Genomic DNA, 122,555 nt, shown 5'->3' with positions numbered 1-122,555 from the left:
AGTTGAAACATTTCTTACAGTTTGTTTCCTTAAAGGAGCGTGTTTGTCTATTACTCTGGTTATCAAGTTATCTAAAATGGCCACAGCTCTAGTAGGATTCTGCTGCTGTGTAACCTCCAACCAATCTACACTCCTCATTTCTTCTACGAAATCATTCTCTTTAAACTTTTTATATGTCCTTTTATGAATAAAATTTTGACCGGATTTAGATACTTTTGTAATTCTTTTCACAGCTATTAAATTATGGTCACTACAACCGACCGGAATAGAGACTGCCTCCGAACATAAATCTTTTCACATTTGTAAAAATTAAATCAATAAGAGTTGCTGAATATGTGCCATCGGCTTTCAAATTTACTCGTGTATAATCCTTAACTATTTGAGACAGATTACAAGTATTAGCTAAAGAAAGTAATTTACCCTTTGATGTACAATTCATAGACTTCCAATCTATATTAAAATCTCCTAAGAAATAGATTTCATCTCCCATTTCACATGCTTTATCCAACAATTCACATATTTGATCCAAATACATTACAGTAGCATTTGGTGGTCTATAACAGCATCCGATAAGAATAGGCTTTACATAAGGTAATTGTAGCTGTACCCATATTACTTCAACTCCTGGTATATTAAGATCTCCTCTAACTTTGACTGGAATATTATTTTTAACATAACAAGCTACTCCTCCTCCATACAAATTTCTGTCCTGCCTATATAAATTATAGCCATCTATATTCAATACAGTACTATTAATAGTTGAGTCTAAATGTGTTTCTGAAATGGCTAATATGTCGAAATTATAATATTTCTGAGATATCATTTATTTTATTCCTTAAACTACAGATATTCAAATGAGCTATTTCAAACATCCCTTTTTGTACCAAAAAATATTTTTCAACCATCTAACACATGTTTGTCCATCAATACTCATGCCTGTAGTATTACATTGAGCTCTCATTAATGCAAATATAACATCCAACCACTCACACATCACACACATACACACACACACAAATATCTTCTGCATTGTAATGAAATAAACAAAATACATCAGTAGAGCAACGCTTGCTCATGACAAATTATTCATTTTCCTAAACTAAATCTTAGCAATGTGGTCTTAAATTCAAGAACAAAAACTTTTAATATCAAGCTTAACCAAAATTTGAAATTCATTTTCTATTTACCTTGCCCACATCATAATTAGCTTAACAGAAAAATCACTCTTAAATTCAGTGTTTAACTTATAGTCCATTTTATCTGTTATCATATGACCTTATAGTTTATCCGATCTAATCCCTAACATTCAATCCAGTATCGATTATGGTCTTTACATACACTTCTGCTGCACTGCGTTCTGTGAACTTCTTAGTCTCTCCTTTAAATGTTATTATCAGCGTCGCTGGATGAATTATGCCATGTCTCACCCCTGCGTCCTTCAATTTACTCCTTATTTCATGAAATCCTGCACGTTTTTTTGCCATTTCTGTAGTGAGATCTGGAAAAATCCTTAACTTCATCCCTCGTACTTGTAGCACTCCCTCTTTCTTGGCGATTTTTATGATCTCTTCTCTCGTTGTGAGTTTGTGAAGACGTACAATCATCACTCGAGCTGCACCTTTTCCAACCGGTCCAACCCTGCGGGCCATCTCCACCTGTGGCTCCCCCCGTAGTTTATCTTGAAATAAATCCTCAAACAAAGCAGACATGTAGCTGGTCGGATTCCCTTTTTCGATCTCATTCGTCAGGCCAAATACACGCACATTGTATTTGCGACTGTACATTTCCAAGTCGCTCGGCTTTACCTTTCAACTCCTCGTTGGCCTTAAGTCCATCACACAGTCTCCAGCTTTGTCACACGTGAATCAAAGTTCGACATTGTCACATCAACTTCACCAAGCCTTTGTGTGCAGAAAGATATGTCTTTCGCGAGGTTATTTAGTTTATCCACCACCACGTTCAACTCCTCTCGCATTATATTACGTATGAGGGCTGGAAGCTCCAGCACGTTACACTCCTCACCCGCCATGTTACTTGCTCCCACTTGCTGAGACGCTTCTTCACCTTGTTTCGGCTGTACTTTAGACTTCTTAGGAGACATAACACAGCATAGAGTCTTTATTGGTGGCAAACTTATATTTTGGTCACTCTTGCCGTAAGTTAAGCACCACACTGCACGATATTTAGACTAATTGTCAGAGCTCAGTGTCATCACCGTCTACTCAACTCCGCGCATGCGTGCACACATAACTCCCTGTTTCATTGTAGAGGTCATCTCTCCCTGACTGATGCATTCCTTATACATATGAAATAAAGGCAATTTAATAAACTCCCAAAAGTGAAGATAGAATTCTACTGAAAGCCCGTCAATACCAGGGGATTTACCTATTTTCATTGAGTGCAGAGCTTGATTAATTTCCTCTATTGACAAATCAGCGTCACAAATTCGACTAAACTCACGATCAATAATTGGTATACGGTGTTTAATTGTATTAATAAATTTCTCACAGCTGTCATAGTTAAATTCAGATGTATAAAGATTGCTGTAAAATTTGCTAACAAATTCTGATATTTCTTTAGGGTCTTTAGAGGTAACTCCATCGATGTTAAGCGCTGAAAGAGCTTTCCTCTGACCGTTTCTTTTTTCCAGGGCAAAAAAATAGTTCGAATTCTTCTCCCCCTCCTCAAGCCATTTCACTCGAGATCTAATATATGCACCTTTGGCCATCTCTAAATAAGCTCTGTCGAATTCCAGATTTAATTTTTTTTATTTCCATATCTTCTTCTTCTGTAATCTTATCTTTAGCTAGTAAAACATTAAGTCTATTAACCAACTCTGAATCGGTTTTATGTTTAATATTTTTAAGTTCCTTACTACTTTTAACTGCAATATATCTAGCTTTATATTTAAAGAACTCCCAGTTTTTTTTATAATCTCTGGTTGATCCGGTAAATAATTCTTTGGTAAGATTGATGATACTATTAAATTGTTTGTCTTGTAACAAGGTATTATTAAGTTTCCAATAGCCCCTCATTCTCGGGTTATCATTGATGTCACTCAATTTTATTGCAACTAATTTATGATCTGATAAGGGGGCAGTGACATGAGAAACATCTTTTACATATTTAAGGATAGAAGATGAAATTAGAAAAAAGTCAATCCTAGATCTCAGAGATAAACTTCTATTGGACCAGGTAAAATCTTTTGTAGAAGGATTAAAGAACCGCCATGCATCAGTAAGAGAGAGATCGGAGCACAGGGAAAAAATTTGATCATTATTCATCCTGCTATCAAGTCTAGGGGGGTATCTATTAGGGGTGGCACGGTACATGAAAAAACATCCGAACCGTTCGGTTCGCTTGTCTCGGTTCGGTGCGTGTGTGCGTCGCGCGGTTCGCACGGTTCGACGCATGCGCAATGTAGCCTTGTGCCCGTGCTACTGCTAATACAATGCTAAATCATAAATCAGACAAATGTAGAATAACATTACAATGTCCAGCAATCGATTTAAATAGTACACTGGGTTTACTTAGACATTTAATGAGATCAACTCCACTAGGCTATATGTTGTTTTTTTCACGTGAATAAATAGGCTACATAGATCGACTGTTCCACGTACCGGTATGTACTTTAATGGTCCAGTGGCAGAACTTGCCAAGCGTGTCAAAGGTTCTGAGTTCTAATCTGCACTCGTATATATTTTTCTTTTTCATCAAAACCGATTATGTTTATCAGCGGTTGTATATCAAGCAGGGACAGATTTGTATGAATTTTGTTTTGTGATTTCATCGGAACGAATAGAGTAGCCTAGAGTCTCCTCAACGGACTGAAGCGCGCGTCTGAGTGAAGAATGTGCGGCCGCTGCGGTGTGTGCGCGAGCCACGAGAACACTGTATCAGCGCCACTGATCGCAACGGCAACGAGCACTTTGATCACTTGATTAAAAAAAACACATTTCAGCGCTAGATTGCTTCTTATTTAACAAACGAACGAAACGAATACTTTGCTAGTTAACTGGAAATGTTTTATTTATTTGTATTGGTACATCCGTGCTGGGACATAATATCAACCCTGGCAAAAAGTGGTGACAAATAACTGTCCGACACAGCCCACGGGAAATGAGAAGCTGCGTTTTGCAAACACACCCCATTTATGAAATAAATAAATTAATAATTAGATAATTCAGCTATATATCATATGCTGAAGTAAATTTTTGGAGTGTTAAAGATTAAAAGAAAAAACAACAACAAGAACCGTACAGAACCGAAAACCGTGACCCTAAAACCGTGATACGAACCGAACCGTGGGTTTTGTGAACCGTGCCACCCCAGTATCTATCCAGGTGATCATCCATACATTCATTAAAATCTCCCCCCAAAATAAAATAAACATTATTATATTTTTTGTGTAACTTTTTAAGCTTGTCCACTAGAGAGAACATTACTCTATTGGATGCACGAGAGTTGTGTCCATATACACAACAAGCTATAAAGGTGGCGTCATCTTGTTTAATTACAGCACAAACCCATCTGCCTTCATCAGAACATACAGTTTCTAATACAGTCCCTTTAAATCTATGTAACATTATAGCAGTCCCAGCCGAGTGGCTGCTGCCATGGCTAAAGAAAATTGAGCTTCCCCATTGCGTTCTCCAAAATTTAACATCTGTTTCCCCTGAATGAATTTCTTGAAGAAAGATAAGATCAGCTGCACTTCTTTTACAAAACAAAAAAATTGCTTTTCTTTTCAGATTGTCCCGCAAACCTCTAACATTTAAAGTTACAACTGACAAGGAGTTAAACGAATACTCCATAACAAGAACCCCTAAACAAAATGAGAAAAAACAACAAAAAAGTTACTTTCTTTAGACTAGCTACCAGAATGTAAAGGGAGAGGTGGATAATAACCAAAGCACATGTTATCGAGGTGATAAACAAATAAGGAGATTAATAGTAAAGGTAACCATAATTAAAGAAGAACAAAAATAGTTCCTATTTGTGCACAACTTAAAAGTTTTTGCACAGTTTATATTGTTAGTCGTCAAGTTTCATCTTTTCGATTTTTGCATGAGAAAAGTAACCAGTGCAAGCAGCAGCTTGGCTTACACGACATCAGCATAGAAGATTTGTTTCCCATCAATCAAAGCAAATGAGTTGCGAAAGGTTGCCTTCTTGCCCTCCTCCCTTGCCTTCTTCACAAGAGGCCACAGCTTATCCCGCGCTGCTCTATCTTCAGGAGACAGCGGCTCCGAGAGACGCAGTTTATTGTCAGTTAGAAACTTGCAACCTTTAGCAGCACTCCAAATGATGTCACGAATGCGGCGCTGTGAGAAGAGAATTATGATCGATCTGGTCTTTCCATCCGTCCGCTTCGGACCCAGACGATGAACGACATCGACACTGTCCTGTAGCCCGTCTCCGACTCCAGGAGCAATCTTCCCTAAGATGTTGAGGACCACACTTCGGACATCCTCATTGTCTTTTTCCGCAACGCCGTGCAACTTTAGAAACCATCGCCAACTGTAACGTCTACACTCCTGTACACTTGCTTTCAGTGATTTGTTTTCCTTTCTCAGAGTGTGGACCTCAGATTCCATATGATCGAGAGCCTCTTTATGCACGCCAACATCCAAAATAAGCTGATGTACCGTCGCTGTTAGACTTTTGACTTGTTTGGAAGTTGCCTCGGTGGTAGTTTCAATCGCCGAAATCTTCTGGAACGTTTTGTCTAATTTAGAATCAAGTTCACGAATAGCCGCCAAGACATTCTCATTCCCGTTTCCACTAACGTTAGATTCTGCGCGTTTCGTTTTTTTAGCAGCTGGCCTCTGAGGAGTATCCGAGAGGGATGTGACAACCTCATTGTCGAAATTTGGACATGTGTCAAACCACTGTGATTCGGTATCTTTCTTAAGTTTAAATCCAGCACTACTCGAGGCTGATGCTGAATTCTCAAATTGATCAGTTGAGCCAGATGCGTCGGAAGACATGGTGTCAAGCCAAACTTGTTTAACTTTCTTCTTGCCTCTTTTTCCCATGCATAAAGATGTCAAATCAGAATCATATAACGTTTTCACGTATTTTTTTCACGTTATCACCAGTCCGATTAATAGGTTATATCACCACTTCACCTTTATTTCCCTGAAGAGCAAAGAAACACTACCACCTACACCGCCGCCATCTTGGCCTCACAAATCTATATTAAATAAAGCAGCACCATTAAAAGCTTCAACCGCCATCTTCTATTGCATCAGCTGCAATACAGCCTTGCACTACAGCGTCCCAATGGTTAAACCGCGTTATTGCAGGCGTTATTAGTTGAAAATATCTGTCGACAATATCTGTTTTGACGTTTATCGATGATGTCGACTACATTTTTCAGCCCTAGGGAGATGAGTGAAGAGCTGTGCCTTATTTCTAACGTTACCTATATTTCACGACGAGTGTTCCACACAGTGTTAGAGCGAACACTAACAAATATTACTGGATTTCGTTCCTTAAAAGGCAACTGAGAGCTTTAATTCACTACAAAATTTTAAATTAATTGCGTTTGACACCCATATTTGGCAGAAAATAATACCACGCAGATCAATCATTTCACAACATGATAAACTTAACGTTACCACAGTTCAGAACCACGACTATCACAGAACCACGGTCAACGAAAGAATATTCAAATTAAAATCATAACAATTAGTTTTAGTCCAGTGATCTTCCTGATAGGCCAATTTAACGTTACTGGTAGAACACTCTAGAAATTCAACAGTTAACCTTGTAAAATGGCCTGTGCTTCGCGCGCGCAAAACTTTAGGCTTTGTCGAGTGTGCTCAGAAAGAAAATGCCTGTGAACGTGCATAAAAACAATTACAGTGCGCGAGACGTGATGATAGACAAAACTAAGCTTAATCGAGGCTTTACTACCTTTACATAATTTATAAAGTGGCATGACATTGGCAAAAATCAAAATACAAAAATCAGACGTCAGAGCTCGTTGGCTGTCTAATGTTAATTATTCATTATTACAGTGATTTGTGATCGAATAATAGATTAAACTAATAAACTGTATACATTGAAATCAATTTACAGTCTGATTTATCTGTATTACTATCAAGTTAAAGTATTAGACTTACCCCACGCTTGACTCTTCCACAAGTAAAATGGCGTTCGCATGTGGTCTGGACTCTGGTTCAGTCAAAACGACGGTTGCACGTAAACGGAGGTGTGGCTTGGTTAACTCTAAAAGAGTTATGTTTGCAACAACGCAAAATGACACCAACTCTTATTTAAAATGGACACTTCTGGTGTTAAACCCAATCTGTTTAGTGTTGATTCAACACTTTATTTTAATACTTTATTGTAACACTGGAAAATCAACACCGGTCAATTTACTGTGATGTTGACAATTTTACATTGTACAGGTTATCACTTGGTTTTTGACCAAGTGAAGCTCTTGAAACAATTCACAGAAGAGTATGTTGTCTGGAAAGAAATCAAGCATCACTGGCAAAGGCTCAAAAGAGACCATGCCTTTCTTAAAAATCTTTTAAAATAGGTTGCTGTTGATATAACTGTTTTTGTTCAGTACTTCGCTTATATTATGTGCTGCAATACTATATTCAATTCAATTCAATTCAAATTTATTTGTATAGCGCTTTTCACAATACATATTGTCTCAAAGCAGCTTTACAGAAAGTGCATTTCAAAAAAAGGTACATAGAAAAATACAGTTAGTTAATCATGCATTAATTTAGGGCATAACATATCGCCTGCGTGGAGTCGTCTCCTCACGGGCGTGGAGTCGTCTCCTCACGGGTTTCGAGTCGTCTCTGCATGGGTGTTGGGGCATCTGAAGTTTCCATGAGAGGCTGGATACAAACTGGAGCTGACGTACTCTATTTACCTCGGGACTAGCGTCCCGAGATAACAACAGAAAAGCAGATGGGAAATAATTAGCGTAGCTGCTGTTCCTAATATTAATGCATTCAATCTGATTCAACTGTAGTATAAAAGGTAAGTATTATGTGAATGCTTGGCTAAAGAGATGCGTTTTTAATCTAGTTTTAAACTGGGACAGCGAATCTGAGCCTCGAACAATATCAGGAAGGCCATTCCAGAGTTTAGGAGCTAAATGTGTATATATAACACTTCAATGTGTATATTATATAATGTACTGACTGCTGCTTTGTAAATTTATGTAAGGAACAGGCAACTCTGGCCCTTTGCATTCTACTTTTTGAGGTTAATTAAGAGTTAACCTCCAACCCTAATCGAGCACATCTGAAAATTTGAACCAAAGTCTTCAGGTTTACTTATAGACAATAGGCAGGAGGGTTTGAGGTTGGAGCTAAATCTGCAGGACAGTGGACGCTGAGGGCCAGAGTAAACCATCACTGCTTTAAATAACGCAGAACATAAGCTGACCCGACTGTCCATTAAACAACTTCATTTGAATGGTTTGTGTTTTTTGTTTTACTTTCAGACCAGCACTGGAGAACGCCTGACAATGGGATGTTGAGACTTCTTCCTCTGGTTGAGAAAAAGCTACACCTCATCAGTGATCACATCTTCTGTTCTTCAACTGAACAAACTGTTTAGACGAGGTAGAAGAACACGAACATGATAGAGACGTACAGGGAAGAGCAAGAAACCAGTTTAGCTGTGATAATGAATCATTATTTTCCAACACAATATCAAATCTGTTTTCTGTAGGTGACTGAATATGATTCTCTGGCACTCGTGTTGTGGCTTCAGCAGCTGTGAATGGATTCATATGATGTTAACGTATTTTTGAAGACACATTTTTATTTATCTTGAATCTCATTTTTCTTTATGCTACTTTATCAACTTTATGCTTTGTCCTCCAATAAAGTGTTGTTTAATAAAGTATGGTGACTATTGTGTATTGAAAGTGGTGTTTGGTACAGTAAATATACATTTTTATTTGAGAAATTTTTATTTCTTATTTCTTTAGTTTAATTAATTTAAAAATAACTACATATAATTAAAAATAATAATAATTACAACTGGCCTGTTGGAGTATGCTTTTACTTCTACAAAAAGGGCAGATTAGGTACCTAGTCTTATTATTTTTTATTTCATAAATTTATCAGATGATTTAGATTAATTCACAAATAACACACACGTAAATGCGGTGGACAAAAAATAAATAGGCGTGCACTATCTAAGCTTTCACATTGCCTTTTAAGTCTAGTAATTTACATAATCATAGCAGACGCTTTTGTCCAAAGCAGCTTTAAAAGTGAGGAAAACAACGAAACCGTTATAAAGATAAAATAATAGGCTACTTAGATACGTTTCAACCGTTTTTAGAAACAGACACACACACACAGTGTGAGCAATGTTCTTATTAGGTGTTTTTATGCGTTTGTCACAGAAACGATAAATATTTAATCAATCACGACAAATATTAGAGAAAAATACAATATGATGTATGCCAGCATCTTGCGCATCAAAACAAACTTGTCCTTCCTCCATCACGGTTGAACTCGCACTAGATCCAGCAAGGGTGAGCTAGAACTCTAGCTCCTCCCATTTGACGCTGCAGCGAATCCCCGCTCACTAAATTTAGCAAGGTGGAGCTGGAGCTCCAGAAAAGGGGGAGCTCGAGCTCTAGCTCCTCCCATTTGGCTCTGCATCGAGCACCATCTCACCCGCCTATTACGTCTCGTCTTTCCATTGGACTGGTTATACACGTGCTTCACGACGCAATCACGCAGGGCGTTCCCACCGCGTCTCGACGCAGCTCGAGTTCCCTTGAAAGGGAAGCTGATGTTTCGCCATGTAATCAGACAGTCGATTCCTAAGTTCCGATACAAAATAGTAGTAAGTATTTCACAGAAACTTTTATAAAACCGTAGACAGGAATGTGTGTACTAGCTACTTGATGGAAAAGATGGAGGAGTTTGTGAATCGGTTGGATATCTAGACTAAATATGGATCAAGGGGACTTTTTATGTCTTGAGGCCCTTTACAGGTGACGTCCACATTAATACTTTTTTTCTGAAAGGACGTGTTTGACATTTTTCATCCTGTAGTAAAGGAACGGGGTTTCTTTTGTGTATCGTGCTGTAAGTTAGGCTATGTGATGATTTTTCAAATTACTTTTTTGAGTGAACACATCGATGTCATTATCTATTTACCTCCAACTCTCATGATCAGATCATTGATAAAGATGTTTAATTAAGTTTAATTACTTTAGTTTAGTGTTTGTTCGTCATTTACATCCAGTGTCAGTGGAGATCAGACTGTTTCAACTGTTCAGCTTCATCATGGATGACAGACAAACATCCAGAGATGAAGATTTTTCTCCAGTTTGCAGGTACTTTAAATTAATACATTAAATAAATATATTAAATAACCCTTTATAGACCCATAATAAAAGAGATGTCTGTTTTAAATGAATTTCTTGAAAACAATGTCTAAACCCTCCTCAAGTGCTTTTCATCCAAACAGTATGAAGATCTTGCATATGATGATTATCATCAAAAACTAATTAAATATGTTCTGTTATAGTTCAGTTCAGCAGGAGAGATCAGAACCAGCGCCCAGCTGTGTGTCTTTGAGGAGTGACAGGTCTATGGGTCATCTAATAGATTTTAAGAATGACAATACACAGGCTGATCTCAGGTAGGCTACAACATTTCTTAAAGACAGTGTTTTGTATTTTGTATTTATGATATTCATAATAGACATTGTCTTCACCTGATGCAAGAGAGACATATCTATGAGTGTTCCAATTTCATGGCTTGGAATCAGATAAATAGCATTTTATTGAAAGAGATGCTTATATTATTTGAAACACCCAACTTTAGTGGTCATTTTAAATGTAGTCCTTTTTGTTGGTACCTGGGCGTTGTGGAATTGCAGGTAATGTGCAGCAGTGCTGCTGTGGCCTTACATGTATATTCAGAGCTCAAAAAAATACCCTATTCTATATTCTGACCTCAAACCCATTATAACCTCCTCCAAAATGACTCCTCCAAAAATGACCAACAGATGGTATCAATGTAATACAATTAAAGGGGTCATATGACGGTTCTAAAAATAACATTATTTGGTGTAATGCAATGTGTTTATGCGGTTTTGGGTTAAAAAACAAACATACTCATTATTCTACACATACTGTACATTATTGTTGCTTCTCTATGCCCCGCCTTTCTGAAATGCGTTGATTTTTACAAAGCTCATCGTTCTGAAAAGCGTGGCGTGCTCTGATTGGCCAGCTAGCCAGTACATTGTGATTGGCCCGATAACCTTAAAGGGGTGGTATAATGCTCTTTTCACAAGATGTAAAATAAGTCTTTGATGTCCCCAGTGTGTGTATGTGAAGTTTTAGCTCAAAATACCCCACAGATATTTTATATCCTTTTACCTCACACAGACATGCACTGAAAATGTCAATGTTTATGTTCAAACCAGAGTCAGACAATAATGGAGAGACTCAAGAAGTGACAACATGTAGAATGCAACAGTACATTTCTGAATGGTTAGTTGATGAATTTAGGTAGCTTATGTGTTATCTTCTATTCATTGATTAGCATTTTTTAAGGACTTCGTCTTCAACATTACACACTAACTAAAGTTAAAAAAGTGAAATCATAATCAACCACCCCTTCAAGCGTGTGACGGAAATGTCTCGCCCCTTACCATATTTGGAACATCAGCTCCAGAAGCAATAAAGGCATGTGATCATGTCAGAACTACCTTATCAATTCGAGATCGATTCTGATCCGGAAAATGCAGATGTCCAAGATGAGCGATCATCTTTGCATGGCGGCGCTGGCGGCAACAATAATACAGCGAGAACAAAAGTTACAACATTGTTTCTACTCAGACAATTCATGGGACCATATCATCTGAACATATTTCCAAATGAAATAACCTTTTATAGGCCCATAATAAAAGAGATGTCTGTTTTAAATGAATTTCTTGAAAACAATGTCTAAACCCTCCTCAAGTGCTTTTCATCCAAACAGTATGAAGATCTTGCATATGATGATTATCATCAAAAACTAATTAAATCTGTTCTGTTATAGTTCAGTTCAGCAGGAGAGATCAGAACCAGCGCCCAGCTGTGTGTCTTTGAGGAGTGACGGGTCTATGGGTCATCCAATAGATTTTAAGAATGACGATACACAGACTGATCTCAGGTAGGCTATAACATTTCTTAAAGACATTTAAATATTTGAATGAAAGAGATTTTTGAATAGTCAGTAGCAAATTCTTAAAATATAAAAAAAACATACTTACAGGCTGTGTGTGAGTCAGAAGCGCCAGAATGTACAAGCAAATATGGAATTGCCCCACTTTTTAGAATCAGCTTTGTGCACGGCCTGCCTTGTACTCTCGCAGGGTCTGGAAACAGTCCTCTGAAAATTGCGCATCACACAGTCGAATATTTTAGTTGTACTGTTCTGGAACAGTTGTAAATAAAGTTTAAGCATTGTTTTCTAATTGTGTCCTCTTTTGGAAGGCCAAACTCATTTAGTTTGGCTTTCGCAGCGAAAAACACAGTGTCTCCACGACATGGCGGCGCTGGCGGCAACAATAATACAGCGAGAACAAAAGTTACGCCTTCTTTCTTTGCGTATACATTTATTTATGAAACTCTGTCCCCACACACTGACCTAGATTTGTTGGGGCGTGTTTGAAAGAAGAGTTTTAGGAAGGTGTGGCTGAGCCTTTATAACTTTTATAAAGAATATCTCTTAAGGTTTTACACTTTGAGCTTTGTAACTCTGCAGATCTTATACTTGCACTAACAGCTACATAACACACTAAAGAAAAAGGAAAACAAGAAATCGCATCATATGACCTTTAAACTTTATGAAATTAATCCTGTTGTTGATAGAAAACATTGTTTCTACTCTGATAATCACTGGGACAAAATCATCTGCACATATTGCCAAATAGGCACAAGGTTTTGTTATCAGTTGAAGATCCTCCTTTATGCCTCTTATGTCAGAGTCCACTATCTTTAAAGCAGATTTTAAAGGAATGCGATGGTTTTAACTCTTCTAGGACTCTGTTTTTATTCTGTTGATTCGTATTAATAGATTTTTTTTTTATTAAGTGAGGCTGAATTAGTTTAAAAACATTTGTAAATTTAGTTTTTAGTTTATTTCTCTTTTTATATTTTGCTACTTTTATTCTCACCATTAAAATAGCTCTGACAACTGACATGATGTTAAATTATAAGCAATCAATCAATAATATGTAACAACAATGACTTTGTGTTGGGGAATTAATTAGCTCAAATTAGCGGTAATATTCATCAATGTGAATATGCATCTGTTGCTTCCATAAATTAATTTATTCAAATTAGGGAATAGGTCAAAATCTCGGCTTGTATCAGCGATTACACAATTACTTGTAATAATCACTGATAGAGACGGGTAGCATTTACTCAATTTGGGGGAATTTGAGGTAGAAGTTGAGTTTGTTCATTTACCATGCAGACTGGCCGTCCAGCGGACAGAATGTATACTTTATGAACAGAAATCGGGCGTCTTTAACACTGATAGATAACACTTTCTTGTGGCCACAAAGAAGATAATTATCTCCGTGTTTTAGACAATTTTAGGTTTCTTTTAAGAATAACCAATCGTAGAGCTTATAAGGTAAAATCTGCACTCATCAGGGACTCAGAATTTGAAACAAAACAGGCAAACTTAATTCAAATGATTTAACAAAGTTTATTTAAACAAGCTAGCGATTACACAATTATTTTAAATCACGCAGGAGTAAAAATGCATAAACAAAACAGGCAATATAACGATCGTAATACAGAGATACAACAAAATAAAAAGGTTTTAGAGAGAGATTTGGGAGAGAGAGAGAGAGAGAGAGAGAGAAACTCAGCGAGAGGAAACTAATAGTTGAGATACGAATGATTTTAGGTGTGTGTGTGAAATGTGGAGATGGTAGCGTTTGTAAGGTGGGTGTGTCGCTCCGTGAGCACGTGGTAGTGTGTTTATCTCGGCACACGTGGGTGAGAGTATGTGTGTGTGTGTGTGTGTGTGAACGTGTATGTTTGTGTGTGTGAAAGAGAATTTAGAGAGAGAGATAGAAACAGTTTTAGTCATTCACCACAAAACCCCAACGTCTCTCAGTAATATTTAGACAACTTTAAACAGCATTTCCTTCAGATTGCAAATTTAAAAGATCTACGTTACTCTGTTTGAAAGATCGGCCTTCCTTGGGTGCTTTCGTCTGTGTTGGATAAAGACACCTGGATCACGTGGTCACAGCGTTCTGGTTGCTATGGCGACTTGGAGCGAGCGAAGACTCAGCAAAGATTATCTTTAGCCTTAAGTTGGTTTTGTGGGTTGGTTTCAGAAGACTATACTATAGTAGTTCTAAGAAAAGACTTGGAAATAAAAGGAAAATAAAAGCGAGCGGAGCTTCCTTGAGGGAAGGAGGCGTGTCGTCTTTCTCTCTGGCGGACTGCAATGAGAGGAAAGGGGCGCGCAATTTTAAAGGGCTAAACTCACGCCTCCCTCACGTACGTGGGCCAATCGTCTTTAACAACGTATGGGCCCACCTCCTGACGTTTTGAGGTCTATACGCCTCCTTTCCGCGGGGCTTTGAAACGATGAATTCGTCCATAACTTAATAACACTGGTATTTAATAAAACAATGCATTCTCTGATATTTTGTGTTAAAGATTCAGCATCGTTGGGGTTCGTGGAACACGGCAATACCGTGAATGACAGTTCTAATATCTAAAATCAAGGAGGTACATCATTTCTTGTAATTGGGGGCACCACAGAGTGATTACAGGCCAACAAACTACATAGGCATAATATTTGGGACAGGGGATCATACACATCAAGAAAATACATTTAAAATGTTTTATACAAGGATTTTGGATCACACGTGGTGGTGCCTGAGTGTGTTTCTGTGTGTGTGTCTGTGAGTGCGTCTTGAAAGTTCATACCCGTCCGCTGAACTCTTGTCCCCGTCGCTGCGGGTGAGGCTTATGTGTGTGCGTGCGTTTGGCTCTTTGGATTGATGTATTAGGCACAGACCACATGTTTCGGGCATCTGGTCTCTACAACACTGTTTTATTGTTGTGAAGAGTTAATTAGTGTCTATGTGTAAATCAGTGTCCGAGGGACTCCCTAGGGGGGAGTGCTTTCGGGATCGCTCTCATTGGTCAGCGTGAGGCTCTCCCGGCCATAAACAGACGGTCTCTGTTGGTTTAGACGTAAGAGATCATGTAGAGTGAGAGATAGTCAATGATTTACACCATTTTTCGGCGCCGTTTGGGCTGCACGTCTTGCGCAGAGCAATCTCAAAACAGCAGAGGTGTCGTAAATGACCTTTGGAATGCTTTGGAATGTGAGAATAGCTTGAGTCAGAGCGAGACAGGGGTTTTGTAGATTTAGACTGCATTAATTAATTTGATTTAATCACCATGCAACTGGTGATCTGCTCTCCGTTACAAATATATTATTTTAATATAATATTTACAATATATAAAAAGCTTTCTCAAGCTAACACAAAGTTTGTCTTGACAAACGTTTTTTTTTTTATAGTTTTTGTTTTTAGTATTATTACAGTTGTGGACTTGAGCAGTTGATTTATTAATAAGTGCATTTACTTATTATCTGTTTTAGGAGGTTGACAGTGAATTATTAAGGTAATATAAAACAAATCCACCAATATGTCTGATTCTTGATTCTCTTCATGATGTTTAAGGTCAATCCCACCACAAAGATCAACAGTAACAAAACCCGCCTGTAAGAAGAATGACCAGCCTATGAATCAACTTCAGGACTTTAATGAAAGCAGGGATGCTAGTGTCAGGTAAAGTAAACAAACAGGTAAACAAATACAACATTTTACTCTATATATTTAACTTATGTAATACCATGTTATTTAAATTTTACAGCCATGAAGTCCTGAACACATTTAGATCAAAACTGATGGAGAAGTTTAAGCGTCTGAATGAGGGAACAGCAAAGCAGGGAAACCCAACACTCCTGAATGAGATCTACACAGAGCTCTACATCACAGAGGGTGAGTGTGGAGAGATCTGTATCGAAAATGAGGTGAGACAGATTGAGACACAATCCAGGAGAGCAGCAACAGAGGACAAACCCATCAAATGCAATGACATCTTTAAACCTTTACCTGGACAAAACAAACCCATCACAACTGTGCTGACAAAGGGAGTTGCTGGCATTGGAAAAACAGTCTCTGTGCAGAAGTTCATCCTAGACTGGGCTGAAGGCAAAGTGAATCAGGACATCCAGCTCATATTTCCACTACCTTTCAGAGAGATCAATTTGATGAAGGACAAAACACTCAGTCTTTCAGATCTTCTTCATGTGTTTTTCCCTGAAACAAAAGAAATGGAAATATCCAGTGACAAATATAAAGTGTTGTTCATCTTTGATGGTCTGGATGAGTGTCGTCTGTCTCTGGATTTTCAGAGTGATGTGAGGTTTTGTGATGTAAGTGAATCAGCCTCAGTGGACGTACTGCTGACGAACCTCATTGTGGGGAATCTGCTTCCCTCTGCTCTGATCTGGATCACCTCTAGACCAGCAGCAGCCGATCTCGTCCCCTCTGAGTGTGTCCATCGAGTGACAGAGGTACGAGGCTTCAATGAGCCACAGAAGGAGGAATACTTCAGGAAGAGAATCAGTGATCAGAGTCTGGCCAATACAATCATCTCACACCTGAAGTCATCAAGGAGCCTCTACATCATGTGCCACATCCCAGTGTTCTGCTGGATCTCAGCCACTGTTCTAGAGAAGATGTTGAGTGAAGCAGAGAGTGGAGAGATTCCCAAGACTCTCACTCAAATGTACACACACTTCCTGATCCTTCAGTCCAACATCAAACAGGAGAAAGACTATGAGAAGAACCTGACAGATGAAGACATGATCCTCAAACTGGGAAAATTGGCTTTTCAGCAGCTTGTGAAAGGCAATGTGATCTTCTATGAGAAAGACCTGAGAGAGTGTGACATTGATGTGACAGAAGCATCAGTGTACTCAGGATTGTGCACTCAGATCTTCAGAGAGGAGTCAGGCCTGTATCAGGCGAAAGTCTTCTGCTTTGTTCATCTGAGTGTTCAGGAACATCTAGCAGCTTTATATGTGCACCTCTGCTTCACAAACAACAACAGGAATGTATTTGACCCAGTTTCTGAACCAGATTTGTTGTTTGTATTAAAGGACTGGTTTCAAGTTAAGTTTAAACATGTTTCATTTTCTGAGCTCCATGAGAGAGCCGTGAATGAGGCTCTACAGAGTAAAAATGGGCATCTGGACCTTTTCCTGCGCTTCCTTCTGGGGTTGTCAGTGGAGTCTCATCAGATTCTCCTTCAGGGACTAATGACACTGAGAAGAAGAATAAAGTCTGACAGCAATGAGAAAACAGTTGAGTACATCAAGGAGAAGATCAGGACCATTGACTCTCCAGAGAAATCCATAAATCTTTTCCACTGTCTGAATGAACTGGGCGACCAGTCACTAGTCGAGGAAATACAACAGTATCTGAAATCTGGAACAATAAGTGAAGCCAGACTCTCTTCATCTCAGTGGTCAGCTGTAGTTTTTGTGTTGTTGACATCAGAGAAGAGTCTGGAGAAGTTTGATATTAATACATTTGTTGGAGAAAACAATAAAGCTGAAAAACTGAAGGTTCTTCAGAAGCTGCTGCCCGTGATTAAAGTTCAGTAAGTATCAGTGAAAACTATCACTTTACTGTTAAAACAAAAGAAAATAAAAAGCTCATAAATCTAAGAAACATACAAACATTTATTGTATCAGTAATAGGAGCAATATGGCAGCATACTTGATTTTATTGTTTTTCTGATTTTTTTAAATCTATTTTATTGATGTGAATAATGACGGGGAGATGTGATTGGGAAACAATACAAGCTGACTCAAACTTGTGTTAAAGCACCTGACACCCAATGTCTTCAACATGAGGATTCATTTAAAACAAACAAGTTTAATGTTACAAATGATTTATAAAGTAGTTTTCCTGGCAACAACGGACAAAAAATTTAATATTCATATAGCATGTTTATTGGTTATTCACCTGCAAGGGAGGCCAAGAATTCTAGCCCAAGAATGCGGTCTTACATTTAGAGCAAAGCGAGGAGTTAGTTGGTTTAATTTTATGTTGTATATGTCGTGTCTGTTCAGAATCTTGTTCTTTTGCACACTGAGAGTTTGTTATCCTGAGTCCATGTCCCATTTGTCTTTTATTCACACTTAACTCTCTCCAATTGTAATCTGTGACACCATTACTTCAAGGTTCCTGAGTAATTTTGAGACAATGCCATCCATTGGTGACCAAGTGCAGTGTTTTCTTTACTCCATCTACAAATTGTCTACTTTTTCTCAATTTTCTATTGCTTTTTGTTTTCAGTTCATAGTGTTTACCAAGTATGATTTTCATCTCTCTACAGTTTGAGTGATTGTGGAGTCACAGAGAAAGATTGTGCTGCTCTGACTTCAGCTCTGATATCAAACCCCTCACAACTGAGAGAACTGGATCTGAATAATAGAAAACTGCGAAATCCGGGTGTGAAGCTTCTCTCTGTTGTACTGAAGGATCCTGACTGTAAACTGGAGAAACTCGGGTAAGATCATCTACGGTATATCATAGTCAGACATGTTATTGTCTTCTGTAAGACTAAATCAGGGTTCCACAAATCTGGCACTGGAGGGCCGCTGCCTTACTGAGTTTAGCTCAAACCCTGATAAAACTCTCCTTCCTGTAACTCTGAAGACATGGATTAGCTTGTTCAGGCGTCTTTAATTAGGGTTGGAGATAAACTCTGCAGGACAGCGGCACTTCAAAACCGGATTTGAGGAACCCTGGACTAAATGCTCTGATGTAAATTTTAGGGCTACACTGCAGAAAATAAATTTCTTTCTCAGTATTTTTGTTTTCTTTTCTTTTTTGTATTCTTAATTGAAGATAAATTTACTTGAGAAGCAAAATAACTTAAAATGTTAAGTCTTGTATACTGAAAAATTGCTTATGTATCTTGATTTAAGAATTTTTAGATATTAGATATTTAGACTACGTCTGGATCGGATTCAGAACGATGATCAAAACACAGATGGAGTAGATAAAGTCCAGCAACACCCCCAAAGCTTCACAGTCCTATACCTCGTCCTGCGTCGACATTTCATTAAGTAACATTAGGCAGTTTTGATTTTACATTTGCGTCTGCTTACATACGTGACCCGTTCTGGCAAAATGAGTCGCAATGAGCAATTGTTCATGACTGAGCTACACCTGTTTGACTTTAATAGTCAAAGTCAATTTTGAGAAAAATCGAGTTAAAGTTTTCTGAAGGTTCCAAAACAAAATCATCTACCAACCATACCTTAAAATCTCGGGTAATAACACCACATTTGGCACACACCACCGAGTCAAAACCAAATATTTATAGGAACAATATATATTCAACTTTTTTCCCCCATGGTACCACAATTGTTTGATTAAAATTAATGAAAAAGACAGCCTATATATTCAGACCTACTGTACTGCACAGGTCTAATATAATGTTACACATCAGCTGTTTTTCCCCAACAGTTAACCAAATGTTCACTTAAAGGTATAGCGGAGGATCTTTCCAAATTTTAGATAAGACCCGCCCTCTCCACTTTTTGAAAAGTTTGATTGATTCACCAGAATGATTGACAATTAGGAGGACCAATAGTATAGGTTACCCACCAGGAAGTAAAACATCCTCCGCTATACCTTTAAGACATAGCAGATTATGTTTGCTTGAATACTCGCCAAGACAGATATTTTGAAACACTGTAATTCTGTGTAGGTATAAGAGTATATCGGGATCACGCGCTGTCTGAGGCGTCTTTGAGGCACGCTTCGGATGTGTCAGTCAATGTGAGTAAAATCACTTTGTTTAAATCAGTATGAGTTTGAAAATCACATTTCATTGGTTCAGACTCATGCCATCGAGAATTCGCTATTAATATTCACAAAGTTGGATTGCTACGTTTTAAAACAATACCAAACTTGTGCTGAGGGAAAGCACAGTCGTCCAGAAGCGAGCAGAGAAAACTGAATTTTTCATGGACAAAGGAAATCATACAAATAAAGATACTTTAAAATGTTTAATTGGTATTTTGACCCTTGGGATCACTAGATGAGGGCTTAATGAACTCATTTTTGTGAACACCTCAAATTCGACCATTTTGCCTGTAGCTCAGAATTATCCTGTACGCATTCTGACTCATTTTGCCAGCACGGGTCACATGCATGATATTGCATGTTTCTGCTTCTTCTTCGCCTGTGTTTTTATCAGGAGATTTAATACTTTTTCAAAAGTGAAAGATCTCAAACTAAACCGCCTTCAGTGATACATGTGTTAAATAGTTGTTGTTAAGTGTTAGCTTATTATATTTATGTTGAAATTTTATGGATTTAATTTTTACATTTTCCATAATCTGCCTGTAAATGTTTGTATCTCCCAGGATACGTTTCCCCTTTGGGAGTTTAAATTAATTGGAAAAAAGAATGTTTGTTTGGCAATGCGTGTTACAACATTTTAATAACAATTTTAAAACATGTATTCTCTCATAACTTTAAACATTCTTTGTAAAATTCGGTCGAACAATGCCTGTTTATGAATATATTAGCCTACTGTATCATATTTAATATGCAAATTTCTAGGGCCTATGAATGATCAATATGACCAAAACTTTGCTGAGAAACATCGTGTACACAGTCTTCTTCATGCCTTCTGTCCTCTGATTGATAGTTTATACTTAAAAAACAAAAACAAAATTCAAGTAAAGTCCTTTTGCTCAGAAAGTTTTTATTTTTATAAATGTAAATGTAAGAAACATTTATTAGACTGAAGCAACTGGGGTTTATTGATATTAATAAACCATTTTTTTTATGTTAAAAATTAGGGATGTCCCGATCCGATCACGTGGTCGGAAATCGGGCCCGATCACGTGTTTTCAGACTCGATCGGAATCGGACGTTACCTCCCGATCAGGACTCGGATATATATGTATATTCTCATAATTTTTTAACACATCTATAGTTATGCGGTGCCACAGAGTTACGCCGGTTTCACACTGCATGCGAGCAGAGCGTAAGTAGCAGAGGAGCAGTGCGTATGGTGAGCAGGAGCAGGACACGCGCGTTTTGCTTTCACACTGGCAGCGTTTGTCACGCGCGGCTGAATGACAGAGTACTCTATAATGGATAAGTTGGCATTGCTTTATTTCGTTTTCAAATACATTTAAGAGAAAAAACTTGTCAAGAAGCTTATTTTATTAATAATTTCATTTATATAACTTTTGGTTCATCTTTGTTTTTATTGTTCTGGCAACAAGTTTGTTTTTGGACATTTGTTTTCTTTTTAAATTGCTGTTGGTCATTTGATTGACTGTTTAAAACACAATAGATATCATCAATGCACTTTTTGGATAAAACTGCGGTGTATTTTGGCCATGATCAATGCATTGTCACTTTAATTCAGCGTAAGCGGCGCAGCAAAAATAGACTCGGCGCCGAAACGATCGCGGCACTGCTGCTCTGCTCTGCGCTGCCGCGCCACCTCTGCGTGCGGTGTGAACGCTCTAATCTGTTAACATGGGCGGCGAAAAAAATACGCGCTACACGCTCTGCTAATGCGTCCAGTGTGAAACCGGCGTAAGAGTTAGGAGTGCAGTTCCCAAAAGAACATTACTGGCTTTGCAAACACTGTGGCACTTTTATATTTTATTTGTTTACATGCCTGACGGGTATTTTAAGTTGAGGTGCTATTTGTTCATATATTAGACTTTTTTTTATATTTACTGTTGCACTAAAGTCCAAAAGTGAAGAATTTATGTTATTTATTACTTGATTGTTCAAGCTACCTCACAGAAGTGCTCTGTTTGTTAACAGAGTTGTTGAATGTTAAAATAAGGTGAATTAAATAAAAAATAAGGAACATCCTGGATCTGTTTTTGCGCTCTTTTTTATTCTCTTTTTATGTATTATAGAAGTATCGGATCGGGACTCGGTATCGGTAGATACTCAAAATCAAATGACTCGGACTCGGACTCGAGGGCAAAAAAACCTGATCGGGACATCCCTATTAAAAATTGCATATATGTTCCATAAAAGCCGTGTGTGTGTGTGTAATGTGATACTCAACAAAAAACAGATGCTAACTTGTATATGCATGCATGTGTGTTTTTTTGTTGAGTATCATATTTATACATCGCTTTTATGGCTCATACTGTCAGAAACACAGGGTTAGGACTAGTGTGAAAACTTGAACACAGTCAAAAGGTGAACCCAAATGCAGAAAACCAGATGACAGTTCTGGGAAATATCTTTTGATGAAAAGGAACGTCCAAACTTTCCTAGGATAAATCCAAAAAGTAAACTCCAAAAAACTTCCACAAATAGATTGACAACAGTTCCAAAAAGTAAATCCAAAAAAGTCCACAAAGTAAATCCAGAAGGAATTTGAAAAAAAGTTCACAAAGAGATCTGTGAGTACTCCAAAATTTCAAAGAGCAAAAGTCAATTAAACAAAACAAAGGAACCATACCAGGTACACAAATTAGATTTAGATAACTCCAAAAGAGGCACAGCAAGAGAATGACCTAGACTTGGTCATGGCACTGGAAACACTGAGCAAAGTACTCAGGAGAAGGGTGACTTAAATACACAAACAGGGAACAAGGCACAGGAGACATAATGACAGAGACTGAAAACCAACAAGAGACACAATGAACATATATAATCTATGTGGCCAAACATAAGTCTAAAACCTTGACACCGGTGTTGTGCCTGAACGCGTTCTTTGAACGATAGATAGTTCATGAACTCGTTCATATTTTGGGCGAACGTGAACTGAACGTACTCTGTTACTGCCTGATGAACGTTACTGTGAACTCGTTCATTCTGGTGTCTGTGAACGGCACGCTCTCTCAGTTTAACTTCGTTCAAAAGGGTGCAAGATTTCTATAGAAATGTATTTGTCCCGTTCGGAACCTCCGTTGTCCCGTTTATTGACGCTGATCTAACCACTGATGTATGACTGAATCTGATACAACAGCAACACTTGATCACGACACCGGTCATCATCCAATCACAGTCCACACTCACGCGCATCAGACCCAGAGATCAGACCATACGAATAACAAACTCTAAATTGAGAATTAATTATTATTTTGGGACAAATCATTGTTTGATTTGCGCACAGAATCCTCCGCTGTCTGGTCGCTTCGATCCGGACTCGCGCTAACGGCAAATCCCTTTCACTGTCCGACTGGGTTTTGATTTCGGCAAATCAGTTTTAACGAATTCAAACAACGTGATTATTGTGAGTCCAACATACATCCAGCCACGCAAGAAAGCATCAAATCATCCTGAGGGAATAATATACTGATGTGATTTGCTGACCAAGAAACATTTATACATTAATTATTATTAATGTAAAAAAAAAGAAAGAAAAAAAAATCAGGATTCTTTGATAAATAAAAGGTTCAAAGTAAATTTATCCGAAATAAAAAAACGTAGCATTATAAATGTACTTGCTGAATAAAAGTAGGCTATTAATTTCTTTAAAAGTAGTGTATAATTACAAAAGCTTTCTATTTCAGATAAATGCTATTATTTTGAACTATGGTTTGTGTGTAATATGACTTTAATCAAAACAAATGTGTTGTCTGAAAACCTTTTAAACGCATACGAACCTGAAATGACATATAGGCCTACTGTGTTATGTTGGCCTAGCCTATAGCCTACAAATATTTTTGAGTGTCCCTCATTTTCCTGTAAAGAACCATGCACGATTGTCCCGCATTTGTTTAGTTGGAAACCCTACCCTCAATGCTATGTAAAACCTGGTTGGATAAGGATTTTAAAATTGGATATGAAGATGAAATCTGACGCATAGTTTCAGTGTTAAAACTGATAACATAATTGCTGTCTGTGGTTTTATATGGGCTGTGGCAATAATTTGAAGTTTGAACTATGAACTGAACTAGTTCATTTAAAAATGTGTTAACTGAACTTTGAACTAGTTCATGTAGAAAGTGAACTTTCCCAACACTGCCTGACACATATATGCAATTCAATGCAAATCAATAATAATTAAGAGATGGAAAATGTTCCCTAAAAGCCTGTTGTGTCATATTTGACATTTATATTAACATGAAAAAATGTCAAAAGAATAAAAAATGTAACATTAACAAATGGTGAATAATCAATAAACCCAGTTGCTTCAGTCCAGTAAATGTTTCTTACATTAATTTATAAAAATGATGAATCATTAATAAATCATTTCTCAGCAAAAAATACTTTATTTGATAAAAAAAAAGTATAAACTATCAATCAGAGGACAGAAGGCATGAAGTAGATTGTGTGCAAGAGCAAAACAGAGAGGCAGAAGGTAGCATTAGGAAGACAGAAACAATCACTGCATATCCAGTAAAACCTCATGGTATGTTCACTGTCAGCAACAGTGTTGTCATAATTATCAATTTAGGTTTGACCATATTGGTTTCACTTTATTTTAATGGTCCCTTGAACACATTCTGTTGACTATCAGTACAGTTGCACATGTCTACTAACTCCCATTGGAGTGTTAATAGATTTATTAGTAGACTAGTAGGGTTAGGGTTAGAATAAGTTGGCATGTAGTTACAAAGTTACTTATAGTCAGTAGTTAACCTACCATACTCTTGTGTGCTTTCATCTTCACGATGAGTCTGTCACAGAGAAGAGGTGTAGTTGTGTTTGAGCTCATTTAGAACTGTTGGATTTATGAAGAACATGTGTTGAAAGCTTTTTGAATTTCTTTATTCTTTTTTTATGACTGATAAATCTCCAATTGAAATTTAGACATATTTAATAGTCTGTGTAGAATTGTGGCTTGTACGTGTTGATCTGAACTGAGAGAGTGAAGAGTGTGTCATTGTTCTCTACAGGTTGAGTGATTGTGGAGTCACAGATGAAGGTTGTTCTGCTCTGGCTTCAGCTCTGAGATCAAACCCCTCACACCTGAGAGATCTGGATCTGTGGGGGAATAAACTAGGAGATTCAGTTCATCTGCTCTCTGCTGTACTGGAGGATCCTCACTGTAAACTGGAGAAACTGAGGTAAGATGAACTCTCTGATTGTCACACATGTCTTTGTCCTCAGTAAGAATTTTAGGACTAAAATTAGCTTGTAAAATGTTCTGTAAACACTAAATCTCAGCACAGAAATCACAGGTGTACACAAATGTCTAATCTCATGATCTGGTATTAGTGTTCATTTTTACATTCTTTTTAAAATATATCCTTTCAATTTAGTGAGTATTTCATTATATTCATTATGTTCAATCATTTTAATTTATTTATTTAATAATTTAATAACAATAATCTGATCCTATAGTTCCCCCGGCACTGCACAGTCCTTAATCGTTGAAGTTTCTGCTTTGAACGGCTCTTTCCGTGGCTACAAAAATAAATAAATTCAAAGTAGCTTTTCAAACACTACTAATGTACTAATATGAAAGATAATAAGCAAAAGAAATGTAATAACTTCATGCTGATCTTCATTATCTTATATGCAGGGAAAACACCTGAACTTCTGCGGAGCAGTAATGAATAAAGTAACATGGTCAGCGCCGCGCTGGTGAGATTAGTTTGCGCTGTCCATTCGGTTTCGCTAGCAAACACGTCCTCCCTGCGATGTCGAGTCGGTCACACAGCTCGGTCCATTGAGCCGCACCGATGATGTCAGCACGGCACGAGCTCTGTAACACCGCTCCGTTTCGTCCCACTATTGGTGTGTTTGGCTTCCCATACAACTCGTTACAACTAACCGACATTGCTTAAAAGAGTTTGTGAGACGCGCCAAATTAAACAGAAGTGCGGACACACAACTTCCTTTTCAAGGGAAATTAGCCATCATCAACTACCGAAATCTCTTCTTATTTCAGTAATGCGTATGAATGAATTTCACCAAGGTTGATCAATGTTTTTTGTTTCACTAGTGTTGAGGCTTTTCAATAATTGTTTCCTATACGGCCCTTCATACTGGTGGTTTCATATTTGTCTCCTCCAAAGTTTCAGACAAGAATGAACATTGATCTAGTTCATTTGTACAGTATGGTGCACTGGCAGAATAGTTTTGTATAATTAGTGTAGAAATATGTGAAATGCTTATAAATCATTAAATGTTTAAGTTTTATAGGCCCCATTATTACACATTTTTCAAGTGTCCAGACATATATTGTTATCCATTTAATATGAAGAGACAATTTTATTAGTCTTTTTCATTATAATATATATTATAACATTTCTAAAGACACTTATTTACTGTTGTGGTAATAAACACATATGTGTTAAACTGTAAGCATGAAGTTATAAGGCAACGCAAATAATAGAAATAAATGATAAACATGAAAATGGTCTTGATATAAAAGCTTCAGGTCAGGGGCATTCAGTCCGTATACTGTACGCTGTGAATGCTCTGCAGACCCAAGCCATTTAAGAGAATGAGTTTGTGGACTCGCAAATTAATATTAACACTATAAATATGACTATAAATTCCCTTGTCGGTTGAGGTGTAAAATAAAGCTTACATAATAAAAGTCCGTCATTTATTTATTTGCCATTCAACAATTTTTTTCCAAATAAGTGCCAGTGATAAAGTAAATAAATTTAATACATTATTAGTTAACTGTGTGATTTGTATATGTACATTTCTGAAATACATAACTTGCACACAGTCACCTCTGATAACAGATCACTCTAAATTGTAATGTAGATGTGCATTTTCTGTAAAACTGCTTTGAAACAATATGTATTGTGAAAAGTGCTATACAAATAAAATGTGAAATTAATGGAAAAGTTATGGAGGGTTTTGGGTTAGTGTATCCACAACGCTGGCGTTATTATGCATCATCATCATTGTTTTGCGTTCTATGGAAGCATATGGGTAGCAATATTCAATTTGAAATGTAATATGTAAAATGGCAATGCATTTCTGTATTTAAATTTACGTTTTCCATTACATTTGTGCAACGTTTGGTGCAAAATTAAAATTAAAATTCAATTATATTATTTACATTTGCCATTTCATACACTAGTTTTAATATGTAAATTGAATACATATTTTAACATATTTTAAGTTTGCAGTGGCTTCATAAATTAATGAAAAATATAAAAAAACAAAGTACACCGGATGCACATTTCTTTGTTCTTCATTTTCTAGAACTAGTTTAAGAATCTTGCTGTATTTATATGTAATTAATTAAGAGAAAGTACACCGCCATCTTATTCTGACGAAAGTGACTTGAACGCACTGCCGTCGTAAACACGACTTCCCAGGAGGACTTATAGATGATGACGTCACCGGGGGGGCCAACTTCACACAGTGATTGACAGGGTGGGAGGGGGCGGGGCCAACTTCACGCAGTGATTGACAGGGGGGGAGGGGGCGGGGCCAACTTCACACAAGGCTTGTTCGACTTCATGCAGGTCTGCGCAGACCGATCGGCGGCTGACTTGAAGCAGTGCATGCCGGTTAGAAATTTTGTCCGACTTGATAAAGTGCCGACGCCATGTGACTGTGACGTATGCCATCAAAGTACCGCGAGAGCGATTCGAGAGTAGCCGGAGAACTCAGCCAGCGCAGCTTCTCAAGAGCGGCTGCACGAGCTCTGATAACGACACAGCTGTTCCACGATTGGCCGGATTCACCGCATGACAACGATCACGTGTGTTTCGTGTTTATTCGAAAACCTTTAGTTCCTCTAAAGCTCACAAATCAGTTTTTTATAACAGTAAACACTCTTTTCATGTAGTTGCGATGTTATATTGTGTCATGTTTATCAAATTAAAACTGATTAAAAAACGTAGACTCCACTTCATTGATAGAAGTTTATGTTGAACTTTATTCTTGTTCAAACAGACGCTGTATGAAGCAGTACATAAAGTATAAAGTTTATTTCACTTCAGCTGTGGTAAAGTATGCAAACACCACGTGAGCGGTCACTACGGGAACCAGAAAGTGTCCGACTTCACGTGTCCATTTGCAGCTCCTCCCCGCCTGCACTCGACTACTCTCAAGAAGTCCTCTCTGCAGCCTGTAGCACGATGACGTAGCTGGATCAGATCCAACACGTACTGGACGCTGTTACGCGCATGCGCGGTGGTGTGTGTTGGTGACGTCATATATGCATGCGCACTAGAAGAGAGTTCATCAGTGATGATTTTTTTTTTTTTTTTCTTGTCCTGCAGACACTGAACAGCAAATTAAGAGGAACCTTATGTACAGATCACTGTGGAAAAATTTGCCATTAACGAAGGAACTCTTACCAGACAAAATATCTTAAACCATTTTTTTTCTTTCTTTTTTTTGGACATCTGACAAGATTTCTTTTCTTGATGCTGTTATTATTTTTGCATTTTCCCTTGAATGTGTACTGGTATGTTAAGTTGTTTACAGACCATATTTTATTGTAGCTTTAGGATTAACATTACAGAGACAATTACTTGACTAATTTTTGCTTCCACTCAACAGCAAATATGACCTGAATAAAATAAAATGGCTTAATTTTAAAATGTTCTGTATACACGTATAAAAAAAATATATAATACTTGCGGTGACCACATGCTATTAATCCATCAAATTTAGGTTTAAAATCATGTGATTTAAAATGTTGTAAAATGTACTATTTTGTAGAGAGAAACTAGGATAACTTAAGCATCACATTTATGTAAATAATTATTCATCAGTACTACTACTACACAGGTTAGAACGGTTAGATGGGGCGGGGCCAACTTCACTTCCGGCGCTGCACTGTGGCGACGAGTGCCTACAGCACGTCTGAAATGTTTGTTTGTTTTATGGGTTATATGTAAGCGTTTTTCATCACATAAACCTCGAACTACACGCTTTGAAAGTTTGGTTGTTAAGTCAGAAGCGAGCCAACAAAGTCAAGATGCGTTTTGTGACGCAGTTTTTGTCTATCGTCCTGGCGATTCACCTGTTGCTGTTAACAGTCCTTTCACTGAGTCGGGGAAGCTATGCATCGGCCGCCGCCACAACATATGGGATTTTACATTATACCCGGGATCAACTCTGGCAACTAAGGGATCTGCATAGCGGAAACTTTCCAGTCGATCTGCCAGATGAGTGTACACGGACATCCACATCACCGAGGAAAAGAGGCCGGCGAGGAGGCGTACGGCGTAGAGTTCGCGCACGGGGGAGCAAGCCACCTCTACCTACGGTCATCCTGGCTAACAACCGCTCCTTGGTGAAGCAACTTACGGAGCTACGGAACGCTGTGAGGAACCTCTCAGAGTATCGGGAAAGTTGTCTGTTGTGCTTCACGGAAACATGGCTTAAAGACACGACTGATAACTCAACACTCAGGATCACAGGGTTTAGCGACCCGATTAGACTGGACCGTGATGCACAGGTAACCGGCAAAAGAATGGGAGGGGGGGTGTGTGTTTATATAAATGAGCGATGGTGTAAAAACTACACAGTAAGAGACTCCCATTGCTCGGAGGATATTGAGCTATTGTCGCTGTCGGTAAGACCTTACTATCTACCTAGGGAATTTGGTCAGGTGTTTGTCACTGTGGTATATATTCATCCCCGCGCTAATACTAAGGTCGCGGCAAATAGGATATACGACACAATGGCTAAACTAGAAAACATGGCACCTGATGCACCGAAGTTTGTGCTCGGAGACTTTAAAGGGTTAAAATGAAAATTCTGTTAGTTATTACTCACCCTCATGTTGTTCCAACCGTGTAAGACCTTCGTTCATCTTCGGAACACAAATTAAGATATTTTTGATGAAATCTGAGAGCTGATAACTTCTCCGTAGGCTGCTAGGTGGCCCAAACTTGCTGGCCCAGAAAAGTTATTAAAGAGATCGTTAATATAGTCCACGTGACTACAGTGGCTCAATATATCAAGCGACGAGAATACTTTTTGTGCGCAAAAACAAACAAAAATAACGACTTTATTCCACTATTCATTTCCTTTTCTCTGGGCCTCGTAAGTGTTTTTGCGCAGCGCGTCTGTGTTACACGTCACCACGTAGGCTCACTATTGGCCGACGCTGGTCATGTGTGTGACGCGCAGCGCAAAAACACTACGCGAACCAACTAGTGGCCCAGAGAGAAGGAAATGAATAGTGGAATAAAGTCGTTATTTTTGTTTGTTTTTGCACACAAAAAGTATTCTCGTCGCTTGATATATTGAGCCACTGTAGTCACTTGGACTATATTAACGATCTCTTTAATAACTTTTCTGGGGCAGCAAGTTTGGGCCACCTAGCAGCCTACGGAGAAGTTATCAGCTCTCAGATTTCATCAAAAATATCTTAATTTGTGTTCCGAAGATGAACGAAGGTCTTACGCGGTTGGAGCAACATGAGGGTGAGTAATTACTGACAGAATTTTCATTTTTGGGTGAACTAACCCTTTAATGGATGCTCAATCAAAAGCGTATTGCCCAATTACTATCAATACGTCGAATGCCCGACAAGGAGGGATAAAACACTCGATCTATGCTTTGGGAATATTAAAGACGCTTATAAGGGCTATGCAAAACCACCCCTCGGAGACTCGGATCACAATGCAATCCAGCTTGTCCCGCAGTATAAACAAAAGCTCAAGACCAGCAAACCGGAGATAAAGACAGTTAAACAGTGGACTAATGAGTCTGTTGAACGCCTTCGAGGCTGTTTTGATTGTACTGTGTGGGACATTTTCGTGCACACTAGTAAGAATTTGGAAGAGTTGACTTTAGTGGTGACTGACTATATTCGGTTCTGTGTGGACTGTATAATCCCAGAAAAAACTTTTAGGGTATTTCCAAATGACAAACCCTGGGTAAATAAAGAATTAAAAGTTGCACTGCACAGGAAAAGGAGAGCTTTTGAGCAGGGAGACAGGCTTAAAATGAAAGCAATTCAGAAGGAGATTAGACAGATAACAAATGACTGTAAACAGAAATATAAACGGCAGATTGAGGTGAAAATGAGGGGGAATAACCTGAAACATGCATGGCAAGGGATGTATACAATGATAGGGAAGGAAGAGAAGAAAAGGCACATAGATGCAAATGGAGATGATCAAGCATTTGCAAATGAACTGAATGGTTTTTATGCACGGTTCGAAACATCAGACTTTCTCCTGGAGCGTGATGCCATTAGACAGCAGTTACAGTATGGTACTCCTCCAACTATTACAGCGGATGAGGTGCGTAGAGTTTTTAATAAAATTGATTCTAAAAAAGCACCAGGCCCAGATCAAATAAGTGGTAGGGTTTTGCAAATGTGTAGTGAACAACTTAGCCTAATTTTCTGCCAGCTTTTTCAAAAGTCATTAGATACACATTACATTCCTAAAGCCTGGAGGTCCTCGCTCATAGTACCAGTACCTAAGGTAGCAAGACCAGCTGATTTAAATGATTATCGTCTAGTCGCCCTAACATCAATCGTGGTGAAGAGCCTAGAGAGAATTGTTCTGAGACATATTCTAAATGATGTGCAATGTAATATCGACCCTTTACAGTTTGCCTATAGAAACAAGCGGAGCACAGATGATGCCCTTCTGTATATGCTCCATAATATCTATTGCCATCTGGATAAGCCCAAACGATATGTCCGGGTTCTCTTTATAGATTTTTCCTCCGCCTTCAACACCATCAGGCCCCACATTCTGATGGAGAGGCTGGGGCAGTTAGGGGTAAATCCTAACATTATAAGGTGGGTTGAGTCCTTTCTGACGGAGAGAACACAGTGTGTTAGGGTAAATGAGGCTGTGTCCTCCCCGATTATGACCAATACAGGATCCCCACAGGGCAGTGTCATCTCACCAGTATTGTTCACTCTTTACACTAATGAGTGTAGAAGTAAAACACCTGAGCATCTTACAATAAAATTTGCAGATGATACAGCAATAGTGGGGTTAATACAGAATAGTGATGAGACCAACTACAGGGCCTGGGTGGATCAATTTGCAGATTGGTGTAGGTCCAGCTATCTTCATCTAAATATAAAGAAAACAAAGGAAATAATAATAGATTACAGAATTGGGAGCCAGCCCCATCAGTGTTTGGTTATAAATGAAGAGGATGTTGCGATTGTAGCCGAGTACAAGTACTTAGGGACAATAATAGATAATAAGTTGCAATGGAACAGTTATACTATAAAAAGGGGCTGCAGAGGCTGCATTTTATGCGGAGACTAAGACAATTTAGAGTGGATAGTGATATGATGTTACTTTTTTATCACTCATTTGTGGAGAGCATTCTACTTTTTTGTTGTGTTGCCTGGTATTTCTCTTTGTCAGTGACCAATAAAAACAGACTGAGCAAGATAGTTAACTTGGCTAGCAAGGTTGCAGGGAAAAAACTAGACAGTATGGCTATTACCTGTGAAAGAAGGGTGTTGAAGAAAGGTCAAGCAATTAATAGAGATATGTCACACCCCCTACACCAGGCATATGAGGTGTTGCCATCAGGGAGGAGGATTAGGTTACCCTCTTTCAAAACTAATCGAGCCAGTAAGTCATTCATTCCAACTACATTACACTTATGAATAAGAACTTACCTGCAGGACAGCACTTTAAATAGCATCATGCACTTTCTTTCCAGCTTGACTGTTACAGTATGCACAACTGCACTTTATTATCCTAGTTATGTGTAGTGGGGTTTGAGTCTTCTGTCCTGATGTTGTGTATGGGTGTGGGTGTGGTAGGGTGGGGGTGTTTGGGGAGAGGGAAATGTTGTTGTATATTTTGTTTGGAATTCTGTCTTGTCAACTGTCTTGTTGTCTTATGTATAAATGTATCAGACGTACTGTATGGCAGGGGTTCCCAACCTTTTTTTGTCTGAGACCCCCTTTTACCCAAGAAAATATTTTGGGGCCCCCCTTCACATTTAATGATATTATCGCTCTTGTAAGCTTGCAGCAAGGATGACAAAATATGTTGTTTTCAAATAAACGGTATGTTTACTATAAACAGATATGTTTATGCACAAATAATAGCCTATAATATTGAAAATACAATAACAAAAACATTAGTAGGCCCTTTGTAATTTAAAAATGTAAGCCTAGGAGTAGCCTATAAATTTGCCCTATTTTAAATGCAATAACAAAAATATCAGTTTTCACACCTGTGTGTAGGTAAAAAAAGAATGAATATAGGCTATTACTAAATGACTTCTGTCTGGGGCCTCAATACTTGCATGTTATTTGTGAGGCTTTATCAATGTGAGGCTTTATTTTTGAGGCTTTTGGCGCTATAGCGAGTGATAATAAACTTGTGTTTATTAACAGAATAATGCGTCTTTCGGAAGAACATTGTAGCCGGAACTACTTCTCTCTCTGTGTGCGTCTATGACGAGTCACGCAGGTACTGGGCTACTCCGCAGCGGCAGCGATCCGAACCAGGGTAAAATAGTCCCTATGTAATCACTTATTATAGGTGTACCATAGTGATTCAGGATAAGACAAAAACACTGCAAAATGGATTCATGATGAACTCGCTCATTATATAAATTTTGAACAGAAAAAAAGTTAAGGACTTTTATTTAATGCAAATTGCTCAAAACTTTTCAAAATATGACGCGACCCCCCCACAGAGCTCGCTGAGGCCCCCTTGTGGGCCGCGCCCCCCCTGTTGGAAACCGATGCTGTATGGTGTAGAACAAATTTCCGAAAGGATAAATAAATCTCTCTCTCTTCACACAGTGATTGACAGGGAGGGAGGGGGCGGGGCCAACTTCACACAGTGATTGACAGGGAGGGAGAGGGCGGGGCCAACTTCACACAGTCATTGACAGGGAGGGAGGGGGCGGGGCCAACTTCACGCAGTGATTGACGGCGGAATGCATTTTCAATTTGCACATTGAATTTTGCTTCATTCATTGCGGGACATTTAATGAAAATGCAATCGCAAGTGTCTTAACTGTGGGTGTAAATGCAATTAAGAAAAATAACATTTGAATGATCATTTTGCTACATTATTTGTTTGAACATGTTAAACAGTGACTTTTTATCTCACAATTCTGACTGTTTTTCCCCTCAGAATTGCAAGGTATAAACTCGGAATTCTGACTTTTTCTTGCAATTGCTATTTATGTCACGCAATTGTGAGTTTGGCCCTGTCACAAATGGCACCCTAAACACTCGCGGTCTTCCTCTGAGTCCGCACTTTCCTGACGTAACGCCGCTTTGACTGTCGTGAACAAGTCTGCTGTGGAGCTCGATCGCTTCAGTGCGCATTTAGAGCACATATCGACCGCAGAGGGGCGCTCGTGAGTACCCTTCTGAAACCTAAAACTACTAAATGGGACACCCTATGGACTTAATGGGCACGCAGAAGCCATTGTAAGTCTACAAGACTGAAAGTGAGGTGTGCCATTTAGGACAGGGCCTTTATATCTCGGTGAGTGGATTCTGACAAAATGAAACACCTCTGATTGGCTGCGTTCAATAGACCAACAAACATGACTGTGATTGGCTACATTTCTCACCGCTGTAAAAACATTTGACGTTCTCCAGAGCTCAAACACAAAAACACACTTGAGAGTTTGCCAGTATGATATTATTACAGAATCAACTGAGGATGATCTTGCATTCGCTTGAGAGTGCTTATATTTAAATTTGACTTTGTGATGTTTTTTACTATTTTTTTAATTTAACAAATTATTTGTGATCAAGCATTAATTGGCGGACCCCCTGCAGTACGGCTGCGGACCCTTGTGTTAAACTGATCTGATCTGAACTGAGAGAGTGAAGAGTGTCATTGTTCTCTACAGGTTGAGGGATTGTGGAGTCACAGATGAAAGTTGTTCTGCTCTGGCTTCAGCTCTGAGATCAAACCCCTCACACCTGAGAGATCTGGATCTGTCTGGGAATAAACTAGGAGATTCAGTTCATCTGCTCTCTGCTGTACTGGAGGATCCTCACTGTAAACTGGAGAAACTGGGGTAAGATGAACTCTCTGATAAACACATATTTTGTCCTTGGTAAATATATTATGTATTAGTTATTTAATAGTTTTTAACTTTTTTACTCAATGATCACCAACTTTGCTTGTTAAACTCTAGCTTGTTTTCGGGTCTGAAGAAGGAGTCCAACCAAACAATTACACATCCACACAACACAAATGAGAGACAAATGAATACATTTTATTGAGAGCTCATTTTCTGTACAATTATAGTTTGACCAGGAAAACCAAAACCAGTATTTTATGTGTGATTCATAGACACTCAGTTAAACAATAAATTACAAGTGATACTTACTTCAGTCCAAATGCACAATAAATAAATATTCAGTTAAATCAGTGAACATCACAGGTGAGCCAATGCTTGATTAAACATGCTAATCCTAAAACATAAATGTTCTCCCCAGTATATACAGTACTGTGCAAAAGTCTTAGGCATGTTAATACCCCCCCCCCCCCCCCCCCCCCCCCCCCCAAAAAAAGATGGTTTTAAGTCAGTTATTTATATATTTTGCTGTAATGTGTCAGTAGGAAATATCAGTTTAGATTTCCAAACATTCTTTTTGCCATTAATTGTAATAATCCAGTGAGATTTGTGTATGCACAAGGAATCTGACAACAGCCGGTATGATCTGATCTCACCATCATCGAGTCCGTCTGTGATTACATGAAGAAACAGAAAAATGATTAACATGCCTAAGACTTTTGCACAGTACTATATAGTATAGATATATATAATTACTCCACATCACAAACAAGACAAAACATTACACAAATACACAAAGTATAAATGTTATATTAAAACAACAGTGTTTTTGAACTGACAGAGTTACAACACCCACAGACTTCCATAGGAATCGAGGAATGCGGAAGTAAAGTTTTGTATTGCAGTAAATACCATTACAATAAGACAAAACAAAACTATAATAAATGTCCTAAAGAACAGAGCACAATATAAAAAAGGAAAAATAAATAGAAAAAAAATAATAATATCAGGGACAAAAAGGTTTCTAATAATTACAATTTCTTTAATAAATTGATTAATCTTCCACTTTTCAATGTTGACATTCTCTGATCCTCTTCGGTTTAAAAATGACCGAACACTTTTTTTAATTTTATTGTTTTGCTTCATCTGAATGGGATGACACTTGGTGACGTTTGTTGTATTAGCTTTGTGAACACACACAAAATAATCATAGACATGATTCGGATATGGTAAAGGGTCGTAAAAAAAAAAAAAAAAAGTGTCACACTTGGTTCCTTCAAAAATGACCGACAGGAAATGAATGGGAAATACGAAAACTCAGAGAAACTTTTGGTGGTACAAACTACAAATCAGCCACTGTGCAGAAAAAAAGTGCACAGCAATGAAACACACACCCATACACACACACACACACACACACACACACACACACACACACACACACAGACACACACACACAGACACAGACACACACAGACACACACAGACACACACACACAGACACACACACACACACACACACACACAGACACACACAGACACACACAGACACACACAGACACACACAGACACACACAGACACACACAGACACACACAGACACACACAGACACACACAGACACACACAGACACAGAGAGAAATGAACTGGTAAGACTGCAACAGTAAATTTTGAGAATATGCTTAATAAAATCAATAAATGAAGAAAATACAAAAGAGACTCTCTCACACACACACACACACACACACACACACACACACACACACACACACACACACACACACACACACACACAATAATTGTTTGGTCTTATTTTAGCCTAATAGGTGTTCCTGATATCTGCTGCATATGCAACAATACATAAAATAATTACAGTTTGTATGTACATAGTTAAAATAATATTTATTATTATAATTCAATTTTTATTCCTGTTTTTTAACCTACAGTTTGATAATGATTGTTTGCTGTTGTTATTTTATTGTTTTTGCTGTTAGATCATAATTGCTGTTCCCTTCTGAAGTTTTATTACCATTTATAGAATTAAACTGAATAAAATACCAATTAATTGCAAAATGTCTGTATAAAGTGTTTTGAATTATCACTATCCATCCCTTATTTTGTTAGATTTTTTTAATGATCAAATACTGATTAACAAAAATGCTTGCATTGTGTTCCTTTTCTAACCAAACATTATTGTTTGATTGTAATCATAATGCAAAACCTGATACTTATGTAACAAAAATATCTAAACCTTAAAAAAAATAGTTTTTTAGAATGTCTAAATATATATCTAAATAAAAAATAAAAAAAACTAATAAAATGGAGAAATCATGTCTAAAAAAAACAATGGGAATCAAAAAGCCTCTCTATGTATTTATATAGGGAGCAACAGTACAGCCTACAGGCGGTTACACGACATTACACAAGTTTTTACTTTTTAACGACACTGGATGACGCTTTTCTCACTTCAAAAAATGGATTTTAAAGGCCTGCACTAATGTGACATGTTGCATTTATTGAAAAATAATAATAATAAAAATAAAAATATGAATTCTAATGGAACAAAATGCTCATACATTTTTTTTTAGTAGTTCCATAGAAACCTTTCTAAATTCGAAATAATAATAAAAAAATATTATTGAACAAAAATATGACTGAATTATAAGATTGTATTAGATTGCTACGAAACTATTAATTAGCAATAGCATATATTAGCATGCTAAATGCTAAGCATGAAATCCAATTGTAATATAAGTAATAAACATATTAGAATTATTTATTTATTTTTAAATGGCCATTAATGGATCGTTATTGGACAAATATTTAGAAACAAAAAATATCTTCAAAATATTAAATTAATATTATTGAACCAAAATATAGTACATTTAATTGATAAAGTTACACTTCAGGTGTTATTAATGTTATCTCTTTATCACTCCATAGTTACAGCACTGCATGGCATTTGTCCCTCAGTTTCTCCTCAAGTTCATGGGCAATCTTTAATAAAATATAAATTTTACACACTATTTACACAGCGTCATTGTTCTCTACAGGTTGAAATATTGTGGAGTCACAGATGAAGGTTGTTTATGGGGTGAGATTTCGGTCACAATTCTGCGCGCGCAAGATCACATTTTGAGCGTGGAAAAGGGCATTTCGCACGCGCGTGAACTGAGTTTTGCGGAGAAATGTTCGTCTCGCAGATAAGAAAATATTGCGAGCGAACGAAAATCAATTTTGCATTTAAAATAAGTATTTGGATGTGCGCGGACGTTCTCTTTCGCGTGTGCAAAGTTTCACTTTCTTGCTCCTTTCATACCAGCCGTGAGCGCTCTCTAAGCGCAGACGGCTCGCTTGCTCAACACAACCCAGCGTTACAATATGCCATAATTCCAGCCAATCAGAGATGAGACTGCTAAATTCTGATTGGCTGGCTTGAAAACCAATCACAAGACTCCCTGCATCACCTACTGCGGAAGAGAACTAGTTTTTTATTTTTTTAGTTTTTTTTTATTTAGTCAGTTCAAATACAAAAACATTTCAGTACAATGCAAAAAAAAAAAAAAAATGGTTACAAAGTATTGACAATACAGCTCAAAATATTTTACCAAAATAATAATAATAATAATAATTATTATTATTATAAAATAAACAAACATAAGAACAAATACAAAAATAAAAGTATAAAATATCAGGGCATTTATATGTATTTGAAAAGCTTTAATATTTGTATTGTTTTTATAAGCTTTTTATTTTGTGATCTCATGTTTGAAAGAGTTTCAAAATATATTGTTAGATCAGTGTTATAGAAGGCAATATACCGTAGGAGGTTTTCTTTTGTTTTATTCTTGTCTTATGAATATAAAATTTCGCCAAAATGATAAAAAGATTAATTATATAATTTTGTTTTTCAGAAAAAAAAGGGTTTTTGAAACAAAGTAAAATGTCATGAGGGTCTAAATCAAGACATCTGTTCAATTTTTTTGTCATATCTATTTTAAAGTCAGTCCAAAAAGAAATTGAACATTTATTTTTATATTGCCCTTTTTCTGTCTTCAAGTGATGTGTTACAAAAAGTGCACTTATCACAAACAGCGTGAATATATCTACTAATGGTTGCATTTACAGGATAGCATCTATGAATAATTTTGTACATTACTTCTTTGACTTTATTAGAAATAATAAACTTATAGGGCATAGTCCAAATGTTGCGCCAAGATATACAATAAGGTTTAAGCCACTTTGATTTACATGGAGGACTGGATCCAACATTAAAGGAGTTTCTTATAAAGTTGTTATTAAAACCTTTATCAAATAAAGAGAGACCATTTACAAAGAGTTGAGGATTTTGTAAAGATGTATTATTGATATCTACATCTGAAAATTTGTTTAATATTAGTATGCCATTAGGAATAGCCTTAATTACTTTGTTAAATTCTTTTTCATTTACAAATAAACCATATTTTGAAATAAAATTAGGGTGGTTGTAAAATTGCCCATTTTTGTCAATTAGTTGGCTAACAATTAAAATGTTGTGTTGGACCCAATTCTCCATGTACAAAGATTTTTTATTATGAATGATATTACTATTGTTCCATATAAAACACCTATTGGGAGAAAAATTGTGTTTGTACAAAAGGGACCAGAAAAATAATGTTTGTCGGAAGAGAACTAGTGCAGTTGAGTAAAGTTGGCAGTAAATTCACAGATTCGATTGTTGTATAACCATCAGGACAGCAGTGATGTGTGAACTGAATTTAGCAACAATACAGTGAATTACAGTAAAGATATGTTTCATAAAAATTATACATTTACAATTGTATAAAATTTAAAATATATATTTTCCCAAAATAAGTGTTGTAGTATAACCTTCAGGACAGCAGTGATGTGTGAACTAAATTAGGCAACAATACAGTGAATTACAGTGAAGTTATTTAATATTTTCATAAAAATTATACATTTACAGTACAATTGTATATACAATTTAAAATAGGCCTATATATTTTACCAAAATAAGTGTTGTTGTATAACCATCAGGACAGCAGTGATGTGAACTGAATTTGCCAACAATACTGTGAATTACAGTGAAATTATTGAATATTTTTCATAAATAATAATCATAAAGAATATATGCAAAACGATATTTATACAAAATAAGTGTTGTTATAAAAAGAGGTGTCATTTGTGCAGTAACAACGTTTAGCTCACGAGTTATTGACCCGGGAAGTTCGAATCTGTGAATTTACTGCCAACTTTACTCTCAACTGCACTAGTTCTCTGAATCCGCAGTAGGTGATGCAGGGAGTCTTGTGATTGGTTTTCAAGCCAGCCAATCAGAATTTAGCAGTCTCATCTCTGATTGGCTGGAATTATGGCATATTGTAACGCTGGGTTGTGTTGAGCAAGCGAGCCGTCTGCGCTTAGAGAGCGCTCACGGCTGGTATGAAAGGAGCAAGAAAGTGAAACTTTGCACACGCGAAAGAGAACGTCCGCGCACATCCAAATACTTATTTTAAATGCAAAATTGATTTTCGTTCGCTCGCAATATTTTCTTATCTGCGAGACGAACATTTCTCCGCAAAACTCAGTTCACGCGCGTGCGAAATGCCCTTTTCCACGCTCAAAATGTGATCTTGCGCGCGCAGAATTGTGACCGAAATCTCACCCCATAGTTGTTCTGCTCTGGCTTCAGCTCTGAGATCAAACCCCTCACACCTGAGAGATCTGGATCTGTCTGGGAATAAACTAGGAGATTCAGTTCATCTGCTCTCTGCTGTACTGGAGGATCCTCACTGTAAACTGGAGAAACTGGGGTAAGATGAACTCTCTGATAAACACATATTTTGTCCTTGGTAAATATATTATGTATTAGTTATTTAATAGTTTTTAACTTTTTTACTCAATCACCAACTTTGCTTGTTAAACTCTAGCTTGTTTTCGGGTCTGAAGAAGGAGTCCAACCAAACAATTACACATCCACACAACACAGATGAGAGACAAATGAATACATTTTATTGAGAGCTCATTTTCTGTACAATTATAGTTTGACCAGGAAAACCAAAACCAGTATTTTATGTGTGATTCATAGACACTCAGTTAAACAATAAATTACAAGTGATACTTACTTCAGTCCAAATGCACATTAAATAAATATTCAGTTAAATCAGTGAACATCACAGGTGAGCCAATGCTTGATTAAACATGCTAATCCTAAAACATAAATGTTCTCCCCAGTATATACAGTACTGTGCAAAAGTCTTAGGCATGTTAATACCCCCCCCCCTATATTAAAACAACAGTGTTTTTGAACTGACAGAGTTACAACACCCACAGACTTCCATAGGAATCGAGGAATGCGGAAGTAACGTCAAAGTTTTTTTATTGCAGTAAATACCATTACAATAAGGCAAATAAAACTATAATAAATGTCCTAAAGAACAGAGCACAATATAAAAAAAGGAAAAAGAAACAGAAATAGAAAAAAAAAAATAATATCAGGGACAAAAAGGTTTCTAATAATTAACATTTCTTTAATAAATTGATTAATCTTCCACTTTTCAATGTTGACATTCTCTGATCCTCTTCGGTTTAAAAATGATTCATCTTGCTTCATCTGAATGGGATGACACTTGGTGACGTTTGTTGTATTAGCTTTGTGAACACACACAAAATAATCATAGACATGATTCGGATATGGTAAAGGGTCGTAAAAAAAAAAGTGTCACACTTGGTTCCTTCAAAAATGACCGACAGGAAATGAATGGGAAATACGAAAACTCAGAGAAACTTTTGGTGGTACAAACTACAAATCAGCCACTGTGCAGAAAAAAAGTGCACAGCAATGAAGGAGTGACGCAAATAAGACACCCCCCCCCTCTCTCTCTCTCTCTCTCTCTCTCTCTCTCTCTCTCTCTCTCTCTCTCTCTCTCTCTCTCTCTCTCTCTCTCTCTCTCTGTGCGCATGTGCGGCGTGTTTGTGGGGAGCGCGTGAGCAAGGAGTGTGTGGAGTTGCTGAGTGAGTTGAACTTTTCCTTTCTGAGTTTATTTATTTATTTTGAATATTGCTGTAAGTTAGAGGAGAAGGTGTTATAGTGGCTATTTTTGTCAGTTTATCTGATAAAGATGGGCTCAAATTCCGATGGATTTTCCTGTTTGTCTGCTCGGCACGCGTGCAAGTGCATGCCGTCAGATGAGTCTGTGTCTATTGAGAGTGTTTTGGTCGCTATTGGTCGAGAAATAGGTGCACAAAACATAATGTCCGCTTCAAGAATGAATAAAGCAATTGTCGTTTTTCTGAAGGAAATCGAAATGGTTAGTCAATTGGTGGAGTGTGGTTTAACTGTTCAGGATGTATTTGTTCCAATTTTACCTTTGTCTAGTCTTTCTAAAAGAGTGATGTTGTCAAACGTACCTTCGTTTATTTCTGATAAAGCGCTCGAGTCTATCTTAGCTCGTTATGGAAAATTGGTTGGGCAGATTAGAATGATTCCTCTAGGACTGAAAAATCCAGAGTTGAAACATGTCATGTCTTTCAGACGTCAGGCTCTGATGATATTAAGCGCTGAATTTGAAATGCTTGATGTGTCTGTTAAATTGACAGTGTTTGGTAAGGACTATACAATATTTATCACTACTGAGACTATGAAATGCTTTGTTTGCGGAAAATACGGCCATATTAAAACAGGTTGTCCTGTTGTGAAAGAGGCTCAAAGCGCAAAGAATGGTTCAGTGCAAGATTCAATTGTTTTGGAGAATAACGAGTTGGTTAAACCGACTATAGAAAGCGCTGCAGTTGATTTGAATGCGGAAATTGACGCGTCTACTGAAATGAGAGAACAGTTGCCTCAGGGTGGCAATATTGAGATTACAGAAACGGATGCGATCATTCCTGATGCTAGACAGAGTGGAATGAATGACCCTGTAGAGATTGTGGAGGAGGTAGAACAATCTGGAGAACAAGATGGGTCTAAAGTGAGGGATGTCTTGGATGAGGTGCAGGCATCAAATAGGGATATGTCCCAAAATTATGCTGAACCAATATCACAGGATGTTGACAGTGATCCGGATAGTGAGTGTTCAGACTTAATCACTGATGAATTGGATGAATTCAATTCTCAGGAAAGTACTGTTGGGCGATTAAAGAGGATCTGGTATTATAGTTTGGAACAGCTGGATGAATTCTTGAATGCTACAAAAAAACAGAGAAAACCAAAGATTGAAACGTATTTTCCTGATTTGAAGCTTTTTATTGATTCCTCTGCTATGGCTATGAAGAAAGCAACACTTGAGGAATTAGATCAGCCTAAGCGTTATCGTTTAAAAAAGTTTGTAAGTGCTGTCAGAAAAAGAGTAAAGAAAAGTCCTTAAAGAGGTAGCCTATTATGTATTGGAAATTACATCTATATTGGCATTTATTCATTTTCTCTTTTTTCATCCTGATGGTATCCTTTAATATCGGATCCTTAAATATAAATGGATGTAGGGATGTACGAAAGAGAGTGACTTTATTTAAGTATTTACAACTTAAAAAAGCAGATGTAATTTTGTTGCAAGAGACTCATACTGATGCCTGTAATGAGACAGATTGGATAAATGAATGGGAGGGCAGTATTAGTCTTAGTCATGGTACGAACGTGAGTGCTGGTGTTGCGTTTTTATTCTCAAAGCGTGTTAAAGATAATCCAGTTTTCTTAGAAATAATACCAGGACGCCTTCTTAGAGCTGATTTAATAATAGGCAATAATAGTTTTTCTTTTTATAATATCTATGCTCCTAATATAGGAAGCGAGCGCTGTGATTTTTTTCTGAAACTTTCTGAAGAATTGTTGAAGTGTTCAGATGATAAGATTGTTGTTATAGGGGGTGATTTTAATTGTACGGTAGATCATAAATTGGATAGGAATCATGAACAGGGTTTTTCCTGCATAGAGAATTATGAGGCGGCCGCCTACGTCAAATTTCGGGCCGCCTCCGTCTGTCGACAAAAACTCAAGACGGAATCACATGATTAGATCCCTCTTTTCCACCGACACGATTCGGCAGCGGGTTCACGGCCGGGTTCCATTCCATTCTCAACCCGTTCTGCGCATTTCGACTGCATCAGAATAAGCACGAGCCCGGCCCTGGCCCGAGACGCTCAAGCACAAGTCCGACAGCTCATCAGAATTATCAGCCCGAGTCCGTTTTTTTTATTATTATTATTACACAGCGGCAGCCTGCCCTATTTGCAGCCATTAAAATAGGTCAGGTTTGTTAGTTATGTTTCTTTTCATTTCTTTATCATGTTAATTTAGACAAATGTTTTGGAGCATTTTTTTTTTAAATGAAGCCGAACCGACAGCGAGTATAGCCTACAACATGTTTGATCAATTTAGCCTCTCAAATCAACGCTAATAGGCTACTTTACTTGGCTACAATCCATAGATAGGCTATAAAACACTTCAAGCATATCACACAGACAGTTAATTTAACAAATGATTATTTATTAAACCACAGTGAGTAAAACAACTTTTTTTGAAATACTGAGGCAGGCTCAGGCTGCTCGAACCAGCGCTCGCAAACGAAAGGAGCAATAGCCTATCTAAACCAATTAAATTAAATAAACTTGCAGGTTATCTTACCTCAAAAATGCACGACAGAACATGGCCATTCTTTTTTCCAGTAGTTTCCAACAGTTAAACGAAAATAAAAGTCCAATCAAACGAAAAGCATCCGTAGTTTCCAACAGTTGAACGAAAATAAAGTCCAATGAAACGAAAAGTTAGAGCAGTCTTTTACAGAGCATCGTGGAGAAAAAGAATAGCATCCACAGTGTAGCCTAAGGTTTTAACCCAGTCCTCCTCTCTTCTATCACTCTTCCCGCTGCGTTTTAAGTTGGCCATCTGTGATTTTTTCTCTTAATATTCTCCATTATTTGCACATGAGGTGAATCGTGGGTCGCGCTGATGGGAAACCTTCTGTGTGTGTGTGCGTGCGTGTGTGTGTGTGTGTGTGTGTGTGTGTGCGTGCGTGCGTGCATGAGACTGTCATGTCAGTCATATGTCACTGTGTAATTATAAGATTATGAAAGTTATGAGGTTATGAAATGTCTTTCTATGTTTGTTTTTCTATCGTCGTCGTCAGCTTCTCATATTTTTTAAATTAATGTCTAAAAATATAAAAAGAAGGATAACCCAAAAAAAGCCAGAGGCCCGGGCCGCATGTGAATTATGACGTGAGAATTGGCCCGAAGCCCGGCCCTAGGGGCATAAATAAGTCAATAATAATAATATTGGCACGTCGGGCTCGGGCTGAAATGCAGGGCTTTAAGCACCTAAACGTGCTTGTCTCAAACGGAGCAAGGTAAATTTCTGCGAAAGCGCACGAGCCCCTGCCCCTCCCCCTTTTCAACATCACCTGTCAGTTATCACAACCTCCACAGACGCACGAAAGTCAAGAAGCACCTTCTCTGCAGCATCGAAGTGCCTTCACTTGTCACAGCCAGGTACCGATACTGTTTTTCTTAAGCTTCGGCTCTCAAACTTGTTAGGTTACTTAAAATATATCCATAGAGCCAGCCTGACTTAGGCAATAGCCGAAATTCTTCTGCCGTTTTTATAAAATAAGCTATCACAAGTAGCAGTCACGTAATTTACTAGTACTGTTTTGTAATTTCATGGCCCCCTATGAACTGTAAATAAAATCAAATTATCTGATTATTAAAATGCCTAAAAATAAATAAATACATGCTTGTAAAAAGTGTTTTTTTTTTCACCTTCTAGTGGTCATTATACATAAAAAGATGCACCAGATTAATGCATTTATCTTTGAAATGTACAACATTTTCTTACGGGGGGGCATGCCCCCGGACCCCCCTAGAGGTACCGAGCTATCGGATTTTGCTATGTTCCTGATGTTCTTAAATCTTTAATTAATAGACATAGTCTTGTAGATTTGTGGAGGGATGTTTATCCTCAAGTTAAACAATATACTTGGCTGAAAATTAATTCAAATAAGGTTTCTGCTGCCAGATTGGATCGTTTTTATATTGAGGAATGCAATAAAGGAAGATTTTTTAGTAATCGTATTTCCCCTACATCTATATCAGATCATCATTATATCTCTATGTCTATGTCTGTCTTGTCACCTAAATCCTATAAGTCACAGTGGCACTTTAATAATACATTACTTCAAGATCACATCTTTGTGCACTCTTTTGGTCTTTTGTGGAAGTCTTGGAGAGAAGAGAGAGGTAGTTATTCATCTCTTAGTCAATGGTGGGATCTGGGAAAAGTCCAGATAAAGGTTTTTTGTCAACAATACACAGCAAATAATACTGAGAACTTGAAAGTGAAGATGAAGATGATAGAGCAAGAAATTCTTCAACAAAGTCTCAGCAATCAGGGAGGAGGTGATATCATTAAAGAGAACAAAGGCCTTTTGAAGGATTTATTGGAAGAGCAGGAGAAGGAGACACTTGTCAGAACAAGATATGTTAAGGGCAATGAAATGGATGCTCCAACTGCTTTTTTTTTTTGGACTGGAGAAAAAAATCTAAAGAGCAGAAATTTTTTCACAAACTGAAACTTCCTAATGGCAAAGAAATAACCAATCAATGAGAAATGATAGTTTCTGCTATTTCTTTTTATGAAAAACTTTATCAGTCCGAATTTTGTGATGAAGTAGCAGTTGAAGAACTTCTTCTAGATCTTCCACAGTTGTCTAAAGAAGAAAAGATGGAATTGGAAGAATTCTTGACTTTTGATGAGCTTTCAAGTGCTGTGCAAGAGCTGAACAGTGGCAAATCTTCTGGTGTGGATGATCTCTCTGCTGAGTTTTTTAAAAGCTTTTGGAATGTGATTGGACATGATTTGTATGATGTTTTTTTGGAGTCCTTTAATCAAGGTGTTTTACCCCTAAGCTGTCGGAGGGCAGTGTTGACATTAATCCCTAAGAAAGGAGATCTTGGACTTTTGTAGAATTGGCGCCCTGTGTCGTTGCTGTGTACTGATTTTAAGATACTGTCAAAAGCTATAACTAATAAGTTGAAGAAATGTATGGCAACTATAATTCATGAAGATCAGTCATACTGTATCCCTGAGCGGACAATTTTCGACAACTTGTTTTTGCTAAGAGACATTATTGCAGTTGCTAAAAAACATCAAATTGATATTGGACTCTTATCTTTAGATCAAGAAAAAGCTTTTGACAGAGTGGATCACTTTTATTTACTAAAGACTCTGAAGGCCTTTGGCTTTGGACCACAATTTGTCTCTTGTATTAAACTGCTTTACAGTGAAACATCTAGTATGCTTAAGATTAATGGTTGTCTAACTAGACCTTTTGCAGTAACAAGAGGTATACGACAAGGATGCCCTCTTTCAGGACTTCTATATTCAATTTCTATTGAGCCTTTGTTGTCACATTTGAGGAAACGACTATATGGATTCTGTATTCCTGGTTTTCCAGAGATCCCACCTGTAAAACTCACAGCTTATGCTGATGATATAACTGTTTTCATAAGGAACATTGATGATATGGCTGCTTTGACTTCTAGTTTGAAAACTTTTCAAAAAGCTACATCTGCTAGAATCAATTGGGATAAATGTACATCCCTTCTGTTAGGCGAGTGGAGGGATATAGATCCTCCTCAAATCCCACAACAATGTGAATGGATCAAAGATGGTTTTAAAGTTCTTGGGGTATATTTAGGATCTGATACTTATATGAAAAATGATTGGGAAGGATTAGTTGATAAAATTGTGGGGAAACTACAGAAGTGGAGATGGATTCTCCCGAGGTTATCTTTCAGAGGGAGATGTTTAATCGTTAATAATCTGGCAGCCTCAATGTTGTGGCACAGATTTACAGCGTTGAATCCCCCTGAAGAGTTATTGACTGGTATTCAAAAAGTCTTTGTTAAATTCTTTTGGGATGGTTATCATTGGCTTCCTCCTGGAGTTTTGTATCTCTCAGTTGTAGAAGGTGGTCAAGGACTTATAAATCTGGAGGCGAGAGTTAAGACAATGAGGTTTCAAACATTACAAAGGCTATTATATTGTTCAGATAAGATACCCTGGATTGCATTAGGTTTGTCTGTTTTACAAAGTATTGGGGGAGTTGGATTAGCTAAGCAGTTATTCCTAATTGAAAAATCTGTCCAAAATCCAAATCCAAGAGTAAGTGTTTCTTCTTCTAACTTTTATGTAACTGTATTAAAGGCCTGGCAAATGTTTAAAAAATTGAGAGATGATGATAAACATTATGGTGTTTTAGAACCATTGTTTTTTAATCCTCTCTTTAAAAGGAATTCTTCCATTCTGAGTTCAGTAATTGACAAGTTTTTAAACACAGGAATAGCTACTGTAAAAGATTTAATTGATTTTTCAAAGGGTCAATGGTATACGGCTAAATCTATAGCTAATAGAGTTGGGCTTAGATCAGAAAGATGTGTTGAAGGGATCTTAAAAAATCTTTTCCTCAGTCTTTCTTGACCTATGTAAACAATTTTATTGAGAATGATGAAAGGCCTATGATTTTTCCAGATCTTCGAGTTAATATAAGTCTTGATTTGGATGAAGATTTAAATGATACTTTATTGAAAAGATTTGAAGATGTATTGTTTCATAATGTTGGCAAAAAGATATTATATTGTATGTGTGTGAAATCCTTGTTTTATACTCAATTGAAAAGATGTGTTGATACTAAATGGAGAGAACATCTATCAATTTCTTCGGAAATAACTCCATCATGGAGGTGTTTGTATAAGCCCCCCATTCCTAAGAGGTCTGGGGACCTCCAGTGGAGAGTACTCCATTGTGCGGCAACTAACAGTTTTGTATCAAAATTTAATGAGATGGTTTTATCTGCATGCCTTTTTGCAATATTCTCGATACTGTTTTTCATTTTTTTTGTGATTGTTCAAGATTAATTCCTTTGTTTGAATTGTTGGATAAAATGTTTACTAAGCTTGGTTTTATGTTTACAAAAAATATGTTCATTTTTGGTGTGAAGTATAAGAAAGAATGGAAGGTACAATGTACACTTGGTAATTTTCTTGTGGGACAGGCAAAGCTGTCTATTTTAAAATCCCATACATGTAAGAATGAAGGAGAAGATGCTGATTTGCTTGGAATGTTTAAAACTCTTGTAGAGGGCCGGGTTGTTATGGAATATGCATACTGTAAATTAACAAACACAGACACACACACACACAGACACAGACACACACACAGATACAGAGAGAAATGAACTAGTTAGACTGCAAAAGTAAATTTTGAGAATATGCGTAATAAAATCAATAAATGAAGAAAATACAAAAGAGACTCTCTCTCGCTCAAACACTCGCACACACACTCGCACACACACTCACACACACACTCACACACACACACACACAGAGAGAGAGAAATGATCTGGTAAGACTGCAACAGCAAATTTTGATAATATGCAAAATAAAATCAATAAATGAAGAAAAATACAAAAGAGACTCTCGCTCAAATGCACACACACACACAAAGAAATTAACTGGTAAGACTGCAACAGCAAACTTTGAGAATATGCGAAATAAAATCAATAAATTAAAAAAATACAAAAGATCTCTCTCTCTCTCTCTCTCTCTCTCTCTCTCTCTCTCTCACACACACACACACACACACACACACACACACACACACACACACACACACACACACACACACACACAAACACAAACAAACAAACAAACAAACAAATAATTGTTTGGTCTTATTTTAGCCTAATAGGTGTTCCTGATATCTGCTGCATATGCAACTGTGACGGTATTTGGCCTTAAAGTATTGGGTTCGGGCGCCAGGGGTAAAAACCACCACAATTATTTAATTTAGTCCCTCATTAGAAACACTACACATAAGGGTTGACAATCAATTATGAAATAACAGACCAAGGAAGCACAAGAAATTTAAGGAAAAGAAGTTTTCTATTCAAATTCCATTCCAATCTTATTACCACTCAGTACATCAAGACGTTCAATTCAAAAGAAAAATAAAGCGGAAGAGAAAAAAACTAATTAAACAAAACACCTATTAATTTCAGGCCCAGAAACATTTACCTTTTAATTACCTCACAACAATACATGAATGACAAATAAATCAAATAACTCATATTATTGACTGCAATGCAAGAAACAACTACCTTTTAATTACCTCACAACAATAAATGAACATCAAATAAATCCAATAAAGAATTCATGTAATTAACTGCAATGCAAGAAACATTTACCTTTTAATTACCTCACAACAATAAATGAACATCAAATAAATCCAATAAAGAATTCATGTAATTAACTGCAATGCAAGAAACATTTACCTTTTAATTACCTCACAACAATACATGAATGACAAATAAATCAAAGAATTCATATAATTGACTGCAATGCAAGAAACATCTACCTTTTAATTACCTCACAACAATAAATGAATATCAAATAAATCCAATAAAGAATTCATGTAATTAACTGCAATGCAAGAAACATTTACCTTTTAATTACCTCACAACAATAAATGCATCAAAATACAACACAGCAGCCGCATAAAAGGAAAACGGACATAAAGGAAAAAACGCTTACTATGTCACTCATAAAACTACTGGGCCTGGAATGCACTTCGTTACATCAAACACAATTTTTACAAAAATAATTTGGCAACTCGAGCGCCAAAAACCCAAAGAAAACCCTCCCTACACCAAAACCTCCTCAAAACATACTACCTATAATGTCCTGAATTAGCATCTAAACCACAACATACTGGATTGGAACAAGCTCTCTCTCAAACGCTCCATTTACCCGCAAAACACCGAAGCGCTCTAAACAACGTCCCAATGAACTACGAATTTCAATGAGGGAAACATATTCCTCAATATTTGAATCGTAAGCATTAAAAACAGGAAAAGACCGCAACATTAACATAATCAATGCCACGCGGGCTACAACAACAATACTCACAAGCCATCCGCTAGCGTGGCCATGACCGAAACGTCCCACACCTGACAAGACAAACAAAGGCTAGCGAGCGCGCGCGCGAGAGAGAGACGCAATCACACTTCCTTAAATAACTTCCCACCTAATTTCCCCCGGATATACGCTCAACAGCGCCATCCCCAGTACGGAATAGGAAGACACATTGACGACTGTCACATTCTTCCCCCCATGGAAAAAGATCCCCTAATAATCTGCAACATTAAATAAATATATGCTCATCAACAGGGAAATGTCAATACATGAAACCCTACAACAACAACAGCTTAGAGCACTAGTTCCTGCCTTCAACATATAGATTTCAGTCTTTTATAAATCATTGGGTCTTGCAATACGGAGTGCCAATTAATCCAGGACACAATTTTATCAATATTAAAACCCTAGAAAATCCTCATCATCTGACTCCTCAGTCAACATTTTCAAGACTTTCTCCCTTTCCTTAAGATCAAACTCTGCAGCGACGGGAAAGGCAGGCTTCAAATTGCACACATGGACTGTACGCAAGTCCTCTCCATTGTCCTCACGCACAACCCGATAATTTACTGGACCTAATTTTTCTACAATTCGATAAGGCCCAGTCCATTTTGCTGCAAACTTTGCTGCAAATTGTTGAGAGGCCTTAGAAAGGGAATGTGCTTTCATCCAAACCCTATCTTTCCTGGAGTAAGTCACATTCCTACGACCAGCATCATAAAAATGTTTCTGTTTCTCCTTAGCTCGAGACAAGTTCTTTTCTACGATCTCCTGCAAATCTTTAAGAACCCTGAGACTAGTCTGGTGTGGTTCTAGAACACGTTCAAAAGGTCCTTTCAACCTTCTTTGCAAGAGTAATTCTGCTGGGGAGTATCCAGTACTCTCCTGAACAGCAGAATTGATAGCATACCTCAACTCTGGCAAATAATGATCCCAATGATTATGCTCACCAAACACGTAAGATGATATCATCCCCTTAACGGTCCGATTCACACGTTCTGTGAAGTTGGTTTGGGGATGATATGCGGTTGTCAATTTTTGCACCACTCCCCACCTACTACACAGCTCCTGCAAAATTTCAGAGGTAAATTGAGGACCTCTGTCCGACAACAAAAATTTCGGAACACCCCACCGTGTCAATATTTCCTTCCTTAGCGTCTGTGCAATTGTCACAGCAGTAGCTTTTCGAAGTGGAAACAACTCCACCCAATGGCTATAATAATCTACTACCACCATTAGCTGGGTGTTACCTTGCGTACTACGAGGCAATGGTCCCATAAGATCCACGCCGAGCAATTCCCATGGTTCATGTGCTTCAGTCTGCTGTAACAGGCCCGCTGGTTTACGACACTCAGGCTTACATTGTTGACAACTGACACAATTTTTAACAAACTCTGAAACATCCCCCCACATTTTTGGCCAAAAAGCAACTTCCATTAACCTTTTTTGTGTCTTATAACGACCAAAATGCCCACTTAACGGGTTGGAATGATATGCTTCCAACATAGTCTGGCGAAGGATCTGTGGGACATACACTTGAAAATAGGTTCCCTTGGAAGGATGAGTCACCTTCCGGTAAACCTTGTCCTCTAAAATAACAAATCCAGAACCAGACTCATCAGGACTCTGCATATTATCAACTATACTCTGATATACTCTTTGGACCTCTACATCTTGCTGCTGTGCTGTCCAAATATCCTCATCAGAGAGAGGAAACTGCAAGACCAGACTATCCGAGGTTTGCTTAGTATAAGCAGCGACTATTGGAGTAGAGTCAGGGTTACTGATGCGAGACAAAGCATCGGGAGCACTGTTAAGCTTTCCTTTGCGGTATTCAAGAGTAAATTCAAACTCTTGCAATTTCAAAGCCCAACGAATCAGGCGAGAGTTTGCCTTGGTAGTGTTAAACACCCAAAGGAGAGACGCATGATCAGTCACAACAATAAAAGACTTGCCCTCCAAATAATGCCGCCACCTTTCGACCGCCCAAACAACAGCCAAACATTCCCTCTCTGTGGTGGAATAATTCCTTTCTGCACCAGTAAGTGTACGGCTTGCATATGCTAGTACTTCTTCAGTCGTACCAAATGTAGATGGTCGCTGACCAAGAACAGCACCCAAACCTGTTGAACTAGCATCTGTATAAACTATAAATGTGCAAGCATGGTTAGGGTGTCCCAGTATTGGTGAAGAAGAAAGGTGCATTTTCAAATTCTCAAAAGCAGCCTGACAGTCAGCTGACCACTGGAAATGGGCTCCTTTTCGTTTCAAGGCGTTTAAGGGTTCAGCAATAGCTGAAAAATTAGGGACATACCTATGATACCATCCACTCATCCCCAAGAACCGCTGAAGTTCTTTTAGATTTTTTGGTACAGGGAAGTTCTGAATTGCCTCTGTTTTAGCAGGATCTGCTTTCACCCCTTCGGTGGTCACCACATGGCCAAGAAACTTAATTTCTGTTAAACAGAAATGACATTTCTGAAGTTTCAGAGTTAATCCTGCCTTTTGTAAACAACTCAAAACCCTTTGGAGATCTTGTATATGCTGACTGAAATTTGATGAATAAATGACTATGTCATCTAGATAAACCAAACAACATTGTCCTAAACATTCAGCCAACACCCTATTCATGAGCCGTTGAAATGTGGCTGGGGCATTCTTCAAACCAAAAGGTAAAACTTTGAATTCATACAACCCAAAAGGGGACACAAAGGCAGTCTTAGCCATACTGTCTGGGTCCATTGCCACTTGCCAGTACCCGCTGTTAAGATCCAGAGTACTGAACACACTGGCTCCAGCAAGTGACTCCAGGATTTCACCCACAGTAGGGAGAGGGAATGCATCACTTTCACTCACAGCATTTAATCGTCGATAATCGACACAAAACCGCTGGCCTCCATCTTTTTTAGGAACCAGTCCAATAGGAGATGCCCAAGGAGAATGAGATGGCTGAATAATGTCTCGTAAAAGCATATCGTCAATTTGATCCTTAACTATTTCCTTTTTATGTACTGGTAACCTATAGGGCTTTTGCGCCACAACCACATCTGTATGGACAGCGATCTTATGCTGAACCAGATGAGTCCTACCAAGAGAAGGAGTACATACTTCAGGATGATCATACAAAAGCGTAAAAAGAACATGAGACTCTTTGTCTGGTAAATTACTCTCATTAACTTTGCTTTGTACTAGCTCAACAAGTTCTGTAACAGTTTTTTCCTGCACATAGTTCTCCATATACTCACTCACTGACCACTCAAGCTGGACAGGAGGAACAGAAGAATAAAGAGAAGCAGTAGGCTTACAATCCACAGGTGGTTTACAAGACCTCCAAGAATCCCCCGAGGTAATTGGTGGCTGAAAGGGAAACACACGATTTTCCTGGTCTCCTAAAAAACTGTACAACTGATCTTTAATATTAAGCTGCAAACCAGTCAACGCTATAAAATCTAACCCCAGCACCATTGAATAAACAAGTTTCTGAGGTGGAAGGACTACTGTAGGAACCTGAAAATGCAAATCATGCAAATAAAAATCAAGCATTTTCTGTCCAAGTGGAACAGTAGCATCACCATTAGCCAGATAAAGTGGCCCTTCACGCCATGCATCAAGTTGCTCCTTAGGTCCTTTCATCTTGTTCCATAAATCAAAATGCAATAATGTGTAGGTGGCCCCTGTATCTACAAGCGCTTTCCCAGTACAGTTCCTCACTATTAAGGGAACAACTAACTGTTTAAGAGCTACAGGGCCAACTCTCTTGTCCTGTCTGCTACTAGTTGGATCTTTCCTTTCAAGTCGTTGAACATCATAAGCGGATACTACACCTCGTTGATGACTACGACCCTGGGGTTCTTTACCACCCTGTGCATGCCCTCCAGAGTGTTTTCCACTCAAAGAAGCCTTGAAATTAGGACAAGAACCTGGAGAATGATTTTCATGACACCTCCAACACAACAAGCTTGGATTTCTTTGCTCTGGAGGCAAAATAGCTTTTGGTTCTACCTCTTTTATTTTTCTAGCCTGTGAATTCTGGTCAAATGTAGTACTCTTGGACAACTGAAGCTGATTATACTTTCTCTGATGATCATAATCCCTTTCTATTTGAGTTCCCAGCCTCACTAGTTCCTCAACAGTCTGTGCACGACCTCGAAGCTGACTGGCAAAACAAGGGTTCATAGCTTTTAAAAGAGCTTTTAAAACCTCATCCTCAGTAGCTTCCTTTTTCCAACGCTTAAACAAAGCTTGAAATGAGAAAGTAAAGTCACAAACACTTTCATTTGCTCCTTGTAATCGATTTCGTACTTGATCCTCCAACACGTCTTGATAGTCTTCTGGCAAAAAGACAGCTAAAAAAGCTTGCTGAAAACTTTCCCAAGAATCAACTTTAAATCTCACTGTCTCCCACCAATCACGGGCAGAAGCATGCAGAACACTACGCATTGTTGCAAGAATTTCACTATTTGACATTGGTCTAAGAGCTAAGAAATCCTTACATCTTTCCAAGTAAACTAGTGGATCGTTTTCATCATGCACCCCCCCAAAGGATGGAAATATCATCTTAATAGGCAGGACACGGCCACAGGTCAAATTAGATGGAGCAGAAACCTGACTGACCAAATCACCAGTATTACAGGGTACAGTTGAACCTAAACATACCTGAGAAGGAGTAGGGGCAACATCCTCCCGTTCAACTATCTTACTGTCAAGTTGCGGGCTTTTCTGCATAAGGGCATCAAGAGAAGTCTGCATAGTTGACACTTGCTGCTTCAGACTACGTACTTCTTCTTGCAACTCCTTTCCATCTACACTATGTTCTTTGATAGCTGTTTTAAAAGAAGAAAGTAATGAATTGCTAGCATCATCAACCAATTCCTTAAACTCTGTACATGACTGTTTTGCATTCCACTTAATGGTATCAATTGTTTGATCGGTAAAAATTCTCATACGATCATTAAGGACCTCCAAAAAATCAGTTTGCGCCTTTTCAACTAATGTTAATGTCTCTTTAGGAATGTCTTTAGCACAAAGTTTAGTATTTTCCTCAAACCATTTTTTCTGCCAGGCTACAGTGTCCACAAATACACTTTTAAGGGAATCAATTGCTTGAGAAAATATAGTTAAATCATCTGCTTGGTTCCCTGAACCAATCAGAGGGACACCAAGAAATGGTTGTTCTAAACCGGTGTCATCGTCTAACAAAGACCGCTCCACATTCTGAGGAGTGGAAGGGCTATCATGAAATGGTCCCAAACTGCTATCATCTCCAAATCCAGTAAAATTTATAAGAGGAGAACAGGGTTCCATAATTACACAAATAATCACAATAGGCCAATAAACACACAACATCTGAGGGTCCCTGTTCGGGCGCCACTTCTGTGACGGTATTTGGCCTTAAAGTATTGGGTTCGGGCGCCAGGGGTAAAAACCACCACAATTATTTAATTTAGTCCCTCATTAGAAACACTACACATAAGGGTTGACAATCAATTATGAAATAACAGACCAAGGAAGCACAAGAAATTTAAGGAAAAGAAGTTTTCTATTCAAATTCCATTCCAATCTTATTACCACTCAGTACATCAAGACGTTCAATTCAAAAGAAAAATAAAGCGGAAGAGAAAAAAACTAATTAAACAAAACACCTATTAATTTCAGGCCCAGAAACATTTACCTTTTAATTACCTCACAACAATACATGAATGACAAATAAATCAAATAACTCATATAATTGACTGCAATGCAAGAAACAACTACCTTTTAATTACCTCACAACAATAAATGAACATCAAATAAATCCAATAAAGAATTCATGTAATTAACTGCAATGCAAGAAACATTTACCTTTTAATTACCTCACAACAATAAATGAACATCAAATAAATCCAATAAAGAATTCATGTAATTAACTGCAATGCAAGAAACATTTACCTTTTAATTACCTCACAACAATACATGAATGACAAATAAATCAAAGAATTCATATAATTGACTGCAATGCAAGAAACATTTACCTTTTAATTACCTCACAACAATAAATGCATCAAAATACAACACAGCAGCCGCATAAAAGGAAAACGGACATAAAGGAAAAAACGCTTACTATGTCACTCATAAAACTACTGGGCCTGGAATGCACTTCGTTACATCAAACACAATTTTTACAAAAATAATTTGGCAACTCGAGCGCCAAAAACCCAAAGAAAACCCTCCCTACACCAAAACCTCCTCAAAACATACTACCTATAATGTCCTGAATTAGCATCTAAACCACAACATACTGGATTGGAACAAGCTCTCTCTCAAACGCTCCATTTACCCGCAAAACACCGAAGCGCTCTAAACAACGTCCCAATGAACTACGAATTTCAATGAGGGAAACATATTCCTCAATATTTGAATCGTAAGCATTAAAAACAGGAAAAGACCGCAACATTAACATAATCAATGCCACGCGGGCTACAACAACAATACTCACAAGCCATCCGCTAGCGTGGCCATGACCGAAACGTCCCACACCTGACAAGACAAACAAAGGCTAGCGAGCGCGCGCGAGAGAGAGAGAGAGACGCAATCACACTTCCTTAAATAACTTCCCACCTAATTTCCCCCGGATATACGCTCAACAGCGCCATCCCCAGTACGGAATAGGAAGACACATTGACGACTGTCACACAACAATACATAAAATAATTACAGTTTGTATGTACATAGTTAAAATAATATTTATTATTATAATTACATTTTTATTCCTGTTTTTTAACCTACAGTTTGATAATGATTGTTTGCTGTTGTTATTTTATTGTTTTTGCTGTTGGATCATAATTGCTGTTCCCTTCTGAAGTTTTATTACCATTTATAGAATTAAACTGAATAAAATACCAATTAATTGCAAAATGTCTGTATAAAGTGTTTTGAATTATCACTATCCATCCCTTATTTTGTTAGATTTTTTTTAATGATCAAATACTGATTAACAAAAATGCTTGCATTGTGTTCCTTTTCTAACCAAACATTATTGTTTGATTGTAATCATAATGCAAAACCTGATACTTATGTAACAAAATTATCTAAAACTTGACAAAAATAGTCTTTTAGAATGTCTAAATATATATCCAAATAAATTTTTAAAAAACGAATAAAATGGAGAAATCATGTCTAAAAAAAACAATGGGAATCAAAAAGCCTCTCTATGTATTTATATAGTGAGCAACAGTACAGCCTACAGGCGGTTACACACAGGGTTCCCGCGGGGTCTTAAAAAGTCTTAAAAAGTCTAAAATTCTGAACTTTAAATTTAAGGCCTTAAAATGTCTTAAAAACAGCCAGATTTTGATCCGTGGTCTTAAATTTCATTTAGTCAGGTCTAAAAAAGGTCTCGCCAACAGGCCGTTCACATATCACATCTTTTGCGCGCTCAAGTTCGTTCAAATGTAGGCGCGCGCGCGCTCATAACTGAAGCGACGCACTCGTTTTTTTCCAGGCGCAGCGAGATAAAAAAAAATCTCAACTCTTCAGAATGCCGCAAACGCACCGCAGGTCATGTGACAAGAACCAACCAATCAGCTTCGCCCCTTTCCGTAACAACATTGAAAGCTCACTCAACTGGAAGGATGCGGGTGCACCCAAACACTACGGGTGTTTTTCTCTTCTCCGTAAATGAACCTTGTAGCAGAGCTACAGCAAGCGTGGCCGTGGCCAGCATTTACCCGGTATATCTCTATAGTTACCATAAACTTAGCAGCTTTAAAAAACCAATCATCATTCCTAATGCCGAAACCTGACAGCCAATCCGAGTCAGAGTAGGGCAGAATTGTTTTCAAAGTCTTTAACACCGCGAGTCTGATGACACACTGCCGAACAAAGAACCGCACGTCGGAAAGCAAGCCTGAGGTAAGTTAGCTTACAATGTTAACTGTCCTGTCAGATACAGACAGCGATGTTGCCAATGTCATTATTTTTAATTTTGAAATAGAAGAGGGTGGGATAATATCGCGAGCGGGCGCGGGCGCCGTGAGCGCTGAGCGAGCAGGAACGAGTAGTGAGTTGTCGTCGAAAAAGATGGATAATGCAAAAAAGCTGTCGGGGCTAAACCTAGAAAAAGAAAGAGGGGGAAGGAGATGGCATGTCAATTGATGCGACAGCAGCTAAATAAGTGGATGGTGAAAGGCTACAGGTAGGATTTTGTTTTGTGTGACGTCCAGGCATGTAGGCTAATGCCATCGGGACTACCGGGAGATTCCCGGTGGGCCGACGTGCTTTTTGGGCCGATACATCTCATACTTTTTGTTTCGTTTTTTGTCTTAACGGCCCAAAAAAATCGTGCATCGGCGGCCCATTCGTTTTGTTTTGCTTAATTGGCGGCGCTGGGTTAGTGCGTAATTACTGTGAAATGCATTGGTCAATAAAAAGTCAGCGTTAGTTTTTTTTTTTTCTGACACCCCATGAAACGCGTAGATCAGCGGCCCATTTGGTTATTTTCTTGATTGACACTGGGCTAGCCCAATCACACCTTTAATGTGAAGTATAGAAATATACTCTTTCAAGTATAGAAATTAGTACAAAACTAATTATGAAAGTTTCCTTTATTTTTCAGTGCATTTGTTTTACAATATATGGCTATTACTATCATGGGATTAATATTGTAACTATTATTATGTAGTAGTAATGTAGACAGACACTGTAACTAAAATAATTTTTCTTTGTTTAATTTGCACCAGATTGATGAATTTAACATTTAAAAAGCACTATATATATATATATATATATATAAGTTGATTGGATTGGATTTTTTGCTGCCGCATCCTTCTCACCTTTTTTACCCCTGACCTGTTTTCATGCATTGTGGAGAGCGCAGTGCATGGTTGCCACGGGAAAATCCGACTGAATTTTACTATTAATAATAAAAGATAAGCTAAAGTGCATTGTAAATGTCAGTAATTTATCTTTTTATAAACATTTATTTAAAGTCTGAAATATGTGAGGTTTATCTTTTTATAAAAACAACTTTTTTGTCTAAACTTTATTTGAACTTGTACATGTTAGTATATAACATGTTGCAAGACACTTTTAAAATCTGGCTATCATTTTTAATGGTATCATTTTAATGTTTATGTAAACAAAAAGTGCATATTGATGCTAATTTTATTTGTTATTTGCTGGTTTTCGACATTGTGTAGTATTAGTACTTTTTGAACAGGATTCTGTGATAACCGTGGTCATTTTTGTCACTATAATCATTGAAATGAAATGTTCATGCCATTTCATCTCTAGTTATGATCAACTATGATCAACTAAAATCAACTAATTATGTGTTTTTTACAGTATAATATGCATAGTACAATTTGACACACGTTGTTGGGTGTGGAAGGTTACTAATCGTTTTATCTGTAAATTAAATTAATGTTTTTTCAATTACTTAATTCATTGAAATAAAATGAATTCTTTGATTTGAATTTTTTTTTTGGTAGGTCTTAAATTTCAAACTTTATGGTCGTAAAATGTCTTAAAAAGGTCTTAAATTTGACTTGCTGAAACCTGCAAGAACCCTGTACACAACATTACACAAGTTTTTACTTTTTAACGCCACTGGATGACGCTTTTCTCACTTCAAAAAATGGATTTTAAAGACCTGCACTAATGTGACATGTTGCATTTATTGAAAAATAATAATAATACAAATAAAAATATGAATTCTAATGGAACAAAATGCTCATAAATTTTTTTATTTATAATTATTGCATAGTACCATAGAAACCTTTCTAAATTCGAAATAATAATAAAAAAATATTATTGAACAAAAATATATTACATTGGTTTTCCTAAAAAAAAATAAAAAAAAATGACATTTTAAGGCTTCGGTCACTTTTGACCGCGAAGGAGCCAAGTGTGACCCCTAAACGAAGAGGACCAGAGGGATTTACAGTAAATCCAAAATTCGTTTTAAAATACAGAAAACAATGCACTGAAAAAGTGTGTTGGATTTAAATGATTGAATCATGCACATCAGTTCCACATGAACCAATTAAGTTCAACAAAGATAATTTGTTCACATAATGTCAACATCGTGGAATCAAGTCATTTCCAAGTAACCCAATGAAGAAGTTTTAAAGTGATTTTAATATGGTTCCCTAACTGGATTAATTCATTCAATTTCTTATATTTGTGTCACATGACTGAGTTATAAGATTGTATTAGATTGCTACGAAACTATTAATTAGCAATAGCATATATTAGCATGCTAAATGCTAAGCATGAAATCTAATTGTAATATAAGTAATAAACATATTAGAAAAAAATATTATTTTAAATGGCCATTAATGGATCATTATTGGACAAATATTTAGAAACAAAAATATCTTCAAAATATTAAATTAATATTATTGAACTAAAATATAGTACATTTAATTGATAAAGTTACACTTCAGGTGTTATTAATGTTATCTCTTTATCACTCCATAGTTACAGCACTGCATGGTATTTGTCCCTCAGTTTCTCCTCAAGTTCATGGAGAACCGGCATCCTTTATAAAGCAGTGTAGAATATAGTGGCATTGCTTGTCACTACATTCAAATCACATCACACATTGCAATCTTTAATAAAATGGTCATTTTACACACTGTTTACACAGCGTCATTGTTCTCTACAGGTTGAAATATTGTGGAGTCACAGATGAAGTTTGTTTGAGGAAGATCTTGCATTCGTTTGAGAGTGCTTATATTTAAATTTGACTTTGTGATGTTTTTTACCCATGTTTTCAAGCATTAATTGACGGACCCCCTGCAGTACGGCTGCGGACCCTTGTGTTAAACTGATCTGATCTGAACTGAGAGAGTGAAGAGTGTGTCATTGTTCTCTACAGGTTGAGGGATTGTGGAGTCACAGATGAAGGTTGTTCTGCTCTGGCTTCAGCTCTGAGATCAAACCCCTCACACCTGAGAGATCTGGATCTGTCTGAGAATAAACTAGGAGATTCAGTTCATCTGCTCTCTGCTGTACTGGAGGATCCTCACTGTAAACTGGACACACTGTGGTAAGATCATATATGACTCACACATGAAACACAATGTAAAGTCTCCTATATTTGAAATGTTCAGCCTTTTTCTGCTGCTGTGTTATTGAGCTTATTGAACTGTAAGTGATTTGTAAGCTCACGCTAAATCGTCCCAAAGTCCGGCATCCGACCAGCGCGGAAGGTCTTAACTTGTTACTGTCCTTTTCTCGAGGCAAAGTATTTTTTGATTAAAGGTGAACTAAGTAACTTTTTTTACCTTAACTGAACAGCTTCGGAGTCATTGGAATGGTTATATTACTTATTTCGGGTTGAATGGTGGTCGTTTCGCACCCCCCTGGTGCCCGTGAGCGGAAAATCCGCACTTGCAACTTTGAGCCGGCGGGCCGCCGGCCGCTGCGTCAGGAAGTCTCGCGTGATATCAGGTCTCGCGATGTAAACAATTGCTTTACGGCCAAAAGAAATCTGCTAAAATGCTGTCATTATTGCGCTCCCTCACGCTGTCCGAACCCGAATGAAGAAGACGTTTTAAAGAACGTCCCATCTGCTTTGATGTCGTTAATCTATAGCCTCTGGTGTCTGAGAATCACCAACGAGTTTTTACAACAGTGTTGTCAAATATCTATTCCGAAGCTGTGGGGGGAGCTCTAGCGAGAAACCTGCGAGCAAAAAGCGAGAATACAGCGAAGAAGTCCCGAAGCTACTGGCTGTGTCCAAATTCAGGGTCTGCATCCTCCTTAGGATCCTTCCTACCCGGTTGAAGGAGGAGGGGTCCTCCGACGACCGCAAAACCCGGAAGTCGGTGTTTGTGAATTTGGACAGCCTACCCTTCTTTCAGTTCCCTCCCTTACCCGTTGCTCATATCCTGTCGCCTAGCAACCGTGACATAAACACTTCTGTCTGCTCTTTCGTCCCTAGAAGCGTTAAAAACAGCTTCAATCACTAACAAATTAGCTGTGTGTAAGGGGATATTCACACAGGCAGTAAGGAAGAAGCTAGTTTACGAAAGTAATGTTGTTTTTTTTACATATAAACGTAAATGTAAAAAAAACGATTTTTTTTTTTTTTTTTTTTTTTAGTTTTTAAAAAACTTGCATCGAAAAGCATACTCCTCTCCCTCTCCCACTCCGCTACCGCTCGCTTCGTCCGCCATTACGCTCTGCCGAAAAGAATTATGGGATAGGTAGGACGGGAAAGGATCCACCACACCCATCCTTCCAATTCGGGGAAAATGAGGACGTATTTGTGGGCCGCATTTGAAGGATCCTACGAATTTGGACAGCCTTCGTCGCGGCGCTGTGACGTAACATCCTTCAAATGAGTACTCCGAAGGATGTAGACCCTGAATTTGGACACAGTAACTGAGTGCTGCTTTAATTGGCGGCGCTTGGTTAGTGTGTAATGCATTGGTCAATAAAAAGTCAGCGTTAGTTTTTTTTTTCTGACACCCCATGAAACACGTAGATCAGCGGCCCATTTGGTTCTTTTCTTGATTGACACTGGGCTAGCCCAATCACACCTTTAATGTGAAGTATAGAAATATACTCTTTCAAGTATAAAAATTAGTACAAAACTAATTATGAAAGTTTCCTTTATTTTTCAGTGCATTTGTTTTACAATATATGGCTATTACTATCATGGGATTAATATTATAACTATTATTATGTAGTAGTAATGTAGACAGACACTGTAACTAAAATAATTTTCACCAGATTGATGAATTTAACATTAAAAAGCACTCTCTCTCTCTCTCTCTCTCTCTCTCTCTATCTATATATATATATATAAGTTGATTGGATTGGATTTTTTGCTGCCGCATCCTTCTCACCTTTTTTACCCCTGACCTGTTTTCATGCCTGCCAACAATAAGAAATACATGAGGCTGAAGATCTCTCTCTCTCTCAGCCTCACGGGCGAATCTGAGGTACAGAAAAAGGCCTCGAATTCCCTGCTGCATTTCATTAAATAGCCAGGACCTCTTTCACTTGGAAATATCTTTTAACAATGGAAATTTGCATTCAGAGGTTACACCTTTGGGTGTAGGGAGACCATTTGTCTAGAGGCCAACCCCTCCTTGTGTGCTAGTTATCCATAAACTCTCAAAAACCTTATTACCTTTTGTTTTACTTATTTGGAAACGAGACATTTGTACCAGTCGCACTGTGACATTTTAAATGATACCAAACATGAAAAATACTCTGTGATAATCATTCACATTAAACTATACATTTTCTTGGGTGATTTACATGTGGTCTCAGCATGAGAGAGGGGGAGTGAGGAAGAGGAGGAGAGATGTGTTCTGAGGTGTGACTTTGCCTCACAAATGCTGAGTTCAAATGGTAATTTCCAGAGAGGTCCTTTGTCCTCTCAGGGTCTGGGTGCTCCCCAAACAGACTGTCCGGCATTTCCTAATTGATCAATTCTTACAGATTGAACACATGAGCTGCTCTTCAGGAACATGATTCTGCAGGACTGAGTCACTGAAATACACACTGTCACATCACAATCAACACTTCAGTCTCTTGATTTTAAACCGACTCGATCTCAACACATTCAGAACTGAGAAATGAAGAACATGCTGGATTTATTCTTGCAGTTCATCACGTTCATCTTTCTGCAGGGACTGTTTTTTTAAATATTCTTTACACGATTAAAACAAATCATTACTCCATACGTACTGTATTAGTACAGATCTAAAGACTAGATGTTTAATAATCACGTTTTGAGCTCTTTGACATTTTAGATCTCAGTCCAATGATCCATCAAAACATTTTATTTGTGCTTTAAGTTTGTATTTTCTCTTTAATAATGGATTCACTGCTAAACTGATCTGAACTGAGAGAGTGAAGAGTGTGTCATTGTTCTCTACAGGTTGAGGGATTGTGGAGTCACAGATGAAGGTTGTTCTGCTCTGGCTTCAGCTCTGAGATCAAACCCCTCACACCTGAGAGAACTGGATCTGACTGGGAATAAACTAGGAGATTCAGCCGTGAAGCTTCTCTCTGATCTGAAGAATGATCCACATTATAAACTGGAGACACTATATTGTAAGTAGATTATTTACTAAAGATTACAAAATACAGTAATTTGTAACATATTTCGTTAGATTACACAAGCTTTGTAACCTAATCTAAATAATTTAGAATACTTTGGAATATTAATAAGGTTTGTAACACAAAGGGTCCACCAAACATAGGACTTGGTTTTCCCCTGCATATTATTTTAATAACATCAGTTTTACACAGTATTTCTTGAAGAAAAAAATGTTTTTTTAGTTTTTAGTAAACATTTAGTTTAATATTTTAGTAAAATATTTGTTATATATATATATATATATATATATATATATATATAATTTTTTTTTTTTTACTGATGCAACACAATGCATTAAAAGCTGGGGTGTGTAAACTTTTTAAATTCCATGAACAGGATAAATTGTAATTATTTTGTCTTCTGTGAAACCGGGAAGTATTCGCTTCTGAAGGGCAGTACTGGATGAAAAAAAAAGATGATCTTTGAACAAAATGTACACATCATCATAATCCTGTTTAAAGTTTACACCCCCTGCTCTTAATACATCGTTTCCTCCTTAAGCATCAGTAAATGTTTTTACCTTTTGTAATAGTTGTGTATGAGTCACTCAATTGTCCTTAATGTAAAAATATGCATCTCAAAATCATACAGTCATTGTTGGAAAGGTGTCAAATATGCAGAAGATTCTGGAAAACCTAAAAATGTGCAAAACCTGGAGGATTTTTCTGGAGAACAGCGAGTTTAACTGCTCATGATTCTTACTAGGACTGTAAGTTTCACTCTCGGTCCCATCACCGATCAGTAAAAAAAAAAAAAAACAGTTTTTTGTACAGTGTATTTACATAATAATTTGAATGTAATAAGATAACGTTCATTTTGGATGAAGACCTATTTAGCCTGCACAAAATGATCATATTCATCTGAAATGATGGGTCAATCTGATGATCATCATGTTCACAAGAAAGCAAACAGAAGACAGAGCATAAAAGATTATTGAATTTACAGTTTGCTTGTTTTTGTGTGTAACATGATGTTTATTCATTTATTCTTATTATAGAAGGTATAATATCTCACCACTGTAATAGAGGAAATGCAAACTGTCAAAAGTAGCTCTCATTTGTCCACTGGCCAAAGTGTTTTAAAGACACAGCTGTGCAGTGTTGAGCTCACTGCTGTCCTGGGACACTTAAACCATTGTGGAACATTACCTTGAATATGTGCAGGAAGAGCTTCTCTGATCTGATCAAACTCTGTTTCTGTGCAAATCAATCCATGCATTATAACTGTAACCATAATAATACCAGGCATGTGTGACAGTGAGTATCTGTTGTCTCATTTCACTGGCCAGCTCTGTGTAATTCTCTCTGCAGTGGCTCTGAGCTCCAGTCCAGGGCTGCGTTTCCCAGAAGCATTGTGAAGTTGATCGTGAAGACCATTTGCCACCAATGTCCTCTACGATCAACTTATCTCACAATGCTTTGGGAAACGCAGCCCAGGTTTTTCTCTCAGATACCCAGACATTGGCCTATTGTGAGAGGAGATTTCTTAGTACCGCATATATCCAGAGTCTTTATTGCGCAACCACAAACTCTAATGATCACAGTACATTTATGTGTGTAAGTCGCATAGTTGTACTATGTTTTACTAGTTTTACGACGTAGGCAATTGCATAGATACAAATAGAAATCCTTTTCATTGCTGAATGTGTTCCTAACAATTCAACTATTAATTTTCCCACACAGGGCCTCTGACGTGAGTTCACGAGAGCGCCACGGCGCATGCGCGAGAACTGAGAAGTTTTCCCTTCATAAAACGCTTAGTTTCTCCTTGCCCATACTGCATATCTTGCATGACTCAGTGCATAATTGCAGAGATTCACTTTCATATCTTTATAGTCTACACAATCTCCAATTTTTTTCCATTCGTCTTGTTTAACATTTCCCCCCCAGTTTTCTTTGATTAGCTCTTTTAGCTTTTCATGAAAACCATCAAGTTCTCTGCACTCTAAAAAAACATGCATCAACGTTTCTGTAGCAGATCTACACACATCACAATCCCTCTTTATGTTCTTGTTTATCTGGTGGAGGACCACTTTCCTGTAGATTCTGTTGTGTCTTAATTTAAAATCCAGGTTTTCACATTCTATTCCATTGTACTTTACACATAGATTTTCCCAAATTTCCTTAACCTTTAAGCCAGGGAGCACCTTAGGCCACACATTTTCTGATGCTGGTAATTTGATCTCTTTTTTCAAAATAAATGTGTACATCATATTAGTGGATACTCCTTCTAGTAGTCTTTTCCCATCACCTCCGTCAAAATACAAATCTGGCAATCCCCATTCCCCAGGTTTAACAGTTTCATTTTCAATACTCTCTACCCAGGCTCTGGGCAGACTTGTCTTAATATTTTCACACATCGAGTCCACTTTTGACATTTCGTTTTCATCATCCCACTCCGAAACACAATCATATAAGGCTCTATGAGGTAAGAACCCTCTTACATCATATCCTATATCCTTAACTTGTCTCACTCCTGCTTTCATATACAATTTGTCATAAAACACTCTCTCTTTCATTCTAAAATTTGGATATAAAAATATCGGTTGTTTTAAAACTTGATTTATATTTTCACACTCATACTGTATATTTCTGTATATGACCTCTGCCCACACACTTAGCACTTCCTGATAAAACAGCGGCATTTTGTCATACATCGGCTTTTTCAATCCCATAAAAAGCCCTTCTTCCCCACATACACTACATTTGTCCAGCACATCCTTCATATAACCTTTCCATCCATACTCCACTTTATCACATAAATACTGTTTCATCGTTTTTACCCTTATGGCCTTCTTTTTAACTTCTAAGTCAATCAATCCTAATCCTCCTTCTTTATTACTTGCAATTAATGTTTCCTTGCTATTTTAACTCCTTTCCCTCCCCACATAAAATCATTTGTTATCTCAGTCATCTCATTAAGAAAGCATGACAAATCATCAAGGGTGTTTCAGGCTATGATTAGGTTAGGGTGGGCTGTGTTTTATGTTTGTCAAGCAATTGGGAAATAAAACGCAAAAAATGCAATAAATGTAATACATGCACAATTAAACCCTTACCCCAACAGAAAAGGGACATACATTCTTTGTATGTTTGAAATAATTCAAAATTATAAAGCAAAAGATTTTTGTGGTTCATTTTAGCAATATTTAGGACTAATCCTAAAGTGTGGCATGAGGGGCACTGGCAATCAAATTGTGATTTTAGTGTGTCATCCACTGTCTCTGCTATGCAACTGCAGCTCAATAACATATGTAATCAAAACAATGTTAATATCACCAACTGTCCATTTGGAGAAAAATGAATATTAGCAAAGCATGAACTAATACTGAAAACCCTAGTAAGTTGTTACCCAACCCTTTGTTGTTTTGAGAACAAAAAAACATTGATTAAAGATTCAATCCCTGAAAAATGAATGGTTCCACAAATCTGTAGAGAATGACAGGGAAACAATAGCGAAAACAACTAAATGAAGTGTTATTATCTTGGCCTTCTCAGGTGTGTATATCAGGTGTGTGTCATGTTCATATGGTCACTGTGATCTGCTTTCTTCATCCTCAAATTCAAAAAGAATCCCAATACATCAAGTATCTGTGTTGTGATGATGAGTTGACCATGACTCTGTGGGTGACTGGGATACGTATTGCAAAGGTGAGCAGAAACCAGGCCACACACCAAAAACCAAAATAGATAATGATGATAAATGCAAGAAGACACTAATTTGAAGTTTTTGCAGCAAATTAAATTATAAATTATAGTTTACAATGCAAAAACATACTGTAAATTGTAGCTGTATTGTGTTGGGTCCTATTGTGAGCTGTCTACTTTGTCAAAAAAAAAAAGTTCTTCTACTTTATTAACGGTCTTGTTTTGTCATGATTTTGTCATAGTATGGTAAGCAGTTATATGAAAACTACAAAGCCGCTGTGAGGAAAGCAGCCGGCACTGGAAGCTGGGCTAACCGCACTATCCAGGCCTCCTCCAGTGCATCCACACCCTCTCCTACACCTAAAGGTAGAGATAATGAGCTAAATAGATTGTTATAAAATGTATCATAGATCTTGATATATTAAAGGATTTTGATGACATTTTTGTGTTTATCTTTCAGCCAAAGCTGCGAATGGACACGCTCCTCAGCTTCCGAAGGACACCAAGGTACCTCTAAATCTATCAGTTGCCTTAGTAATGAAGAACACCATAATATAATACCATAAATAATATAAGTTCATGGACCATAACTGAAGTGTGAACTATTATGTTTTCAGACACTTAACTGCATGTTAATTGCAATTAAACAAAATATAGTTTAAATTTATTAACACACTTAAGTACATAATTTTATAACATTTCATAATTACTTCTACTTTCAATGAAATATGAAGTTTACTGCCGAATGTACTGAGAAGCATTTATAGTAAACTAAAATATACATATATCATTTCTATTGAAACTTGACATGTTTTCAATATTTAATTACACATTTGTCATGATGAAGTTGCCAATTGGTAAATTTAAAATATATTAACATTAAATGTATTAACGAATAACACACTACAGTTGAAATTATAATCAAATTTGCATGTGCTCTAGTATGTTTGTCAATATCAAAATAAATGTACTGCAAAAGATTACTAAACCATAATTTAAAAAGTGTAACTGTTAATTTGTCATGATTGCAAAGTACACTTTTTAAAATTGCACTTAACTCTGTTAAGAAACAGTCATGAAAGTGCAGTGTCTTTAAATACACATAGAGTGGCCTTTTATTTAATGAATATATTATCTGAATATATATATATTTTTAAATATACTTTAAAGATTTAAAGTATTCTTCAAGAGCAGTAAAATTACGCACACTACTTTTCCACAAAGGGTGACGGTTCCTTTAGAGTTGTTTTAATCCCCTTGTAATTTCATCATTTATCAGAAATGCTCCTGAATGCTACTTTTGGTTTGTTTTTGAAGGGTCCTGGCAACCAAACATCTTTCCCACCACCTCCGCCTTCAATGGAAACCCTGCCTCCTCCACCACCCGACCCCATGTTGCCTCCTCCTCCCCCTGCTCCTCCTGCCAGCACAACCAAAGTCAACAAGTTTCCTCCTCCACCTCGATTCCCACAATCCTCCTTCCCACCTCCACCCATGGATGACCTGCCTCCACCACCACCTCCTCCAGAAGATGCCGAGCTGCCCCCTGACTTTCTTCCTCCACCGCCTCCTAGTTTTGCACCTTACGGGGGAGACTCGCTCCCCCCACCACCTCCAGACCCCATCACCTCCCTTCCACCTCCTCCTCCTCCTGGTCCCCAAAACTTTGCATCTGCAGGTGGAGCTCCACCACCACCACCTCCACCCCCGCCTCCACCACCAGCTCCTGCACCGGCTGCCAAACCATCCGCCGGCTCCGTCAGAAAAATGCCTCCAGCTCCCTCAAAGAGAACTACACCTCTACAAACAGCGCCCCCAGGTGGCGAACTCATGTCAGAACTGATGACAGCAATGCTGAAAAAGCGCAGTCAACAATGATCTTGAAGACAGATAGAGCTAATTGACGTGTTTTTGTAGTTGGACTGAGGAACTGACCGCCAAACAAGTTCTCGGCGTGACATACGGACACACATCTTTAATTATTTTGTTGTTTAATATTCTTGCATTACACCACCAGACTAAAATATGTAAATACTTTGTACTTACGCACCTAATCAGATTATTTGTATTACAAATATGCTATATCATCATTGCTAATGGAATGTCATAATAAATAAGGTCTTGCAAAGTTAACTGTTTAACAGATTTTGACATGCCTAATTGTTAAACAGGAGTAAACGAGATGCATGATGCAAAGATTTTTGCACTTTTGTAGAAATGCAGAAACAGCAATATTACAAAAGACATCCATGTCCATTGTCCATATATAACGTGCATATATGTACATATATAACATCAAACATGGCGCATCCTCCAATCAGATCATCCATTAGGAAGTGTGATTACAATGTCATAAACAATATTTTTGGTTCAAATGATGCTGAAATTTGTGATTTATTTTTTTCATTCGACCCTGAGTTAGGAAGAACAGCTGACCCTCAGCTGCTGAGCCCAGGATGGAGGTTTACTGGCATATCCGGCTCTCTCAGCCTCTTCCTGCTCCATAAATGGCTCCATTAAAGTCTTCTGCAACAGTGTCACCTAGAAATACATCACACATACTGTCACCTAAGGAAAAGAAAAGCCATAATGAAGACGTCTGAAGATGTTACATTGTATGTACAATTGTCAAGTCTTCATTTCACAGTAATATATTAAAGCAAACACTCTAAGATATATGATAAACATGATCATGACAGCATATTAGTTTGACATCACATGTAATAATACCTCTGAAAAGTCATTTTTCTCTGCTTTTCTGATAGCAGATTCAGCCATCCAGTTCCTCAACACATACCGTGGGTTTACTCCTGAACAATAGAAAAATTACTAATAACATTAAATACAACATAACACATCATAAAAAAACACACACTACCGTTTAAACGTCAGTAAGGCTTGTTTTTGTGTTAAAAAAAATTTATTTGGAATTTCAGCAGAAGATAATTTGTAACTACACTTTTTTGCAAACAAATAAAACTGACAACTTGACAAAAAGAAACAACAACAACAAAACAAAAAACAACAACAACAACACCACATCTCTAACCCCACCCAAAAGTGCTATCCAGTGGTAAAGGCAGGTAATGAAGGCATAGTAAAAATTAATCACTAGCTTGCAGAAAATAAATAAAGGGGGACCATATTTTTTTCAAATAACAAAATTCTTTCTAAATGTAGTGTACCAGTCAGCTCTGTCAGCCATAGTTTAAGTGTTGGACCTTCCTTTTTCTTCCAAAACAAAAGAATACGTTTTTTAGCAGAAATTAAACCGTATGAAATAAAATGTTGTTGTACCCGTGTAAGTCTCAAAAACTCTTCAGAAACTCCCAGTATAATTAAAATAGGATCTGGTTCAAAAGGTAAGTATCTGAAAAAACCTGGAAAATCTTATTCCAGAAGCTTTGTAGTTTTGGACACATAACATAGCAATGAGATAGGCTGGCATCTAAAATTTGACATTTGTCACATAAAGGAGAAAATTCTTCTGGAAAAATTGTGTTCAGTTTACACTTAGAATAATGAAGCCTATGAAGCACTTTAAACTGGATAAGACAATGCCTTGCATTAATGGAACACCTGTGGACAAGTTCAAGACTGCTTTCCCACATTTCACTAGGAATTTCTACCGCAAGTTCCTCTTCCCAGGCAGATTTAATTTTCTCCATCGAAGGACTTTTCACCTGTTTTGAGCCTTGTACAGAAAGGAGATGTTATTATCATCTCTATGACGTCTTTCCAAGAATGCATCCAGATACATAGGTGTGGCAGTGACATAGTTAGGAATGAAAGACTTTACAAAGTCTTTGAAGGTACCTAAAGAAATTATTTGAAGGAATATTATATTTCTTACACAGCTGTTGAAAGGAAGCAAATTTTCCATTCATATATAAATCCCCTATATTTCATAACCCTAAATTTTTCCAAATATCAAATGCATTGTCTAACATTGAAGGGCAAAAGGAGGGATTAGCAGAAATAGAAAGCAAAAACGACATCTGGGTGAATTTAAAATGTGTCTTTAACTGTTTCCAGATTCGAATAGAATTATGAATGACAGGGTTGTAATTATAAAGTGACCTAGTTATACCTGTGGGTGACAGAAGTATTGTGTTCATAGAATATGGGAGGCATTCTTCCTGTTCCAGCATCAGCCAGCTCTCCTCTATCATATTAGAGTCTATCCATGAAGTCAGAACCTTCAGGTTTGCCGCCCAGTAGTAATAAAGAAAATTAGGTAGGGCGAGCCCACCTTGTATTTTGGGTTTACATAGGTGCTGCTTAGAAATCCTATGTGCTTTATAGTCCCAGACAAAAGGAACCAGAATAGAGTCCACTTTTAAAAAAAAAGATTTGGGCAGAAATACGGGAATGTTCTGCACCATGTACAAAAATTGTGGGAGAAATATCATCCTAATTGCATTTACCCTACCCAGAAGAGAAATAGGAAGCGTTCTCCAGAACTTGATCATGGATTTAAGTTTAAACAACAGGGGTTGAAAATTAGCCTTAACTAAATTGGAAAACTTTTTTGTTACCTCTATTCCTAGATATGTAAATTGTTCTGAAGCAACCTTAAAGGGCAAGTGATGAAGCCAAGAAGAATCTTTGATAGTAACTGGCATCAACACACTTTTGTCCCAGTTAATTTTATATCCTGCAAATGTACCATATAAATTAATCAAACTAAGGATATTTGGAATGCTGCTATTGGGCTCAGAAATAAATACAAATTATATAATCTGCATATAATGCTAATTTATTATCAGTATTTCTTGTTTTATAGCCTTTAATACCAGAATGGGCTCTAATGGCCTCAGCTAAGGGCTCAATCGCTAAAGCAAACAAAAGTGGTGACAGTGAGCAACCCTGTCTTCTATGTAAATTAAAACGAGAGGATATTGTTTGATTTGTGAGAATTCTTGCACACGGACTAGAATACAACAATTTAATTCTTGAGATGAAATTTTCTCCAAGATTAAACTTCTTCAATACTGCAAATAGGTAAGGCCATTCAATTTGATCAAATGCCTTTTCCGCATCCAATGATAGAATGGCTAGATCCCGCCCCAGGCCTCTGGAAGAGTACATTATGTTGAAGAAACGCCTAAGATTAGAAGAAGAGTTACGTTTGGGTATGAAGCCGGTTTGATCTGGGTGTACCAGTTTTCTAATTACTGTGTTTAATCTATGTGCCAAAGTTTTAGCCAGAATTTTTTGATCTGTATTTAATAGTGAGATCGGCCTATAAGAACCCAATTCCTCTGGGTTCCTTCCTTTTTTGGGACTACAATAATAATTGCCTCATCTAGGGAGGGCGGCAGGGACTGATCTATAAATGCCTGTTTGTAAACCCTATATAAATAAGGTGATAGTAGTTCGTTATAGGTTTTATAGAGCTCATTACAGAATCCGTCTGGACCAGGAGTTTTACAGCCTTTTAGAGATTTTATAGTATCTGATATTTCTTTAATAGTAATTTCTGCACCTAACTGGTCAACTTGTTCTTGATTTAATGAGGGAAGATTCTGTTGGTCTAGGAACTGAGCCATAACTGTATGATCTATACTACCTTTAGACGAATATAGTGCCTCATAAAATGTCTGGAACCTACTGTTTATATCCCTAGAGGAAGTGAGAGTTTCTCCTGTGTCTGATCTAATTTTGTATATTGTACGGTCAGATATTATTTTACGGAGTTGTCGAGCTAAAAGTTTCTGAGGTTTATCACCGAATTCAAAGTATTTTTGCTTTACATACAGAAAGGATTTTGAGATTTTAGAAGAGAGAATTTGATTTAATTTGTATTTAAGTGCACAAATTTCTTTATATTTTTCAATACATGGCTGTTTAGCATTTTCCATATCTAATTCTCGAATTTTTATTTCCAATACCTCCAATTCAGCCCTGCTTCTTTTTCTTTGAGATGCCTGATAGGAGATAATACAACCCCTAATGTATGCTTTAAATGTATCCCATATCACCCCTATAGACGTGTCAGGCTTGTCATTGAACTCGAAAAAGGTTTTTATCTCCTGTTTTAAGTAATTGATAAAGGCTTTATTTGTAAGTAAATGAGAATTAAGTCTCCAATTTCTATGTGGTTTATCCATATTATCTATTTTAATAGAAAAAGTCACTGGACTATGATCGGAGATAATAATATTATGATATTTAGCCGTACAGAACTGGGGCAAAAGTTTAACATCCAGAATAAAATAATCTATCCGGGAGTAGACATTATGGACTTGAGAATGGAAAGAGTATTCCCTGTCCGTCGGATAGAGAACTCTCCACACATCAAACATATTAGAATTGCTTATATATGTATTCAAAAATTTACTAGAATTGGAACTGACTATTTTTGTGGAGGAGGATTTAAGGCTTGTTTTTTTTTAAAGAAATTAATAATATTATTCAGCAAGGATGCATAAAAAGGGACAATAAAGACATTTATAATATTACAAAAGATTCAAATAAACACTGTTCTTTTGAACTTTATATTAATCAAAACATGTATCAGGGTTTCCTCAGAAATATTAAGCAGCTCAACTGTTTTCAAATGTTTCTTGAGCAGCAAATCATCATATTAGAATGATTTCTGAAGGATCATGTGACACTGAAGACTGGAGAAATGATCACAGGAATAAATTACATTCAACTGAACAAATATATGAATTACTCAAATACTGTATATTCAAATAGAATAATTTATTTTATATTGTAATAATATCTCACAGTATGATAATATATTGTAGTAATACAAAATTACTGTTTTTATTGTATTTTTGATTAAATAAATGCAGCCTTCGTGAGTATAAGAAACTTCTTTCAAAAACAAATCTTACCAATCATGAACATTTCAGCGGTAGTGTTACTGTAACAATATATAAACACATAATATATAACATTGCATCATATAACATATACAAAAACACACCTTGCATTCTGTGCTGCCGTTCTTCATCTGAGTCACTCATTATCCTGTAGAAGACGATTAAAACATCAAGTGATGTTCATTTTTAATCCTCTAAAGAGTTTGAGTTTACATTACAGCAACATTACCTTGACAGACGCTGTAAATACAGCTGAACCCAGTCTCTGAAATGCTTGTGTGATGAGAGGTCTGAAAGAGCCCACAAAGACTGTCAAGAGAGACACAGTCACAGTTAATGGACTGAAATCATGATTATGGATATTGCGGCTGCTGTGGGAGTGAATGGAGAGGAAACGTACCGGAGCAAAGGATCCCTTCTGAAGCCGGGACAGGGTCACTTCACTCAGCTGTCTGAAAGTCATAGTGAAGTCTGCTCCAGTGTCCTCCATTAGCTCAACACATCACACATCATACAACATTATATGGGTCATTCTCAGGAAATGCTGCCATTTGTGTGATCTACTACTGATTTAACTCCATACTGGACTTAACTATTTCTGACAGTTTGGCCGTTAAATATATAATTCTAAAAAAAAAAACTATCTAATTAAAAAAGTTTATAATGAAATTGTGTGTGTGTATATATATACATCAGTGTGTGTGTGTGTCTTACTGATTCCTTACTTTTTTTTATTTATTTTTTTATTGTCACAAATGACACCATTTCCTGAAAATGGCCAAATAACTTTATCACATGAATTAATTATAGTACAATTAGAGAAACAAACAATCCAGCTAATATTTACCTTTAGAAGAAATGCAATCACATATGAATCCTTTTCTTCATTTCCCAGAAAGCCCAACTTTGCTTTGAACATCTCATGAAATCTATAACAGAAACAGTAAAGTGAGATCAGGAACGACTCAGAGAGGAATACAGTGATCTATATTGTCTAATGACAGGCTCACCTTTGATGGTAGATTTGTGGATACTCTCTCAATATTTGCTGAGATCTGAAGTAAATTAATTGACATGAATCACCCTTATTTATTCCAGACCAATACCAACAGAAAATAAAAGGATCTCTTACTGTGAAAGCTGATCTGAGGTCAGCAGTGGTTTCAGAGCTTCTAGAAGTTTCTGTAGATTGAACAGGCCAACATTAGCCTGAGCTCCTATACTGTACCGGCCCTCGTCATCAGACGTGTTGGGGACAAAATCTATACAGAGGAAACAATGCTGAAGCAAAAACACACATTTAACAATAAAATTATTATATGTTATTATTATGGCTGTCTGTTTCACTTTAACTTATTAGAATATAATGAAGTAAAATAAAACAAGTAATGGAAAAAATTATGCAATTAATCATGCCCCTCAACCCATGTATATATACTGTAAGTAGCCTATATACAAAATTTATAGTAGATCTAAAGTAGCTTACTATTCATACAATGTTCCACTTTTGCAGTATTGTATACATATATATATATATGTATGCGTGTGTGTGTTCTCGTATATGGTTTAGGGGGATAATGACATCGTAAACATCTTCACACTTCCTGTGTCCTCATAGGTTTAGGGGTAGGGTTAATATACAGAGTCCCTGTGTGTGTGTGTGTGTGTGTGTGTGTGTGTGTGTGTGTGTGTGTGTGTGTGTGTGTGTGTGTGTGTGTGTGTGTGTGTGTGTGTGTGTGTGTGTGTGTGCCTGAGGGCTCTGCTGGTAGGAACTCCCAGAAAGTGCATGGCTTCACTGCACAGGAACTCCCTCACAGAGGAGCGAATCACAGAGTCCATCACCAGACCTGCACACAAAACATCATGTACAGTAAACAGCATAACCATAACAATCCTGCCAGACAGAGAATCACACACTATGAGTCATAATGTAAGATCATTTACAACTAAATACACCTCAGAATAACTTAAAAAGCATATCAAAAATATTGAGCAGCAGAAACTGATATTCACCTTGAGTACGGTGTCTTTCCTGAGCCTTTCAACTGGACTTCCCATCTTTCACCCTTTCTGGATAAAAGAGAGATTGTATACCACTCTAACGGTTAACACTTGTCACAGTTCTAAACTGAGAGATGTCATTGTTCAGACGCATGTTTAAGCATTAAGTGAGAATTAGATTTTAAAAAATGCCAGAATCATCTATTTGCTGAAAAAACAGTAAGTATAGATAACTTTCCATTCTTTAATCTTAAACAACATAATGGGAAAGTTGACATGCATTACAACAGAAAAGTCACATCTGACAATAACAACTGATGATTTCTGTTGAACGCTGATAGAAAAGGATGATTTTACCTGTTTGTGTATTCACCCAACAAATGTGCTCTTCCATCCCCCAGCTGTCCGGCCCAATAACCAAACTATAATAATAATAACACATGGTTGACATGTTTGCTCTGGTTGTCTTACGCCATCGCTGTCGGGTTTGAAGTGACGGTCAGTTTTACCTGATGGCCCCCGTATCTGTGTGCCAGTGGAACAGAGCCAGGAAATAGTTTCCCACCACTGACACAACGGACAAACTCTTCATTCTGAATCACAGACTCATTCAGATCCAAAATATTCCTCAACACATCCTGAAATACACAAAAGAGCCTGAATATATGCAGAAACAACATTTACACAAAAGTACTGTGGTGGTACCATGGTCCAGTTTGGTTTTAAAGCAGTTTTCTCAGACTGTGATCCTCAGACCACTGGTGGTTCTGTAAAGAGTCCAAGTGGCCCACGGGTTCATTAGCTGATTAAAAGCTTTATGACTGAATAAATTAATACAAAAAAACCCTCTAAATTAACTGAATTAACTAAATTAATTAACTCAATACAATAAATGAACTGTTTGTGACTAAATACATTTATGATAAAGTATTTCTATTGGTATGTAAGTGTTTGGTCCAATTTTAAAGCTAGCATTATATAATTGCTATATATGTAACATAATGGAACTTTTCTTTATCAGCATGACCTAGTTCCCTTTAACAGGTATCTTAAAGGATTCAAAGGAAGACAAAGGCTGGTATACAAAAAAATAATATCTTACCTTATTATCACAAATGGTATATAGTTAAAATATTGAAGGTTGGCAAATAATACTGTCCATAGGCACACAAATGGCCAACAGCAAAACCTCACTATCACACAGTGTATCAAATACCGCAATCTTAGTTAACACAGCACCCCCAATATGGAAACCCTATACACGGCAAACTCAAACTGAATAATCCATGTGAAACCACCCCAAATCTATGCTAGAGGCTAGCTCTGGGTAAGTGGGGCACAATGTTATAATACTGTTTGCCAGACCATTCATCAAAAACCACCCCTTCAGGAAAGCAAAGAAAACAACAAACAAAATGTACAATACACCTTGGAGGTACAATACAGTTCTCACATTTATAATAGGGGAAAGCGGCAATTAGGCCTACACCCCGAAGCACTCAGTTTCTTGCACCTAGGATCCCCGCTCCTAGTTGCATTAATTACTGGTGCTCCACTCGACTCCTCAGCATAATCCCCCGAAAGCGTTCCTGTTTACAGCTACGACAGCAATTCGCCCATATGAATGAAAAGCTCTCGTTGCTTCGGCTCGCCGCGTCCCTGCTTAACTGAGAACAAAGGCGATGCGCCGACCAGTTACTCGTCCAACTTTTAACAAGCTGCGCCTGACGCGAAGATGAACTTCTGCTATAAATAACTTTTCAGCTCGCACTTAACGCACGCTGACCGGGCAAACAAAACAAACAAAAACAAAAGCAAAAAAAAATAAAAATAAATATGCAACCAGCCTTAGAATCCTGAGCCGACTTCGCCAGATGTAACATAATGGAACTTTTCTTTATCAGCATGACCTAGTTCCCTTTAACAGGTATCTTAAAGGATTCAAAGGAAGACAAAGGCTGGTATACAAAAAAATTATATCTTACTTTATTATCACAAATGGTATAGTTAAAATATTGAAGGTTGGCAAATAATACTGTCCATAGGCACACAAATGGCCAACAGCAAAACCTCACTATCACACAGTGTATCAAATACCGCAATCTCAGTTAACACAGCACCCCCAATATGGAAACCCTGTACACGGCAAACTCAAACTGAATAATCCATGTGAAACCACCCCAAATCTGTGCTAGAGGCTAGCTCTGGGTAAGTGGGGCACAATGTTATAATACTGTTTGCCAGACCATTCATCAAAAACCACCCCTTCAGGAAAGCAAAGAAAACAACAAACAAAACAAACAAAATGTACAATACACCTTGGAGGTACAATACAGTTCTCACATTTATAATAGGGGAAAGCGGCAATTACACCCCGAAGCACTCAGTTTCTTGCACCTAGGATCCCCGCTCCTAGTTGCATTAATTACTGGTGCTCCACTCGACTCCTCGGCATAATCCCCCGAAAGCGTTCCTGTTTACAGCTACGACAGCAATTCGCCCATATGAATGAAAAGCTCTCGTTGCTTCGGCTCGCCACGTCCCTGCTTAACTGAGAACAAAGGCGATGCGCCGACCAGTTACTCGTCCAACTTTTAACAAGCTGCGCCTGACGCGAAGATGAACTTCTGCTATAAATAACTTTTCAGCTTGCACTTAACGCACGCTGACCGGGCAAACAAAACAAACAATTCATCCACCCTGCACACTGCTTTTATCTACTTCCTAGTGGAAGCCTAAGCACAGGAAGTTAGCCTGCAACAGACTCCCTCTATAGGAATGGAGTAAGTATAGATAGCCTACATAAGCGTCCAAATCCCAACTAAAACACTTAATCTGGTCACATCCACCCCAGCTTTGAGAACTCGCCGTCTCGGTGAGGATATCCCCCGTTCTACTTATACCCAAGGTCTAAATCTTACTAACAAGGGAGTAGGGGTTGTGCGTCTACCCTCAATTGAGTTAGTTTGGCCCACGTTGCTATGGACATTTCTAGGCAGATGGAATGGATTACTATGTTGGCCTGCGGTAGCCCTTACTGAGCGCCTTACTACAGTGTCGGGGTTTGGGGGGAAACCTTGCTCAACCTCCATGGTGGGAGTGACATAGCCATCAAGGCACGTGTGGTCCTCTGTCCCATCAGGCACAGATGTCATCAGTCCTGGGGGGCTAGGTGGGTTTAGGTAGTGGGATTCGGACGGTGCACCACTGTTGTTCTCCATGTTAGTCAATGGTTCCATCAGCACAATCCCATCCTCCGAATCACTATCCTCTGCCGACCGCAACCAACTTATTCCAGACTTTTCCGGCTCTTGATGGTCCCGTATTCTGTGAAGTATTGTGGAGTGGTTCAGGTCTGCCCGTGCTTTAGTTGGTATCACTCGAAGCTCTGATCTATGAATGTTCTTTTCCGATCCAGTCCCTTCCATTGGGCAGATTTTGTACCCTCTCCCATCCTGGTCCAAGGCCTCTTGTACTCGATACACTGTAGCATCCCAAAAGTCTTGAATCTTATGGCGGCCCAAAGGATGGCTCCTCCTATGGACTAATGTGCCAGGGGCAAGTGGCTGGTTCGCTGACGGGGTGACCTGCTGGTTTCGACGCTCTGCTGAGAGCATTAAACGGTCCCGTGCATGTGTGTAAATTGCCCTGAGAGTATGCTGGTGTTGTAGCATCCAATCGTGAGGATGCCCAGGTCCAGTTTCCTCTTCAGTACTACCCAAAAGAAAATCCACTGGCAGTCGTAGTTTCTGCCCAAACATCAGTTCAAAGGGTGAGTGGCCAGTTGATGCATGCTGCGTGGTGTTGTAAGCAAACAGAACGTGGGGAAGTGCTTGGGGCCATTTACGTTTCTGATCCGGGGGTAACGAGCGGAGTAGATCGTGTAACGTGCGATTAAATCTTTCGCACTGCCCATTACCCTCCGGATGATACGGTGTCGTTCTGCTCTTAGCAATATTGTACAACTGGCACAACTGTTTCATGAGGTCTCCCTCAAAACTTCTGCCCTGGTGTGCTGGCCTTCTGATCACGGGCTGGGTATGCCTGCGTGAACTTTGAGAATACGTCCGTCGCAATCAGAACATGTTCACGCCCATCTGTGGATTTCGCCCAAGTGGTGAAATCGATGGCTACGACCTCCAGAGGTCTGGGCGCGGTCAGGTTCCCTGGAAAAGTTCTCACTTGTGGGCGGACCGCTTTTGCCACAACGCAACGGCCGCACTCCTGACAATAGTTCTCAATCTCTTGAGACATACCAGGCCAAAAACATCTTTCTCTAATGAGGCGGGTTGTATGTTCTATACCTTGATGTCCATGATCGTCATGAAGACCTCTCAAGACTTCCTGTTTTAGGCACTGCGGCAAGATGAGCTGAAACGTCTCTCTACTGTACCCTGGCAGCCGAACACTGCGGTACAACACCCCATCCCGACACCGAATCCTTAGCCAATGCTTCAGCAGTTTCTGAGCCTCTGGAGGCAGCAGTATCCGTTCTGATTTTGTTGGAACTGCCCCTCGTTTCCAGAGCTGGATGAATGGCCCAATAGCAGGATCCTCCATCTGTAGGGCTTGCAAGTCGGCCTTCTGTCGGATTGGTAAGGCACTGGTCTCTTGGCACAAGATTTGGGTCTTACGGTCACTAGCCCTCGAGGGGACTAAGGGGACCTCTATGCCTGGGGCCACAGTGGAGATGGAAACAGGGGCTGGCAGCCTGGAAAGTGCATCCACATTTCTGTTCGCAGAGCCTGGGCGGTATCTGATTTCAAAATCGAACATAGCTAGCTCTGAAGCCCAGCGATGTTCTGTATCCCCTAACTTAGCCGTCTGCAAATAACTTAATGGGTTATTGTCGGTGAAGACTACAAACTTTGCTCCTAGAAGATACACTCTAAACTTACTGGTTATAGCCCATTTAAGGGCCAGAAGCTCTAACTTACGGGAGCTATAGTTGGACATGTTTCTCTCGGTTGGTCGTAACCCTCTACTGGCAAAAGCAATGGGCTTCCTACGTCCATCTTGCTCTTGGGCTAGGACGGCACCGAGCCCAGCATGACTTGCATCAACTTCCAAAACGAACGGTTTCGTGAAATCAGCATACGCTAAGACGGGGGCGCTGATCAGGCGGGTTTTTAGAGTCTGGAAACTCTGTTGGCACTCTGGGGTCCATCCGTTTCCCAGTGCGTTAGCTTGAGACCTAGACCTATTAGCACCTGTCTCCATCTGGGCATCTAGTCTATGCAATGGTGTGGCAATCTTTGCAAAGCCCTCAACAAAACGACGGTAATATGATGCAAACCCCAGGAAAGATCTTATTTCCTTTGTGGTGGCCGGCTGTTTCCATTCTGCTACTGCTTTGACTTTGTCCGGATCAGTAGCTACCCCATCGGCAGAAACGACATGTCCCAGGTATTTTACCTCTCTTTGAAAGAAATTACATTTAGATGGTTTTAACTTGAGGTGGTTACTGTGCAGACGGTTAAAGACAAGTTCCAAGCGCTTCAAGTGTTCGTCAAAAGAGGTTGAGAAGATGATTATGTCGTCTAAGTAAAGTAGAAGTGATTGAAAGCTTTGATCTCCGAAAATTCTCTCCATCAACCTCTGAAAAGTACTCGGTGAGTTACAAAGGCCAAAAGGCATACGATTAAACTCAAAGAGTCCAAACGGTGTACAAAATGCTGTCTTGGCCTTATCCACTTCTGTAACCGGCACTTGGTTGTAACCACTAGCAAGGTCTAAAGTTGAGAACCATTTCGCTCCAGTCAGTGCATCCAAGGACTCATCTATACGGGGGAGTGGATAAGCGTCCTTCCTCGTCTTTGCATTCAAGAGCCGATAGTCAACACAGAGTCTAAGGTCCCCCCCTTTCTTTTGCACGATAACTATAGGCGACGAGTAGGGACTAGAACTAGGTTTCACCACCCCTGTGTCCAACAGCTGCTGGATGTGGGCTTTGACTTGGTCGTACTGGGAAGGAGGCAATCGACGGTATCTCTGCCTAATGGGGACATCATCATTGAGGTGGATCTGATGCTCTACCAAAGTGGTACACCCTATATCACCCTCCCCCTGACTGAAAACATCGCTGTGTTTCTGCAATAGTACTTTTACTTGATATTCCTGCTCTACAGATAGGGTTGGCCAAGACATGGTACAAAAATCAATTGTGGGAGTAGCTTTAATCTCAGCTGTCTGGACTACGGCCACCTGTTCCCCACTACACCCTTCCACCATGTTCACTGAACACCCTGAAGACATAACCTGAACAATATGGAGTACACCCAAGATGGTGTGCGGTTGCGGCCACACCTCTTGTAAACTCACATTAGTGACTGGTATTTCTACCAGCCGTTCTTCACTGATAGCAATGCCTTAGAGATCAAAATACCCACTGGCAACTGGGTTTCTTCTATGGGCGGTTCCATTAGCACAGAGTGGAGAGAGAGATTAGCAGCGCTGGGACAAACTATGGGAATAAGTTTTAGAGACCCGGCGGGAATGCGAACTGCAGAACCCTGAACTCTAGCCTTGCCTAAACACCCTTTACTATGGAGTTTCTCAATGGACTGGCATGTGGTGAAAGCCTGTCGCCATACTTTGCTATCTTTATCCATCGGAGAGACCTGGGCTGAGGTTGATATTATGTCGGCAAACAATTCTTTATAAAAGCTCTGGATGATATTCATACCTAATAGACCAGGGACCACACGCTTCTTTTGTTGAGTAAAAGGATCGGTTGGATCACGCACTACTAAAATGCCCATGTTAGGGGAAGTTTTACCCAATACGGTCACATCTAATTCAAGATAACCTGAGTATGGGATTTCATACCCATTCGCTGCTCGTAATTGGAGCCAACTGCATGGTTTAAGGGACTCCTCACGGGATTGAAAATTTTCCCCAAAAAATTTTCTGTTATTGTGGAAACCATAGAGCCTGTGTCCAGTAAACATGGAATTGCCTTTCCTCCCATCCAGACATGAACTACTGGACACTGACCTATGAGGTGGGGCATGGTATCAAAAGCCGAGTGACAAGAGCCTAATTGAGCCCCCCTTGGTGTTTGACTCTCCACACCAGAGGGCACTAGTTTTCCTGTGGCTGCAGAGGAGCGGGTGATTCCACTAACTGATTATGAACAAAGGCGATGCGCCGACCAGTTACTTGTCCAACTTTTAACAAGCTGCGCCTGACGCGAAGATGAACTTCTGCTATAAATAACTTTTCAGCTCGCACTTAACGCACGCTGACCGGGCAAACAAAACAAACAATTCATCCACCCTGCACACTCGTAAGTACACATTGATGGCCTAAGACACGAAACGAGCGGTTTGTGTGAGAAAACGAACAGTATTTATATAGTTTTTAGCTCTTAAACACAGCCATGTCGAAGTGATCTGATCTGACGTGTACGCAGACTGGTGCATAGATATTGTAACAACAATGACTTTGTGTTGGGGAATTAATTAGCTCAAATTAGCGGTAATATTCATCAATGTGAATATGCATCTGTTGCTTCCATAAATTAATTTATTCAAATTAGGGAATAGGTCAAAATCTCGGCTTGTATCAGCGATTACACAATTACTTGTAATAATCACTGATAGAGACGGGTAGCATTTACTCAATTTGGGGGAATTTGAGGTAGAAGTTGAGTTTGTTCATTTACCATGCAGACTGGCCGTCCAGCGGACAGAATGTATTCTTTATGAACAGAAATCGGGCGTCTTTAACACTGATAGATAACACTTTCTTGTGGCCACAAAGAAGATAATTATCTCCGTGTTTTAGACAATTTTAGGTTTCTTTTAAGAGTAACCAATCGTAGAGCTTATAAGGTAAAATCTGCACTCATCAGGGACTCAGAATTTGAAACAAAGCAGGCAAACTTAATTCAAATGATTTAACAAAGTTTATTTAAACAGGCTAGCGATTACACAATTATTTTAAATCACGCAGGAGTAAAAATGCATAAACAAAACAGGCAATATAACGATCGTAATACAGAAATACAACAAAATAAAAAGGTTTTAGAGAGAGATTGGGAGAGGGAGAGAGAGAGAGAGAGAAAACTCAGCGAGAGGAAACTAAGTTGAGATACGAATGATTTTAGGTGTGTGTGTGAGAATGGAGATGGTAGCGTTTGTAAGGTGGGTGTGTCGCTCCGTGAGCACGTGGTAGTGTGTTTATCTCGGCACACGTGGGTGAGAGTGTGTGTGTGTGTGTGTGAACGTGTATGTTTGTGTGTGTGAAAGAGAATTTAGAGAGAGAGATAGAAACAGTTTTAGTCATTCACCACAAAACCCCAACGTTTCTCAGTAATATTTAGGCAACTTTAAACAGCATTTCCTTCAGATTGCAAATTTAAAAGATCTACGTTACTCTGTTTGAAAGATCGGCCTTCCGTGGGTGCGTTCGTCTGTGTTGGAAAAGACACCTGGATCACGTGGTCACAGCGTTCTGGTTGCTATGGCGACTTGAAGCGAGCGAAGACTCAGCAAAGATTATCTTTAGCCTTAAGTTGGTTTTGTGGGTTGGTTTCAGAAGACTATACTGAAGTAATGGTAGTTCTAAGAAAAGACTTGGAAATAAAAGGAAAATAAAAGCGAGCGGAGCTTCCTTGAGGGAAGGAGGCGTGTCTTCTTTCTCTCTGGCGGACTGCGATGAGAGGAAAGGGGGCGCGCAATTTTAAAGGGCTAAACTCACGCCTCCCTCACGTACGTGGGCCAATCGTCTTTAACAACGTATGGGCCCACCTCCTGACGTTTTGAGGTCTATACGCCTTCTTTCCGCGGGGTTTTGAAACGATGAATTCGTCCATAACTTAATAACACTGGTATTTAATAAAACAATGCATTCTCTGATATTTTGTGTTAAAGATTCAGCATCGTTGGGGTTGGTGGAACACGGCAATACCGCGAATGACAGTTCTAATATCTAAAATCAAGGAGGTACATCATTTCTTGTAATTGTGGGCACCACAGGGTGATTACAAGCCAACAAACTACATAGGCATAATATTTGGGACAAAGGGGGTCAGGCACACATCAAGAAAATACATTTAAAATATTTCATACAAGGATTTGAGTCCCACGTGGTGGACCTGCGTGTGTTTCTGTGTGTGTGTGTGTGTGTGTGTGTGTGTGTGGTGTCAAACAGAGTTCACACCATGCGTTGAACTTTTGGCTTTCCGAGCCGGGGAGGGTGAGGGTGTAAATGTGTGTACGTGCGTTTGAGTCCTTGGATTGATGTATTAGGCACAGACCAAATGTTTTGGGTATCTGGTCTCTAAAACACTGTTTTATTGTCGTGAAGAGTTAATTAGTGTCTATGTGTAAATCAGTGTCCGAGAGACTCCCTGGGGGGGGGGGCGCTTTCGGGATCGCTCTCATTGGTCAGCGTCAGGCTCTCCGGCCATAAACAGACGGTCTCTGTTGGTTTAGACGTAAGAGATCATGTAGAGTGAGAGGGAGAATGGTGATTTACACCATTTTTCGGCGCCGTTTGGGCTGCACGTCTTGCGCTGAGCAATCTCAAAACAACAGAGGTGTCGTAAATGAGAGTGCTTTGGAATGTGAGGATAGCTTGAGTCAGAGCGAGACAGGGGTTTTGTAGATCTAGACTGCATTAATTAATTTGATTTAATCACCATGCAACTGGTGATCTGCTCTCCGTTACATTCCCCCTTTTGATGAGTCGACCGGGCGTGTATGGGCCTAGTCGAGTCATCACGGTAACAACGGTCAGATGGCAGGTGCATGGATGGGCGGAGGCTGCACACGGGTGTTGCTTAGGACTGCAGCGTGAGCTCGATGAGGTCTTCAGCTTGCTCTAGTGGGGAGTCATCCTTCCGGAGGTTTCTCCTGAAGCCGACGGAGACTGCCTCTGTGAGCTTGGCTGTGGAGGTTCGAATTGCGTTGATCCTTCTGTACAGGATATAGGCCAAACCCAAAGCTAGGGTGTGTCCGAGGATGCTGGTAATGCACAGTGCGGTATCAGCGGCTGTCCATGTTTGTACCACAGGTGAAGTGTTCAGAATGGGTAGTCGGGACAATGCTTGAAGGGCTGAGTCCAGGGGAGCTATGTCGATAACTTGTGGCCCCCCCCTTTTCAATCCAATCTTCCAGTTCGGGATCTAGAGTGAAATTGCGGTTCTTGAAGAACGACGGAATTTCTAGCTCGGCTTGGTACTCTTCACTTGGGAGGTGGTACAAGGCCAGGTCATCTAGGTGGAGGATGGCTCCTCGTGGGACTTGAATCCACATGCTTTGGTTGAGCAGGTTGACACGTGTAGCAGTGTCGTGTTGGTCATAGGTCAGTGTCGCTGACCGTACTGGAGTGTTCACGAGCCATCGGTTTCCTACGATCTCAGCTTGCGTCTCGGTGACCTGGTTGCGAGGTTTCGCATCAGCCGGACAACGTGCGTCGTTGGCTAGTTGTTGGAGGCCGCAGATCCCATCGGTGTTATCTCTGAGGAAAGGTTTGCTTGGACAGAGATAGTGAATGTCTTTCGTGCGGGTGCACATGTGTAGGTCAGGTGCTAGGTACAGTTGTGGGTCGCTGTCATGGTACGCTACCACGTCGGGAGTCCGTACTTTAAACTGAGTGTCCCGTTGCCAGAATCCGATGTTGACAATGTCTTTAAGACGGTAGATTCGGCTTGATTCGATGATTGGCAGATTGAGGAGGAAGCCAACCTCCCGCTGTGCCGGGTCAACGTACAGGGGAATGGCGCTACCTAAAGAGTAGGCGAGATGGGTTTGTATCGGATCCGTGGGTGCGGTGGTGGCGGAAGCCAGCACGGTTTGTACGAGACTCAGGGGTATTAGGTAAGGCGGGATCCTTCCCATGGCTAGGTTGTCCATGGAGGAGCTCACTTCTCTGAGCATGTCGGACATCAATGCGGTGACCAACTGAGTTTGGGCAAAGTCATTCTGGAAGACTGTGAACATCTGTCTCATTGAGTTCAAAGTTTGGTTCAACATGACGCTATGTGTGTTAAGGATGGTGACTGTACCTCTCAGTGTTTTGCCTATGGTGGTTAGGGATGCGCTTTGTGTGGTGAGTTGGTCTTTCAGCTGTGGGAGTTCCGTCTGGATCTCTGTCACATGTCTTCGTACCGTGGCGATGTTCACGGCATTGACGCTAGACATACCGATGTTGAACAGCGTGCCCACAGCTGCAGCGGCTCCGAGTAGGGCTCCGAGGAACCTTTTGGACCGTCTGTTGTGTCCACTCAGTTCGGCCTGGGTGAGAGTCACCTTTTCAAGTTGGTTCAGCATGTGGACGATGTCAGCTTCAGCATGGTCGAGGGCGGTTTCTGTCCATCTGGCACCCGCCCAACTGTAGTGGGTGGCGGACCTCGGGTAGTGCGCACGGTAGACGTTTCGAGGGTCGAGTCGCACGTACACTTTCTGTGTGTGTGTGCGGCAATTTGTGATAAGCAGCCCAGGCTGTTCTCTCAACACGATTCCCGAGGCTGGCCCCGGTGAGATGACATCGGGTGGTGGCTGGCCTCTGGTCGACTGAAAGCACATGATGGCAATCCACAGCAGCATCCTGTTACAGGCAAGAGAGAGAGAGGTGTGGATGAGAAGGGGAAAGAAAGAAGGCACAGATCAGCAAGGGTTGTCCCGGGGGATGGGACAGTCTTCTTTCCTGTAGGGACGGCGGTTGAGTTTAGTTCGTATTGGCCTCTTCTTGTCTGTCCCTACTACGGGCCACATATCTTTTAATTTGATTTCGGTGGACCCATTTGAGAACGGGTTCTCTTGGTCCCCGTTTAAGCTGGATCTGGTATGCTACAGGAGAGAGTTTGTTCACAATTTCATGTGGTCCAGTCCAGTGAGGCAGAAACTTTTTTGACAGTTGCTTGGGTGGCAAGGCGAAACTGTAGTACAGGACTTTGTCGCCCACACTGAGTTCTTGGTGTGATGCCTTTTTGTCGTAAAAGGCTTTCTGGCCTTCAGCGCTGGTCTTCAGGTGTTGCTGAGCGAAAGCGAAAGTTGTTTTCAAGTGTCTATGGAGCTCGTCCAGATATTGGGACGTGGTGTAGGCAGTGACGAGGTTGTTGTCTCCTGGTTGGTACAACAGGTGTAAGGGCAGAGTCATCTGCCTCCCAGTCATGAGTTCAAATGGAGCCACTCTGGTGGATTCCTGTGGTGTGGCTCGGATAGCCATCAGCACCAGGGGAAGTTTCACATCCCAGTCTTTCTGGTTAGCCGACACATATTTTCTCAACATGGCGACCACCGTTCGGTTAGATCTTTCTACCTGTCCGGATGAGATCGGATGGTGACTGATGTGAAGTTTGGCTTGTACCCCTAGAATTCTCCAGATCTTTTGCATGATCTCTGCGGTGAAATGGGTACCTCGATCTGAATTGACTCTCAGTGGCAACCCGAATCGGGAGAAGATGTGGTTCATCAGGAGATATGCCGTTGTTTGGGCGGTGTCGTTAGGTGCTGGCAAACACTCTACCCACTTGGTAAACTGACACACCACCGTGAGAAAGTATTTGTTACCTCTGCTCGATCTGGGCAGCGGTCCCACCCGATCAATTTGGAGATCTGACCAGGGAAATGTGATTCCTCTGCGTTGCAACGGGGCTCTGTGAGTCAGGTTTGTTGGGTGAAACTGGCAACAGACCAGGCATTCTCTCACATACTCTGCCACATCCTGCTGCATACCTGGCCAGTATGCCACTTGTCTAAGTGTCTCATACGTGGCTCTGGTACCGTGGTGCCCCGCGTAAGGTGCGTTGTGGGCGTGGTTTATCATCTCCCCCCTTTGACATCGGGGCACGACAAGCTTGGGCGAAGTGGTGTCATCGGTGACAAACCATAAAATGTCGTCCCGCACACGCAGCATGTGTCTGCTGTTGTGTAGGTGTCTGAGATCTGAGTTATCAGTGGTGTCAGACGGTGCGATTGGGTTGGGGGAGGGGTCTTTGAGGTGGAGAATCATAGTCTTTATGGCATTGTCTGAGGCTTGCATTTCTGCAAGGTCGTTGTTTGAAATTTGTGGGGTTAGTGACAGCATCTGCGAAGCAGGTGCAGTAGCAGGTGATGGTTTCTTGCTTCGGGTTAGCACTGCTACATCGGGGGTGGGTGAGGGTTTCGGGGAATTCCACGGTTCACCGTGTAGGGCGCCCGCTTTTGCGAGGGCGTCAGTGTGGTCATTGAAGTCTTTGTCTTGACCTGGGAGTTTGGAGTGTCCTTTTACCTTTTTCCAGTACACGGCGAGATCGTGTGTCGTTGTGATGTTATCACATTCCTGGAACAGGTGTTGGTGTTTTACAGGCTTGTTGTTAGCAGTTTTGAAACCATTCTGTTTCCAGGTCTGGAGATGGCATACAAAACTGAGTCTGGCATAGTTAGAGTCTGTGCAGATGAGAAGTTCTTTGATGTTGTTTGATGCTGCGATTTGCAGAGTTATGAGAATTGCCGCGATTTCTGCATACTGTGATGACTTGGGGCCTAGCTTGAAGTGTTGTGGTGGGCATGGGTGGTCGTTCACCCACAGTACCCCTGCACCTGCTTTTAGGATGCCCTCGCTGTTGTAGGAGCATCCGTCCACGTAGGCTGTGGGCATGCCTTCGCACGCATTCTTGTCAAAGTACCTGTGGCAGGTCAGTGGTGGTTCTTGGGGCTCAGGTGTGTTCAGCGTTGCGGCAGGAGAGTTGTCAGAGCAGTTTTGACAGGCCGCCAAGCCGTTACCTAGAGCGGATTTGTGGTTTTGTGCATATCTTGCCTCGACGTTTCGTCCTTGGAGAGCCATTAGCCATGTAGCAATGCGTGAATTAGTGACAACGCCGTCGCGGATTCGCTGGCTATTGAGGAACATGACGGGCTGGTGGCATGTTTCTATGATGACTTTCTGTGCACCAATGTAGTTGGAGAAGCGCTGAATTGCCCACACTGTACAGAGCAAAGCTTTTTCGCAGTCTGAGAATTTACATTCTGGAGGGAGAAGTGTCTTGCTGGCATATGCGACTACCTTCTTGTCTTGGTCATGTTGTTGGTATAGGCCAGCACTGAGACATTGGTTTGAAAACCCAGCTTCCAGGTGGAATTCTTTTTGTGGATCAGGGTAAGCAAGGCATGGAGCTGTGCATAAATGTCTTTTTAGTTCTACCATGGCGTGTTCTTGAGCATCTGACCAGACGAAAGGGCAGTCCTTTTTCAACATAGTTGTTAAAGGCCTGGCGATGTCTGAATAGTTTTCGATGAACTGTCGGGAGTAGTTGCAAACTCCTAGAAAGCTTCGAAGTTCTGAGACGTTAGTGGGGGGCTTGATGTTTTGGATGGCATGAATACGGTTTGATTGTGGTTCAATGCCATGGGGTCCAATGAGCAAGCCAACGTAATTGACCTTGCTTTTACACCACTGCCCCTTGTGGAGGGCTATTTTGGCGCCGGCAGCAGATAGCTGGTTTAAAACATAGTCAATTTCGTTTAGGTGGTCTGCCACCGTCGTGCTTTTCATAAGCACATCGTCGACGTAAATCAGGTTACCTCTCATCCTGGCGTCTGGACATGCTTTGTTCAGAAATATGTTGAATTCAGCTGGTGAGTTTGCATATCCGAACGGACACCTGTTGAAGGTGTACTGTCGGTTGCCAAACGTGAATGCCAGCTTGTGTTGGTCGTCAGGGTGTACTGGAATGGTCCAGAATCCAGAGGCCACATCGAGTGTAGAGAAGATGGTGGCTCCTCTGATTTGTGGGATTTCCTGTTCCAGCTGAGTCATGGGCCATCGTGACAATGGCACCTGTTGATTTAATTTGCGATAGTCGATGGTCGGTCTCCACTTTCCATTAGGCTTGAGAACAGGCCATAGTGGCGCAGAGTATGTGCTGTTGCAGGCTCGAATGACATTTTTCTCAAGCATTGATTCGATGATTTCCCGCACCGGTTCGTGTGAGGCGATGGGAATCTTGTATTGCTTGACAAAGGTGGGCGGAGCCTCGGGGTGCGTGGGGATACGCACTGTGTGGAGGTCCGTCAGACCACAGTCTAAAGAGTCTTTCGCAAATGATTCTTTGAACTTGTATAGGACTTGTTTTAGTCTTTGGCGGTCTGCATCATCCTGAAGGGCATCAGCATCCTGTAGAATTTGTTGCACTTGCAATTCGAAACCTTGGTATGGTTCCTCTGTTGGTTTGTCATCAGTCGGGTTGGTTTCAACCGGCACGGCAGGTGCGTCAGCTTCACTGACGGGCTGGTGGGAGACTGTGTACACTGTGAGGTGTTGATCCTCTGTCAGCTCCGTTCTGCACACACGGTGTTTGGCTACCGACATGACAGATGTGATGGCAATGAATTGGAAGGGTGCTGTGAACAATGTATTGTCAGTATGTCCCTCAGGTATCAGTGCAGGTGGAATAGGCCCTATTACGGGTAGTATCAGTTCAAAGTCATGAAAGTCATTACTGACTAGCCATCCCAGTCGGTAGGCTTTGGGGATGTTGATGTCGGCTGCGGTGCAGTTGTTGAACAGAATGTAGACTACCCGAGATGACACTTCAGTGAGGGGTGTGGCTTCTAGGGTGAGTCCGAGTTCTACACATTCAGGTGAAGGTTGGAAGAAAGCCAGTGTGTGGTTTAGGGTTTGGCCCTGTCACAGGTTGAGGCGCACGGCGACGCCTTTCGTGTAAGCAGGTACGACTGTTTCTTGTTCGTTGATGAGGGTGCAGACTTCAGGGATGGTCTGACCTGACAGTAGATTGTCATGACTGATGGGAACAGGTGGCAGTGAAATCAATGGAGCCCATACAACCTCATTAAACATGTCCACATGAGCCTTGAGGCGAATCAAGATGTCTGCTCCAATGTAGACTTCGTGAGCTGGGTCTTCCAGGATCAGGAAGTAATGGGTCAAGTGCCGGTGATTCCATGTCAAGTTCAAGGCACAGATCCCTTTGGCAGATGTCAATGAGGTTGGTTCTGGGTTCAAAGGGAAACGGGTGCGTTTACAGGTGTAGGGCAGGTCTGGAGTCTGTTCAAGAATTGCATTGAATAGTGACAAGCTTATAGCTGAGTTGTCTGCCCATAGTGCCAGGATAATGTCTGTTGCGGTTACGTTCTGCAGCTGCAGGGGAGTTTTTACCTGGGGGCAGTAATTATCGGAGTCTGGCGTTGTTCTGAACGTGCAGAGTAGCGAACTTGAACCCTGAACAGCTGTGGGGATTTCATCCTCATGTCTGGCTGAGGGAATTTCCACGATCCTTGTGGCTTGGCATTCTGGCTCAATGGATTTGTGCGGCTGGAGGGGGAGGGGTTCGCGCACCTGAGCCCAAATTTGTAGATGCTTGAAGTCCAACAAGGGTTCAAAACGGTCCAGCAGGTCCTTGCCTATGAGAAATTGATAAGTGTTCACAGGGGAAATATACACAGGGTGGACTACGCTCATAGGACCGATTGCCAGGTGAATGGGAGCTAAGTTCTTTAGCTGGATGTCGTTCTGGCTGTATGACTGCACGTTCAGCTCACAAGTGTGGAATTTAAGAGTTCGGTTTTGTCTTTGCGCTTCACACTTGAGTTTTTGAAATAGTTGAGCAGAAATTAGCGTTAGGTCAGAACCTGTGTCCACCAGGGCTTCGAGCTGCATTTCCTTTTCTAAGGTGATGGTTAAGTACAGTTTTCGTGCCACTCCTCTCTCAATGAGGTTGCCCAGGAGTTGTGGCATGGGCTCTTGTGTGTTGATTGACAAGCAGTGGGGGTAGGTCTCTAGTGTCTCGTTGTTGGTGCAGATTACTAGGACAGCGCTGTCTGGCATTTTGTTGTGAGAGCTGCTGCAGTCTTGTGCAGGAAGTGTTGTTGTCAGCGGGAGGGAGTGAGTTGAGCTGTCATTTGGTGATGCAGCAGCGAGTTCGATAGTCTTTGGTTTGACAGCAGTGTTTTGCGGGGCTGTCAGTTTGAGGGAGTGAGTGGAGCTGTCATTTTGTGATGTGACAGCGAGTTCAGCAGTCTGAGGTTTAACAATAGTTTCAGGTGGGCTGTCAGCGTGAGGAGCATTGGTTTCAGGCCTGTGGGCTAGTCATGCGGTGTCTGGTTTATCTTTGTCTTCCTTGTGAGGTTTCTTTTGGACAAGATTTCTCAGTGCTCTTATGAGTTCTGCTTCTTCGGGCGTGGCTGCACTGTTTCTGTCGGGTGTGGGCTCCATTTTGACTTTACCGTTGTCATGTCGAGATGGGTCCCTTGGCCGTTTATCTGGGCTTGTGGTTCGGGGAGATCGGGGTCGGCCCCTTCTGGGGTTGCGGTCGGCTTCCCAGCTGCCTCCGCCTTTTTGGTTGTGGGGGAAGCGATGCCGGTCCCAGGATCCACCGAAACGATCATTTTGCGGCCTTGGGCGGACACCCCCCCGGTTTCGCTGTCCTCTGCCGGCTTGGAACGGTCGGGACTGTTTGTTGCCGGGTTCGTAGTTGGCAGGCTGTGCACCCTCCAGGGCAAGTTCTGGACCGGGCGCAGCGACGGCACACACTGTGGGGTATTTTACAGGTTTTTCAGACACAGTCTTTTGTTTTACGTACGCTTTGTGGGCCAGGTCACGTAACTGTTGAATTGACAGGGTCCGTGGACAGACTAGAACGCCCAGGTGCGCACTTTGACTTGGGTGGAGATTCCGCAGAAAAAGCGTTTTGAAACTCACGTCCTCTTCCATGTGTGCCTCATTCCTCGGTCCGAAGTAGGCGAGCCGCAGACGTTCGTAGTAGGCTTGCGGCGTTTCCAGACGAGCTTGTTTGAGGTCCATTGCCGCAATGATGCCTTGGTCCGAGTCTGGATCAGAGAATTCACGGATCAGGGCTTGTCGTAATTGTGGATAGTTCGTTTTAACGGATTCTGGCTGGCGATCCAGGAAACTCCTCACGATGCGCCCAGAAGTGGTCCGAAGGAGATATAACTTGTCCCAAGTCGTGACATTGTCCACAGTTTGCAAGTGAAATTCAATATCGGTTAAATAAGAGTGCACGTCGTTGCCACCTGCTGGATTTGGGTTGAATGTAGGGATGTTTCTTGCCAGCTTGTCCAGTTCTTTAGAGGCTGTGCGGTGACTGGTGGCTCGTCTTTCCGGGACGGGTCCAACAGGTGAGATAGTGTCAGGACGTGGGCTTTCCTCTTCTTCTTTAGCTTTAATAGTCTGGCTGTGAAGTGCAGGTTCGCGGGTAAGGAGAGACGGGGTGGTGTGTGTCTCCCCCTCCCGCTTATCTTGTAGGTCGTACACATGTTTGAGTTCACAGTGGACCATGTCCAGCTCGCCCTTAAGCTCATGTCTTTGTTGGATGAGCTCGTCAATTTCAGCTCGGGCTTTCTGCAAAAATGTTTCACAAACTTTGACTCTAGCGTCTCTGTCCGTTAATTCTGTGCGTGCTCTTGCTAGCAGATCCTCTCCACGTAGCAGCTTGGAATTTAGGGCAGCCGTGGTCTGTTTCTCCGCCTCCACTGTCCTGTCCGTGTCCAGACGCAGGTCCTCCAGGGCCTGCTGTAATCTTTCCACTTCCTGTTGTAGTCTTTCCACTTCCTGTTGCAGTCTTTCCACTTCCTGTTGTAGTTCCGGGTGTGTTTCCTCCTCAGTTCCCAGAAGTAGCTCGTCCAGTTGTTGTTGTGCCAGCTCCTTTTGTTTGCAGGCCTCCTTTAGCTGAGTCTTTAGTCCAGCGGTGTCCTTTTCCAGCTTGGCTTTGTCCTTTTCCAGCTGGGCTTTGTCCTTTTCCAGCTTGGCTTTGTCCTTTTCCAGCTGGGCTTTGTCCTCCTCCAGCAGACGTGCCTGGGACACCAGGTAGTGAGAGAGACTCCCGATGAGGCGACTCCATTCTTTTGAACTGTAGGCCTGCGTGGGGTCCTGGGACATGATCTGGTCCACGTTGTTGTCCAGTTCCTGTTGGGTCAGGAGTTTTGGGTCACCGAAGTCTTTGGATAGACATCCGGAAGTCATGGCGGACAGCCAAGCTTCTAGGCTACTCCAGTGAGCCGCAGGGCTGGATGAGCGCGACATGTTGACTCACTGTAGGCGAGAGAAAACACAACACACACACACACAAGAAGGGCCAATGCAATCGTGTAGTGAAGCTAATAAACTATAGGACGGTATGCCGTCTATAGAACTTTGGGCTAACTGACTTTAGACAGTTAGGCGGGTCAGCATAGGACCCGGAATAGAGACTGTTCAGTTGTCCCTCTATTACTTAGCTTTTTGGGGTCTCGTTGGTGCACTGAAAAACAAGTTACCACAGAACATGCAAGGCACGAGTAGGCGAGGATTTAAAGGGGAGGAAGAAACAGAAATTGAACACAAAAACAAAAACAAAAAAAAATATCAGTGATTTGATCTGAGCTGTAATTTGGACACTAATAGCACAAAGGATGTGCCTTGGGGGAGATATTTAAGATTATGTGGCTTATAGTGGGAGGCAGGGTTTTCTTTTTTTTTTTCAAATGATTTAGTCTTACCTGAAATGGACGGAGGTCGCCCCGGCCGGCCCTCCCCGAGCGCAGTCAACCTTCCTGGCGCCCCGAACACCTGGCCGCCGTGACCTTGGATTCTCCGTTACTCTGCTCACGGACACGACCCCTCAAACAGGGTGACTTTTAACACAATCCTAGTAGTTCCGGAGATATCAACCAACCAAACGCAATGCAAAGGTGGGTGCGTCACAGAACGGTGGCAGGGTCTGCCTAGTGTTTGCGCAGCGGTCCCAACAATTGACTCTTGCGTCGGTTTTTATGGCTGACACTCCGAAGCACCGGATTGCTGAGGTCACGCACTGCGTGCCGCCGCCCGTGGCAGAGGTAAGAGAAGCTCAAGGGTCACCGCACGGTCAGTGTCGGAAACGTCAGTCGGGAGACTCACCCACAGAGGTCAAACCGGGACTTTCCTAGTCCACTGCAAGTGCTGAGATTCTTGCCTTTAAAAGCCACAACATGGAGTGAAACAAGGGACTTTAAAGTGAATTAAGATTTCTTGCTTACACCAAATGGGTTATGTGGTAAAACAATAATAACAAAATAAAACTTCGTAGAGGAGAGAAAAAAATAAAATAAAACAAAGTAAAATTAAACCAACCTTGAAGCGGAAAAACCGAATTAAAGGGGTGTATGGTCTTGTCAGTTAAAGGTGAAACAGAAGAAGGTTAGCGGTTTCTCGATGTAGGTGGAAACAGGTGAAGCGGTGCGGTAGACCACTGTAGTGGTTTAATAGAGCCTCTAGGGGGCGCTCTTCCTCTCGTCGGTTCGCCTTAACTGTTGGACACACTTAAACTTTTAATTCAAAATTGGCTTAAAATCAAATCCAAATAATCCTGGGGTACCTTAACAGAGAATTCGAATGGTTATTTATAACAATCAAACAACACTTAAGTTATTTTGTAATGATTACAAACTAATCATTCGAAATCAGCATCTATGGAATGAAATTCAACGGAGTAAATTTGTAGAAAGCTGACTTGGACAGGGAGCTTCCACTAGGGGGCTCTGTCTTTCTCAGGGGCTATGATGATTGAAAAAAAAAATTACTTTTTTTTTTTTTTTTTTAGAAATGGAAGGATTTCAACAACAAAATAAAATAATCACTATAACATTGAGTTGTTATTAAATGATTATTTAAAAATTGGAATAAACCCAAACAGAATCATTAATGTAGATTTAGAAGTGGAAACACAGCAGGGTATAGTGACCCTGAGGAGAAGAGGGATAGTTGACCTGGAGGGGTGTGGCCACGTGGGGCACTGTCCTCTTCCGGGTGAACTATCAGTGCTTTTGGATTGAGACACCCTATAATTTCCGGTTTCCTTTCTGGGAATTTAAATTCACATTAAACTGTCTCAGTCCAAAATACAAGGGTTGTTTTAGACGAACTTAGCGAGCTGTAAATACAAATATGTATTTAAACAGCGTCTTAGATACTTACGACCGCGAATTTATTTATTTATTTATTTTTTATCACCAAAAATCAAGGCGGGAGGAAATGGCCGACGGGTGTTTACCCCGTCGTCGACCACGCGGTGGCAGTGTTGCGCTTACGCGGAACAAAGACACGAGGTGGTAAATTTAAAACATGAGAACAATACACGCCTGTAAGATTGACTTCAGCAATCGCAATTTCACGCGTGCAGGCCTTTTACAAACACAAAAATCACACTGCAAATAAATTCTTTAAAAAGGTCACGCAGACCTTTTGCAAACACAAAAATCACACTGCAAATAAATTCTTGAGAGATCACGGCGGATCTTTTGTTTCTGTTCCGTGCAGAACTATAACGCGGGTTTCTTGCTGGTTAGCAAAGCCAGTGGTTTAACCCGTAAGTGTCGTTGCTAGCGACATACAATAGAATATATTCTTTCTGACCGGAGTAGCTTACTTTGCTCTCGGGGTTTACAGAAATACCGGTAACAATGCCTGATGGACTCCTTTGTTCCAACACAGGTATTAAAACAGAATTACATGTACGGTCAAGCAAAAGAGATGTTTATTTTCCTCTAATTTTGGACTCGCAACACTACTGTAAACTTAACTGCAGTTTTTCTCCACGACCAGACTTAACTGGTGGGTTATGGCTTTTTGCCCTTTGATCAGTTTTTCGAGTCGACTTATTCAGTAATTCAATACTTGTTTAGTAACGTTACAAGATTCAAACGCGCACAAAAACGTTAAACTTTCAAAAATCACACATGAATATCAAATTGCACAATTTGTATCAAAACTGAGTATGAGAGTGCCCGCATTCAAAAAACCAATATTTATGTAACAACAATGACTTTGTGTTGGGGAATTAATTAGCTCAAATTAGCGGTAATATTCATCAATGTGAATATGCATCTGTTGCTTCCATAAATTAATTTATTCAAATTAGGGAATAGGTCAAAATCTCGGCTTGTATCAGCGATTACACAATTACTTGTAATAATCACTGATAGAGACGGGTAGCATTTACTCAATTTGGGGGAATTTGAGGTAGAAGTTGAGTTTGTTCATTTACCATGCAGACTGGCCGTCCAGCGGACAGAATGTATTCTTTATGAACAGAAATCGGGCGTCTTTAACACTGATAGATAACACTTTCTTGTGGCCACAAAGAAGATAATTATCTCCGTGTTTTAGACAATTTTAGGTTTCTTTTAAGAGTAACCAATCGTAGAGCTTATAAGGTAAAATCTGCACTCATCAGGGACTCAGAATTTGAAACAAAGCAGGCAAACTTAATTCAAATGATTTAACAAAGTTTATTTAAACAGGCTAGCGATTACACAATTATTTTAAATCACGCAGGAGTAAAAATGCATAAACAAAACAGGCAATATAACGATCGTAATACAGAAATACAACAAAATAAAAAGGTTTTAGAGAGAGATTGGGAGAGGGAGAGAGAGAGAGAGAGAAAACTCAGCGAGAGGAAACTAAGTTGAGATACGAATGATTTTAGGTGTGTGTGTGAGAATGGAGATGGTAGCGTTTGTAAGGTGGGTGTGTCGCTCCGTGAGCACGTGGTAGTGTGTTTATCTCGGCACACGTGGGTGAGAGTGTGTGTGTGTGTGTGTGTGTGAACGTGTATGTTTGTGTGTGTGAAAGAGAATTTAGAGAGAGAGATAGAAACAGTTTTAGTCATTCACCACAAAACCCCAACGTTTCTCAGTAATATTTAGGCAACTTTAAACAGCATTTCCTTCAGATTGCAAATTTAAAAGATCTACGTTACTCTGTTTGAAAGATCGGCCTTCCGTGGGTGCGTTCGTCTGTGTTGGAAAAGACACCTGGATCACGTGGTCACAGCGTTCTGGTTGCTATGGCGACTTGAAGCGAGCGAAGACTCAGCAAAGATTATCTTTAGCCTTAAGTTGGTTTTGTGGGTTGGTTTCAGAAGACTATACTGAAGTAATGGTAGTTCTAAGAAAAGACTTGGAAATAAAAGGAAAATAAAAGCGAGCGGAGCTTCCTTGAGGGAAGGAGGCGTGTCTTCTTTCTCTCTGGCGGACTGCGATGAGAGGAAAGGGGGCGCGCAATTTTAAAGGGCTAAACTCACGCCTCCCTCACGTACGTGGGCCAATCGTCTTTAACAACGTATGGGCCCACCTCCTGACGTTTTGAGGTCTATACGCCTTCTTTCCGCGGGGTTTTGAAACGATGAATTCGTCCATAACTTAATAACACTGGTATTTAATAAAACAATGCATTCTCTGATATTTTGTGTTAAAGATTCAGCATCGTTGGGGTTGGTGGAACACGGCAATACCGCGAATGACAGTTCTAATATCTAAAATCAAGGAGGTACATCATTTCTTGTAATTGTGGGCACCACAGGGTGATTACAAGCCAACAAACTACATAGGCATAATATTTGGGACAAAGGGGGTCAGGCACACATCAAGAAAATACATTTAAAATATTTCATACAAGGATTTGAGTCCCACGTGGTGGACCTGCGTGTGTTTCTGTGTGTGTGTGTGTGTGTGTGTGGTGTCAAACAGAGTTCACACCATGCGTTGAACTTTTGGCTTTCCGAGCCGGGGAGGGTGAGGGTGTAAATGTGTGTACGTGCGTTTGAGTCCTTGGATTGATGTATTAGGCACAGACCAAATGTTTTGGGTATCTGGTCTCTAAAACACTGTTTTATTGTCGTGAAGAGTTAATTAGTGTCTATGTGTAAATCAGTGTCCGAGAGACTCCCTGGGGGGGGGGGGGGGGCGCTTTCGGGATCGCTCTCATTGGTCAGCGTCAGGCTCTCCGGCCATAAACAGACGGTCTCTGTTGGTTTAGACGTAAGAGATCATGTAGAGTGAGAGGGAGAATGGTGATTTACACCATTTTTCGGCGCCGTTTGGGCTGCACGTCTTGCGCTGAGCAATCTCAAAACAACAGAGGTGTCGTAAATGAGAGTGCTTTGGAATGTGAGGATAGCTTGAGTCAGAGCGAGACAGGGGTTTTGTAGATCTAGACTGCATTAATTAATTTGATTTAATCACCATGCAACTGGTGATCTGCTCTCCGTTACAATATATACACTAGATGTCGCTTTAAAGACATTCGTTCCAATGAACTGCCGTAGACAAGGCGACATCTAGTGTATATATATCTATGCACCAGTCTGCGTACACGTCACACACCAGGATGCGCGAGCGCCCTCAGATCACTTGGACATGGCTGTGTATAAGAGCTAAAATCGATATATAAATACTGTTCGTTTTCTCACACAAATCGCTCGTTTCGTGTCTTAGGCCATCAATGTGTACTTACGATGGGGAATTATTTAATTTGGACGATGGGGAATTGTTTTAATTTGGACTCTGTGCATGCTCTTTGAGACCGTGACTATAGACCTGCATTATATGACTGACAGACAAGAACGGTTTGACCTAAAAAATATCAAAATTTAAACTACTGCGGAAAAAAAGACACCTACATCTTGGATGCCCTTGAGGTAAGCTAAAACATACCAACATTTTATTTCAAAGTGAACTATCCCTTTAAACTGCCCCGTCTCTCCCTCATTGTTTATTCTGGCTACAGAGATGTTGGCTCTCCTAATTAAAAACTTATCTTGGATTCGTTTATCTTTGGAAGGATTTATTTAACTAAAATGTAAAGTCTCTCTAGGTGTATCTATCCTGCATCTTGTCTCTCTATTTCTCATAAAGCTATTAAGACCATTTCTCAAAATAATTTCAATTATATATGGAGAAAACGTGTGCACTATATAAAGAGGGCAAAATTTATAAGATTATGAAAATGGTGGATTACAAGCCTTTGATTTATACTGTATAAATGGTATGTTGAGGGTCAAATGGCTTAAATTTTTTTAACAAATGAAACTAGTTTCTGGTTTTGCATTCTCAGAGGTATATTTAGAAAATTGGTGGAATTGATTTTCTACTGAGATGTGATTTTACTGTTTCCAGACTGCCAATCAAATGATCTTCCTTTCACCAGCAGATTTTGTTATGTTGGAAGTTATTATTAACCACAACGTTTCTCCACATAGAATCCCTATATGGAACAATAGATTTATTGTATCTTAATTTTTTAAGACAACGGTTTAATTTTGAAGAAAATGCCTGTATTTTTGTCAAGTTGACATAGAGATAATTGATCATCTTTTGTTGTGTGTGTGTGTGTGTGTTTTGTTTTTTTCAAATACTTTTTGGGAAATATGTCTTATTGGTTGGAGACAAAGATTCATTCACTGTCCACTTTTACTAGGAAGCATATTATGTTTTGAATGCTGTTGGATGAGAAAAGACATACATTTTTTATTAATGTAATGTTGATTCTGGGCAACTTTTTCGTTCATAAATGCAAATGTATGAAGACGAAACCTTATTTTTCTGTATTTAAATGAGACTTTATTTGTAATTTCTTTCCATCGTTGCAATGTATGAAAAGTAAAAAGGCCCAGAAATTGGCTGGAATAATAAGAGACCTCGATCTCTTAGAAGAGGAATGAGAGACCCCTTATTAGTTTTTTTTTCTATATATAATATATGTAAAAATATATGACATTTTCTTTTGTCATTATCTATTTGACTGAAATGTGCCTTGCTTAATACTCATTTATCTGTATTTATCAATGCCATTGTATGTAGGCCTATTCTGTTTTTGTTACGTTCTTAGTGTTCAATAAAAAAAAATTGTTTATGCTGCTTGTTTTCAGCAGGTGTAATGGATTATTTCAAAAAAGGTAAATATGACAGTTTCAGTTTATAATGTTTTTATTCGTTTGCACTTCGTGTAATGTTAGGATAAAGCATAGAAAACTTCAACTAGTCATATAGCCTACATTAATTTCATTTCGTTGTGCTGTTCCTTTGTACCTTGCTATGCTTTATAACCAGCAGGTCTGGCGCAAAATGTGGCAGCGGCACTTCCGGTGGCAGCAGCACTTCTGGTGGCATCTCCAGCTGCCAGGGATTTTCTCAGGCAGCTGCGCTGTTTGCACCTGCCGCTGACGAGTTATTATTCAATGTAATATGAGCATTTGAGTGCATTTGAAAAACAAAACAAACGTTCAATAAATATTCAATTCAATTAAATCGTCCAATTACGTCTCCATATCAACTGCATACAACTAAAACAAACCATTACAGCTCACCAAAAAAAACAACAAAAGTGTGGAACCAATGTTTTCTGAAATCATTATGTAAATTTGGATAGTGGCTCTTAAAGGGGAAATGCACAATAAATAAAGTGGCATAGCTATATATAGCCTAGACATTTTTTTCCCCAAGCGCCACCTACTGACAGAAAGTGAATTTGCGTTTTCATTCAGTCCGTCTGCTGTTTTTGTTTTGTGCAGGTGTCTTCTAGCATAATTTCACAAAACAAAAGTCAGACCATTTTGTTTTTGCTTTAAATCTTGAAATTATACAATCTAATTTAAATAATAAATAAATTATCATACTACATGTGTGTAGCCTCTTTGTTTGCATCATGATTACATTTCAAATGGCTGGAGACAGATGTAGAGCAAATAAACAACAAATAAATTTGCTTAAAGGAAAAAATCGGCTATCGGAATTGGCCACCCTTATAAAAAATATTAAATAAAACATTATTAACAGTCTTAACAGTCTAAAGTTTTATTTTTCTAGTTTTATTAATTTGTAGTTTGTATGGTTAATATTAATGTAGGCTTATTGTCAGCGCACTAAGGTTTAAAAAAGGTAATCCGGCTCATCTGAGTGGACAACCGCACAAACCGCCACACAAAAACATGAAGTGTCCACAGATAAAGTTAAGATTGGGTCTTTCTAAACGACCACCATCAGTGCCCTCACTAATGTTGAGAGAACCTTTATGGCTCCAGTGGACAGCGACACTCAACTGTTTGAAACGGGTGTGGTTCATATTATTAAAAATTACATATTGTCCATGAAATTTGCGTGTACTTTTCTTGGTCCTGCATCCAAAAAAAGCAAAACTGCTCCCTTTGAGTTGCCAGAGGAGGTAGAAAGCAGAAATGGCAAAAACAGTATATATCTCCCTGAAAGGACAAATTGAAAAAGTGAGTAAATTCATCTATCTATCCTCTCAAAAATAGTATAAATTTAAGATAATCTCAGTCATTATTTTTATAGCTTTTGCATGAATAAGTGAAAGGTGACTACGGCTTTTAATACATAGCCTACAGGTTGAATTATGATAATGTTTTGTGTAAAGACACATTTTATTCAGATTCACAGCCAATGTTGTATAAGTAATGTCTAAGCACTAGTAGTTGTGTTCACTTGCAGTGCATTAGCAACAATATTCCCATTGTGAAGTTGTACATGCTGGTATTCAGGATGACGTGAGTCGCTGATGCAGAGGTCTCCGTCAGGAACTCTGAGGTGTGGCCTCAAGGTCTTTAAGGGGTCCCTCTGGCGAGATGAGGCTCTGGTTGAGCTGGCCAAATTCAATTAATCCAGCTATTGAGCTGTGGAGGTACACAACATCATGCATCATGTTACCTTATTATTCCCTAATTGATCTGTCTTCATCTTCCTACTCTTGTAAGTGTACCAAGTGGATATACATTCTCCACTTGAAACGAGATTCTGAAGAAAGACTTCAGGAATATAATCGATACGGTACGCAGCACATCGCCTGAAACAACGATCATTGTGTCAGGACCGCTTCCCACGTACCGATTAGGGCATGAAAAGTTCAGCAGATTATTTGCGCTAAATGAATGGTTAACGTCATGGTGCAATGAGCAGAAACTGCTCTTTGTAAATAATTGGAATCTGTTTTGGGAGCGTCCTAGGCTTTTCCGTGCTGATGGCTTACACCCAAGCAGATTGGGAGCGGATCTTCTGTCAGATAACATCTCCAAAATGTTAAATACGCTTTGACTAGTAACCAAAAGTCCAAATCATAGTCTCTGCTGCACCAATTTAACTGATATAAATACTAGTGTAGAACATTGCATAGAAACCGTGTCTATTCCTCGTTTAGTGAGATCAAATAATAAATCTACTGCAGGATCTAGGAAAAATCTAATTGTTATTAAAACAGAAAATGTTGCTATTAGTAAACAAAAATTATTTCTAAAGCTAGGTCTTCTAAACATTAGATCACTCACACCTAAGGCAGTTATTGTAAATGAAATAGTCACAGATAATAGCTTCGATGTACTTTGCCTTACTGAAACCTGGCTTAAACCAAATGATTATTTCGGTCTAAATGAGTCTACTCCATCTGGATACTGTTATAAGCATGAGCCCCGTCTGATTGGCCGTGGCGGAGGTGTTGCAATCATCTATAGAGATATTCTAAATGTTACTCAGAAAACGGGTTATACGTTTATTTCATTTGAAGTACTTGTACTAAATGTTACGCTCTTAGATGTTAGAAAAACATCCCTATTATCTCTAGCCTTGGCTACCGTATATAGACCGCCAGGGCCTTACGCTGATTTCCTAAAAGAGTTTGCAGATTTTCTCTCAGACCTATTAGTCAATGTCGATAAAGCATTAATTGTTGGAGATTTTAACATACACGTAGATAATCCAATTTGATCTGCGTTTACAGATTTATTAAATTCATTTGGGGTCAAGTAAAACGTCACCGGACCAACACATCGTCTCAGGGCGTTTTTCCACTGGGTTCGTTTGCTGCGGTCCGAACCCGAGTGCGCTCGTTCCCGGCGCCCCCCGCAGCGTTGGTCTGGTTTCACACTCAATTAGTTGTATCGAACCCAGGTGCGTTTGCAGTGATCTTACGTCATCGCAAACGCACACGGAAAATGCATGGATAATACAACTCGACTGAGCATAGCTGTAATTTGTCTGTTTTTGTGGTGCTATTATGCACAACATAGTGAGAGACATCACCTCTTCAGTCTCCCACAACGTTCCCCTGCCCACTCATGGTTGTCGTGTGTGAGAAAACAATGATATCGACAGTGATACGCATGCGCGGGATACTATACTTCCTGAACAAGCGCGCACCCGAGTCCGTGTTGCTTGCACATTAACGCGAACCGCGCCACGGTTCGGGAGCAACCGAGCTCAGACCACCTCCTCCAGGTAGTCTCGGGTTCGGTACTCTAGTGCGCACCCGGGTCCGATGACAGCGTTCACATTAGCGATTTTTCATGCGAACCGTGCCCCGGTCCGCACTAAACTGCCAGTGTGAAAGCGCCCTTAATCATACACTCGATTTAATTATATCACATGGAACCGATCCAACCGATATAGATATCATTCCACAAAGTGATGATGTCACTGATCACTACATGGTAACTTGCATATTACGTACTGCTGTAATATGTCATGTGGCGTCGCGTTATCAACCAGGCAGAACAATCCTCCCATCCACCATAGATAATTTCTCAAATTGCTTATCTAATCTGTCTCAGCTGCTGCCTGAACCCAAACAAACAGATGAACTAGAAGAACTAACTAGCACTATGAGCACCATTCTCTCTAGAACATTGGATGTGGTTGCACCTATTAAATTAAAAAAGGTCAGAGAGAAAAATAAAGCACCATGGTATAACAATACTACGCATGTTTTAAAGAGAGAAACCCGTATTTTAGAGCGTAAATGGAAACAAACTAATTTAGAGGTCTTTAGAATCGCGTGGAAAGACAGTATGTCACGTTATAAAAAGGCCCTAAAAGCGGCCAGGGCTGAGCACCTCCGCAAACTAATAGAAAACAACCAAAACAATCCAAGATTTTTATTTAACACCGTGGCTAGACTAACAAATAAACAGACGTCACCCGAACAAAATATCCCGTTACAGTTCAGTAGTAATGATTTCATGAACTTCTTCACTGAGAAAATAGAAAGCATCAGAAGAACCACAATTGTAAACGTTCAATCTTCAATTGCGCCTTATAATTCAGCTTCAATTATCACCCCGCAAGAACAATTACAGTGCTTTACAACTATAGAACAAAAAGAGTTAAATAAACTTATCACTTCATCTAAAACAACAACATGTTTATTAGATCCTATACCAACTAAACTACTGAAAGAAGTGTTACCTGTAGTGGAAGAGCCTCTCCTCAATATTATTAACTCGTCTTTATCTTTAGGTCATGTTCCAAGAACATTTAAACTGGCAGTTATAAAACCTCTCATTAAAGGTGCATTAAGCAACTTTTTCATGTTAAAAATACCCGTTTTCTAACCCATACATGCTTAAACAATTGCCTGATGGGCTGAATGAGCCCTTCTCTGATCACTGAGATTGTCTCTATAATCCTGTAAAGTAAAATAAATAAGAGGGATTCGGGCCGGAATTTTAGACTGGGCGTGACGTCATGCGCGTTCACGGCACGCTCACCTGGCTGTCTGGCAGGTTTGTGTATTCGCCGCCATTCTCCGTAGAAGATGGATTCTAAGAGACCGGCTTGTAGTTCATTTCAAACACCAACGCAAACTCCACGTAAGATAAAAAAAAGAAAACTTTTGTCCGTGAGCGTGCACATTTCTGGCTGCAGTTTCGCTTGCTGCCAGAGGGGGCATAGTTCTGCAAAAACTGAGAGACTTGCGCAATGCACCTTTAAGAAACCACAATTAGATCATAATAATCTAGCAAATTATAGACCCATTTCAAATCTTCCATTTATGTCTAAAATATTAGAAAAAGTGGTGTCCGCTCAACTGGGATCTTTCTTGCAACAAAATGATATCTATGAAAAGTTTCAGTCTGGATTCAGACCACATCATAGCACTGAAACTGCGCTCGTTAAAATCACAAATTATTTACTTTTAGCTTCTGACCAAGGCTGTATCTCAATACTAGTTTTACTTGATCTTAGTGCTGCGTTCGATACTATAGATCACACATTACTCTTAGATCGACTACAAAATTATACTGGTGTTCAAGGACAAGCATTAAGCTGGTTCAAATCATACCTATCTGACCGCTACCATTTTGTCTATTTAAATGGAGAAAAATCGATCATAACTCCAGTAAACTATGGAGTGCCGCAGGGATCTGTGTTAGGCCCTCTGTTATTCTCAATATATATGATGCCACTTGGAAATATTGTAAGGAAACATGGAATTAGTTTCCATTGTTATGCTGATGACACTCAAATATATATTTCATCACGGCCGGATGAAAACGCTAAATTTTCTAAATTGACAGAGTGTGTTAAAGATATAAAAGATTGGATGACGCGTAATTTTCTTTTATTAAATCCAGACAAGACAGAGGTAATACTTATCGGTTCAAAAAACTGCCCACAAAACCTCGCACAATACAACTTTAACATCATAGGATGTCCTGTTACTTTATCCTCTACAGTAAAAGACCTGGGTGTTATACTCGATTGCAACCTGTCTTTTGAAAATCACATTTCATGTGTTACAAAAACAGCCTTTTTCCACCTTAGAAACATTGCTAAGCTACGTAATATGCTATCAGTTTCTGATGCAGAAAAGTTAGTTCATGCATTCATGACCTCGAGACTAGATTACTGTAATGCTTTATTAGCTGGTTGTCCTGCATCCTCAATAAACAAGCTACAGTTAGTCCAAAATGCCGCCGCTAGAGTTCTTACGAGATCAAGAAAATATGATCATATAACACCGATTTTATCATCACTGCATTGGTTACCTATAAAGTTCCGTATTAATTACAAGGTATTGCTACTGACTTATAAAGCCCTAAACGGCTTAGCTCCAGTCTATTTAACGGATCTTCTATCGCCCTATAATCCATCGCGCTCTTTAAGATCACTAAATTCAAGGCTTTTGGTCATACCTAGGATATCCAGAACCACCAAAGGAGGGAGAGCGTTTTCACATTTGTCTCCAAAACTCTGGAATAGTCTTCCTGATGCTGTTCGTTGCTCAGACTCGCTCTCCCAGTTTAAAACTAGATTAAAGTCGCATCTCTTCAGCCAGGCATTCATATAATCTTACAGTTCAAACTACAATCCGGCCTCTAGCTCATAAATGCCAGAGGAGAACTGGCCCCTGACTGAGCCTGGGTTCTCCCAAGGTTTTTTTTTCTCCATTAGGTCACCTGATGGAGTTTTAGGACACCATTTGGTCACTTGATGGAGTTTTTCGGTTCCTTACCACTGTTGCCTTTGGCTTGCTCAGTTGGGGTTATTTTGGGGATATTTAATTAAATTTTATCAATCAATAAATTCTTCTTGAAACAAACTTTGTTGTATTATTTTAATTTAATACTGTGAAGCTGCTTTGATACAATCTGTATTGTGAAAAGCGCTATACAAATATACTTGACTTGACTATATTAGTTTTACATCACATGTAATAATACCTCTGAAAAGTCATTTTTCTCTGCTTTTCTGATAGCAGATTCAGCCATTCAGTTCCTCAACACATACCGTGGGTTTACTCCTGAACAATAGAAAAATTACTAATAACATTAAATACAACATAACACATCGTAAAAAAAAAACATACATTACCGTTTAAACATTTACGGTCAGTAAGGCTTTTTTTTAAAGAAATTAATAATATTATTCAGCAAGGATGCATTAAAAGGGACAATAAAGACATTTGTAATATTACAAAAGATTTTTATTTCAAATAAACACTGTTCTTTTGAACTTTATATTAATCAAAACATGTATCAGGGTTTCCTCAGAAATATTAAGCAGCTCAACTGTTTTCAAATGTTTCTTGAGCAGCAAATCATCATATTAGAATGATTTCTGAAGGATCATGTGACACTGAAGACTGGAGAAATGATCACAGGAATAAATTACATTCAACTGAACAAATATATTAATTACACAAATACTGTATATTCAAATAGAATAATTTATTTTATATTGTACTAATATCTCACATTATAATAACATCTTGTAGTAATACAAAATTACTGTTTTTATTGTATTTTTGATTAAATAAATGCAGCCTTCGTGGGTATAAGAAACTTCTTTCAAAAACAAATCTTACCAATCATGAACATTTCAGCGGTAGTGTTACTGTAACAATATATAATAATATATAATACTGCATCATATAACATATACAAAAACTTATTATCCTGTAGAAGTCACTTATTTTCCTGAAGAAGACGATTAAAACATCAAGTGATGTTCATTTTTAATCCTCTAAAGAGTTCGAGTTTACATTACAGCAACATTACCTTGACAGACGCTGTAAATACAGCTGAACCCAGTCTCTGAAATGCTTGTGTGATGAGAGGTCTGAAAGAGCCCACAAAGACTGTCAAGAGAGACACAGTCACAGTTAATGGACTGAAATCATGATTATGGATATTGCGGCTGCTGTGGGAGTGAATGGAGAGGAAACGTACCGGAGCAAAGGATCCCTTCTGAAGCCGGGACAGGGTCACTTCACTCAGCTGTCTGAAAGTCATAGTGAAGTCTGCTCCAGTGTCCTCCATTAGCTCAACACATCACACATCACACAACATTATATGGGTCATTCTCAGGAAATGCTGCCATTTGTGTGATCTACTATTGATTTAACTCCATACTGGACTTAACTATTTCTGACAGTTTGGCCGTTAAATATATAATTCTAAAAAAAACAACTATCTAATTAAAAAAAGTTTATAATGAAATTGTGTGTATGTATGTATATATATATATATACATACCCTTTTTGTCACAAATGACACCATTTCCTGAGAATGGCCAAATAACTTTATCAAATGAATTAATTATAGTACAATTAGAGAAAAAAACAATCCAGCTAATATTTACCTTTAGAAGAAATGTAATCACATATGAATCCTTTTCTTCATTTCCCAGAAAGCCCAACTTTGCTTTGAACAGCTCATGAAATCTACAACAGAAACAGTAAAGTGAGATCAGGAACGACTCAGAGAGGAATACAGTGATCTATATTGTCTAATGACAGGCTCACCTTTGATGGTAGATTTGTGGATACTCTCTCAATATTTGCTGAGATCTGAAGTAAATGAATTGACACGAATCACCCTTATTTATTCCAGACCAATACCAACAGAAAATAAAAGGATCTCTTACTGTGAAAGCTGATCTGAGGTCAGCAGTGGTTTCAGAGCTTCTAGAAGTTTCTGTAGATTGAACAGGCCAACATTAGCCTGAGCTCCTATACTGTACCGGCCCTCGTCATCAGACGTGTTGGGGACAAAATCTATACAGAGGAAACAATGCTGTAGCAATAACACACATTTAACAATACAAATATTATATGTTATTATTATGGCTGTCGGTTTCACTTTAACTTATTAGAATATAATGAAGTAAAATAAAACAAGTAATGGATTAAAAAAAGTATGCAATTAATCATGCCCCTCAACCCATGTATATATACTGTAAGTATATACAAAATTTATAGTAGATCTAAAGTAGCTTACTATTCATACAATTTTCCTCCACTTTTGCAGTATTGTATATATATGTGTGTGTGTGTGTGTGTGTGTGTGTGTGTGTGTGTGTGTGTGTGTGTGTGTGTGTGTGTGTGTGTGTGTGTGTGTGTGTGTGTGTGTGTGTGTGTGTGTGTGTGTGTGTGTGTGTGTGTGTGTGTAATGTCAAAATGACAAAAAGCTTAAAAACTAAATTTATAGGAAGATGATTGCTAATATTATGAAAGTTTAAGTTAGACAAAGAAACATACTTGGGTCATATGATTCCATAAATCCAAATGGGCCATAATCAAAAGTGATAGAAAGCAGACTGAAGTTATCTGTGTTGCAGACTCCTGTGTGAAGATGCAGATCATGATGTTGTGCATTTTGTGTATTAAGCTCGATCTATAATGATAAATCTATATGATAACTAAACAAGTAAAGCAGAGTGAACTAACCATGAGCAAAACCAACCGACATCCAGTGGGCGATTAAATGTGCCGTTTCATTCAGCACTCGAGAGAAAAACACCTTCACACAACATGAAAACCATTCAAATATAGTGAGACTGATCAGACAATATAAAATAATCTTGTATTACAGCTAAACAGCAGAGAGACACAGATACTCACCACATACTTGTCAGGGTCATTTGTTGCTATAGATTTAAAATGCTCTTTAATTACAAAGTCCAACAATGTCCTGAAAATAAAAGATAAAAAGAAATTAAAAAGCAAATAAGAGTGAGAAAAAAAATATTATCTCCCAAGTAAAAGTTAATATACCGTAGGACATCTAACTCTCCAGTTCTAGTTAATATCTCCAGTGAACCGATACGAAACCAGGACTTGGCCAGACGCAGAACAACCGCTCCTGATAGATACAGAGAACAATCACATAAAGCTGAGGAGGATAAAGAACTTAGTTACTCGATTTTTCCAAATCTGATCGTATTTTACCTCTTTCTTTTATGACACTGCCATTATAAAACGGATCCCTCCAAACAGGTTCCTCACTCACAACCAGACTGACAAACAATAAAGGCAAAAAAATGGAAAAAGTATAAATAAAAATAAAACTAATATTCAACACCAAGCATTTGAATGTGATAAATCCATATATTACTCTTCTTGTGCATGTCCATTCATATATATTGTGCATTTATATGTATGTATGTGTGTGTGTGTGTGTGTGTGTGTGTGTGTGTGTGTGTGTGTGTGTGTGTGTGTGTGTGTGTGTGTGTGTGTGTGTGTGTGTGTGTGTGTGTGTGTGTGTACCTGAGGGCTTCACTGCACAGGAACTCCCTCACAGAGGAGCGAATCACAGCCCGTCCATCACCAGACCTGCACACAAAACATCATGTACAGTAAACAGCATAACCATTACAATCCTGCCAGACAGAGAATCACACACTATGAGTCATAATGTAAGATCATTTACAACTAAATATATTTCAGAATTACTTAAAAAGCATATCAAAAATATTGAGCAGCAGAAACTGATATTCACCTTGAGTACGGTGTCTTTCCTGAGCCTTTCAACTGGACTTCCCATCTTTCACCTTTTCTGGATAAAAGAGAGATTGTATACCGCTCTAACGGTTAACACTTGTCACAGTTCTAAACTGAGAGATGTCATTGTTCAGACGCATGTTTAAGCATTAAACGAGAAATAGATAAAAAAATGCCAGAATCATCTATTTGCTGAAAAACCAGTAAGTATAGATCACACTTTCCATTCTTTAATCTTAAACAACATTATGGGAAAGTTGACATGCATTACAACAGAAAAGTCACATCTGACAATAACAACTGATGATTTGTGTTGAACGCTGATGGAAAAGGATGATTTTACCTGTTTGTGTATTCACCCAACATATGTGCTCTTCCATCCCCCAGCTGTCCGGCCCAATAACCAAACTATAATAATAATAACACATGGTTGACATGTTTGCTCTGGTTGTCTTACGCCATCGCTGTCGGGTTTGAAGTGACGGTCAGTTTTACCTGATGGCCCCCGTATCTGTGTGCCAGTGGAACAGAGCCAGGAAACAGTTTCCCACCACTGACACAACGGACAAACTCTTCATTCTGAATCACAGACTCATTCAGATCCAAAATATTCCTCAACACATCCTGAAATACACAAAAGAGCCTGAATATATGCAGAAACAACATTTACACAAAAGTACTGTGGTGGTACCATGGTCCAGTTTGGTTTTAAAGCAGTTTTCTCAGACTGTGATCCTCAGACCACTGGTGGTTCTGTAAAGAGTCCAAGTGGCCCACGGGTTCATTAGCTGATTAAAAGCTTTATGACTGAATCAATTTATAAAAGTATAACTGACAAAAACAAACAAAAAACACTAAATGAACTGAATTAATTAACTCAATACAATAAATGAACTGTTTGTGACTAAATACATTTATGATAAAGTGTTTCTATTGGTATGTAAGTGTTTGGTCCAATTTTTAAGCTAGCATTATATAATAGCTATATATATAATAGAGTATAATAGCTAAAAATAATTTGCCCACAACCTAAAGTAGACATTTATTTGAGGAGTTGGGTGGTTCACATTTTTTTTTTTTTTTTGTGATCTGCTTCACCCTTGTAAAAAATAAGTGTTAAAAATAAAAATGGAAAACTATGTTTCTTTTAAAAAACAGTTATTGCAGATAATACAAAATTAATGAAATAAAAAGCCACTTAACGAGTATACTTTCATGACCGTTTCTTACAAACTATAATAAATGTTCATTTAATTTCAGTTAACATGATGCAATTAAGTGTCCGAAACATTATATTCAGTTTGCACCAAAGTATATTCTTTTAAAGTAGCCTATATTATTTTCATATAATTTCTCTTTTTAAAAGTATGATGAAGTGTACTTCTTTGTAACAACAGCCTGAATAAGTTCAAAATTATGCTGACGACGACAATGTTATTGGTGGTGATGATGATGATTAATTTATTACTATTTTAAAATGTGGACAAGTAAAATGATAAAGAATGGGTGGGTGTGACCAAACTTTTGACTGGTGGTTAGATGGCACTAGCTCCATTGTATTTTTCTGTTTCATAAATTACATATACACAGTTACTGCAACAATATCCCCAGGTTTGACTGCAGTGAAGCACAAGTTCTCTGTAAATGATGATGAGTGGATGGGTTTATTGACCTGTGACACAGCAGCCAGTGTCAGGGGCTCTTTCAGAGGAGAGGGCTGAGACTCTGAAAACACACTTCTCTTCACAGTACGAATAACATTACCATCAACCTCATCAAGAGGCAGAGCATCTGTAAAACACACAGAAGTGATTAAAACATATCAACGTGTAAAATAGCATGTTGGCACTCATATCTGTATCTTACCTAGTAGTTTATGTGATAATGCCAGTAGTATTTCTCCACAGTGTTTCACATCGCTATAAAAGTGACTCTTATCGAACTCTCTTTCATTACAACTTTCATTCTCACAGAATTCTTGTTCGTCCCTAAATGTAGCGATGGCGACGGCCGATAAAAATAAAAATAACGTGAAACCATGTTTTGTCATTACATCAAACTCACAGGCATATTTTTTTAACTATATATGTCCTGTACTTCCTTACATCACGTAACTAGAGGAAAACATCAGAACTGTCACACAAACAATCCTTCAATGTTCCACCAGAGGGCGCTCATCGGCTCAAAAACCCGAATGCTCCATTTATGCAATATTCGGGACTTTTTTGTCTTTTTGGAAATGTATGCGCGTTATAAACCATAACCGATTAAATCTATTAATTGTATGGGTTTAGAAGCTGTCGTACTTTCTCACTATAATGATTAAATAAGCGTCTCTAGCCAATGATCAGAGACAACTGTGATTGGTCAACCTCCAATCTGTACTGTAACAAGTAACAAGTAACAGGTACCATGTGTATGGAAGCTTATGGGTAGCAATATTCAATTTGAAATGCAATATGTAAAATGGCAATGCATTTCTGTATTTAAATTTAAATTTCCCCATACATTTGTGCAACGTTTGGTGCAAAATGAAAATGAAAATTCAATTATATAATTTACATTTGCCATTTCATACAATAGTTTTAATATGTAAATTGAATACATATTGTAACACTTTATAAGTTGCAAAATTTAAATAAAAATGTATTACAGAAATGATTAGATATGTTTAACATGTTCATGCAAAAACTGTGGCAAAATTGTAATTTAAATAAAAAAATTTCTTCATTGCATTTACACTCACATTTAAGACACTTGCGATTTCCAAGCGCCACCTACTGACAGAAAGTGAATTTGCGTTTTCATTCAGTCCGTCTGCTGTTTTTGTTTTGTGCAGGTGTCTTCTAGCATAATTTCACAAAACAAAAGTCAGACCATTTTGTTTTTGCTTTAAATCTTGAAATTATACAATCTAATTTAAATAAAATATAAATTATCATGCTACATGTGTGTAGCCTCTTTGTTTGCATCATGATTACATTTCAAATGGCTGGCAACAGATGTTATAGAGCAAATAAACAACAAATAAATTTGCTTAAAGGGAAAAATCGGCTATCGGAATTGGCCAATTTGCTTGAAAAAAATTGTTATCAGCAATAGAAAATCATAATCGGGCCACCCTAATAATAATAAAAAAAAGAAATAAAACATTATTAACAGTCTTTTCACTGTTTTCACAGTTTTATTTTTCTAGTTTTATTAATTTGTAGTTTGTATGGTTAATATTAATGTAGGCTTATAGTCAGCGCACTAAGGTTTAAAAAAGGTAATTGGTATTATCAATGCTTATTGAGTCAATGTTTATTTTCTGTCACCCTCCAGAATGTCTGTTGCAAGCCAACCGTACAGCCGACCTGCTTTCACCCGGCTCATCTGAGTGGACAACCGCACAAACCGCCGCACAAAAACATGAAGTGTCCACAGATAAAGTTAAGATTGGGTCTTTCTAAACGACCACCATCAGTGCCCTCACTAATGTTGAGAGAACCTTTATGGCTCCAGTGGACAGCGACACTCAACTGTTTGAAACGGGTGTGGTTCATATTATTAAAAATTACATATTGTCCATGAAATTTGCGTGTACTTTTCTTGGTCCTGCATCCAAAAAATGCAAAACTGCTCCCTTTGAGTTGCCAGAGGAGGTAGAAAGCAGAAATGGCAAAAACAGTATATATCTCCCTGAAAGGACAAATTAAAAAAGTGAGTAAATTCATCTATCTATCCTCTCAAAAATAGTATAAATTTAAGATAATCTCAGTCATTATTCTTTTGCATGAATAAGTGAAAGGTGACTACGGCTTTTAATACATACAGGTTGAATTATGATAATGTTTTGTGTAAAGACACATTTTATTCAGATTCACAGCCAATGCACCCACTCCCTACTGCTCCAACACTCAACAATAGGCAAGCAATTCAAAGCTGCACACTACAGCCGTAACAACACATTTAAGCGTAACAACACACTTAAGCTTAACATACACCAACAAGAGCAACACTCCAAGTCTGGTAACACAACAGTCTCAGGCCACATTTACACATAGCCGGGTATTTAGAGAAACGAATATTTCTCCCCCTCCGTTTTCAAAAATAACATCGTGCACGCAATATCGTTTTCAAAAAAAGTTGTCGTTTACATCAACCCGCATAAATACAAAGGGGCGGCAGTGTAAGGAGAAGGATAAAGCCATGCAAGCCAATCAGAATCCTCAAAATCGACAACGACGAATAGCACGAGCGACTTCCTGTTCCTTTCAAAACAATAGACATGGCGCGAGGTTCGTTCGTGTGGACAGACAGCGCGGCAAATGCAAACAGGCCAAAAGCGTTTTCACAAAAGTAAAAATGAGTACCACTTTAACAGCATCCATGATCAAATAGTAGCCAAACAAACTCATAGACAGTATGGAACAAACTCTGAACATAGGGCGCTCACATGACGTAAGCATTTTCTGGCGCATAATGTGACGTTTGAGAACCTAAAACCCCGTTTCTCCCAGTTGACACGGCAACACATAACCGGCGTTTTCAGAAATCTCCACTTTGGCCGGAGTTTTTAGAAATAATCGTTCTCTGGGATAAAAACTGCGTTTTCGTGTAAATGACAGGCCAAAACGCAGGGAAATATCTGCGTTTTCCCATCGTGTAAACGGGGCCTCAGGCTCTTGGGAGAAGAAACCTCTCCCAGTCCCAGTCCCAGTCCCAGTCCCAGTCCCAGTCCCAGTCCCAGTCTCTCTCTCTCCCCCCCGGCTCTGCTTAAATACTGGATCCTCTTGCCATTGATGAGGAACAGCTGGTAGGTCCCATCACCTAGATTAGGACAGGGAGGAGCACAAGAAATTGGACAAAAAACAACAAAAAAAAACCCTTTTAATATATGTCCAAATAGAAACTGTTATTTAAAATGGTAATAATATATCACAATACTGTAGTTTATAGCCTAGGCTACTATATTTTAATCAAATAAATGCAGGCTGGGGGAGCAGCGCAAGAGACTTATTTCAAAAACATTAAAAAAATCCACCTGACACACACACACAAGTTTCAAGTTTTGAAAAATACAACAACAAACAGTAATATTGTAAAGTATAATAACAATTGAATTTATAATTAGCCTATATAGGATTATGTAATGGTTCACAAAATTCACGGTTCAATCACTGTCTGTTGTTGCATTGAGACTCTGGTAGGGCTTTATTTTGAAATTCTCGTCAGCAAAATAGAGGGAAAACAAACAATATTGACAATATTGTTTATAAAATGTTACTCACCATGTTCATTTATGGTAAATCTGACTGTTCCGTTGCGTTCGCACCACATACTTGATAATCGTGCTGTAAACATTGCCTACGCCAATAGCAAGCGCTTATAATCGTGACGTGCGCCAATGGCAGCTGCAAAGGAGAAGCAATATGGGAAATACCGACTGTTTTAAGGAATAAACGCAGAATTTTTGGTTCTTGTCGTGTTTAACACAATCTACACTCGATCGCGCGAGGATATCCATCGTGAAAAATCGCAGCTTGAATTTTTTTTTAGTTACCATCGAAGTGAAAGACAGGTCCTTTCTGTGGTATAAATACAACGTACAACAAAACTACAACTCCCAGCAGGCCGTTGGGTCCATTGGCTGCGCGCGCACACACACTCAATAAATCAATGAATGACACTTACCCATTAGAAAACGCAAATGCATACGTCCTGGGACGGTAACACCAGTCAAATTAAATCATTCAAGGAAAATACATCTTTGAAGTGCCAATAATATATTTTCACTGCATTTACAATTGCAGAAATAAAGCTATGAGATCGTTATTACAATTAGAAATCAGAAAAAAAAAAAAAAAAAAAAATACATTTTTTTTTTTTAGATATATATATGTCCAAATAGAAACTGTTATTTAAAATGGTAATAATACATCACAATACTGTAGTTTATAGCCTAGGCTACTATATTTTAATCAAATAAATGCATGCAGCCTGGGGGAGCAGTGCAAGAGACTTATTTCAAAAACATTAAAAAAATCCACCTGACACACACACACACACACAAGTTTCAAGTTTTGAAAAATACAACAACAAACAGTACTTTTGAACGGTACAGTTGGTTTCATTACAACATTTACACTACATTTATTCATTTAACATAACCACTTAGAAAATGAAGAAAAAAGCCAGGCTAATTAATATGTTATATGAATTTGTGTTTCAATATGTGGCATCGTCAGGTTTTCATACCTCAAATTAAAACCCAGTGATGTCTAATGGTAACAAAATAAAAACGAAACTAAGATTATGCCCTGTATCATGAAGAAAACATAGGTTTATTTTGTGTTACATGACACCTATTGGTGTTGCCTATATGAACAGTGCTAATTCAGGTTAAGAATACACTGTGACAGAGGCAAAACAATTTATTAAAATAATAATAACAACAATAACAATAATGATTATGACGACGCATGCAAAACAGAGAGAAAAGACTCAATTCTATTCGAATAATTACACAATACCACTGTTACGTTCCCAATTCATTTTCTAGGGGCAAAAGGGAAAGTAACTTTAAAGCAAAAATGAACAGCGACAAAGAAAAGTTAACCTATCTGAGTCCCAGCACACAATACACAAAGTAAGATTTCCAATACATTTATTTACAATAAGTGATAAATACAGTGCAAAAAGAATCCTAAACAAACAGCTCCAAAAGAAAAAGAAATGAAGCCTGTTCTTCAGGAGCAGGTAAAGCCAAAACAAACAAAAGATCTCACTACCCGGTAGAAGGAACACCTAATTGACCTACAACAATCAACACAAATAAACAACAGAACTCTTACCTTACTTCCTAACTAACAAAAAACAGGAGAAAATGAGAAAAGAAAAATGGCACCCACTCCCTACTGCTCCAACACTCAACAATGGGCAAGCAATTCAAAGCTGCACACTACAGCCGTAACAACACATTTAAGCGTAACAACACACTTAAGCTTAACATACACCAACAAGAGCAACACTCCAAGTCTGGTAACACAACAGTCTCAGGCCACATTTACACATAGCCGGGTATTTAGAGAAACAAATATTTCTCCCCCTCCGTTTTCAAAAATAACATCGTGCACGCAATATCGTTTTCAAAAAAAGTTGTCGTTTACATCAACCCGCATAAATACAAAGGGGCGGCAGTGTAAGGAGAAGGATAAAGCCATGCAAGCCAATCAGAATCCTCAAAATCGACAACGACGAATAGCACGAGCGACTTCCTGTTCCTTTCAAAACAATAGACATGGCGCGAGGTTCGTTCGTGTGGACAGACAGCGCGGCAAATGCAAACAGGCCAAAAGCGTTTTCACAAAAGTAAAAATGAGTACCACTTTAACAGCATCCATGATCAAATAGTAGCCAAACAAACTCATAGACAGTATGGAACAAACTCTGAACATAGGGCGCTCACATGACGTAAGCATTTTCTGGCGCATAATGTGACGTTTGAGAACCTAAAACCCCGTTTCTCCCAGTTGACACGGCAACACATAACCGGCGTTTTCAGAAATCTCCACTTTGGCCGGAGTTTTTAGAAATAATCGTTCTCTGGGATAAAAACTGCGTTTTCGTGTAAATGACAGGCCAAAACGCAGGGAAATATCTGCGTTTTCCCATCGTGTAAACGGGGCCTCAGGCTCTTGGGAGAAGAAACCTCTCCCAGTCCCAGTCCCAGTCCCAGTCCCAGTCCCAGTCCCAGTCCCAGTCCCAGTCCCAGTCCCAGTCCCAGTCCCAGTCTCTCTCTCTCTCTCTCTCCCCCCCGGCTCTGCTTAAATACTGGATCCTCTTGCCATTGATGAGGAACAGCTGGTAGGTCCCATCACCTAGATTAGGACAGGGAGGAGCACAAGAAATTGGACAAAAAAAAAAAAAAAAAAAAAACTTTTAATATATGTCCAAATAGAAACTGTTATTTAAAATGGTAATAATATATCACAATACTGTAGTTTATAGCCTAGGCTACTATATTTTAATCAAATAAATGCAGGCTGGGGGAGCAGTGCAAGAGACTTATTTCAAAAACATTAAAAAAATCCACCTGATACACACACACACAAGTTTCAAGTTTTGAAAAATACAACAACAAACAGTAATATTGTAAAGTATAATAACAATTGAATTTATAATTAGCCTATATAGGATTATGTAATGGTTCACAAAATTCACGGTTCAATCACTGTCTGTTGTTGCATTGAGACTCTGGTAGGGCTTTATTTTGAAATTCTCGTCAGCAAAATAGAGGGAAAACAAACAATATTGACAATATTGTTTATAAAATGTTACTCACCATGTTCATTTATGGTAAATCTGACTGTTCCGTTGCGTTCGCACCACATACTTGATAATCGTGCTGTAAACATTGCCTACGCCAATAGCAGGCGCTTATAATCGTGACGTGCGCCAATGGCAGCTGCAAAGGAGAAGCAATATGGGAAATACCGACTGTTTTAAGGAATAAACGCAGAATTTTTGGTTCTTGTCGTGTTTAACACAATCTACACTCGATCGCGCGAGGATATCCATCGTGAAAAATCGCAGCTTGAATTTTTTTTTAGTTACCATCGAAGTGAAAGACAGGTCCTCTCTGTGGTATAAATACAACGTACAACAAAACTACAACTCCCAGCAGGCCGTTGGGTCCATTGGCTGCGCGCGCGCACACACACTCAATAAATCAATCAATGACACTTACCCATTAGAAAACGCAAATGCATACGTCCTGGGACGGTAACACCAGTCAAATTAAATCATTCAAGGAAAATACATCTTTGCAGTGCATACACAGAAGTGCCAATAATATATTTTCACTGCATTTACAATTGCACAAATAAAGCTATGAGATCGTTATTACAATTAGAAATCAGAAAAAAAAAAAAAAAAATTTTTTTTTTTATATATGTCCAAATAGAAACTGTTATTTAAAATGGTAATAATACATCACAATACTGTAGTTTATAGCCTAGGCTACTATATTTTAATCAAATAACTGCAGGCTGGGGGAGCAGTGCAAGAGACTTATTTCAAAAACATTAAAAAAATCCACCTGACACACACACACACAAGTTTCAAGTTTTGAAAAATACAACAACAAACAGTACTTTTGAACGGTACAGTTGGTTTCATTACAACATTTACACTACATTTATTCATTTAACATAACCTTTATTGACTTAGAAAATGAAGAAAATGACAGGCT

At 39.1% G+C, this 122,555-nt stretch overlaps 2 protein-coding genes across 2 annotated transcripts; one reads left to right on the top strand and one right to left on the bottom strand.

The window, feature by feature from the left end:
- Positions 1–10,289: 10,289 nt before the first annotated feature.
- LOC309510105 (NACHT, LRR and PYD domains-containing protein 12-like) lies at positions 10,290–65,210 on the top strand (the record flags this gene model as incomplete). The annotated part of the gene is made up of 12 exons (XM_082191188.1): positions 10,290–10,339; positions 15,724–15,831; positions 15,917–17,713; positions 18,300–18,334; positions 18,505–18,628; positions 18,681–18,765; positions 25,003–25,139; positions 34,825–34,933; positions 40,271–40,437; positions 40,670–40,810; positions 61,819–61,989; positions 64,840–65,210. The coding sequence occupies 12 exons, from the start codon at positions 10,290–10,292 to the stop codon at positions 65,021–65,023; spliced, it is 3,108 nt and encodes a 1,035-aa protein (XP_082047314.1). The 3' UTR covers positions 65,024–65,210.
- A 5,472-nt stretch (positions 65,211–70,682) lies between these two features.
- Positions 70,683–113,147, bottom strand: LOC309510104 (protein adenylyltransferase SelO-like). Its single transcript, XM_082191187.1, has 10 exons — positions 113,087–113,147; positions 112,268–112,836; positions 112,079–112,162; positions 111,344–111,595; positions 110,769–111,262; positions 110,598–110,677; positions 110,505–110,516; positions 75,649–75,701; positions 71,439–71,518; positions 70,683–71,276 (listed from the first exon to the last, which is right to left on the bottom strand). The coding sequence occupies exons 5-10, from the start codon at positions 110,856–110,858 to the stop codon at positions 71,250–71,252; spliced, it is 342 nt and encodes a 113-aa protein (XP_082047313.1). The 5' UTR covers positions 110,859–111,262; positions 111,344–111,595; positions 112,079–112,162; positions 112,268–112,836; positions 113,087–113,147; the 3' UTR covers positions 70,683–71,249.
- Between the last annotated feature and the right edge of the window lie 9,408 nt (positions 113,148–122,555).

This window comes from Leuciscus leuciscus (genome assembly GCF_965113295.1).
Source record: "Leuciscus leuciscus genome assembly, contig: SUPER_11_unloc_15, whole genome shotgun sequence".
Lineage (NCBI taxonomy): Eukaryota > Metazoa > Chordata > Actinopteri > Cypriniformes > Leuciscidae > Leuciscus > Leuciscus leuciscus.
Note: the sequence above shows the minus strand (reverse complement) of the source record. Positions and strands in the feature narration are given on the sequence as shown.

Coding starts and splice junctions, on each gene's coding strand:
- LOC309510104 (XM_082191187.1), bottom strand. CDS start 110,858: ATGGAGGACACTGGAGCAGACTTCACTATGACTTTCAGACAGCTGAGT. Junction 71,519..75,648: donor ACGGCAGCACAGAATGCAAG/GTGTGTTTTTGT, acceptor TCTATTGTTCAG/GAGTAAACCCACGGTATGTG. Junction 71,277..71,438: donor AGAAAAATGACTTTTCAGAG/GTATTATTACAT, acceptor TCTTTTCCTTAG/GTGACAGTATGTGTGATGTA.